Here is a 104,165-nt window from a genome sequence, read left to right as displayed (position 1 = left end):
CCTCCACAGGAGGACAGGACCGTCTGTCCCCAGAGGAATGCAAAACACCAGGGAGGTTGTAGTCAATCCTGAAAGGGCAGTGGACCAGTGGCCATTCAGGACTGCTGCTGACCCCTCCTGGGGGCGCCTTCGCACCCTCTTACCGGTCCTCCAGTCCCCTTTGTCCCACCCACCCTCCCTCGTCTCTGCCTGTGACCCTTGTGTGAGTTGGGCAAGTTCCTTGACCTCTCTCCTAGATTCGTAGGTAGTGTTTAAGCACCCTCCAAGGATCAAGGATAATTGGTAAGACCAATTACGGTTGTTCTCTTCTCCCGTCCCTTCATCCTGGAGAGCACCGAGGGACAGGGGTCTGGACCCCTGGGGGCTGAGTCTCCTCCTCCTACACCACGAGCATCGCTTCCCACCCTGTCCCATCCCTCCTTATTCTCCAAGGAGGCAGGGAGAGCGGAACTCAGCCCGGGGTCTACCGGCGCACCCCGGGTGCGCCCACCCTCATCCCCGCGCCTCGGTTTCACATCCACGGAAGGGGCTTGCGCTCCCGCGCGTCCCTTGGTGCGGTCTCCGGGTGCCGTCCGCAGAGGCGGCGGAGCGCAGCAGGCACTGGGGTGGGTGTGGCGCCCCGCCCACCCCGCGCCCGGGCACCGAGAACCCACGTGATTTCCCGGCAGAGGCAGCCGGCTCCCAGAGCCCGCCGCCGGGCTGCTGCGCGCCTGCTTTCAGTTTCAAGCGGAGCGCAGCCAGGTCGGGAGCGCAGCCGGTGAGTACGCAGCGCTTCGCGGGGCGAGCGGCGCGGGGAGGTTGGGGTGCGAAGGCGGCGCGGCTGCTGGAGGACTCTGGAGCCCGGCGTTCCCACGGCCAGGTGGTGGCTGGCCAGGCAGATAGATGGTCAAGTATGGGAGGTCGGGCCGGCTGGACTGATGAACGGGTAAACAGCTTGGGGCGCCGGTGGGCAGGGCGGCTGAGCGCCTGCCGCCCTGGCGGAGTTTGGGGGACGAGTGGCGAGCCGCAGAGGAAAGCGAGTCCGGGTCACCCGGCTTGGGTTTCGGGACGCGGCTGCGCGCCTGCTCCCTCCCACTCCTCTCCACCTTCGCTGCGCTCCTGTCACCCCCTGGAGCTTCAACTTGTAATTGCCGGGTGAAGAATTCAGAAGTCCCGCTGCTCCTGGCGCGCAGTTCAGACTTTTTAGCCGAAAAAGCTTTTCGGGATAGACAATTCCAAACAGGTGCAGAAGTAGCCCTAGAATTTAGGTTGAGCTCTACGGATAATGCCTGTTTTGTTATGACCAAGCCCCGTGTAACCACCACGGTGGTTAGCTTCAACAAGCCAGCCCAGTTTCACCCCTGCCACATGTCATTTTGAAACAAATGGCAAACAGACATCACAGCACCTCAACCGAAAAATTTCACAACGTACTAAAAGACTTTTTAAACAGACGTAGCCCCCTCACCATCACTTTAAATTTTTTAACAGTAGTTCCTTCCTGTCAAATCTTCGCAGACTATTCTTGATGAATAGTTAACCTCAGAAGTAATAGGTGAATACACGGGTGGCTTTTTGTTTACATAGGTGCTGTTTCCTTACTTGCTTTTTGCGTTTTCAAGTCGTTTTCAGCTGTTTTCTCATGGAGGGGGCGGGAGGGGGACAAGATCTGGAGTTTGCTGGAATGGCCCTTCTGTGCCGTTTGCATCCATTTTAGAAGTTGGGGTTCTTATGTTTATTTTTTAAGAAGTTGGAGGTTCAGCAGACTTAAAGCAATTTGAAAACCAGTACTTCCCAGCCTCCCAGACCTGGGGATAGCAGAAGGTGGTATGTATCCAGAGCCAATACCTGGAGCCTCGTTTCTCCAGATTGCTTTTCTTTCTCTCTGAGAAGCTCTAAGCTCAGAAAAGCATGAGGTTCAGTCTCTTATCAGAGAACAGAAGGGGAGATAAAGCTGATGATTTCATGGTGCATGCAGGTTCCCCATCTAGGGTGCTTTTCTCAAAGCTTAATTGAAGATAGCACCCACTGGGCTGGTCATTGACTATGCCCACCTGCCTTGCCTGCAGAGCACAGCACCAGCTTGATTGGCACCTAGCATAGGAAGGAGACAAATCAGGGCTCTCAGCACCTTGAATTTGCTTGGTGGTGGTGGTGGTCAGTCGCTAAGTCATGTCCGACTCTTTATGACCCCACGGGCTGCAGCACACCAGGCTCCCCTGTCCTTCACTGTCTCCTGGAGTTTGCTCAAACTCATGTCCGTTGAGTCGGTGCTAACCATCTATCTAACCATCTCATCCTCTGTCGCCCCCTTCTCTTCCTGCCCTCAGGGTCTTGTTTGATGACCATGTCTGTTGTATGTCTCAGAACCTCGGTCTCTCACCTGTAAAATAGGGATGATGATACGTCCCTCCAAGTGTGTTTTATGGGTTGATGGATGAGTATGCCCTGTTCATGGTCAATTTCAAGGTACTGCACGAGGGTGAGGGGTGAGAGTCCTTAACGAAGGCAGACAAGCAGAAGGGAAAGTTCTTTGGAAGAGTCTGACGATGTGCTTGGCCGATGGATGTTTGTGGCACCGGTCCGTCTCCCTACACTCCCTACATACACCTACCTCCCCTCTGAGAAAATCCAGCCAAATTACTTAGGGTGTCTTCCTCTGTCTGTTATGGGTTGAATTGTGTCCCTGAGAAAGATAATGGTGAAGTTCTAAGTCCTCTATTTCAGAATGTGACTTTACTTTGAAAAAGAGATTGCAGCAGATGTAATTAATTAAGATGAGGTCATATGAGAGTAGGTGGGCCCTTAATTCAGTATGACTGGTGTCCTTATAAGAAGGAGGCTGGCAAAAAAAAAAAAAAAAGAAGGAGGCTGGCATAGAAGATAGAGATACGCAGGGGGAGAAGACAGCCGTGTGACACAGAGGCAGAGATTGGAATGAGACATGGACGAACTAAGGAAGTTCAAGAACTGCCCGAAACCACCAGAAGCCAAAATTGGCAAGGCAGAGCCCACGCCTTGAAGCTTCAGAGGGAGGGTGGCCCTGCCCGCACCTTGATTTCAGATTTCTGGCCTCCAGAACTATGTGAGTATAAACTTCTGTCATTTTAATTCACCCATTTTGTGATCCTTTGTTACAGCTGCGGCAAAGCTAGAAAACTAATTTGCCATCCCAGAATCTCCCCTCTGCTTTCCAGTTAAATACATATGCAACTACTTTATAAAGACTCTGTGCTTTCACTGCAAGGGGCATGGTTCAATCCCTGTCCGGGGAACTAAGATCCCACATGCCATGTGGCATGGCCAAAAAAAAAAAAAATGTTTGGAGGCATTCTAAAGATGTAAAGTACTGGTTTTCTTTACCGGATCTGTTTTTTGAGTGTTGGCTGGTAGCCCAAAGTCTTGACTGAAACTCAGTCTGCAAGGCAAACACCCAGTTGATTTGAATAGGAAAAAAAAAAGTGAAAAATTGATCAGGCTGGCAGTTGGTGCAAGGTGTCTGGAGAAGAGAAGGCTTTTGGTCCCTGAGACTACCCTGAAAGACCATGTTTCTGCCATCCACTCTCCTTAAAATGAGGTGGAAGTGGTGAGGCAGGCAAAAAACTTGGTTATACATTTGGGACTTGTTACCCATAAAGTAAGCATGATTATGTAACCCCCATGCCATCTGGGGTTTCCTAGATCCTTGAGAACTGGGTGAAATTGTCATGAAACCCCTTTATACGCCTTTGGGAAGCCCTAAGTATTCTCAGGCTCTCTGTGGGTCTGAAAGGTGAGGACAAATGTGAGCTTAGTTCTTCTGACCACCTCTGACCCCAGACTCTTCCGCTCTGCAGTCACCCTCTCTGCCTACTAGAGCAGGGCATGAAACCAGCAGGTTTCCTGGGGTGAAAAGATGGTGGGCCTGGGGAAACCTGAGTTCATTTGTTTACCCTACCAGTTTCCATTCCAGGTTCTCTGGGATGGGACTCGCACTACATCCTGTGAGTCACTCCAGAGTCTTCTGATAAATTCCCAGACACAGGAGTCTTTCCCAGAAAGGTTTTTAGCAGCCCTTTTGGCTGGGACGCCTCTGACATTTGGCAGAGGAGAATTTCAGTGAACTTGAGGGAATGTCAGTATTCACACTCAGGTGACCTCTCTTCTCAGTCTGATTTTCCTCCTTCGGGTCTTTTTTCTACATATGTACATTCCTTTTTTTTTATATAATGAACTCATAAAAACCAAAATGGAATTACACGTTTTCAACTAAGTAACATAGAATTATGTATTGAAGGAAAATTAATGGCAACCCACTCCAGTATTCTTGCCTGGAAAATTCCATGGACAGAGGAGCCTGGTGGGCTACAGTCCGTGGGGTCGCAAAAGAGTCGGATACAACTTAGCAACAACAACAAAATGCTGTGATATCATTTTCAAAAAATATTTATTTATTTGGCTACAACAAGTCTTAATTGCAGCATGCAGGATCTTTAGTTGTGGCATGCGAACTCTTAGTTGTGACATGTGGGATCTAGTTCCGACTAGAGATCGAACCTGGGTCCCCTGCATTGGAAGCAGAGTCTTAGCCACTGGGCCACCAGGAAAGTCCGTGTGATATCATTTTTTAATTGTTCATTTATTTATTTTTTTGTATAGCAGAGTTTTATTAAAAAGGGACAGAGAAATCTTCTGACATAGACATCAGAAGCGGGGCGGAGAGAGCCCCCCTTGCTAGTATTAGCAAAGGAGTTATATACTTTTTAAATTAGTTATTACAATAAATCAAAAGATTGTCTCCAGGTTGTAAAGATCTTACTAGACCCACTCCCATAATTTACATTATAAGATAACAGGATTAGCCAGAAGGTTTTCAGGAAGGAGAAACTCCTCAAGCAGGATACATTGTTGTTATATAATCCTTAGTACAGAGTTTAAACTGAGTTGTTTGTTGTATAATTATCAGTTCCAGACTTAAAGAAAAAAATATTGCATGTAATTAATACTAAGGAATGGAGAGGTAAAAAAGATTTGTCCTTTCCTCCTCCTTGAGAATTCCGGACCCCTATCTCCAAGAACCCCAGATCCCTTTCTCCTCCTCGGGGATCCCGGACTTCTTATCAACCTGCATAGGAATGGACTCTCTCATTCCCCCCTTTTCTTTTAGGAGAATTATGTTGCCAAGGTAAAGGGGCATTGTTTTCATTCCATTAACTACTTCCTGCTATTGAGGGGTGTGGTCCCTAAACTGTTGAGGGAACATATTCTCCTAACCCTCATATGGAGGGTCTCTGATCCAGGGGCCTCAGGTAATAGTTGGAGGATGCTGTGGCACTCGTAGGAGCCTGGACGACCTTTTGTAACTTAAAAGCTTTCAGACGGTTAGAAACAAACTCCATTTTACAGTCACAGATATAAGGCAAAATAGTCATTAAACCAAGTTAAAACCTAATCAAAATTAAAAGTCATATTATGTCCATAGTTAAGGTACAGTATGTTATACCAGTCCATCTTAGGATTGCTAGACGTCATCACAGAGTTGAAGAAAGTCCTTTCCTTGAAGCAGAGAAACCCACCATGGGAAGTCTTCAATTGATGAGGAGGTTGAAAAGCTGAAAGCTTGTCCTAAAGATTCCGGACAAGCCCCCAAGATGATAGCTTACAGTGAACGGTGTTGGATTCGTGATCTCCAAAGAAGACGACTTTGGGAACAGGGACCAGGCTTGATCATTCAAGAGCTTTTGTATAGCAGAGTTTTATTAAAGTGAAATGAGACAGAGAAAGCTTCTGACATAGACATCAGAAGGGGAATGGAGAATGCCCCAGTTGTTTAGTTTTTAGAGGCTAGTATTGATACATCCACATAGTAAAATAATATAAAACATACAAAAAAGTATGTAATGCAAAGTAAGACTCCCCCTCTCCCCTGTCTCCTGGGCACCTGATAACCCTTCCTGAAAACAATCGTTTATCAGATTCTTATGTCTCCTTTCATAGATAGTCTAGGTGGGCCTTTACAGACATATATATATATATATATATATATATATATCTGTGTGTGTATAGTGTTTGTGTATAAATCCCCTTCTCAGAAATGGTAGTATACTGTATATAGTATTTTTTATCTTGCTTTTTTTAATTAAAATTTTAAAAGTTGCTTATTTGTTTTTTGGCTGTGCTGGGTCTTCACTGCTGCTCGGGCCTTCTAGCTGCCGCGAGCAGGTGTGACTCTTTGTTGAGGTGTGTGGGCTTCCTATTGTGGTGGCTTCTCCGGCTGTGGAGCACGGGCGCAGTAGTTGTGGCACGTGGGCTTAGTTGCTCTCAGGATGTGAAGTCTTCCTGCACCAGGGATTGAACCCATGTCCCCTGCGTTGACAGGTGGATTCTTGTCCACTGTGCCACCAGGGAAGTCGTATCTTGCCTTCTTTTTCATTGTAATTTGGAAATCTTTCCACATTAAAACAAACAAAAAAATTCTGCCTTTTTCCTTTCTAAGAGCTACATAGTACTTCACTGCTTGTTGTTCCTTAATTGATTTAACTATTGTTGGACATCTAGGTCTTTTCCCATCTCTTATTATTCTAATCAGCACTGTACCAAATATCCTTGTTCAGTCATCATTTTTACCCGTGTGAGAATCAATCTTTAGGGAAAACATCCAAGAGTGTATTTGCAAGGTCAAGGGGAAAATATGCAGTTTGGACTTTGATAAATCTGGCAAATTACCCTCCTTAAGTCTTGTACTGATTTTCACTCCCACCAGCCATGTGTGAGGGGGCCAGCTTCCCACCCCTCCCCAAAACATGTGTTATCAGATTTTCCATATTTGCAGATCTAGTAGACAAATAATGGTGTCTCAGTTTTTTTTTTTCAGTTCTCTTATGAATGGTTTGAGGCATCTTTTCAAATATTTAAGGGTCACTTTTCACAAACTCTTCATATCCTTTGCCTCCTTTCCCATTGAGTTGTTGGTCTTTTTCCTATTGAGTTGTGAATGCACTTTACATATTAAGGAGATGTTTTGCTGAAAGTTTTGCTTTCAGGTTCAAAGGATTCATTAACAAATGACTCATCATACACGATAAACAAATTTCAGTATTTAATAGAGGATTAATTGACTTAATTTCAATATACAGTCATTAAAAGAAGAGAAATAAAAAAAAATAGGGAAAAGTAACAGCACAAACATCACCAAATTGGCCTGCCCAACATGTGGACTTAAACAGCATGCTGGGAAGTCCCTTGTTAACAGCAATCTGGAGTCCCAATTCGGAAAAGGTCCCAGATGGTGCGTCCACCCCACAAGTGAGACTTCAAATTGCAGTTTCGGGGGCTCCCGCTTTTAATCCCAGGCTATGAATTGATATCATCATCAGTTTGCAGGCACAAATTCAGCTCTTTTTTTACTTTCACCTTTTTACAATGCTCTTTGTTTCACCTTGTGAGTCATAAGATTTCGTTAGACCCCAGGGGGTTGGGCCAGACCCTTAGAGGTTCAAGAATTGCAAGACCCACTCCCTTTCTTATCTAAAGTTTCGCCTGACTCATGGTATCTAGGCAGATCAGAGGCAGGTCAGAGGCCCGCTCTCCTGAAGCCTGCACAAGACTTCCTTCCTCCATTTTACTTTCCCTAACAGGAAATTACCTATTTGTATTATGAATATACTATCATTTAAAAAAATATTTTATACTTTTTATTTTGTATTAGGGTATAGCCAATTAACAATGTTGTGATAGTTTCAAGTGAATAAGGAAGGGACTGAGCCATATACCTACATGTATTCATTCTCCCCCAAACGCCCTTCCCATCCAGGCTTCCACACAACATTCAGCAGAGTTCCCTATGCTCTACAGTAAGTATTCTCTCATCTTAAGTGGCTACATACTTGTCCAAAGAATGGTTGAACTGTATTTGTTAGACGTTTAGATTGGATCTTGTTTTTTCCTGCACACATGGACTGTTTCCTCTGTTTTATATTAAAAAAAAAAAAAGAAAAGAAACCACCCCAAAACAAGATGTGGCAGTTTAATTCTTTCCATAACCCTTACCAGAATTCTTCTCAGGGAAGGAATATTTCTGGAAAAATGCCTTGATGGGATTGGGGTGAGTGGGACCTGTGTGTGTAGAGGTCATCAGGGGTCAGCAGGTCAGCAGAGCTTGTGCGAGGGCTAGGGGTGCAAAATGTGCTCCTGAAGTGAAAGAAAGGAGAGAAGGGAGGATGAGGAGAAGGTGGCGGGGAGCTAGGCTAAACAGGAAGAAGACCCCCAGAAACTTCTTCGGGATAGGATGCCCAAAGTGCACTTGAACTAAGGTGATACACATGCTTCATGCGAGGTGGATGCTGACAACGGCCTAGCACCCGCTCCACTCTGCGGTCGTTAACTCAGCGCACATCTGCCTGGATTCTGCAATGTGCCAGGCTGTGTGCTAGGTACTGAGCTATAGGCAGAGACATGACAAGGCCCCAGCCAGGGAGCTGACGTGCCAGTGAAGCAGACAGCACCCAAGTACACGAAGATGTGCCGTAGACATCAGGTAACAGTGAGGGAAACTGGGCAACTGAGCTCCTTTCGCCTGTAATGTAACAGAACCTGAGTAGGAGCCCTCTGTCCAAGGAGATCTGCCTGTGTGGGAGCTGTAAGCTTCCCCAGGCCATGGTATTTCAGGGTGTCTGAGCCAGTTCATCTGTACTGGGAAAGATGGGGTTGCCCCAGCTGACTTCCAGCCCTGTGAACGTTCTGGTGACCAGAGGGCTGCTCACAGCCTGGACGGTTTCCTTCAGCTCTCTTTCCACTGTGGACTTGTAAAAGGATATGTGGACTTTATTTTTAATTTTGGTGTTGTGTTAAAATACACATAAAAATTTCCATCAACCATTTTAAATGTTTTAAAAAATTATTTATTTTTGGCTGTACTGTGTCTTCATCGCTACACAGGCTTCCTTTTGTTGTGGCAAGTGGGGGCTACTCTCTAGTTACAATGCATGGGCTTCTCATTGCAGTGGCTTCTCTTGTTGCAGAGCATGGGCTCTAGGGTGTACGGGCTTCAATAGCTGCAGCACATGGGGCTCAGTAGTTGTAGCTCGCAGGATCTAGAGCATGGGCTCAGTAGTTGTGGCAAATGGCTTCGTTGCTCCATGCATGTGGAATCCTCTCAGACTGGGATTCGAACCCAAGTCCCCTGCATTGGCAGACAGATACTTATCCACTGTGCCACCAGGGAGGTCTTCTGTCAACCGTTTATAAGTGCACAGTTCAGTGCTTTTAAGGACACTTATGTTGTGAATCCATCACCATCATCCATTCCCATAACTCTTTTCATCTTGTAAAACTGGAATCTTGTGTCCATTACCCACTAGCTCTTAATTCTGCCTTCCCCTCACCCCCTAGCAGCTGTCATTCTACTATCTGTATGGATTTGACTACTCTAAGTATCTCATATGGGTGAAATCATACACTGTCTTTGGGGGACTGACATATCACTTAGCTTAGGTGTCCTCAAGGTTCATTTATCTTGCAACATGTTGCACAATTTCCTTCCTTTTAAAGGTTGAATAATACTCCATTGTATGTATAATCACATTTTTCTTATTCATTCATTCATTGACAGACACTTAGATTGCTTCCGTGTTTTACCTCTTATGACCAGTGCTGCTGTGAACTCAGGTATACAAATATCTCTTCAAGATCCTGCTTTTAATTCTCTTAAGTATATATCCAGGATCCAGGGTCATAGTATAGTTCTATTTTTGATTTTTTGAAGCACCTCCATACTGTTTTCCACAGCAGCTGTACTATTTTACTTTCCTACCAACAATGCACAAGGGTTCCAATTTCTCCACATCCTCCCCATCACTTTTTGTTTTCTGGGTTGTTTTTCATAGTTGCCATCCTAATGGATGCAAGGTGATATCTCATTGTAGTTTTGATTGTGTGTGTGTGTGTATGCTCAATTGCTCAGCTGTATCTGATTCTTTCATGGACCATGGACTGCAACCTGCCAGGCTTCTCTGTACATGAAATTTTCCAAGCAAGAATACTGGAGTGGGTTGCAATTTTCTGCTCCAGGGGATCTTTCAGACCCAGAGATTGAACCCACATCTCCTGTATCTCCTGCTTTGGCAGGCGGATTCTTTACCACTGAAGCCCATTTCCCTAACGATTAGTAGGGCTTCTCTGATGGCTCAGGGGTAAAGAATCTTCCTCCAATGTGGGAGATGTGGGTTTGACCCCTGGGTCGGGAAGATTCCCTGGAGAAGGAAATGGCTGCCCACTCCAGTATTCTTGCTTTGGAAATCCCATGGACAGAGGAGCCTGGCAGGCTACATTCCACAGGGTGGCAAAAGAGTCGAAAACAACTGAGCAACTACAACCTAGCAACAACAGCGATTAGTAACACTGAGTGCCTTTCCATGTGCTGGTTGGCCATTCATGTTTCTCTTTGGAGAAATATCTGGTCACATCCTTTGCCCATTTTTAAGCTGACTTCTTTGGTTTCTTGTCGAGTTACAGGAGTTCTGTCTGTATTCTGGTTATCAATCCCTTATCAGATATGTATTTTGCAGATATTCTCCTGTTCGGTGTGTTGCCTTTTTACTCTGTGGGTAGGATTTTTGATGTATGACTTAAAATTTTTTATGAAGTCCAAATTTTTCAGTTCTTTTGATGTCTGTGCCTTTGGTGCCATCTCCAAGAAATCATTGCCAAATCAAATGTCGCAGTGTTCATTCTATGTTTGCTTCTAAGAATTTATTATTTTAGGTCTTACACTTAGGGCCTTATCCATTTTGAGTTAGTTTTTATATATGGTATTAGGTCAGCGGCCAGCTTCATCCCTTCACATGTGGATATCCAGTTTTCCCAGAACCATTTGTTGAAAAGATTGTCCTTTTCCCCATTGAATGATCTTGGCATTCTTTCAAAAATAATTTGACTATATATGTGAGAGTGTATACTCCTTATTCTATTCCATTGGTCTGTATGTCTGCCTTTATGCCAATACCACACTGTTTTCATAACTGTAGCAAGTTTTGAAATCAGAAAATACGATTCCTCCAATTTTGTTCTTTTTTTCAGGATTGTTTTGACTATTTGGGGTCCTTTGAGATTGCGTATGAATTTTAGGATGGGTTTTTTTCTTTTAATCTTTACAAAAAAGAGGTCATTGGAATTTTGATAGAGATTGCATTGAATCTGTAGATCACTTTGGGGAATTTTGACATTTTAACAATTGTAAGATTTCCAATCCATGAACATGAGATGTGTTTCCGTTTCTTTATGTCTTATTTAATGTCTTATTTTTTCAGCAATATTTTGTAGTTACATTGTACAAATCTTTCACCTCCTTGGTTAAGTTAACTTCTGAGTATTGGGTTGGCCAAAAAGTTCATTCAGATTTTCCTATAAGTTATTATGGAAAAACCCGAACAAGCTTTTTGGCCAACCCAATGTTTTATTTGTTTTTGATGCCATTGTAAATGGAATTGTTTTGGTAATTTCCTTTTCAGATTACTCATCATCCATATTTAGAAACAACTGATCTGTTTGTGTTGACTTTGTATCTTGTTGCCTTGATGAATTCATTTATTAGTTCTAACAAGTTTTTTTGTGGAATCTTTAGGGTTTTCTACATATAAGATCCTGTCATCGGCAAACAGATAATTTAACTTCTTCCTTTCCAATTTGGATGCCTTTTATTTCTTTTTCTTGCCTAATTCACCTGGCTAGAACTGCTAGTTCCGTGTTGTAAAGAAGTGATGAAAGCAAGCATCCTTACTTTGCTCCTGATCTTAGAGGAAGAGTTTTCAGTCTTTCACCATTGAGTATGATGTTTGCTATGTGTTTTTCATGTGTAACTTTTATTTTGTGGAGGTAGTTTCCTTCTATTCCTTGTCTGTTGAGTATTTTTGTCATAAAAGGGTGTCTTTTGTGTTTAGTTAACATTTTGTAGTGAAATGTTTAAATTCTTTCTTAATTTTCTTTTGAGTATATTCTATAGCTAGTTTCCTTGTGGTTAACATGAGGATTACATTTAACATCCAAATATAACATTCTAATTTGAATATAGTGACTTCACTTCAGTAATGTACAAAAACTTTGCTATTTTACAGCTCCATTCCCCCTGTTTTCTGTTGTTGGTGTCACAAAATTACATCTTTATACTTTATATGCCTCAAATATAAAATAGTAATTTTAAAAATGCATTAGTCTCCTAGTGTTTGTGGAAAACAAGATTTGGAATTAAAAACCAATTACAGTAATACTAGCTTTTACACTAATAATTGTTTTTCTTTACATGTATACATAAATCCTGTAGAAAACAAAAAGTACAAACTATTGCTGCAATAATACTAGCTTTTATGATTGTCCGTATACTTACCTTTATTGATATCTTTATTTTTCATATGGCTTCAAGCTACTATCTAGTGTCTTTTCATTTCACTCTGAAGAGTACCTTGAGCATTTCTTGCTGGGCACACCATGAACTCCCTCAGCTTTTGTTTATCTGGAAATGTCTTGATTTCCCCCTTACTTTTGAAGGACAGTTTTGCCAGATATAGGATTTTTGGTTGACAGCTTTCCTTTTATCACTTTGAATGTATGGGCCTACTGTCCTCAGGTTTCTGAGGAGAAATTTGCAGATAATCATATTGAGGAGCCTGTGTATGTGATGATTCACTTCTCTCTTGCTGCTTTCAAGACTTGAATTTTACCTTTGAGATTTTGGTGTTTTTTTTTTAATAATTTTATTTACTTTTGGCTGTGCTGAGTCTTTGTTGGTGCATGAGCTTTTCTCTAGTTGTGGAGAGTGGAGGCTACTCTCTAGCTGCGCTGTGTGGGCTTATTTCATTGACTTCTCTTGTAGAGCATGGTCTTCAGGGCTTCAGCAGTTGTGGCACGCAAGATCAGTCTTGCAGTTTCCGGGCTCTGACGCACAGGCTCAGTAGTTGTGGTGCCAGGCTTAGTTGCTCTGCAGCATGTGGTATCTCCCCAGATCAGGGATTGAATCTGTGTCTTCTGCATTGGCAGGCAGATTCTTTACCACAAGGGCAACCAAGGAAGCCCCTCTCTTTTGTTTTTGAAAGTCTGCTTATAATGTGTTTTGATGTGGGTCTCTGAGTTAATTTCACTTGAAATTCATTGAGGTTTTTGAATGTTTATATTCAACTCTTCCATCAAATTTGAGAACTTTTCAGCCATTATTTCTTCAGTTTTTCTCCCTGTCCCTTTCTCTTCCTTCTTCTGGGGCTCCCACAGTACATGTGGTGGTCCACTTAATCACGTCTCACACATCCCTTAAACTCTGTTCCCTTTCTTCAGCCTTTTTCTGTTTCTCAGCCTTGATAATTTCCTTTCTTCTATCTTGAAGTTCCCTGATTCTTTCTTCTGCCTGCTCAAATCTGCCTTTGAATCCCTCTCTGAATTTTTCATTTTCAATATTAGATTTTTTTCAGCTCCAGAATCTCTTCTTGGTTTCTTTTTAGGTTTTCTGTCTCTTTATTGATATTTACATTTTGTTCACACAACTTTTTTTTTACTTTCTTAGCTCTTTGGGACTCTTTAAGGCAGTTGTTTTAAAGTATTTGTCTAATATATCTGTCCTTAATTTTTTTCAGAGACGGAGTCTATTGAATATTTTTTTTCCTTTCAGTGGGCCATTGTTTCCTTTGTATGCTTTGTGATTTTGTTTTTGCTGTTGTTCTTGTTGAACACTGGACATTTGAATCTAATAATGTGTAAAATCTGGGAATCAGATTCTACCCCTCTCCAGGGTTGCTGGTTTTGGTTATTGGTTTGTTTGTTTGTTTTTGTATTGTTGTAAACTGTTTCTGTGCCTAGGGTCAACCTGAGATGTAAACAATGTCTTCTTATGTCTTTTCTGAACCTTTTCTTAGGCATGTGCAGTCACTTTATAATTTTCCCCATATGTGTGGTTGTTTCTGAATGTCCTGGTCTTTAATGTCTGGCCCCCAAAAGGGGAAAAGCAGAATTGAAGGAAGAAACAAAGGCATTAACTGAAAGTTGCACAGTCGTGTCCAGCTCTTTATGACCCCATGGACTGTAGCCCTCCAGGCTTCTCTCTCCATGGAATTTTCCAGGCGATACTGGAGCGGGTTGCCATTCCCTTCTCCATGGGATCTTCCCAACCCAGGGATCAAACCTAGGTCTCCCGACTTGCGGGCAGATTCTTTACCACTGAGCCACCTTTAAATCTCCTGAAGGTCAGTTCAGCTGAGAAGAGGCTTGCAACATGGAGGGAGTGGGGTGTATCAACCATGGCTGCCGTTTCTGTCTGCGCCTCTGAGATCAGAAGCAGCAATCAACAGTTATGGCCCAAGTCTCCAATATCTGGAGGACAGGGTCCTCTTTACCCACCCTAGCTCCTGCAAGCTGTGTGCAAGTTGTTCCAGGAGCAGGAGCACAGCTGACTGCCACGAGTCTGAGGGGTAAGGGATAGGTTCCTATTACTCTGTTAAGAGCTGAAATTGACCAAAATTAACCAAAATTTAAGAGTCCAGACTTCCCAGTTGGAAAGAGTCCAGACTTTGCAGTTGTAAGCTTTCAACAGGCTCCAGAGTTCCAAAACAGTTATACCAGATTCTGCTCACACAATTTTTGTCTAAATGAGGAGACAGAATCCTAATGCTTCCTACTCTGCCATCTTCCCCAAATCCTCTCTTGAACCATTGTTTTTTATATGCATTCTTTTTTTTTTAATATTCTTTTCTGTTATGGTTTATCATAGGATACTGAATATCGTTCTTTGTGCTATACAGTAGGATCTTGTTGTTTATCCATTCTACACATAAAAGCTTACATCTGCTAACCCCAACCTCCCGCTCCATCCCTCCTCCAGCCCCCTCCCCTTTGGCAACCAACAGTCTGATCTCTGTGTCCCTGAATGAACCATTATTTTAAAAGTTTGAGACCATGTTGCTAAATTTCTTTCCTAGAAGACTGTGTGGATACAGAGGCTGCAGGCAGCTATAAAACTGCTTGATCCCCCAACATCCATCTTCTGAGGAGAGGCATGGAGCCCGTACCATCAGCAAAACCCAAACCCCCATTAACACCTTGCCTAAGAGATTACTTCTGCTCTTCATGCCAAATGGAGGGAAGACTCAAATCCTGGGGAACTTGTACTCTGAGGCATTCAGGTCTTGTCACAGCATCTTGTTTGAAGAGAGAAACAGCTTGCTGTTTTGCGTGTCTCACGATAGTCTTTTCCTTACTTGAAGGTGTTCTTGAAGGTGTCCTGTGCATTTTGCAGCCACAGAATTCTCTTCTTGAAGTGGAGAAGTCAAGCTTTGCCTCAGACTTAACACAGCAGAGTCAGCCCGATGATGTTAGGTGGTGCGTGGACAAGGCACTCGTTGAATCATAAAGTGAGAGCAGCTGTACTCTTTCACTTCTCTCTGACCCTCCTGATTCCTCAAGAAGAAAGTCTCAGTTGACTGCTAATATCCGTAATGCCTCTCACACTGAGGACCACCTTTTCAACAACTGGAGGCCAGATCTCAGCCCAGAGCCCCAGGGGGGCAGTTTCAGTACCGTTTCAATGGGCATCATTTTAGTTTCATTTCCCTTGGGTTTCTTTGGAGGGGTTACCTTCCATACAGGGCAAATGATACTAGGAAATCAAGTTCAAAGTGAAATGATTTCTAGAAAAAGTTTAAGGAAATGATATTCTAATTCTCGTATAAGGCAAAAATGTTCTCCAACATGGGTAAAAAAAAGTCTTGAAACTTGTATTCCTCTCCCTAAAGAGTTAAGACTGTGGGAAAATTCACATGATATATTTCTGAAAGGTTTAGAACTTTTCAAATGAGTGCAGATTATATTTTATAGCAGAAAAATAATCAAATGAGTGCAGATTTTATTTTATGGCAGAAAAATAATCAAGAGCTATGGAAATTATTATTTTGTTCAGAAAGAAGGTCATTGGTTGAAAGCAGTGTGGTGCTTCAGTTAGGAAAGCGCCTCTGAGTTCAGTGGAGGGGTTTAAAAAAAAACTTTTTTTAAATTTTTGGTCGTGCTGGGTCTTTGCTGCTATGTGAGGGCTTTCTCTAGTTGCAGCGAGCGGGGGCTACTCTCTTGTGGTGGTGCACAGGCGTCTCATTCTGGTGTTCTGTCTTGCTGCAGAGCGTGGGTTCTAAGGCACAGGCTCAGTAGTTGGGGCTCACAGGCTTAGTTGCTCCGTGGCATGTGGGATCTTCCCAGATCAGGGATCAAACCCTTTTCCCCCACATTGGCAGGCGAATTCTTAACCACTGGACCACCAACGAAGTCCTCAGCAGAGCTTTTAATGTCTTTTTTTCTTTTTTAAAAAATTTTTTTTGGCCATTTGCCATGTGGGATCTTATTTCCCTGACCAGGGATCAAACCCATGCCCCCTGCATTGGAAGCACAGAGTCCTAACCACTGGACAACCAGGGAAGTCCCTCAGGAGACGTTTTTAATCCACTCTTTGCTTCTTGACTTCCCAGAGTCTGTAACATGAAGGTAACATCTGCCTTGAAAGGGTGATTGAGAACCTGCTGAGGAAGTGCAAGTGGAATACTGTAGCATGTTGCCCGGACCTGTGCTAAGAACCCGGTATACGAGATTAGCATCAACTAGCATCCGCTGCAGATGGGCAGACCCCCTCATTGTGCTGTAACCTTCATTATGGTCTTCCATCCTCAGAATGACCCTGTGAAGTAGATGCAGAGTCATCACCCCCATTTGCAGATGAGGAACTGGAGGTACAGAGGAGTTAGGAAACTTGCCCTGGGTTGTGCAGCACATGTTGAAATCAGGATTTGCACCCAAGCCTCCTGACCCCTTATCAGTTCCACCAGTCCCTGTAAGGCGGGCTGGTATTAACCCTGCTTGATGTACAAGTGAGTCACGGCTCAGAGAGGGCAGGGACTTGCCTGTTATCACCCAGCAAGTCAGTTTGGGGCAGTGAAGCTCAGAACCGAGGCTCTAACCAACCAATCACCGACCTCCAGCCCTCTCCCCAAGCCTTTCTTCTGCCCACGTTTTGTGAGTCTGGGCGCTGTCAGTTGGCATGGGCGGACGTAGGTCAGTTGATCCATCCTGAAAGTAGAATTCCTCTTCTGACTTCAAAGAGTCCAGCTTTCTGGTCACTGATCTTCTGTCTTCTTTCACTTTCAAAAAAATGTTTTCAGCTTAAACCACACAGGTAATACATGATTAAATTCACTTTGTAAACAGCTGAATACCATGTCATGTGCATACATCTCCATTACTCACTGCTTCCTGTCCCAGGCCTGTCCTCTCCTAGTTTGAGATAACCGGTTTGGTGTGTTGCCTTTCAGAACTTTATCTAAGGCTTCGCATTAAAAAACAAACAAACAAGGTGATTCCCTGGAGGTCCAGTGGTTAGGACTCTGCACTCTCAATGCAGATCCCACAAGCCATAACCAAAAAAAAAAAAAAAACCCAAAACCAACAATTAAAAAAAACCCCAAAACACTTCTATTGGGCTCACTAACTGCAAGGCCTTGTTTTAAGCACTTTACATGTATTGACACATTCACAACCCTGTGAGGTAGATACTGAAGTTATCCTTGGTTTCTTTATTTTTATTTATTTATTTTTGGCTGTGTTGGGTCTTTGTTGCTGTACGCACAGGCTTTCTCTAGTCGTGGCGAGTGGAGGCTAGTCTTCATTGTGGTTCGAGGGTGTCTCATTGCAGTGGCTTCTCTTGTTGCAGAGCATGGGCTCTAGGGCTCAAGGGTTCAATAGTTGTGGTGCATGGGCTTAGTTGCCCCGAGGTATGTGCAGTCTTCCCAGACCAGGGGCCGAACCTGCATCCCTGCATTGGCTGCCGGATTTTTAACTACTGGACCACCAGGGAAGTCCTATCCTTGTTTTATAGATGAGAACACTGAAGTCTAGAGAGGCTATACAATTTGCCTGATGCCACACAGCCTGCAAATGGTGAAATGTTTAGTTCCAACCTAGACAGTTGGCTCCAAAATTCATGCTCTTAACCTCTAAGTTATAAAAACATGGGATTATAGACCTGGATGAAGAAATACAGTGTTGGTGCTTTGTTTTCTATGTATTCTTCAAACAAATGGTATCATATTAGGCATATCGTTATTCATGTGTCTTGTTTATTCAGTTAATACATATAAGGATCCAGCCATGTCAGTGATCTTCACGCCCATAACCCAGAGGTGTGGTCACACCAAACTTTATTGAGATATGAGTTGGTCAAACACGGCTGCAGGATTTCCTTATCCAGTATGCTCTGCGTATTCCAGGCTATGTGGCTTTCCCTGGGCTTTCTGCCAGGCAGCTTTGTTGTAGAGTCAAAGGGTAGACACACTTTAAGTTTTAGAAATCACCTCCAATTTGCCTTTGGAAGTGGGCAGAGCAATCTCCAGGCTGTGAATTTGAACCTCAGGATCTAATTTCTCCCCTTTACATCTTGAGCCTTCTTTGCCCCCCTGAACTCCCAAACCAGCACACGATTCCTCTGGGATGCTCTTCAACCACATGGTTGGAGACGAAAGGGGGATTTCCAGGCCTCAGCTTCATTTTCGGTTTGGTGTGAACGTGGGAGGAGTTGGCAGGGCCACAAGATGCCAAGGAGCAGGCCAGAGATGGAAGTGCAGGAGGAGCATCATTTTTCAGCAGACACCCTCAGGGTCCCATCTAAATGCGGCCATCTTGGTGGCCTTCCTATCCCCAGCCTTTTGAAGGCAAGAAGCCTTGTCTCTGCTGGGGAAGCAAGGTGCTGGGTACAAGAGAACACGAAGTCACTCTGCCCACCCGGAGTGGAGTGCTGGGTGGCAGCCTGGCCTACAAGAGTAGTTCCCAAGCTCAGCTGGGCTGCTTCCAAAAGTGCCTGTGTCCCACCCTCGGAGACTGTGCTTCATCTGGGGTGCGGCCCATTGGAATTTTTAAAACCCCGGATGACTCTAACATGCAGGCAGGTTTGGGACCCACTGGCCCTCCGGAGGCCCAGGACCCTGTTGGGCAGGAGCCTTCTCACCAGCCACTTCTGGTGGGTGCTGGACCCAAACCACCAGGGCTGAGTGGGAAAGGCAAGGCCCCTCCCCGGCCACCTGCTGTCCACATTTCAGAGAAGGGTGCGCCCGGAAACCCCAGGGGGTCTTTTGGTGGAGAGTCTGAGCCCTCTGAGCAGGAAGTTGGCCGGAATGAAGCAGGCGGTTTCCGTTCTAGTGATGGGGGCTGGGAGCCAGATTCCTGGTTTCCAGTGACAAGGAGAGAGAGGCCCTGTTGGATTTAAAACGGACCACCCAGGCCCAGGGCTCAGAGTACAGGCTCATGCCACCCTCCTCAAAGACTTTGAGACAAGAAGATGCTTCCTCAACTCCCAGCTCTGTATCTTTCTAGCTGGTGATGTGGGGAGGGTCCCTCACTGCTGGGAGCCTTGTTTTGTTTTTTTTTTCTTTCTTTTTTTAATTAATTAGTTAATTTGGCTGAGTCAGGTCTTAGTTGCGGCACTCGGGACCTTTGATCTTTGTTGCGGCATGTGGGCTGTTAGTTGTGGCATGAGGGATTCAGTTCCCTGACCAGGTATCAAACCCCGGCCACCTTGTTGGGAGCAGGGAGTCTTGGCCACTGGACCACTAGGGAAGTCTTGGGGCTCGGTTTCTGCTTTGGTAGACCAAACGAACGGGTGCATATTAAGTCCTGCAGGACCCTGTCATTGTGAGGGACGATAAAGATGATGGTTTTCAAAAGAAATCATCCCCATCACACACCCTCCGCCTCCCGCCCCACGGAAAGGTGCCAGGTCAAGGACCCCTCTTGCCCTCTCTGCCAGCTTTTATTGATGAGGGAAGGAATAGCTGCTCACATCTCCCTGAAGGTACCCGTCGTGGGACTCATGAAAAGAGGATGATTCCTGGGGTGGGGCTGCATTAGCCCCCCTTAGAAAATGCCTGATGGCTCAGTCTGGTCCCACTTACACTTCTTACTTGCTGTGAGTGTCAGTAAGGCCTTCCCCTCTTGGGACTTCAGTTTCCCCAACTGTAAAATGGGCCTGGGAACATCCCTGGCCGCCTGGTGGTTAGGACTCCACACTGCCACTGCAAGGGGCACGGGGTTTGATCCCTGGTCAGGGAACTAAGATCCCATATAGCCGCAGTATGGCCGAAGGGAAAAAAAGGCTGGGGAGTGGGGGAGTGGGAGCTGGCATGGATTCTTCCAGCTAGGTTCGCCTTTGCTTCTGGGCTCAGGCGTCCTCCAAAGCCTTGGACTGTGATCATCCACCCTTGGGGGATGCAGAGGCCCTGAGTTTTCTGTCGTCAGCCCTTAGGACTTGGTGTGAGAGGGCTTGAAGGCCTCTGTGGGCTCTAGTCCACCCCGGGGTCCCCAGGCCTGACCTGTCCACTCGGTCCTGAGAAACCAACTTCAGCAGCACTTGGCTTGCTCTCCTTTCGATGTTTTGGTCTAAATATCTTGAGTGGCTGTCATGGCCCGAGCCATGCTTTTCTTATGGTCCCCAACAACCACATCCTTCCTGATCTTGAGGTTAGGGTTCTAGCCTTCTTATTTCTGGTCCTCTCTTCCCGCTGTCTGACCTCCGTCACTCTCTTCTGTCCTCTTTCCTCCCACCGGGGCCCCGGAGCCGGGGCAGAACCCCAGGTCTGCCAGAACCAGCCGGAGGACAGGGCTTCCAGCCACCCACGGGCCCTGGTACTCGGCTTGACCCTCCCAGACAGCCCCGGGAACAGGGACGGCCGGTGATGCCCCCCTTGTAGAGATGAGGAAACAGCCCAACCAGTGAGGTTTCGGGGTGCGGGCAGCACCTGTGACTGCCAAGCCCCAGCCTCGAGGGGCCTCCCTCTCAATCCAAGCAGGAAGAAGGAAGATGCAGCCAGAGGTCTGTGACTCCAACCATATCCTCTCCTCCCTCCCTCTGTCTCTTCCTTCTACCCCATGCTGGGCTGGGGCTGCAGAGGGAACAACACCACCGGTAATAATGGCTAATGCGCCAGATGTGTGCCTGGGGTTTTGCCTGCTTCACCTCCCAATGCCCTTGCCAGGTAACTGTTATTACCCCCAAGGCTGACCCTGCTGCTGTCCGGGTCTCCAGTATCCTGGACACCCTCTCACGGGCCTGTCCCCCACCCCATTCCCCATCCATTACGGGGGTAGGCTGCTCACACTGCACCCTGCCCTGAAGGATTGCCCTTGGCTGATCCGAATGCCCCTCCTCCACTCCCTGGACATGACCCATAGCCAGTGTCTGGCGGATGTGGCCGTTGACGGGGCGGGAAACAGCAGCCCAGCCCCCTTGCCTCTTGGCAGGATAGGCCTGTTGACCTGTCACTCACATCCCAGAGCTCCCTGTGGTCAGGCTGAAGCTAGACCGCTCCTGAAACCACATCTTTGCCTACTTCTTCCCTTGCTCCATCCGGCTTCCCTTTCAGCCTTAATAAATAACTTCAACAGACACCCCTGTCTTGGGTTCTGCTTTTAGCAGCCTGACCTCGAGCATCCTCCTTTTATAGATGAGGACACTGAAGTACCCAGCCATGGGGTAACCAAACCAAAGCCACACAGCCGGTACCAAGTAGAGAGTCGAATCCAGGGCCCTGTTGCCAAGGCGTTTGCTCTTGTCCAGAACCAGGTGGTGTTGCCAGCTGCTGAAGGAAGGACTGACCAAGAGGAAATGACCGTGCAGAGTGACAAGCCCTGCTGTGGGGGAGAAAGAAGAACTGCTAAGGAGGGAAGCCCAGTGGTGGGGGTGTGACTCAGTCTGGGAAGGCAGCCGGCAGGACTTCCCTGAGAAGGGAGCAGAAGTTGATTGGAGCTGAGTCCATAAGAAGGAGGAGTTTGCAAGATGGAAGGGAAAGGGCAGGGCATTCGAGGCAGAGCAGGGCATGGGTGCAAGGTGGGGAGTTGTGAAAGAGGATGGCGGGGTGGGGCCGGGAGCGTGGTCACGTGGCAGGCAGCGGGGATGGTGTGAGAAGGTCTAAAACTGGCCAGGGCCCAGATGGTGAAGGACCATTTGTTTACACTCATCCTTTGAGCCTTTCTTGAGAACCTGATGTGGACCTACTTTGTGGAAGTCATACTAACATGGTGCCACACTGCATCTTGCAGGTGACGGGAAACTGTAGGAGGTTTAGACAGAAATGAGACCGGAGCTGAGTTTTAGAGATGACTCCGGCCAGAGGAGTGCGTGTTGGTGTGTGTGCACATGTGCATGAGTGTGGACTGGAGGGGGGGGCGCGGTCTCCAGGCATAGGGAGCAACAAGAGCAAAGGATTGGGTGAAAGAACTGGCTCTCCTAACCTTCCACAGCGTGGCATGCCCCAGATAGCAAGAGAGATTCCCTAAGAGCACAGTGATGAGGGCGACGGAAGGGGCTGGCCGCTTAAAAGTGAAGCCAGGATGGAGCTCCCCTCTGGTCAAGCCTCCTATGCCCACCCCTCAGTGAGACTGGCGCCCCGACAAGGCCCCCTACCTTTTTCCCTCTTGCTGTCTGGACCTGGACTGGAGTGGCAGGAGCGTGGGACCACAAACCCACATGCCTGCATTCCCTTGGGAATCTTACTGTGTGATGCTGGCTTTTCATTACCTCTCTCTGAGCCCCATGTCCCAGGAATGCATTGGTGATTCTTAGACGTAACACATTTTCTAGGGAATCTTCCTGACCCAGGGATTGAACCCTAGTTTTTAATATGAACATTCTATGACTTTGAAACAATTGTACCTGTTGAAAAGTTTTAATGTACACAGTGGTCCAAAGAATATGGGTGGCCCTCAGTGTCCCTATCCTCAGATGCTCTAGTCCTTTATATAAGATGGCACAGTACAGTCAGCGCTTCATCTATGGGTTCCACAGCTGAGGATTCAGATCCACAGATACAGAGAGCGAACTGTACAGTGTAAAGGGCTCTGCTTTGCCTGCTTCCCCCACATCCACTCCCCAGGTACAATCCTGTCACCAGTTTTCTTGTGTAACGCTAGAGTTGGTCTCTCTGTATGCAGATTCACACAGCACATTTAAAACAGACATATGCCATAGCTTTTAAAAGTTGACTTCTCTTACTAGTATACTTTGGAGCTTTTTCCGCTTAGCATGTTTTAGCTGTTCATCCATCCTGTAGTACGTAATAGTGGCTCAGAGGTAAAGAATTTGTCTGCACTGCAGGACATGCAGGAGATGCGGGTTTGATCCCTGGGTCGGAAGGATCCCCTGGAGGAGGGCATGGCAGCCCACTCCAGTATTCTTGCCTGGAGAATCCCATGGACTGAGGAACCTGGCAGGCTGCAGTCCATAGGGTCGCAAACAGCGGACATGACTGAAGCGACTGAACGCAATGTTATTTTGTTCCTTTCTATTGCTAAATAATATTCTGTTGTAGTGACATACCATATTTTGCTTACTCATTTGTGGAGTTATGGAAATTTTGATTTTTTTCACTTTTTGGCTATGAGGGATGATAAACATTTGTGTATATGTTTTCGTGTAAGTGTATGTATTTCATTTCTCTTGAGTATAAACCTAGGAGTAGAAAATTGCTGAGTTATAACTCTGGTTAACGTTTTAAAGAACTGCCAAACTCCTCCAAAGTGGCTGCACCATTTTGCCTTCCCACCAGCCGTATATAAGGGTTCCTATTTCTCCACATCCTCGTTAACAGTTGTATTATCTTCTCTTTCATTGTAGATATTTGAGGGGGTATGAAATGATATCTGGTTGTAGTTTTAATAAGAAAACTTTAATTACTTAATTTAAAAATAATTCTTAAAAAAGGAGGGAATTCCCAGGTGGTCCAGTGGTTAGGACCCTGTACTCTCACTGCCGAAGGCCTGTGTTCAATACCTGGTCCAGGAACTAAGATCCCATAAGTAGTGTGGCACAGCCAATAATAATAATTCTTTCCATTCAGAATACTTGTATTACTGTGTGTTTTAATACTATGTATCTTTCCATATTTTCCCTCTCAATCAGTTCAGTTCAGTTCAGTCGCTCAGTCGTGTCCGACTCTTTGCGACCCCATGAATTGCAGCATGCCAGGCCTTCCTGTCCATCACCAACTCCCGGAGTTTACTCAAACTCATGCCCATCAAGTTGGTGATGCCATCCAGCCATCTCCTCCTCTGTTGTCCCCTTCTCCTCCTGCCCCCAATCCCTCCCAGCATCAAGGTCTTTTCCAATGAGTCAGCTCTTCACATGAGGTGGCCAAAGTATTGAAGTTTCAGCTTCAGCATCAGTCCTTTCAATGAACACCCAGGACTGGTCTCCTTTAGGATGGACTGGTTGGATCTCCTTGCAGTCCAAGGGACTCTCAAGAGTCTTCTCCAACACCCCAGTTCAAAAGCATCAATTCTTCAGCACTCAGGTTTCTTCACAGTCCAACTCTCACATCCATACATGACCCCTGGAAAAACCATAGCCTTGACTAGACGGACCTTTGTTGGCAAAGTAATGTCTCTGCTTTTTAATATGCTATCTAGGTTGGTCATAACTTCCCTTCCAAGGAGTAAGCATCTTATAATTTCATGGCTGCAGTCACCATCTGCAGTGATTTTGGAGCCCCCCAAAATAAAGTCTGACACTGTTTCCACTGTTTCCCCATCTGTTTCCCATGAAGTGATGGGACCAGATGCCATGATCTTCGTTTTCTGAATGTTGAGCTTTAAGCCAACTTTTTCACTCTCCTCTTTCACTTTCATCAAGAGGCATTTTAGTTCTTCTTCACTTTCTGCCATAAGGGTGGTGTCATCTTCATATCTGAGGTTATTAATATTTCTCCCGGCAGTCTTGATTCCAGCTTGTGCTTCTTCCAGCCCAGCGTTTCTCATGATGTACTGTGCATATAAGTTATCAAATAGTGGATTTTAAATGGGTGTGAAGCTAATTTGAACTCTCTTCCATTCCTTAGATAAATTTGTTCTATTTTAAATCTGGCACCATCAGGTTTTAATGGTAGTTACTTTATAAGGTGCTTTTGTTTGGAAGTCTCTCCATTATTGCCTGCCTTTCCCAATGAATAGTCTCTGATATAATTGCCTTCATTTTTTTCTTTACTAATTCTAGTTCAAAATGTTTTTTATGAAATAGTTAAGACACGCAAACAGTTGTCATAGTTGACATTTTTGTCTAAATGATCATTACTATAATTTTACCAAGTTCTCTGAAGTATCCTATTGTGTTGTTTTTAAGGCATTGCTTTAAATATGCCTATTAAGTTAGAGGTTTTCTTTCTTTTACTTTCTGTAGTCACAAGCAGGCTTGTCTTAGTCTGTTATAGCAATTCTGGCCGTCATAACAGAATACCATAGGCTGGATGGTTTATGCAACACACATTGATTTCTCACAGTTCTGGAGGCTGGGAAGTCCAAGATCAAGGTGCCAGCAGATCCAGTGTCTGGCAAGGACCCTCTTCCTGATTGGGGGATGGACACCTCCTCGTATTATCCTCCTCACACGGCTGTGAGCAGGGAGAGGAAGCACATCTCTCCTGCCTTTTCTTATAAGGGCACTGACTCCATCATGAGGGCTCCATCCTCATGACCTAATTACCTCCCAAAGGCTCTGTGTCCAAACACCATTACATTGCAGACTTAAGCTTCATCATATAAATCTGGGGGGAACACAAACATTCAGTCCATAGCAAGGCTTTATCTCAATTTTTTCATGCTTTTCTTCATTTCTTCTGTTAGAATCTGACAGTTTTCTTTTTTAAGAAAACCATTATTACCCCAATAGCTCTTCAACTGGCTATATTTTTTTGTTGTTGTTTCCAAGTACAGTACTTACCTCTGTTATATTAGAATGTGCTCTTCTTTTTTTAAAATTTATATTATTAAAGTATAGTTGATTTACAGTGTTGTTAATTTCTGCTATACAACAAAGTGATTCAGTTATACATATGTCTATGTTATTTTTCATATTCTTTTCAATTATGGTTTATTATAGATATTGAACATAGTTCCCTGTGCTATGCATGGGCTTCCTTGGTGGCTCAGATGGTAAAGAATCTGGACCTTGTCTTTTATCCACTCTACGCATAATAGTTTGCATCTGATTATCCCAAACTCCCAATCCATTCCCTCCCCCACTGCCCCTCCCCACTGGCAACCAAAGTCTATTCTCTGTGGGTCTGTTCTTGTTTTGTTCCATTTGTGTCATATTTTAGATTCTACATATAAGTGATATCATATTCTGTTTCTCTTTCTCTTTCTAACCTACTTCACTTAGTTTGATAATCTCTCGTTCAATTCATGTTGCTGCCAATGGCACCATTTCATTCTTCTTATGGCTGAGTGGTATTCCATTGTATATATGTACCGCATACTCTTTATCCATTCATCTGTCAATGGACAGTTAGGTTGTTTTCATGTCTTGGCTATTGTAAATAGTGCTGCTATGAACAGAGCGGTATGTGTATCTTTTTGAATTACAGTTTTGTCTGGGTTTTGTCCAGGAGTAGGGTTGCTGAATCACATGGTAACTCTATTTTTAGTTTTTTAAAGAATTTCCATTCTGTTCTCCATAGTGGCTACACCAATTTACACCAGCGTAGGAGGGTTCCCTTTTCTCCACACTCTCTCCAGCATTTGTTATTTGTAGACTTTTTAATGATGGCCATTCTGACTGGTGTGAAATGGTACGTCATCATAGTCTTGATTTGCATTTCTCTAATAGTTAGCAATGTTAAACATCTTTTTATGTGCCTATTGGCCATCTATGTGTCTTCTTTGGGGAAATATCTATTTAGATCTTCTGCCCGTTTTTTGATTGAATTGTTTCTTTTGTTACCAAGTTGTATGAGCTGTTTGTATATTTTGGAAATTAAGCCCTTGTCTATTGCATTATTTGCAGATATTTTCTCCCAGTCAATAGGTTGTCTTCTAGTTTTGTTTATGGTTTCCTTTTCTATACAAAAGCTTGTATATTTGACTAGGTCTCATTTATTTTTGGTTTTATTTCTATTGCTTTGGGAGACTGACCTAAGAAAATATTGGTGCTGTTTATGTCAGAGAAGGTTTTGCCTATGTTCTCTTCTAGGAGTTTTATGGTGTCATGTTGTATAATTGTTAGGCCATTTTGAATTTATTGCTGTGCATGGTGTGAGGTGTAAATCAATTTCATTGATTTACATACAATTGTCCAACTTTTTCAGTACCACTTGCTGAAGAGACTGTCTTTCCCCCATTGTATTCTTGCCTCCTTTGTCAAAGATTAATTGACCGTAGCTGTATGAGTTTATTTCTGGGCTCTCCATAAAATGGGATGTTTTGAGAAAACAGCATCGAAACATGTATATTATCTAGGGTGAAACTGATCCCCAGCCCAGGCTGGATGCATGAGACAAGTGCTCGGGCCTGGTGCACTGGGAAGACCCAGAGGGATCGGGTAGAGAGAGAGGTGGGAGGGGGGATCGGGATGGGGAATACATGTAAATCCATGGCTGATTCATGTCAATGTATGACAAAACCACTACAATATTGTAAAGTAATTAGCCTCCAACTAATAAAAATAAATGGAAAAAAAAAATGTACCCTGTTGATGTGGATTGATCTGAAGTCTGGAACTTTGTTGTTACCTTCCTCATACTTCTTAGATACTCCATCAGTGCATCCTTTGATCTTTTGCCTTTCTTCCATTCTTCCACATACTTTTTATCCATCTTTTCTTTTGTCCGTCCCTTACTGTTAGACAAGATCGCCGAAGCTGTTTCATAGACGTTTGTACCAGTGTCATTTTATTTTAGACTTATTTATTTATTTATGGCTGTTCTGGGTCTTCATTACTGCTGGGGCTTTTTTCTTGAGTCGTGGCAGCCGGGGGCTACTCTCTAGTTGCAGTGCTCGGGCTTCTCCTTGCCGTGGCTTCCCTCGTTGCAGAGCACAGGCTTCAGTACTTGTGGCATGTGGGCTCACTAGTTGCAGCTCCTGGGCTCTAGAGCACAGGCCCAATGGTTGTGGCCCACAGCATGTGGGCTTTTCCCAGATCAGGGAATGAACCTGTGTCTACTGCGTTGGCAGGTGGATTCTTTACCACTGAACCACCGGGGAAGCGCTATTTGCTTATTTTCATTTTCAGTTATGCTGGATCTTCATTGCTGCCATGGGCTTTCTCTAAAAGTGGTGAGCGGGGACTACTCTCTGGTTGAGGCCTGTAGGCTTCTCATTGCTGTGGCTTCTCTTGTTGCAGAGCAGAGGTTCTAGTCTGTGGGCTTCAGTAGTCCCAGCCCTCAGGCTCAGGAGTTCTGGAGTGCATGCTCAGGAGTTGTAGCACACGGGCTTAGTTGCTCCATGGCATGTGGAATTTTCCCAGACCAGGGATCAAACCCACATTGCCTGCATTGGCAAGCAGATTCCTATCCACTGTACCACCAGGGATGTCCTTATTTTATTTTTTATTGAGATATGGTTAATATAAAATATTATATAAATTACAGTGATTCACAATTTCTACAGGTCATACTTCATTTATAGTTATTATAATAAAGGAGCTAATAAAATAAAACTAATAAAATGATCATCATTTTGTTGTTCTCTTGGTGAGACAGTGATCAGTACCTCTGGGTTTTCTCATTAAGAAGGATGTTTACTCTCAATTATTTAGAAACTTCTTCATGATGTATTAAGAGAGAAAACTGCACATTCTAACCTCTTTGAGGTTTTATTAGGAAAGAAGGCTGACATCTTTGGTAAGGGTTATTCCATCTTCATATCATAAATTAGTTGTAATAAATCTACTGGATTGGAGGGGTATTTAGTGATGTAACAGGTCACTGTAAGGGGAATATTCAAACTGGCAGAGTAAGAGGGGCATCCTCTGGGCCAGATGTGGCGGGAAGTGACACCGTGGAGGGCTGGGCTGTGCCCAGTCCAGGGACAAGAAGAATCTTGCTTGGGGAAGAATAAGATCTGTACATGAAGATGAGAAGGCTGTTTCTGGGTTGATGTCCTCAGAGGAGTTAGGAATAAGGGTCAGTGCCTTCTTTACAGAATTCCTCTTCGGATGCAGAATAATGATGATAGAGTGGTCTGTCTCCTCTCTTAGGAGCCTAGCCTATGGAAAGAACCTGAAACTCCAGCTCCAGGACTTGGCCCAGGAACTTAGGAGACCCTCTCTGTGGACATCCTAGATCATCTGTGATGAACCAGGGAGCCAGGTCCGTGACCATCCCTTCACTGAGGATCTTTCTACTATAATCCTCTGTTTCCAAGGCTGTTTGCTACTGACTTTCACAATGACCAATAATGATATAACGTGTTTTTTCTTCCAGGGCTGGTTATTTTTAAAGAGCTTAATGTCTTTCTCCAAGGGGACAGAGCACTCATGGTGGAAACAAAGGCATCATGTTAGACTGGCTGGGGGAGAAATTGGAATTTGAAGGACTTTCCCAGAAATTATACCATCCAGGCACTCCTCACTTCCGCCTGGCACCTTGCTGCCCTGGATGAGTTCTTTATGGGCCACATGGACTTTGGACACTCTAGCCCGGAAAAGAAGCCATGCCGAAGGCCGTGGTCTCATCCTTGTGCCAAGATCACACAGAGGCCAGGGATTAGCCCTTGTCTGGTGCCGCCTAGGGTTCCCAAACCTTGGAAATTAACTGGCCTGAGAGGTAAGAAATCTCAGTTCTGAGCATGTGTCCTCCATGGACTTACGTGATGATCTCCGTATGTCCTTTACCTGTCCCCAGCTTAGCCTTTTCATCTGTTGAGTGGGGACCGTGATCCCTGCCCACGCCATAGATGTGAGCATATTTCTTGAAGTCTCAAACTCTGTGCCTGAGCAAGGAGTTGTTGCTATTAGTTTGGTTGAAGAGGGGTGACCAGAAGGAGCTGGGGATATGTGCCCACTAGGTCTCTGCTGGGGGTCAAGGGAGAAGCTGGAGTCTGAACCCCAGAATACATGGTGTTGGCCCCAGCGTCTGGGAGTTAATAAGGCTGGTCCCTGCCTGGGCCTCCTATCTTTTTCAGAGTTAGAAATGAAGTCTCTGGAGTTGTGAGGATTCGATGAGACACATAAGGCACATAAAACAGTGCCTAACACACAGTAAATGCTTTCTGAGCTTTTATCTCAAGACAATAGTGCCAGAAAGTACATTTGGAAATGTTCTAGTATATTCCACCATGTGATGGATAACCAGTTAATCTCTAACTGTTGGATACTTAGGTTGCTTCCAATTTTTAACTATTAAAAATACTCTTACAGTGCACAGCTTTGTAACTAAAAATTCTGTTTAAGTCGATGATTGTGTCCCAATGCCAGCATATTAGAAATGTAATTGCTGAATCAAAGGGTCTTCAGACTTTTTAAGCTTTCACAAAATAAGTGCTCCTTGCCTCATTTTAATACTCCTACCAGCAAGTTGTTTGAGTTCCAATTTAGAAGGGGAGAATTTGCTTAGAGAGAAGAGAGGGTCTGTATTAGCTAGGATTATATTTCACTGTGAATAGCAAAAGGGCCTAAGCAACAGTACTTTAAACAGTACAGAAATGAATTTCCTTGTCATGTATTAGAAATTCAAAGTCAGAGAGTCCAGGACAGGAAAGCTTTACTCTCCACCTTCCTCAGTGCTGGCTTCTACCTCACAACCCAATATGGCTGCCCAAGGTTTGGCCATCACATCGGCATTCCAGTCAACAAGAAGAGGTTAAGAATGATATACAACATTTCCACTGACATCTCATTGGCCAAAATTTAATTACATGAGTATATCTAGCTGCAAGGGAGGCTGGGAAATAGTCTATTTCAGATAACTAGGGAATATTTAGGGGTTCTAGTACTAAGAAAGAAGAGAAGAACAAATATGGGGGGACAGCTAGTTGTCTCTGCCAGAGAAAACTTAGCTCAGACAGAGAGCAGCACAAATGGGTCCATAGAAATAAGAACAAATAAAGCATTATCAGGGCATCATCCACAGGGGATGAACTAAACCATCCAGACCCATGACATAGGCATGGATTATTTTGGCAGAGAATACAGAAGAAGGAGATTAATTTCTGGGCCTGAGCTCTGGGCAATGGCATCAAGACACTACAGAGAGACCACTTCTCTATCTTCTGTGTCCATCGCTTCTCTTCTCTTTAGCTGTGGGGAGTGGTTTCTGACTGCTGCTCCTGGCTTTCCCCCAGCTTACCTGTCCCCCAGCTCACCTACTTCGCAGCTCACCTGCCTACCCGGTCCCTGCAGGGTCAGCTCCTCATGGACCCCATTAGTCTCCAACTGGGCACCAGGAACCTGCATGGATGTCTCGTGAGGCTGCTCAGCAGAGACCTAGAATGGCTAAACGCCAAGGTGAAGTTACTCCTCCCCAACGTGGACCTGGGCTCTGGAAATCAGGCCCTAGACCCCACACAGAGGGTCATCCTGATACTCCAAAAGCTGCATACCCAGGGTCCGACCACCTGGAAGTCATTCATCCACTGCTTGTGCATGGAGCAGGATGTGCCGCTGGACATGGAGGTGCCGCTGATGAGCACGTGGGGCCACGAAGACGGTAAGAGTGGCCATGGGAGGTGCAATGCTGCCAGCTAGTGCCCAGGGCCGGGGGAGCCAGAGAGCCCCAGGCGAGGCCAGGACTTGCCTGGGTCACACAGAGATGTGTGGCCAACCAGGAACAAACTTCCGTGTTTCTGTACACCTCCCAGAGCAAATGCCCTAATACTACCGAGTCTGCTGGGGGCCTGGAGGACTCCTCCTTCCACCTGGTACCACCCTAGTTGCCCAGAAAGGCAGGATGCAGAGAGAAAGGACCAGGTGACTCCTTCCTGCCAGGAAATTCCTGATAGCCCATACTGCCCAAGAGGTTTCTTTTTGCAGAAAAAACAGTCCTAGGGAGAGCCCTCTGGCCGCCACTTAGGGGCAGGCTGATTGGACTCTGTCCTGTTCAGTGAACGTCCCTTGGGCTCTTCCATTTACAGAGCACTGTGGGGAAGCTCAGAACAGTGATTGTGTTCTTGGAGAGGAAGCGAGAGCTCACTCAATAACTCTACAGGCAGAGTACAGGCCAGGTGGGGGTGCACGGTGTACACATGCGTGGATACACAGGTGTGTACTTGTGCACAGGCATGAATGAACACATGTGCATGCACCCACTTACTTGTATGTGCACAGACCTTTAGATATGCACGTATTTCTGCCCACAGCTGACTTCAGGGCTCACTGCCAGCTGTGCCCTCCACAGATTGCCAAGTATAGATTTCTGGCTTGCTAGGAACACCCCCTGAGGGATGAGCCCTGAGCCAGACATGGGGCCAGAGCTGGTCCCAGGACATCCTCGCACATCCCCATGGCATATCATCTCCTTCCCTCTTTCAGGCTTCCCCAGTTTTCTGGAAATTGGCGAGGAAAGCCAATCAGACTCTCAGCTCCACCCTGGTAAGGCCTGGGGTTGGGGAGTAGGGGTGGGATGTGGAGGGTGGGTGCACGCTAAGTCCCCCACCTCAAACCCAGAACAGGCTGGTGGTAGCTGGTCAGAGCCATTTTCCGTAAACTAGCCTCCTCATGCTTAGACCCATTTGCGCATTTCCCATGCCCCTCACCAGGGCTCCCAGCCTCGCCTGTACCCCGTTTCTGCCCCTCAGGCTTTGGCATGTCTGATAGCTTTTCCCATGGGTCTCACCTGGAGCCTCCTGGGAGAGTTTGAGGTTGGCAGCCCGCCCTTAGCCACTGCCGGAATCCCCCACTTGGTTTCACTTGGGGAAGCCCGTTCTCACTTCCCTGTTCCCAAACCTCAGGGCCTCAGGCTCCAAGCCCACAGAGGCAGGCCTCTCACCATTCGGACACCCTCAGGCCTGACACCCATAGTCTGCCGTCCACACCCAGGGAGCCTCTGACTGGTTTTCTGGTGGGGCACAGAGAGCTCAGTGATCAGATGGTCCATCTCACTGATTCACCACACTCTTCAGAACTTTTCTTTCCTTTTTGTTCCATCTTTCTTTTTTAACCATGGTCAATTACATAGCATCAAATTTACCATCTTAACCATTTTAAAGTGTACAGTTCAGTGTATTAAACACATTCACATTGTTGCACAACCATCAGGCCATGTGAGAGGCACTCAGTCATGTCTGACTCTTTGGGACCCCTTAAACTGTAACCATCAGGTTCCTCTGTCTGTGGGATTCTCCAGGCAAGAATACTGGAGGGGGCTGCCATTTTCTGCTCCAGGGGATAGTATTGATATTTTCAACATTAGTAAGTCTTCCAATCCATGAGTATATGATATCGTTTCATTTATTTATATCTTCTTTCATTTCTTCCAGCAACATTTTGTAGTTTTCATTGTACAAATCTTTCCCTTCCTTGGTTAAGTTAATTCCTAAGTACTGGTTCTTTTTGATGCTATTGTAAATGGAATTGTTTTGGTAGTTTTTTCCTCAGATTGTTCGTGTATAGAAATGTAGCTGACTTTTGTGTGTTGACTTTTTATTCCTGCTACTTTGCTGGTTTCATTTATTCTAACAGCTTTTTTTTTTTGTGGTGTCTTTAGGGTTTTCTACATATAAGATCCTATCATTTGCAAACAGAGATGATTTTACTTCTCTTTTTCAATTTGGACGTCTTTTATCTCTTTTGCTCACCTAATTGCTCTGGCTAGAACTGCCAGTTTTATGTTGAATAGGCGTGGTGAATACCTTTTTCCTGATCTTAGAGGAAACACTTATAGTCTTTGACCATTGAGTATGATGTTTCTGTGGTTTCAGAACCTTTATTTCTATAGAATTACTGACTTTTTACTTACACGTGTACATGGTAGGAACAGCACCAGGCTTTAACAGAAAACATCCTTTTGGACCATAGCCCATCAGACTCCTCTGTCCATGGGACTCTCCAGGCAAGAATACTGGAGTGGGGTGCCATTCCCTGCTCCAGGGGATCTTCCCAACCCAGGGATCGAACTCATGTTCCCTCCATTACAGGCTGATTCTTTACCACTGAGCCACCAGGGAAGCCCTATCCTAGCTCCCCAACAAATCAAAATTGATACCTGGTCCTTCTGTCCCTTATCACTGAGATGGCATAATTGTCACCTGGCTGTAACTAGGTCTGGTTGATATTTAGCTAATGAGTCCCTTATTAGTAGAAGACTTATTAAAATATTGAAATACAAGGGAATTCCCTGGCAGTCCAGTGGTTAGGACTCTGTGCTCTCACTGACAAGGGCCCAGGATCAGTCCCTGGCTGGGGAACAAAGATCCTGCAAGCCACACAATGTAGCCAAGTATACACACTTGGCTATATTTATATATATGCATACACTCTTAGACTGACTGCAGCCCCTCTTTGGGACCCCTGGCTTTCCCCACAAACCAGCAACTACAAATTTAACACCTGGCAGTGTAAGGGGCCTGCTTCAGGGCCAGTCTGATTGATCACTACTTCTTTTATTTTATTTTAGACTTTTTTTTTTAAATGTGGACCATTTTTAAAGTCTCTATTACGTTTGTTACAACTTTACTTCTGCATTTTGGTTTTTTGGTCCTGAGTCTTGTGAGATCTTAGCTCCCCTACCAGGGACCAATCCCGCACCCCCTACATTGGAAGGTGAAGTCTTAACTACTGGATCACCAGGGAAGTCCCCTGCTTTACTTCTTAAAATCCTTTCTTCGTCCTCTATCTTTCTTCCTCCCTTCCTTTCTGTCTCCCCTTCATTCTTGTTCTCCTTCCTTTCCCAACCTCTTCAGAAAAGTATTAGCTCTTGAAAATCCATGCACCCAGACAAGAACTCATGAGACTAGTAAGAGCAGTGAGGACATGTGGAAGAGGGGAACTAAGGGGGGATAAAGCACACGGGGGCAGGAGGGCGGGCACAGGCCTGACCAAGCCTGGGGGAAGCTCCACTTTTCTAACCAGGGGTGCCGTTGACAGAGCTGGGTCCTTTCCAAGCCGTTTAGTGCTTAAGGCTGTTGGCTGCGGGCCCGGCTCCCTGCATTCTGGTCTGGGAGGTCCCCAGGCCCAGAGCCTCCAGCCCTCTCACTTGGGCCCAGGGACCCCTCTGCAGACAGAAGCTGATGTGGACACAGCCTTGGCTTGCTGTCGGCCTTCACTCAGTCCTTGAGTGTAGATATACTTGTCTGGCTGCTGCCTGTCTGTGGATTGGAGCTCCCTGAAAGTGCTGGGTACCTCCTCAGCCCGGGCCCCCAAACCTCACCCCTTAACTCCTCCTTTCTTTCCTTCCAGGCCTCAAGCGGCCTCATCAGAGCTGTGGGTCCTCACCTCGTCCAAAACAGCTCAGGAAGCAGCAACAAGGTGGGTACCAAGGTGGGAAGTGAATTGCCTTGGGGCAAGGACCCAGACCCTGGACTCTGTCCCCTGATCACAGGCTTCTAGCTGGTCAGGGGCTCTTGTCTTCCAGGCTCCCAGGAGGTCCTGGGTGAGCAGAGGACAGAAGTGGATCTGGCAGGGAGACCTTGCCAAGCCCCCAGGGGCAGGGCTTCTGCAGAGACGAGGGAGCTCAAAGCATCCTGGCGGTCGCAGCTCCATCATCCAGGCTTTTCTGGGGATGCTTCCAGGTCCTCAGGGTTTAGGGAACCCCAGGGATGTGACCAGCATGACCTCATTGAGAGCCTAGTTAGGGCTAGGGCTCAGCTGGATGCTGAGATAGAAGCCTTGGGGGTCACTGGGGAGACATGGAAGCTACTGAGGACCAGTCAGGACAGACAGAAGCTTCCCTCATTCTCCACCAGTTGTCCCACCAGCTGTGATACCCAGCCCCATCAGGCATAGCCAGAGGATTCACAGCTGGTCAGAGGATTCACATCTATATAAAACAGGACACTATGTCAGGGGTCCCCCCTCCCTGTGGGCATCTCCAGTGTCCCTCAGCAGTGACCCTGAGCCCTCCCCTGAGTTACCAAAGGTCTCCCAAATAACTCAGCAGTTCAAGTCAACACCTGGCACTGTAGGTGTTGACTACTGACTGGTTTTAGAAGTTCTGATTGGTCATAACCTGGGTCCATAGGTGGTTGGTGCTCTCCTCGACCTCGCAGAACTGAAGTGTTGGGGGGAGTGGTGGTGGCAAAGGCAGGTTACTCCGGAATCATCATAAAAGTTTGTTCCAATAAGATATTGCCAAGGAAGCACCCCCCCCTTCCTCTCTCCCATCTTTTTGAAAACTTTACGCCACTTGCGTTGCTGCAAAACAAACAAGAGCCATGATCCACACGTCCCCATTCATTATTTCCATGTGTGAATGGCAGCCAAAGCCTGTGCTTCTGTACAGCCAGTTAATTCTGGGAATTTGGGTGGCACAAGACCACCCGTGTGCCCTTGCCATCTCCATGCCCACACCCACACACACATGCAGAGCTGAGGCTACAGGATCCCAACCACCTGATGAGGGGGAGGGGGGCTGGGGGGAGGAAGGGGAGCTGGGGTTAGGGAGGCCTTCTGCTTTCATGCCATCTCCCTGTCCCCTGCAGAGTTGGCCGAGAGGTACCTGCAGCTACTGAGAACTTCTGCCCAGCAGCGCTATGGCGACAGGACCCCCGGGCCTGGGCAGCCGTTGGCCTTCCACCAAGCCTACGTCCCTCCAATCTTGCAGTGGAGCCGCACCTCGGCGCCCTTCCACACGCAGGAGGGTGCCGTGACAGGGGACCCCAAGGCAGAAGATGGCACCCTCGTGAACATTCGGGACCTCTTCAGTACCAAGGCCAGCAAGGGCCCGAGAGTGAGGGTGCTTCTGGGGAAGGCGGGCATGGGCAAGACCACGCTGGCCCACCGGCTCTGCCGGAAGTGGGCTGATGGTGAGCTGGACCGCTTCCAGGCCGTGTTCCTTTTCGAATTTCGCCAGCTCAACCTGATCACAGGTTCCTTGACGCTGCAGCAGCTCCTTTTTGATGTGTACCTGAGGCCCGAGGCCAGCCCCGAGGCTGTCTTCCAGCACCTGAAGGAGAACGCGGATGGAATCCTGCTGATCTTCGATGGGCTGGACGAGATCCTCCAGCCCTGCTCCGACAAGGAGACCGCGGATCCGGAGGACCCGGCGTCCGCCCTCACCCTCTTCTCCCGCCTCTGCCGTGGGACCCTCCTGCCTGGCTGCTGGGTGATGGCCACGTCCCGTCCAGGGAAGCTGCCCGCCTGCCTGCCCACCGAGGTGGCCACGGTCCACATGTGGGGCTTCGACGGCCCGCGGGTGGAGGAGTACGTGAACCACTTCTTCAGCGACCAGCCGTCCCAGGAGGCGGCCCTGGCGGAGCTGCGCGCGGACAGACACCTCAGGAGCCTGTGTGCGGTGCCCGCGCTGTGCCGAGTCGCCTGCCTCTGCCTCCATCACCTGCTCCCGGACAGGTCTCCAGGCCAGTCGGCGGCCCTCCTGCCTACCATGACGCAGAGCTACGTGCAGATGCTCCTCACCCTCAACCCCCGAGGGGTCCTGCCTGCTGAGCCCCTGCTGGGTCTCGGGGAGGTGGCCCTGAGTGGCCTGGAGTCAGGGAAGGTCATCTTCTCTGCAGGAGACATCCCTGCATCCACCCTGGCCTTTGGGGCTGCCCTCGGCCTGCTGACCTCCTTCGGGGTGTGCACGGGGCCCGGGCACCAGGACATGGGCTACGCCTTCTCCCACCTCAGCCTGCAGGAGTTCTTCGCGGCCCTGCACCTGATGGCCAGCCCCCAGGTGGACAGAGAGGCCCTCAGCCAATACGTCACCCTGCATTCTCGCTGGGTGCAGCGGACCAAAGCCAGGCTGGGCCTGCTGGACCACCTTCCCACCTTTCTGGCCGGCCTGGCGTCCCACGCCTGCCGTGCCTTCCTCATCCTCCTGGCTCAGCAGGAGGAGGAGTGGGTGGCTGCCAAGCAGGCGGCAGTCCTGCAGGCCCTGAGGAAGTTGGCCACCCGTCGGCTCACGGGGCCCAAGGTTGTCGAGCTGTGTCACTGTGTGGGTGAGACGCAGGAGCCTGAGTTGGCTCGCTTCATGGCCCACAGCCTCCCCCAGCAGCTGCCCTTCCACAACTTCCTGCTGACCTACGCTGACCTGGCCTCCCTGACCAACATCCTGGGGCACAGGGATGGCCCCATCCATCTGGATTTTGAGGGCTGCCCCCTGGAGCCCCGCTGCCCTGAAACCCTGGCAGGCTGTGGGCAGGTAGAGAATCTCAGGTGAGAGTGAGGACAGGGGAGCTCTGGGGAGGACCTGGGACCATCCCTGGGAGAGAACTGGACTTTGGGGGGAGTGGAGGCCAGCCAGTCTGGCAGACCCTTGCTGAAAGAAGCAGAGCAAGAATCTTGAATATCACAGCAGGGACTTCTCCAGTTGTCCAACAGTTAGGCCACCATGCTTTCAATGACAAGGGTGCAGGTTCAGTCCCTGGTTGGGGAATTAAGATCCCAGAAGCCATGTGGCATGACCAAATTAATTAATTGATTATATAAAGAACCGATGGGCCCCTCCTTACTGCCCTTTAGCTTACAACACAGTGAGGAAGCTCCATGCCTTGCCAGGAACTCTGGGGTCTAGTTAGATGTCCTCTAGTCATGGTTTCTGGATTCAATCTTTCCCTTTCTTTCCCTCAGTCATGAGCTGGAACACCAATCCAGGCTGTGCTGTTACAATCTATTGGGTTTGGACAGGTTCTTTAACCTTGCAACCTGAGTTTCCCTATCCCTCAAATGAATCAGTAATTGTACCTAACACATAGGGTTGTTGTGAGAATGCATGAAAAACCCTTAACACAATTCCCAGCACAGAGTAAAGGCTCAATATGTGTAGTAGCTCGAAAAAAAAGGTTAGGGTACAGTAACAAAGAAACCATCTCTTCCCTGGCCAAATACAGTGGATTAAATAATGTAGTTTTTATTATTGTTGTTCTTATAGAAGACTCAGAAGTAAATGGTCCAGGTCAGTGGGATGGCTCAGCTCCCATGATTATGCAGGAGCCTGGGTTCCTTCCATGGTTGCTCCATCATCTCCTAGGGTATCTTGATCTGCATGGTCACAGACACACCTGTGCTCTGGCATGGGGGAAAAGTGAAGAGAAAAGATGGATTAGTCGTGCCCAATGTGTTAAAGCTGATCCTGGAACTAGGGCACATCCTTTCCACCCCCATTCCAGTGGTGACAACATAGTTGGAGTCGTATGGTCAATACTGAGCTGCAGGCGAGGCTGGGAAACACCACCTCTGTCTGGAAAATGATGTTCACAGTCACAGCTGTAGTGGAGGGTAGGTTTTGGTGGACAGTCGGCAGTGTTTGCCATATATGTATTTGTTACCACTGCAGCAATTACAACAACTATCACTACTGCTGCTACTGCCATTACTGAATTAAATTCCTCCTCTCAGAGGAGGGGTAAATGATGGCCTCCTCTAAGCCCTGCCCATCCTTGATCTTCTGCCACTTTGCCTCTTCCTGTGGCAGCTTTAAGAGTAGGAAGTGTGGGGACGCCTTTGCAGAAGCCCTCTCCAGGAGCTTGCCAACGATGGGGAGCCTGAAGAAGCTGGGGTGAGTCAGGCTTTGGAACCAAGACGCATCCTCAGCTGGGGATGCTTGAAACTCCCCTCCCTTCCCTCAACCCTACACAGGGCAGATTCCTGGCCTACCCCCTTCCCCAGCCCCATTCCTCTCACCATCTTTGCTTCCCCTGTAGGTTAGCAGGAAGTAAGATCACTGCTCGAGGCATCAGCCACCTGGTGCAGGCTTTGCCCCTCTGCCCACAGCTGGAGGAGGTCAGGTGAGTGATCTCCAAGAGGGCTTGCTGGCTGAGGAGAGGTTTCAGTGCCCAGGGCCCCCCTTGGGCCTGGACTGGGTGCTGTGTATTCCGTTAGAGTCTGGCCAGTACTTCTTCAGTGAGACCCAGAGAGAGGAGGCATCAGCCTGAGAAGCAGATGGGACTGGGTCCAAACTCAAGGCTCCCAGAGAAGTGCTAATATTTGGGGCCATCTTGAAGGAGCTTGAGTTTTGAGGCTCCCTTCCCTCTTTCTGTGGCCCTGAGAGAAGGGATGGCAGTGTGTAGGCAGGTGCTGGGTGGGTACACATAAAGGCATGAAGCATACACATACCTTCACTTAAGTGCACGTGTGTATATACACTTAAACTCACTGCTCACTTATGTACGTGCCCCACTTGCATGCAAACATGCAGCAGAATATGCCTGCACACTTAGATCCACATACACATCTAAACACATACGCACGAATATACTCCTGCCTTGTATCTGTGATGTGTGACCTGAGAAGGGTGGGGCCAGGGATCCTCCCCAGCAGTTCCCTGGCAGGACCTCTGCTACCTTATATGGCACCATTATGAGCTTTAGAAGTCACCCCTTTGTCCAGGCAGATGCAGCCAGCATCTGGGTGCACTGGTTGTTGAGAGGAGCATTAGCTGGACCGAGCTCTACTCCGCCCCCTCTGATGGGTGTCTTTGTTCACGGTCACTCTGGGTGATTGGAGAAAAGATGACGGTCACTCTCAATAATTACAAAAGAAAAGTAAATGTCAACAAGTTCACTGTCACCAAGTCTTTGTCCTGACCAAGTGGTTACACACAGAGCTACCCTTACACTCTTCATCTCTTTTGTCCCTCCAGCTCGGAATCCAGGCAGAGCTGGTTGCAGACAGGTGGGAAATGTGAGGTCAGAAAGGACAGTGCTTGACCTTGGGTTCTGGATGAATCAGAATCAGAGATGAGGCCAGAAGCCACTTCTTCTGTGTCCCAGTCTGCTTATCACCTGAGAGCCTAGAGACCCTGATGAACTCAGGTCTCAGGCAGATCCTGAGTTAGAGCCCTGAGTGCAGGGCCCTGGGTCTTTACACCCCTTCCTCATGAGACCTCACTATCCATCATCTGCATCCCCTGGGCCCCCAGGCAGAAACTCCCACAGGGGGACTGAACAGGGACAGAAGTGAGGCCAATCAGAGGGCCTCTCCTCCCACCTGGAACTGCTGGATACAATGAACTTCTTGTGGGACCCTGTCTTGTGTCTCCTGCATGATGATGGCCATGCCTGTCACCTGCCAACTGGGGCTCCCAAGTCTCCCAACTCCAGGGCTGAGGGGCTGGGCCTTGGTCTCTCTGCAGCTTCCAGGACAATCAGCTCAAGGACAGGGAAGTGCTGGACATCGTGAAGGTACTCTCTCACCTACCACGGCTCCAGAAACTTGAGTAAGCAGTCTTTCTACTGCCCCTGCCTAAGACACCCTCCCCCCACCCACCCATTCTTTGGAGACAGAGAGAGTCTGGGGCGGATGGGAAGGGGGATTCATTCCTGGCACCCTTGCCACAATCATGCAGCCTGAGCCGCAACAGTGTCTCCGTGTCAACACTACTCTCCTTGACAAAGGTGGCGGTCATGTGCCCTACCATCAGGATGCTCCAGGTCAGGTGAGCAAGACTGGGGTCCTGGCCTTCAGGGTCTTGAAAAAGGGGGAGGAGAAAGTAGGGGATGGGAAAAGGAGGCGGCCACTGGTCTTTAAGACCTATGTGTGTATGCGTGAGTCTGTTTTACTCACGTTGATATCTCCAGAGCCTAACTCAGGCTGGCACCTCATACTCAATAAGTAGTGAATGAATGGAAAGATAAATAGATGGATGGGTGGATGAATGAGGGAATGAATCACCAAATCTAGGAACAACTGGCAGAGTGGAAGGAATCCTGAGTCGCATGTCGCTCTCCGTGGTGCTGAAATACCATTGCCAGTTTGGGTCACGGGGAAAATCAAATGTCATGCCTCTTAATCCTGAAACTCTGTGACTCCTGTAGAAACTCTCCGCAGTCCTAGTTTTTATTGTTTTTCTAGCAAAAAAAGAAAAAGTGTTTTCCTGGCTTTTTAAAACACTCAGGATTCATCTAGCAATGACATAGTCACAATTGTATATGTCTGAGTTTGAGCACTTTCGCCAATTCTGCTGTTTCTCTGTGAATTACAAATCAGCTTTCTCTGGATGTTTGGGGCAGCCTGGGGTGCACAGGTGGGGGTGATGTACTGGTTTCACAGCTCCGTGTCTGACCTTGCAGGGAGACGGACCTCATCTTCCTCCTCTCCCCACCCACAGAGACAGCTGCTGAGCTACAAGGGTAAGAAGCTGGGGATGGAGCCAGTCTGGGCTCATTCTGAGAAGCAATCTAGGCTTAGGCAGCTGTGGGGAAAATTGCAAAAAAAACTTAAGAAGAACTGGAATGTGGGGTGGGGGGAGGTTCTTGCTACTGCTTCCCTGAGAAATGACTTACTTCTCAGAGTTGGCCAAGGATTTAGCTTTCTCTGGTGTCTCTGGACCATATCCAGCTCCTGTGATGAGAAGGTATCCTCAGAAGTCTCAGAGTGATCAGACCCTTAGGGAGGGCATGAAGACACAGTGAGCTTGGCATTACTAGGCAGGGAAACACTTCCAACTGAAAAAGAAGGAAGGCAATTATGGTTTCAGCATCTTTGACTTGATCTGAGAATTGAATAAATTAACACATTTAAAGTGCTTAGAACACTGCTGGCATCCAGTTGCCATGCAAATGCTGGCTGTTTAGGTTGTTCATGGATTCCAGCTTGGCCATTCCTGGCTGGGCAGAATAGGGAAGTTACCATCCCATTAAATTTTTGTGTGTGTGTTTCTCTCACACCTCCCCCTTGTGAGACTCAAGAAATGAATGAAGTTGTATGTCCTCATAAGGCTCTGAGACTCAATTTGCTCACCTATTCAAGGATCTGGGAGCCTTCCCTGATGGCTCAGATGGTAAAGAATCTGCCTGCAATGCAGGAGACCCAGGTTTGGTCCCTGGGTTGGGAAGATCCCCTGGAGAAGGGAATAGCTACCCACTCCAGTATTCTTGCCTGGAAAAATTCATGGACAGAAGAGCCTGGTGGGCTATAGTCCAAGGAGTTGTAAAGAGGCAGACACAACTGAGCGATTAACACTTTCACTTTTTTCAGAAGGGTCTGGGAGGACCAATATGTTTTTACCCTCTGACTGCATAGAGCTATGATGCCCCTCTGGCTATTTAATTTTATTTTAATTAGCATTAAGTAAAATGAACATTTCAGTTCATCGGCACTTTAGCCACTGTTCAAGGGCTCAATGACCATGAGTGACTCTAGTGGCTCGCATCTATAGTGGATGCCTCAAGTAGAAAACATTTCTGTCACTGCAGAAAGTTCTTCTGGACAGCACCACTCTAGAAGTTGGTGAAAACCTATGATGCCCCAGCTTCCCTGCAGCCCCCAGAACTTTCTTGGTTTCCCACCATCTGCACCTATGTACCATCCATGCTCCCAGCCTTCTGAACCACAGATAGTACAAGTGAAGACTATCACATCTTGAACAATAACAGCTTCTTTCTACTAAGCTTCAGTTTTGTGCCTATGCTGGACACGCGACGATACATTGTCTCATTCAACCCTTCAATCACTTTATGTGTTGGATGTTGTCATCCCACTTTAGAAAAAAGAAAATGGAGGCTCAGATGGATGAAGTGACTTGCCCAAGGCCACGCAGCTAAATATGTCAGAACCAGAATTTTAATCAAGGTCCCAATTGATTGCAGACCTTATTTTCTGCTGCTTTGTTGAATAGCACCTTCAATACTTTCAAGCAACCGTCTTTGTTACTCATTGACTGTGGGTCAGGGTTATCATTTCCTAGAAACTAAGGGAAGAGGTTTGGTCCATCATGCCTGGGTCTCCTGAGCCAATGTTGGATTTGTTCTTGCCAGAGACCCAGACTTACAGGGAAATGCCAACCAGGGGGAAGAGGCTCAGAGGAGAAGCCTGGCACTCAGGTACCTTGGTGGGATCCATTGCCTTGAGGGGAGGGATATGATGTGGGGAAGATGGTACCTTCCCAGAGGAGGCATGGCAGGGGCAGGGAAGATAAAGGGAAAAGCAGATGTGTGGCAGGGAAAGGATATGAATAAGCCATCCTGGCCTGAACCAGGAGCATCTGTCATAAGAACAACACTAAAATCTGTTATTCAATGGCCCTTTGTTTTGTGCTTGGCACTGTAATATTTTATATCCATTACCTCATTTTAATTGTTTTTAAAACCGTGCAAAGTACACGTTATTAGCTCCATTTGGTAGAGAAGGAAACTGAGTCTCAGACAGGTTAGGTGCCTTGTCTAAGGTCACTTGGCTACTGAAAAACAGGGCCAAGATTAGACCTAGGTCTGCCGGCCTCCTGGCTCCTCCAGCTCCCGGCAGCCACACTCAGAGCTATAGGAGCCATAGTGTAGCTTCTGACCTTGAGCTTCTCCACTCTGACCTTTACTTCAGGCTCCAGAAGTGTCAGCTTGGGGTCCATGATGTGGAGGTGCTCATAGCCCAGCTGCGGGAAGGTCCACAACTGGATGAAGTGGAGTGAGTATCATGGGGAGCACTGGGACAGGAGATGGAAGGGGAGGGCAGGGCAGAGTAGGCAAGGCCTTTTGGGTGGATGGTGTGGGGAAGGGCATGCTCCTCATTAAGAATTTGGGGGAATCAGATCATCAGAACGGCTACCATTATTTAGCACCTGTCATGTACCAGGCACTTTTACATACATCCTCTCATTTAATCCTTATATCTCTATGATGTAAGTACTCCTACTGTGGGCATTTTATAATGGAGGAAATTTAGCCACAGAAAGGTAAATTTGCTCATGGTCACAAAGCTAGGAAGACTCCAGGCCAGGGTTCAGGCTCAGTCTGACTCCTGCCCTTATCCTCACAGAGATCTGCAAAGCAGAAAGCTCATGACAGTTAGGTCTTATCTTCTAAACCACAACCCTCAGGGTCCCCTCACCCTGTCTTCCTCCCAGAGTAGCAATGAGATGACCTCTTTGGGAGTGGAGAAAATTCTCAGGATGTCCAGCTCCTAGGTGACGCCTTTGAGAGTGTGGTTTGGGGATCAGTGGAGGTCCTGTCATGTCACCAGGAAGGGACCTCTGCCAGGATCATCCCAGAAAGTCAAGTGGGCTTGAAGTTGGGGTGGGGCAAGATGGATGGGGTGAAGGCAGCCTTGATGACCAAGGTTTCAGCCTTGATGTTGTCCCATTGCAAGAACCAAGACAGGCTTAAAAGCTGGTTTTTACCAAACTCACATACTTCCACCCAGCTTCCACCAGCCTCCACCAGCCACCATCAAGCCTGTCCCTCCCCCAGTGTTCTTACCTGCAGGGGGGCCTCATCACCCACCTGGTTACACAGATCAGACAACCTCTCAGCCCCCTTGCCCTCTTCCTATAGCCAGTCTATCCTGAGTCGTCCTTCCCCCTATATAGTTCCCTTGGGACATTCTCTTGGGACTTTCCCGATGGTCCAGTGGTTAAGACTCCACGCTTCCACTGGAGGGGGAATGAGTTTGATCCCTGATAGGGGAGCTAAGGCCCGACATGATCTGGGACTAAGATCCTACATGTGGCATGACACGACTATTCTCTTTTCTCCATCTTCTTCATCCACCTCCCTAATCTAAACCACTCTCATCTTCCACTTGGATGCCTCCTCACTAGGTTCCCTGCCTCCATCCTGGCCACCTCCACCTGGCAGTGAACTGCCTTTTATTGCTGCCTGCCCCTTCCCCTTGCTCAGGGTAAAGCCCAAATCCTCAAATACTGTATGACCCAGAACCAGCCCGCAACCCCACAAGCCCCATCTGACCCCACTTTCCCACTCAATCTTACTTATTTATTTCTTTGTTTAATTTGTTTATTTACTTTTTTTGTGGCTGTGCCGGGTCTTCCTTGTTGCACTTTTCTAGGCTTTTCTCTAGGCTTTTCTAGTTGCAGCTTTTTTTTCAACTAGGCTTTTCTCTAGTTGAGGCAAGTGGGGGACTGCTCTCTAGTTGCAGTGCATGGGCTTCTCATAGCAGTGGCTTTTCTTGTTGCAGAGCATAGGCTCTAGGCAGGCAGGCTTCAATAGTTGCAGTTCCCAGGGTCTAGAGCACAGACTCGATAATTATGGTGCCCAGGCTTCGTTGTTCCGCAGCTTGTGGGATCTTCCCAGACCAGGGATCAAACCCACGTCTCCTGCATTGTCAGGCGGATTCTTTACCACTGAGCCACCAGGGAAGCCCCCACTCAATCTTTAACCTGGACATACTGGCTCTCTTTCAGGTCCTTGAATGTGCTATGCCACAGGGTCTTTGACTGTGTTCTCCCTGCTACCAGGAACCCCCTTCCCCCATCTCTCTCCCACCCCTTACCTATTGAACTCCTAGTTTTTCTAGCAAGTAGCTCAAACATCAGGGAAGTCTCTCTTTTCCCCAGATTAGATCAGATCCCCCTATGAGCATGGAGCTCATCACAAGAAGTAATTATGTAGGTTGTAGCATAGGGAAACAGTTGAGGGTGGGGCCTTGAAGTCAGGCTGCCCGAGTTCAAATCCCAGGTCCAACTTTGATCGAAAATTTCAACCACTCTGGAAGCCAGTTTACTCATCAGTAAAGTGAGGATAATAATAGTGCCTACTTCATAGGGTTGTTATGAGGATTAAACATCCAAACATTGTGAAAGCACCTACGACAGTTTCAGCGTATAGTACACAATCTTTCAATGTTCTTTATAACTGAGTCTCATTTATTGGAGTGATGCTTTGACTAAAGTCATTGAGGGACTGTGTGAATGCTGAGGGTCGAGGGGGCACCCCACCCTAGCTGCACAGGACATCAGACCCCTCTGTCTCAGCCTCTCAGGGAACCAGCTCAAAGATGAAGGCTGTCAACTGATGGCAGAGGCTGCTCCTCAACTGCACATCATGAAGAAGCTGGAGTGAGTTGCCTGCCCCACTCTCGGGTACCAGGGAGGGCCCAGCAGAGCCCCAGCTGGTCCCTGCCACCCCTGATCCGCATGCCCACAGCCGCCAGAAGCGATGCTGCTCCGTGACCTCCCCTGCTTTCTCCCAGCTCCAGTGTAGCTGGAGTGGTTCGGCCACGTGTTGCTCTTGCCTCTGGCATGCGCCACCCAGGTCCCGTTATGAAAACCCCTTGTACGTGTAGAGCATGCTCAGTGTACATCGGTAGCTTGTGTTCCAGTTTGCCCTGACAGCCGCCCCGTGGTGGGTGGGGTGCAGTGTTTTATTGGCGCAGCTTTAGGGTATTGGGTGGATGGGTGCTGGTGTGTTGGGTTGGGATGTTGGAGTGGAAAGTAGTATGTTAGGGTGGGGATATGCTTTGGGGGTGAAAGGATGGGTTGTGGTGGCAGTGGGATGACAAGAAAGGGTAGTGGGCTATTGGATGTGCTGTGGTGATGCAAGGTATGGGATAGGGTGCTGTTTGGGTGGGATGTGTTGGGTTCTTAGCATCAAGTGTGAGTTATGTTGGGGGGCGGTGTTGAGGTTAACAGTGATTTGGATTCTTGGCCTTGGATTTAGACCCTGGCTCTGTCACTCAGTAGCTCTGTGATCCTGGGAAAGGAACTTAGTGTTTCTTGGCCTCAGTTTCCCCCATTGATAAAAATGGGATTAAAATGGTGGTTATTTTTCAGATGGGAAAACTGAGGATCAGAGAGGCAAAAACAGTAAGTCAGCGCTTATTGCTCCAGCTGGAGAACTTTATTCTCTATGTGGGGCAGGGGGTCACATGCCTCTTGAATCATTCACCTGGGCCAGAAGCCTTTGAGACCCCTTGGTTAGGGAGCCAGGACATTCCAAGAGTGACAGCTGCTGAGCCAGGAGGAGGGGGCTGGAGCTGTCTGGGGCCGGGGACGCTAGCCACCTGCTGATGGCTGCCTCCCTCCTCCTGCCCACAGCCTCAGCGACAATGGGCTTTCTGTGGCCGGGGTGCTGGGTATGCTGAGTGTGGTGAGCACGTGCCAAGCCCTGACAGAGCTACATATCAGGTATGAACTCCCGTGGACCACCATCACCCACTGCCACCCACAGCGGGGAGCCCCAGGCTGTCCCGTCATCCCTCTCTAAGTGCTCGGCATCCTTTCTGGCCTTAGGCCTTTGGTAGAAGAAGCTGCTGCTGCCTGCCTAGACCCCCTTTACAGCTGGGCGCCCGTTCCCAGCTACTAAAGGTTTTGGCCGCTCACAGCTTATACCTCTTCTGGAGAACAGACCCGGGCAGATAAGATCCAGTGATGCCTGGGAGGGTACCCCTCCACCCTATCCCCCCAACCAGGAATAGCTGATGATGGAGGCAGAGGTGTAACTTACAAGCCCCCTTGCCTCAGGTGGGGCAAACTTTTAGTACTATTCTTGCACCCCAAGGGATCTGGCCGAGGATCTGCCCTGTTATGCTTCCCTCCACCCCTTGTTGATTTCTCCTGAGATCAGACCCTCAGTACATCGTGTACACGGTGACCAAGGGACTCTGCTTCTAAGGGGGCCGAACCTTATTTCTGTAAGTCTCTGTGTTCAATCTGGGCAGCTGAGGACAGATGTTAATAAATGTCAACATGGTCCCCACCCATAGGGGCTCTCAACTTAGTCGGGAGGTCCTGCTTTAAACACTCCTCAAAGGAGGAAAGGGAGACCAAGTTTACCCAAGAGGTAGACTAGGGGACCATGGTTCGCTGTATATAATAATTGAGTAAAGGCCCCTATGGTGTTGCAAATGTCACTCCATTCACTTCTAGGGATTTATAATGAAGAGGTCACCGTGATCGTGCAAACACTTAGTCCTGCAGGGGTGTTCATCTCTGTCTTGGTTGTAATAGGAAAAACTGAAAATGACTTAAATCTTTAACAATAGGATATTAGTGCTATTAGTTAAATAGACTAAGTTGCCTCCAGAGAGAACTTGAGGGAACCATGATACAGCTGCAGCTTTAGTGCACAGGGAAGACTGTGGCCTATTAAGTAAACATAAAAATTTTAATTCATTGTTTATATAATAAAGCTTTTCAATCACACTGAAAGGGAGAATAGTATAATGAACTCCCCAGCTCCCACCAATAACTGTGAACATCATGTAACCCTTGCTTCATCTGTCCTTTGAAATATTAATTTTTAAAAGAGAACCTGTAAATATATCCATTGTTTAAGAAAGACTGTCAACTGCATTAAGAAGAGAAAAGACTTGAAGGGCCCATTCCACATGTTATCAATACCATCAGTGGTAATTGATATGTGGAAGAGATTGTGGGTGATTTTTCTTTATTTTCTTTTTAATTTACTCTTATATTTTCTAAGTTCTCCAGCAGGAAGAAGTATGACTTTTGTAATTGGAAATATATTGGGTTGGCCCAAAAGTTCATGCATGTTTTTCAAACCCGAATGAACTTTCGGGCCAACCCAGTGTCTATAACATTCAGTTGGGAAGGCGAGGTTAGGGCTGTGCTGTCAGTCACAGCCTCCCGTGGACGCCCAGTGCCTGTCTGGGCCCGGCAGTGGCCTCCCCACGTGGGGCCAAGCACCCGCAGCCTCTGGGCACAGAGGAACAGGAAGGAGGGAGAGAGATTTCAGCCTGAGCCAGAGAGAAAGCAGAGCTGAAGTTTGATTTCAGAGAAAGAAAAGACTTACCAGGAAACGAGGGCCCATACCTTTGTGAAATTTCTGCAGTAGAAAGACTCCAGACCCCCAGGAAGCTCAGAGGACGTTAGGGCAAATCAGAGGAAGTGCTGCAGCTAGAGGCAGGGGGCTGACCCCTTAGAGGCCCAGCTGAAAAAATGACGCAGAGCTTCAGGGAGCCCCGTAAACCTCCTGCCTCCTCCCTCCCCTCTTCTCTCTGCAGCCTGCTGCACAAAACTGTGGTCTTCACGTTTGCCCCCGAGCAGGAGGAGCAGGAGGGGATCCAGAAGAGGTAGGGCCCTGACAACATCCCAGCCCAGCCCTCGGCCCGGACCGTCCCCTTCTTGACCTCTGCAGCTGGACTGTGCAACTCAGCGGTGGCGGGTGGGGATGACAAATTCACGAAGGTGCAGGAAGTCAGCAGGCTCGGCTGGGATGCTACCCTGAAGGGGAGGCTCAAAGAATGAAGAGCCTTCCCCAAAGTGGTACCTGAAGAAAGCCCTAGGGTACCAGACGCAGACTGGGACAGGGATGGAGTAGCCAGAGAGCTCCTCGTGGGAGACCGAGGCCCTTCAGCCTAAACCCAGAGGACCCCCTGGCCTGTAGCTCTGATTTTGGTCAGAACTTCGGGCTCCCTTTGGTGCAAGGACCGTTTAGAGGGTGTTTGCCTCCTCCAGGGTTCCTTCCTGGGTTTGCCCCAGCCCAACACACAGGCAGAAACTCAACTCAGTGTTCGACTACAGTCTTTTTCTGTAGGATCTGAGCTTTTGACGGCTTGCTTGCCGCTGAGGCTGACATCTTTGAAGGCACTGACGGTGATGAGATCAAAGATACTAAGAGCCAAGGTTAACTGAGTACTCACTATGCACCAGGCAGCAAACTAAGGCAATTCACTTATATTCTCCTAGTGCCAGCCTGAGTGATTTGTCCCAGGCCCCCCAGCCAGGAAATCAAGAGGACCCATTGAAACCAAGGTCTGACTGTCCCCAGGCCTCATATAGGGATTGAATGGTGGGGAGTGGCACTGAGGTTGGAGTTTGAGACAGTGGGTAAGGTGTTTGCTGAGACTGGCCTTGGTGTGTGTCCTTCCAGGGCTACGTTTCCTGACAGCCTTACGTTCCAGATGCCCTCCGAGCCGTCCCTGCGCTCCCCGAGGATCAGGTACCACCGTGATGGCCTGCAGGCTCCTCCGGGCTCCAGCCTCCTCCCTTCCTGGGTGCAGAGTCTGTCCCCGAGCCCCAGCCCCAGGTGCTCCCAGAGGACATGACCTGCTGTCATGACCTGGTTTTCCTGCCTGTCGCCTCCCTTGCCCAGCCCACCCCACATGGGGCTCACAGGGCAGCCCCTCAGTCACCTTCCCTGCCCAAGGTCCCCACCCCTGTTAGCCCCCCAGACCTCCAGGAGCTGAGGACTTGTGGGAACTCTGGATGCAGAGAATGGGTAGCACCTAGCCCCTTCTTTCCTGATCCAGGGGTCTAAGCCTGGGGGCTCAGCTCAGCCCCACAGGGCTCCCATCACAACTCTTCCAGCCTTCTCTCTGAGTCTGTGTCCATCCGAATTTCCCTCTCTGTCTGTCCTCCTCTGGCCATCAGTCTGTCTCTCAATCTCTCTGTCTCTCCTCTCCCTCTCTTGTCTGTGTGTCTTTCCCAGTGGCCCAGGGATAAAGAATTGACTTGCCAATGCAGGAGACCTCGGTTCAATCCCTGGGTTGGGAGGATCCCCTGGAGGAGGGCATGGCAACCCACTCCAGTATTCTTGCCTGGAGAAGCCCGTGGACAGAGGAGCCTGGAGGGCTAGAGTCCATAGGGTCGCAGAGAGTCAGACACGAAGCAGCTTAGCACACCTGCTGACTCTGACTCTTATGTGCCCGTGTGACATCCTGTGTGTGCTGTGTGTCGGTCCCTCTTGGTCTGTCTGGGGGCCAGATACACCCTTCCGCCAGCCCCTCCGCCTGTGTGTCTGGGGGCGGCGGGCCGCTCTGGCCGCTCTGCCGAGCGGTGCGGGCGCTGCAGGGCTGTGGTTCTGCATCTCCGCAGGCTGACGCACTGTGCCCTGCAAGCCCAGCGCCTGGAGCTGCTCTGCAAAGCGCTGGGAGGAAGTTGCTGCCTCGGTCACCTTGAGTAAGTGGTTGCGGCTGGCGGGCGGATGGGTGGGGCCATCAGTTGGTAGGTGTTAGTGTGGTGTGGGTTTTTTTGTTTGTTTCTTATGATTTAGATCATGTATTTGTTCCTTGCTGCATCCCCTCAGAGAACCTGGTCAAAGTTGTGACTCATCCCCCTAAAATATAGCGCCCCCCCCCCACATTTGACACTCTGAAGCCCAACTCTGATCCCTCAGGGGTCACAAATCTGAGGATGAGAACCCCTGGCAGGGGGGACCCCACCTGACCCCGTGCTGGGTGCTGAGATCCAGCCTGGCAGCCCAGGACTGTAAATTTTGCCATCTCCACCCCTGCCACCCTCCACTGACTTGTCCTCCCCATCACCCTTCCCAGCTTATCAGGCAATGCTCTGGGGGATGAAGGTGTGGCCCTGCTGGCTCGGCTGCTCCCAGGACTGGGTTCTCTGCAGTCCTTGAAGTGAGTAGCCCTCTGGGCAAAGCCTCTGAGATGGGATCTCATCAGGATGAGGGGGTGTGGGCTGGGGGCAGAGGGTATGGTGATGAAGGGGTGGGGGGATAGTCTGTGTCCCATCTCATTCCCACCTGGCGTTATCATAAAGATCAAATCAGACAGGTGGTATACATCCAGCTCTTGGTCCAGTCCCTGACTCATGGCAAATGTTCAGAACAGGGTAGCTAACTACTGTGATTCTCACTAAAATAGAGACTGGATTCTGTGATTCTGCAACCCAGCTTCTGAGTTGAGGTTTCACTTCTCAGACCCGGCTCCTTGTCTGCGCATGCTCTCAGGAAGGCCCAGGCAGGAAGGTCTGGGGATTTTGCCTGGTTAGCGCAACACCTGGCAGCCATTCTGGCCCCGGGGTGCGGGGAGGGGCTGTTTGATGGGGCCCTGGCCAGGTTGGCAGGGGCGGTTTGGACTGAAGAAGACACCCAAAGCAGTGTGACTGGAGACTTGAGAGCCCTGAGCACCTGCCGAGAGAGGGGAGATGTTCACTATGGGAGGGGAGCCCTGGAAGGAGGCCGGGAACCCCCAGACTTTGCCTGCACCCAACCAGAGTTTCTAGGCCCTTAAAGGTCCCTGGGTTCCAGGCTCACACGCCCCCTTCTCCTCCCTGGCTCTTCTAGGAGAGCCTTCCTGGCTGCAGGAGACTGGTTACAGGTCCTAGGTTTGCAGCGTCCCTGGACAACTTGCATCACCTCTCTGAGCTCCTGGTTCTAGTCGGTTCACACGGAAACACGGGAGGGGGTGGCTGTGGCTTGGGCATAACCCGTGCTGTGGCTTGAGGGCACTGCCCACTCCAGCTGCCTTTCAGTGGGACGCTGGGACCAGCAGAGGTTGCTTCTGTTCCTGTTCACAGCCTCTAGAGGGTGGGGAGGAGGGCCTTACTGATGCAGGCAAATGTTATGCAGATTGGAAGTGACGTGAAGTGAAAGTTGCTCAGTCATGTCTGACTCTTTATGACCCCATGGACTCTACAGTTCATGGAATTCTCTAGGCCAGAATACTGGAGTGGGTAGCCTTTCCTTCTCCAGGGGATCTTCCCAACCCAGGGATCAAACCCAGGTCTCCTGCATTGCAGGCAGATTCTTTACCAGCTGAGCCACAGGGGAAGCCCAAGAATACTGGAGTGGGTAGCCTATCCCTTCTGGGATCTTTTCCCTCCTGGAAAAGATCCTGACCCAGGAATTGAAATGGGGTCTCCTGCATTGCAGGCGGATTCTTTACCAGCTGGGCTATCAAGGAGCCTTCCAGAATATCCTCCTGTGACCTTGTCAGTACTGGGAACACCTGGTGTGACTTCTAGCCTGTGAGGGTCTGCACCCACCTGCCAGTCTCCCAGTGCCTGAGGAGTGCTATGTTAAGTGGCAAATATTGAACCACCAGGACGGACTGACAGGCCATGAAAGAGGAAAAGCTCCGTTCCTGCTTTTTCAACAAGGGGCCTCACATTTTCACTTTGCACTGGGCACTGCTCCTCCTGGATGAGGTGGGGAAACTGAGGCACAAGTCACCCCAGATTCATTATAGATAGAGGGAACCACTGAGTTCTAATCTCAGCTCTGTCACCAACTTGCCTCTTAATCTTGGGCAAGACCTTGATGCTCTCTGGGCCTCAGTTTCCCCGTCTGTACAATGGGGAGTTGGCAGAGACACTCTGAGTAACTCTGGGGTTCTGAGTGTTCCATTATCTGGTGCAGGGAGGGACAGCCCTCCCCAGCCCTGTGCTCTGACCACAAAGAGGGTGTTACTGAGTCCTGAGTGACCTCGTCCACAACACCCCTCTGATTCTCCAGCCTCAGTGAGAACGGTTTGTCCCTGGAGGGTGTGTTCAGTTTGACCCAGTGCTTCTCTTCTCTGCGGTGGCTCCTACATTTGGAATTCAGGTGAGAGTGCCCCTGGGACCCTGTCCCATCCGTCGTCTGTCCCATTCATGATGCAGCATCCTCAGGGCTCTGGTGTGATACCAGGCCCAGTGAACAAGTGGTGTGTGTCTGTGGAATGATTGAATAGATGAATGAGTGAAATATAGCTCCATGAATGCTCAAATTTCTCAAAATTCACCATGGGACACAATCCGTATACTGTCCCATACTTACTCTCTGGATTGCCCCGGGAGATGTCTAAGGAAACTGAGAGCTCTCTGGTAGCCATTGAATTTTCAGGAACCCGCCTGAATGGTGGGGTCTCTAGAGCTGATGAGAGTGTAGAAGGGAAGGCACCATTAAAAAGAAGGAAATAATGGGCCTAGAGACTGTCATACTGAGCGAAGCAAATCAGACAGAGAAGGAGAAATATTGTATGACATCCCTTATATGTGGAATCTAAAGAGAAATGATACAAATGAACTTACGGAACAGAAACAGACTCACAGAGAACAAACTTATGGTTGCCAGTGGGAAGGATTGGGGGAAGGGATAGTTAGGGAGTTTGGGATGGACTGATACACTCTTCTATATTTAAAATGTATAACCAGCAAGGCCCTACTATATAGCACAGGTAACTCTGTTCAATGTTATGTGGCAGCCTGGATGGGGGCCGGATGGGGGGAAGTTTGGGGGAAAATGGATACATGTATATATATGCCTGAACCCCTTCCCCGTTCACCTGAAGCTATCACAACATTGTTAATTGGTTATAGCCCAATATAAAACTTAAAGTTTAAAAAAAAAAAAAAAGAAGGGAAGGCTCCCAGCCAAGCAGCCCTGGGCCAGGCAAAGCAGATCTTCCATGGTTTCAGGTAAAGTCTGCCCATCCCTCCCCTCCCACTTCCGAGAGTAGGTGGTGCAGTAGCAGAAAGACCAGGTTCAAAAGTCCAGGCTCACTGCTCACTGGCTGTGTTGCTTTGAGCAGATCACTAGGTCTCTCTATACCTCAGTTTCCTTGTCTGTGAAGTCGGGGTAAGAATACTTCATTACCTCACGATTTTACTGTGAGAATCAAAGATCATGTCAGTGGTGTGCTTCATATGTAGTATGTTTATTGTCCTGTGTGCTGAGAAAACAGGCCACCATTAATTAACCCAGCGTGTCTGGTCTCTTGCCCTTGCCACTGCCCGGGAAGGGAGCCCTTGGCCCTTTCTACTGCTTTCTCTCTGTCTACAGCTCTGCGAGCCAACACGTCATCCTGAGAGGTGACAAAAGAGGCAGGTAAGGAGGGGAAGCTCTGAGGTTTGGGCAGGGGGTGGTCCCCTCTCTCTCTGGTCCCCACTTCCTATAGGTACCCCCCACCCCCAGGCCCATACTGACCGCTGTTAGCTATAGAGTAACCCACCCATATCTGACAGTCTGGAATGGATCACTTCTGTAACCCTCTTTCCCATATTAATGTGCAGTAATCAGCTGCCTTGAATCTCTTCTGAGATGGGAGGGAGGGAGGAGTGGATGGGTGATGCGACCACAAAACAGGTGCTAGCAGATTGCGGCTGTGTGGGAGGGTGGCGGGGAGCAGCCCCGCCGCTGCCTCGAGACCTTTGTAGAACTGCGCAGACTCTTGCCTTCCTGTGAATCACTGCCCTTCCACACGCTGAGTATCACATTTGAGAAACCAAGAACCATTGGTGCTCTGAAAAAGTTTCCATGCCCCTGCGGTAAACAGGTTCCTTCTGTGCCAGGGCTCCAGGCTGCCCCCTAGTGGAGGCCGGCCGCCTGGTCTCACCTTGGCCGGTACAAGGGCGCCTCAAGTGGGGCCAGCAGGTCAGAGTGCATTTCCAGACAATGCCTTAGAGAAAAGCCTCGCGGTAGCAAGGGAGCTGCCTGAAGCCAGGGTGGTCTTGCTTGCCGAGCTAGGGTCTCCCGAGTCTTCTAGGGACTCTCTGGGTTCTTGAAACCAGAAGGATCAAGGCGCAGAGAGGTGGAAGTCATGTGAGTGCTACCCACAGTGATGGTCAGAAAGAGGGGGGCTCTTGTCCTAATGCCTGCCCGACCTGACCTGGTCAGGTGCTGCCCACCTGGACAGGTATAAGCTGTGGGTGTCCTCACTCTGACTTCCTTTCCCTGGGCCTCAGTTGCCCCAACCGTCCAGGGAGGGGCTTGACTGTGACAAAGGCCCTTCCAGCCCTAATGAATCAAGTCTTCCAACGTGGATGATTTGAATTTTCCTCTCAAGATGGTTTCCCGGCTTGCAGGGATCTGTTGGCTGCTGAATCTTTGCCAGAGTTCCGAGCTGGAGCCCGGTTGGGATTCGGTCAGCGCCACATCCCCAGGAGCTTCTGGTACTGTCTTACCGCCTCTTGTTTGGGGGTAACCACAATGGGGTGAGGGATGAGGGAGTGGAGAGTCTGGGAGGGCTGGCGATGGGGCTCCAACATCCCCCTTGTGGAGGAGTCCACGTTATTTTCTCGGAAGACTTCCCAGCCCTGCCGTGAGGGGCTGTGAGACCCTGGCGGGGCTCCTCCTGTCTCTGGGGCTTGATTTACTCACCTAAGAAGAAAGACACGGTAGCTCATAGCTGGTGCCTGAACAAGGTTATCAGGGAGCGGGGAGGAGCAGGAACCAGGCAGTGTGGGAACACCTCATGGGGAGGGGGCGGTGGTGGGGAGTGAAGGCTTCGCTCCTGGGGAGCGTGTCCCGGTGTCTGGAGCTTATATGGGGAGAATGAAGCTGAGTGGAGACATGGGAAAGATATTTCACTTTTAGCCTAAGGATACTGAGGAGCCGCAGACGGTTTTCAGCACAGGAGAGGGTGGTCAGCTTTATACTGTTACAGATAAGATGCCAGCAGGGTGGAGCGTCGAGGGAAGCAAGATTGGGAACCCAGGGGATGTTAAGGTAGCCCGGGTGAGTGAAAGTGGTAGCCTGGATGTAGGCAGGAGCCCAGGAGGACTTGGGAGTGGATCAGAGCTGCTGAGCGCTCAGGGGGCCTTGATTGTGACTGTCAGAGTAGGGGGACTGGCGCCTCTAGGGGGTGGGGTGTTGCATGTCAGGGGAGGGGCCGGTGGCCTGCAGGTTTGGGGGGCCGGACAGGGGCCCTGAGCCCTCCCTGACCTCATCGTGCCTGCTTGCCCCTTTTCAGCCTCAAGGAATGTCAGCTGGAGCCCCTGAGCATCTCCCACCTCTGCAAGTCTCTGGAGAAGTGCCCGGGGCCCCTGGAAGTCCAGTAAGTACTGAGGACACAGCCCACGGCCACGACATGGGCACCTGCCCAGTGACCTGGGGTGGGGGTGGCCTGGTTAGAGGCCAGGTGAGTCCTTCCTGGTCCCTTCCTGTCAGACCCCGCAGTCCCACCCCAGGAAGGTTCCTGGAGGCTCGCTGCCTCCCAGTGACCCTGGTTTCAGGCACCTCACCCCTCCCACTGAGAGAGGCTGTGCTGGGCCTGGGGCTTCATCTCCCATCTGCTCAACTCGGGGCACCTGGGAGCCCCAGTCTGCTCCCACCCCACCCTGGGAGCATCACCCTGGCTCCCACCTGGGCTTGCCTCTGTGGCTGGAGCCTGTCATTCTGAAGGGCACACCACCCCCCCCACCACCCCCGGATACCAGCTCACCCCAGAACACCTGAGTCTGTGACCAGAGGCTGGGCTTAGAATCAGGAGTCCTGGCTCAGCCACCGACCAGCTGGGTGACTTAAGGCAAATAAATGGCTTTAACCCCTTGGGTCTCAGCTTTGTCATCTGCAAAGTGGACAGTCAGACTTTCCTGCCCTCATCATCATTGTTGTCATTTTCTTATAATAATTACCATAAAGTAAAGAAACCCAAGACAAACCTGCCTCACCTAAGTAACCCCTTCCCTTTTCAACTCAGCATTGTTGTTTGTCCTGGTGGCGTTCTCCATTGTGTATACAGTTTTTTCCTGTTTGAAGTCACAGGCCAGCTACATTCTGCAGTTTCACTTTGAAAGTGAAAGTGAAGTCGCTCAGTTGTGTCTGACTCTTTGTGACACTGTGGACGGTAGCCCACCAGGCTCCTCTGTCCATGGGATTCTCCAGGCAAGAGTACTGGAGTGGGTTGCCATTTCCTTCTCCAGGGGATCTTCCCGACCCAGGGATCGAACCCAGGTCTACCTGCATTGCCGGCAGATGCTCTGAGCTACCAGGGAAGCCCCCTTGCCCCATATGTTCTTTTCCATTTTGCTAGTTTTTTTTTTTTTCTTCCCTTGCTTTCTGGCTCCCATTTCCAATGCCCTTCTGGCCCTCGCAACAAGCTTATTATCCATTATTATTACCATTATCATTGTTAACAATATCCTTATGTTGACACCAGGGGTGTGTCCTTTTATGCCTCTCTCCTTGTTCAAACACACATGGACACAGAGGAGGAGGGGGTAGGATGTTGTTAACAGACACAGGATCTCAACAAGTTCTGCAACAACCTTTTGTCTATCACAGAACATTGTGGCTTTTCTGAAATATTAATTGAGACATGTGGAACAAATGAATTTTCAAACAAACCATTTATTTTAGAACAGTTGATGACTTGCTTTATAGAAAAGCTGCAAAGCTAGTCCAGAGAGATCCGTCCCCCACTTGCCTCTGCTTGTTAATATCATTTATATCATGGTGCATGATGTGTACATTTCAGCATTCCATGTGAGATGTAATGGGTAAAGGTTCTGTTGCTTTAAAAAAAAAAAAAGTGTGTAAACCCAGCACTGACCCAAGCAGAGGCCATGGCACTATGTCTGTTGGGGGTCCAGGGGAAAGCCACTGGTGTTTGTGGTCAGGCCACCCCTCAATGAAAGCCACTGTTCTGCCTATGCCCTGAGCCCCAGACCCAGTCCTAGGACAGAGGAGGTATAGCTGAGCCTACAGCCTGGGTCCTGACAGGCTCCTCGCTTCCAACTCCAGAACCACAGGCGGCCCCTCCCACTGTTCCCCACAAGCTGTGTTCCCCTCCAGCCAGAAAAGAACATGGTGGGATACTCCTGACAACCCCAGTGAGGGGAAAGGGCAGCTTTCAGGGGACCGAGGATGGGGACAGAGAGAAGAGGGGGAAGCAAGAGGGGAGGAGGCAGAAGGAAAACACCATCCAAATGCCTCTGGGGGTCAGGTGGTGGCTCCCAACTCCCAGGGAGGGCTGTTTGTAAATCCCAGAGCACTGGGAGATGCTGGTCAACACAGTCCTCCAGCCAGAGCAGAGATCACAGGGTGGGCATCAGGAGTTCCTCCTAAGTGGGCTGGCTTCTTATGAGTTATCTAGACGAGTGATCAGCTGGTTGGTCTGGTTTTGATGGACAGTCAGAGATCCGAGCTACCTTGCGTCTCTTCTTTGCTGACCCATTAAATGCCTGAATTGCCACTGGTCTGTTCACTACTTTGGGTTAAGGCAGCATTCTCTTCTTAACAGGTGCGTTCCACAGGGTACCAGTCTTCAAGGCCCTCAAAAGAATGATCCTTCTAGTCCATGTCTTTTGGGGAAAAAAAACACCTACCATAGTCCCTTAGAAATTCACAAGGCACGAGAGCAGATTAAAGGCTCTGAGAAGTCCTGCAGCCGAGAAAACTAATGTGACTTAACCCGGCATTTCCCAAGCATATATGACCTTCCTTTTCCTCCGGCCTCAATGATAACTCAAGGACCCAGTATTCACAGGGGGTGTTTTGGGCAGTCCTGGTATAGAACACATCTAGCTTTTCCTGATTTCCCCACCTCATTCACATGCTTTGTTTCTCAGATTGTCCTGCGAGGTGCTGAGTGACCAGAGCCTGGAGACCCTGCTGCACTGCCTACCACAGCTTGCCCAGCTAAGCCTGCTGCAGTAAGACCAGTTTCCCCATTTCCCGGTGCAGAGCCAAGGCTCTTGCATTGGAAAGCCATCCCCTTCTGTCCCCTCCCTCCTTCCCTTGAGCTGTTTCATCATTTTACCTGGCACAACTTGGAGCTGCTTCCAGCTCTTCCCTAATACTTTATCAACCTCAGAGGAGTTATTCGACCCCTGTAAGCCTCAGTTTCCTCATCTGACAAACGGAACTAATAATCTTCACCCTCCCCACAGGGTTGGGATTCAGACAAGACAGTTGCTCTAAAAGCACCTTGAAGAATGGAAGGCCTGTGACAACCAGGCCAATGTACCTCTTCCTACCCACAGAAAGGTCACCTGCTCCTCTAAAGAGACTTTACAGTTGTAGGTCATGTATACATCACACACCCGTCTTGAAAGGTCACCATCTAATTCTGTAAAAGGGGAATTTAAACAGCATCCCCCAAAGCATTTAAAACTCTGTTTTCTAATTTCAGCTCAGACTGCTTAGAATTTAAAAAGGATTTACTTTAAATATTTTTCTAGCAGGGAGCAAAAGCAGCTGTAGCTGAGATGGAAAAATACAGCAGAAAATTAAATTGTACCATTAAGAACAGCAACATTAAGTACTCCTGCTAAGGATCTCTCGGCCGCCTGAGATGGCTCTCGTCACACCCAGGATCTTACTTATCCCTGAGTCCTGTGGGAGAGGGAGGAGACATGTGACTTCTCAGAGGTGGGCAAGTGTTGGACTGTAGCCTGCCAGGCTCCTCTGTCCATGGAATTCTCCAGGCAAGAATACTGGAGTCGTTACCCATTCCCTTCTCAAGGGGATCTTCCCAACCCAGGGTCTCCTGCATCGCAGGCAGATTCTTTACCATCTGAGCCATCAGGGAAGCCCCAGGTGTGGCAGAGCCCATGTCAAAATACAGAACCCACTCTGGTTCCTCCCTGCCAGGAAAGGGTGGGTTCCTTGGGACACACAAGTTGCAGGTTAAAATAAATAGGTAGGAAACCTCAGACCAGAGAGGGGCTTCTCTATGCCCAGGTCACACAGCATCAGTGCCCAGCTGATGGAATGAGGTGACCAGCCTGACTCTCGCCAGTGCTTAAGCTTTGTATTACTCAGTACATACTATTTGTACACTGCTCTGAAGCACTGTTTGGGGTGCTGGAGACACAACGGAGAGGGAAAAAAATGACCAGACCCTTGTCTTCTTGGCGCTTACCTTGTAGTAGAAGGAGAGGTCAATAAGCAGAGTGAAAGCAAATAAGATGAATTCAGACAGTGATAATGTATTTTTCTAGGTAATATGGTAAAGAGATTATTGGAGGTGATTTAGACAGTGGCGAGAGTGGTCAGGTAACACCTCTAAGGAGGGACACTGGGGTATGGCCAGAGGGAGGAGAAGGAGCCAGCCTTGTGCAAAGCAGGGAACAGCATGTCAAGGAGATGGAACAGCATGCATGAGGCCCTGAGGCAGGGTGGAGCTTGGTATGTTCCGGGAACAGGCAGAAGGTCAGTGTGGTCAGAGCACAGTGGCCAGCAGAGTTGTAGGAGAGAAGGCAGAGAAACGAGCCTGGGCCCGGTCACACAGGGCCTGGTAGCCATGGGGAGGAGTTTGGGGTTTTGTCCAAGGAGACCTGAAAAGGAGAGGAATGATTTGTGTTTTCAAAAGCTTAGCCTGGAGGCTGGGTGGAGAAGGGATACCGGGACAAGCTTGGAAGTCGGAGCACGGAGGAGCTCTGCAGCCAGAATAGGAGATGAGGGGGCTGGGATTGGGAAGGGGAGAGGGAAGTACATAGATTCAGGGTGGACCTTGGAGGTGGAACTGACAAGACACACTGATGGAAGGTTGTTGGAGCGAGGCAAATGGAGGCACCAAGGATGCCTCCAGGGGCAAGGTGGAAGCATGTCACTTTCTCTAAGGCAGTGCTTCCCAACTGGGGGTGATTTTGCTCCTTGGGGACATTCAGGATGGAGACGTTTTTGTTGGTGGTGGTGGAGGGTGCAGGAGGTTGTGCTGCTGGCGTCTAGTGAGTTGTTGTTCAGTCGCTTGGTCGTGTCTGACTCTACGCGACCCCATGGACTGCCGCACGCCAGGCTTGCCCGTCCTTCACTTTCTCCCAGAGTTTGCTCAAACTCATGCCCACTGAGTCAGTGATATCATCCAACCATCTTGTCCTCTGTCATCCCCTTCTCCTCCTGCCCTCAATCTTTCCTGGCATCTAGTGAGCAGAGGTCTGGGATGCTGCTAAACTTCCTATTGGACAGCCCCCAATACCAAAGAATTATCTTGGTAGTGCTGACCTTGAGAAACTCTTATGGCTTGCAGCTTCCCGCTCCCTGTCAGCAAGGGCTCACCTGTTAGTCCTTGGGATAGAAACAGTATAATAATAACAACACAAAAAGCATGGGGTATTGTGTTAGGCAGTGCACAAGCTTAATTTGTTTCAGTACTCACAACACCCCAGAAGAAGGTGTGCCATAAACAGTCCTGTTTTTCAGATAAGGAAACTGAGGCTCAGAGAGGTTAAGTTACTTATCCAAGGACACACAGCCTACAAGCAGGACTAGAGCCAAACCTAAGCCCACCTGACCCCGAGCTCCTCTGTTTCGCTCTTGAGTCGCTGCCTCCTTCCTTATTGCCTGGCCCACCCGCCAGTGCCCCCCCATCCTTTGTGTCCAGGTTTCTTGCCCACCGATCTTGCTTGGCTCCAACTTGCTCACATAGGACCCCACTTCTTTCCCTGTCAGGCTGAGCCAGGCGCAACTGCCTCCAAGGAGCCCCCTCCTGCTAGCTGACCTCTTCAACCTGTGCCCACAAGTTCAGAAGGTGGATCTCAGGTGGGCATTGCCCTGGGGCAACCAGAACTCAGCTGGGAGGGTGGTGCTGGAGGCTGTTGGATGTGAAGGGTGGGGGTGAGGGCAGTGGGACCCAAATCAGAGATTCAGCTGCTCAAGAAGGGGAACCTGCCCCCTGGGCGCATCCTGAAGCTGTGGTCGGAGGTGGCTGACGAAGGTGCTGTCTGTTCCAGGTCCCTGCGTCATCTGACCCTGCACTTCAGGTCTGGTGAGGAGCAGGAAGACAGGTGCTGTTGGTAAGTCCCCGGAACCGAGCCCCGGTATGACAGGGGATGATAGGGGACACACAGACTGTTCTCCTGTATGTCCAGAGCAGAGGACAGACAGAGAGGGCCGGGCACTGTCATGGGCAAATGAGAAGTCCGAAGCAGACCGGATCAGAGCTCAAGGACTGCTCCGAGGACTACCCCACTGCCTGCCCCCAGGCTTTAACAGCCCCGGAACTTCCCTGATGGTCTAGTGCTTAAGACTCTGCACTTCAACTCCAGTGGGGTATGGGTTTGATCACTGGTCAGAGAACTAAGGTCTGGCGTGCCATGTGGCATGGTCAAAAATAAACAAATAAAATCTTAAAAAAAAAAAATCCCAGCCTCACCAGGATCTGGCCCCTTGGGCAGGTTCTTTAACCTCTCCAGTCCTCGGCTTTCACTGAGAAAAGGGAACTGGTGATAGCAGGTGGTAGATTTCAGGCTGTTGGCAACATAGAAAACACAAGAAGCAGTCACAGATATGAAAGCCCCCCTCCCCCTGACTCCTGGACCAGTGCTGTGTGGTTGTCTCGGTGACGGGGGCAGGCATTGCACAGGAGACAGGATAATGGGCTGAGGGGGCAACCCTTAAATGCACCAGATGACATTTCTGATAGTTATCCGACGCCACTAGCTCACCAAGTGACCATAGACCAGACCTTTGTCCTCTCTGTGTCTCAGCCTTCTCAGCTGTGAAATAACAGCGAATAGAGAGCTGATATCTGTTGAGCATCTGCAGGACACCATTCTGAGAGCCTCGGGCACATTACATCCTAGAAGCCTCATAGTGTGGTCACGCCACAGGTTGGGGTGCAGCTAGGACTTGAATCCAGGCAGTGCTACAGCGCTCCTAGCCCGGGGGCGAGCAAACGTCTTCTGTAAAGGCTTAGATCATAAGTCTGAAAGCAGCACAGACTATATATAAACAATGGCGTGTCTGTGTGCCAGGAAAATTGGAGTTGTGAACACTGAGACTTTAATTCATGTAATGTTTTCATGTCATGAAATGTTACTCTTCTTTTGACTCTTTTTTTTTCCCTCAACTATTTGAAAATGGATAGACCATTCTTAGCATGCTGGTCATATAAAATAGGCTGCCTTGGGCGGTAGTTTTTCCAGTTCATATCCTAACTGAACACTATGGTGGCTTCTAGAATACCTTCAATAAGTCTGATTTCCAAAATGTAGGACATAGACTAGGATGGGATGATTTTTAGGAGGTTGGGCTGATAGTAGAGCACTTCAGTTCAGTCACTCAGTCATGGCTGACTCTTTGCAACCCCATAGACTGCAGCACGCCAGGCCTCCCTGTCCATCACCAACTCCCAGAGCTTGCTCAAACTCAAGTGCATCGAGTTGGTGATGCCATCCAACCATCTCATTCTCTGTTGTCCTCTTCTCCTTCCTTCAATCTTTCCCAGCATCAGGATCTTTTCCAGTGAGTCAGTTCTTCACATCAGGTGGCCAAAGTTTTGGAACTTCAGCTTCAGTCCTTCCAATGAATATGCAGGACTGATTTCCTTTAGGATGGACTGGTTGGATCTCCTTGCAGTACAAGGGACTCTTAAGAGTCTTCTGCAACACCACAGTTCAAAAGCATCAATTCTTCCACGCTCAGCTTTCTTTATAGTCCCACTCCCACATCCATACCTGACTACTGGTTCACTTTCATCAAATTCTTCCTTTTTCAATTCGGTGTCTGATTAAGGGCCTGGTGGCTCAGACAGTAAAGAATCTGCCTGCAATGCAGGAGATTCCTGGGTTAGATCCCTGGGTTGGGAAGATCCCCTGGAGAAGAGAATGGCTACCCACTCCAGTATTCTTGCCTGGAGAATTCCATGGACAGAGGAGCCTGGCGGGCTACAGCCCATGGGGTCACAAAGAATCAGACACAACTGAAGCAACAAGCTCACACAAGGCCAAGAGGAAGTCTCAGTTGCCTCTGAGCGTGTCTGTGACACCTCTTCACATCTGCTAAGCTCCCTTTTAAGTAGAAGGAGAGCCCTCAGAAGGTGCCAATATCTGGCTTGAATTTAATGATGATATTTTGTCCTCATTTCCTGCATCCTTATCCTTATGGTCTGTTCGGGGCAAGAAATGCCAGTTTTCCACTGGAGTCAGTGATAGAGGGTTTTCTTTTCTGATAAGTGCATTAAATAAAAAGAATGAGCTGATTTAAAAATAAGAAATAAATAATAGGATAATAAGGAATTTGGGACCGAAAAAAATAGAGAGTAACAATGATAAAAATTTGAGTTATTGGTTTTAGGTACTTTATCATTCTAAGATTTTTTTTTTTTTTTAAGTTGCTTGCAGGCCATAAGCTATTCATTTACCTTGTTGTGTAGTCTCATATAGGCCTCTCAAAGACAAACTTTACTATTACTTTGATTCCAGTATGAATAACCCTCTGCAGAAGGAGACTTCACCCTGGGTCTCCTCCACTCCACCCCCATGTCTGCTCATTAAAGTGACTCCAAGAGCTATAGTTCACCTTGACTGAATCAGAATCACCCTGGAGAGCCTTGTTCCTAGAGCTGTTTGTTCAGCAGGTCTGGGTTGTGTTCCCAGCATGTGCCTCTCACCACGCTCCCAAAGGGGTGCTGGTGGGGCTTGTCGGGGACCCCACTTTGAGAACCACCCCCTCAGAGAGGAAACCTATGTGGGATCTGCTGGGCAGGGGAGGTGGTACGGGTGGGTGCTGGATGTTTCTAGAGAATCCAAGCTTGAGTGAAGCCCTGCTGGAGCTTCGAGGCCATACCCAGCTTAGGGGCCCCATCTCCCTTCCTGCAGCAGGTTCACTGACTGCGGCCTCCGCCAGGAGCACGTGGAGCCACTGTGCTGGTTGCTGAGCAAGTGTGAAGACCTCAACCAGCTGGAGTAAGTTGGAGCATGCCCTGCATGGCACCTGAAGGGTGTGTGTGTGTGTGTGTGTGTGTGTGTGTGTGTGTGTGTGTGTGTGTGTGTGTGTGTGTGTGTGTGTGTGTGTGTGTGTGTGTGTGTGTGTGTGTGTGCGCGCGCTCAGGACCACCTAACAGAGGAGAGGATGCCTGGGACTCAGTCACATCTGTAAGGTTTCTCTGTCCCCATCTTATCCCTCCCATCCCCCACATAGAGCTAGTTTAGGGTGTACCCCTGATTGATTTAGGGGAGCCTTTTGCAAAGGACTGGGCCTTCCTGGTAGCTCAGATGGTAAAGAATCCACCTGCAATGCAGGAGAGTTTGGTTCAATCCCTGGGTCCGGAAGATCCCCTCGAGAAAGGAATGGCCACCCACTCCAGTATTCTTGCCTGGAGAATCCCACGGACAGAGGAGCCTGGCGGGCTACAGTCCACGGGGTCACAAAGAGTCAAACACAACTGAGCAACTAAGACTTTCAGTTACTCTCACTTCGCAAAGGGCCACAGGAGCCCCTTGGCCTCTTGTTAATCAAGGCACTGGGGCTCTGCTGGCTGGCAGAGCCTGAAATGAAGGGTCCGTTGATTTGCTGGGCAGGTGGTTAAGAATAGCCAATGCAGGGCCCAGAGCCAGCCAGCGTGGGGTTGTGTGGGCTCTCAGATTGATGAGAAGTTGGTATCTCTGTGGCCTGTCTTCAGTGCCTGAATAGTGCAGCCCTACATGGGTAGGGGAAAAAAGCTTCAAGCACGTTTTCTACTATTCTAAGTGCTTTACATATCCTTTTTATCCTCCCTCTCGACAACCCTGAGTATAGATGAGTGGATTGAGAGAGTTTAAAAATCTACCTTAAGTCACACACCTAGTACAATGCAGAGCCTTTGCTCAGAACTGTTAGGAGTCCAGCTTAGGATAAGCAGAACATAAAGAGCGCTGTCCACCAAAAAAAAAACACAATTTAAATTCCTTGTGGTGTGGCCAAGGAAAGAAATGTGGCTGATGAAAATCATGGGTTTTAAAGAAAGGTGAATAAGCAAAGATGTCTTTTGAGTTTTTCAGTTTTTTCACTCAAGGGAGGTTTTTTGTATTCTAAAAATTTTTTCATTAAGTGGCTTCCTGAGACAGACTCTTTCATTTTTAAAGTTTCTCAGGAAAAGATGGAAATAGGTCTCAAAAGTCTCATCATCAGGGGCAAAATGAGTTCAAATTTGCAGTGTAAAAATCAGATATTCCCAGGCACACTGATTATTTTGTTCCTGAAACTGTAGCTAAAACCATAGGATGCTACAAATGGAGGGAAATAAAGTCTTCAAGTGCAGTTTCTGATACTGCATTCCCAAATTAAAAGAAGAAATATTTTGGGTAAATGTGTCCTCCAAACGTCTGTCTTTTTCTTGAATTTACTCTTGTTCAAAAATGACCGCTCCCAACAGGTAGAGGCCAAGTGCGTAGTAAAAAGCTAGTTGCTTTTTCTCTAATTCCTGAAAGCCTGCTGGAGTCCTGGGAGTGGTCACCAGATACTGAAGGGGAAGATGAGGACTGGTTAACTGTGGTGCTGGTGAGGGGATGGAGGTGATTGTGCTAGCGTTGATGGAGGTGATGGGGATGCAGACAGGGATGCTAAGTAGTGGTGATGGGATGGTGCTGGTGGTGATGACGGTACTGTTGGAACAGAAGCTGTGCACAGTGGTGGAGGTGATGGTGGAGGTGATGATGATGGTGCGGGGTGGGTGGAGTAGCAGTGATGCTCACTGAAAAGCAGGCACGTCAGAGCATCAACCACCTCCTCCACATACCTCTTGCAGCCTCTCAGCAAACCTGCTGGGTGATGATGGGCTCAGGTGCCTCCTGGAACGTCTCCCCCAGGTGCCCATCTCCGGTTCACTTGAGTAAGTGATGAGCAGCCCCAAGGACAGGAGGAAGACTCCTCAGGGCCCGGAATGTTAGTGGGCTTCTTTTCAGGCATCCCTGAAGAACTCCAGGGGCAAGGGCTGGGGAGGGGTTGATTTTTACCTTGATTTCCCCCCCTACACCCACCTTGGGTCCTTTCTTCCTTCCTTCATTGCCCACTATTGGTGGAGCTCTCACCAAACACCCGTGAGAGATTATGACTAAAGTTTGGTGGCCCAAGATGACCCTGGGCAGGGAGCAACAGTTCAGCCCTGATCAGCTGCAGAAATCTCAGTTGTCCTGGCTCTTGGTCCATCCATCCTATCCCTGAAGCTCCTCTGACCAAATTTATGGGACACAGATTTGGAGATGTCACCATGGCAGGGAGGGCCCCTGGGAAGTCATCTTCAGTCACTCAGTCTCCCCAGTGACCTGGGAGACTGACGTCCAGACCCAGGATACAGCCCGTTGCTAGGCAACTGAGTTTTGCACTCCGGGCATCCCTGGCCCCCGTGGAGCTGGAGCTGGCAGCCTGGCCTTATCACTGCCCTCACCCCCGGTCTCAGACCACAGGGGCAGCAGGCACAGTGGGGGCGACTCTCAAAGTTTTCAGAGTATGCTGCCTGGCCTGCCAGGGTGGCGATAGCACCCCTCTGGCTTCTCTCTGGACCTCAGTGTCTCCATCTGGAGGATGGACACTTGGACACTGAGGACTCCCCTCTAGGAGATGACAGCTGGATTGGAGGAGATGAGGGGGCTGGGCAGGGCTTCACTGAGGTGCTGCCTCACCCCTCATCCTGAACCTCTTTTCTCTTCTAGTCTAAGCCACAACAGTATGTCTCAGGAAAGCATCTTGTCCCTGCTGGAGGCTCTGCCCTCCTGCCCACGTGTCCGGGAGGCCTCAATGAAGTAAGGAAACATGGTGGGGAAGCAAGACTCGCACGCTCAGTGGCCCTCCGTCTGTGTGACTTGGGGCAACCTCTGAGCCTCTCTGAGTCTCAGAGTTCACTGATTGTGGGATCACAGTTTCCATCCTCTGAGGTCCACATGTGTGCCCGCATGGGGCCCAGGGAGGCCACCGGGTGGGGAAACGCCAGGTTTAGCATCCTTGAAGGAGGAGGTAGGGGTCTCCTCTGATCAGCAAGGGTATCTCCCATGGCTTCCACCCTCCTGTGCCCCTGTGGACCCAGCCTCCATCCCTCCCTGCACCCCCTGGCACCCGGGTCCTAGGGATGCTGGCAAGGCTGGGCCTTGGGCTTCCATACACCCCTCTCTCTGCAGCCTGGGCTCCAAGCAGAGCTTCTGGATTCACTTCTCCCAACATGAGGAGGCTGGGAAGACACTGAGGTAATTCGTGGTCTGGGGTGACGGGAAAGGCGGGGGAACCTGGGAGAGGAGGCTGACCCTGTGGTGGCCTCCGTGCCTCCTTCCTCCCGGGGTCCCCTCCTCCTTCACACACCCTGCCTGGAGCTACTGCCTGGGTTTGTCTCTCCCACATCTGCCCCCAGTCTCCCCACACCTTCAGCCCCTGGACCAGGCCTTCAAGTGGTGTTTGTGCCCCTTAGCCACAGCCTAACTTTGAGTCTGGAGGCTTCTGAGTTAAATAGTCAGACTCTGGAGCCACTTGGGGTAGGTCTCAGCAAAGAATCCACCTGCCAATGCAGGAGACGCAGCTTTGATCCCTGGGTCAGGAAGATCCCCTGGAGAATGGAGTGGCAACCTCCTCCAGTGTTCTTGCCTGGAGAATCCGTGTGGACAAGGAGCCTGGCAGGCTACAGTCTATGGTGTCGCAAAGAGTCGAACCCGAGTTAGCGACTAACACTTTCACTGCTTCCGCTCTGCCACTAAATAGCCGTGTGACCTTGGACCAGTGACTTGACCGTTCTGTGTTTCAATTCCTCACCTGTAAAATGAGAATAATAGTGAGACCTACCTTTTACGGTTATTGTGAGAGTAATTGTGTTTAAAGTGCCTGGAAAAGACCTGCCTCATCTGAGTGCTGTATCAGTTATTTTTTCTTTAATTCCCCGCTGGTATCCTCAGGCTCTGTCTTTCTCAGCCTTGGGTGAGTTTCTCTACATGTTTTACTTCACCTGTGATCGTGGCCTCTGAATTGGTCCCCTGCCTCTGACCAGGCTTCCTCCAATCCCCCCACAGCACCCAAGGGGACTTTCCCAGCAGGTACGTCTGCTGCTCTGAGCCCTGCGGTAGCTCCCAAGTGCCCTGAGGATAAACTTCAAATGCCTTAGCCTGGTCTTCTCAGAGTCTGATCTGGTTGCCACCTCCTGCCGTGTACTTCCTCACTTCTCCCACCCGCCTACACACACCACCCTCACATCAAGCGTGTACACACCGCACACACACACGTATGCAGCATAATACATCACACACATGCACACACACCAGACATACCCCCGTACACACCACACATAACATACACACCACACACATACCACTCACACACCCCATGTGTGCACAGATTGAGCCTCAAGGGATCTTTGTTCACCAAGCACGCACTGCCTGATGAAGCGTCCCTGCTTCTGAGCACTCAGCCTGGCGTTCTCTTCCCTGCCTTTTCTGAGATCAAATTCTCCCAATGCGGTATGACCCAGCTCACATGTCCGCCCTTCCTGGACGCCTCCGGTGGCCCCTGTCCTGTGAGAGGGAGCAGCCCTCTTGCGCTGTGCTGGATTCTCTTCTCAGCCCATCTGTGAGACAGTGCTGCAGGGCCTGTCTGCCGGCCACATGGGCCGGGCCCTGGGAGGACAGGGCCATAGCAGGAATCTCAGCACCCCCCGCCCCCAAGGGAGCCTGGAGTAGGGTGGGCCTGGAGACTAGGGTAGTGGTTACAGGTTTAGGGTCTGGAGTCAGGCTGACTTGGATTAAAGCTGAAATCTGTCGCTGCTTTTTTCCAACTGTGTGTCCTTGGGTTGGTCAGTCTCTTTGCCTGTAGGTGATGCGGTTGGGGTTCAGTGAGATGGCACGCGTAAGGCAGGCATGCCTGCCTGCTCACGGGGTGTACCCAGAGGCTGGCCCAGGGCCGGCCTTAGAGTCAGGGCTCAGTGAGTGATGACTCTAGCACTTTCTTGGGAGGTGGCCTCTCCAAAGAGAAGCTCCCAGAGCACAGGTTGCCTCTTGGGCCTTTTCTCAGGTCCTGGTCCAGGCCTTTGCACCCAGTGGGGGCTCCCCCTTGGGCCCTGGGGGAGACTGGGGGACAGCAGGACTGTAGTCCCGACAGGCTTCGCCCAAGCTCTGCCCTTTGCCCTCTGCCCTCAGGCTGAGTGAGTGCCACTTCAAGCCAGAGCACGTGCCCAGACTGGCCACCAGCCTGAGCCAGGCCCTGCAGCTGACGGAGCTCACGTGAGTGACTGGGCCCAGCCCATGGGGGCAACCGAGGGGTGGGGCTCCCTGCCAGAATGACCTCTGTCCGCAGGCTGACCTGTTGTTTCCTGGGCCTGGAGCAGCTGACCATCCTCCTGGGTCTGCTAACGTGGCCGACGGGGCTGCTCACCCTCAGGTACCTTCTGCCCTGACCCTGGGAGGGGGCTGTGGTAGGAATGGAGGGCAGAAGTGGGCTCTGAAGAAAGGGTTCCCCCAAGGTCATGGTCTTAGCCATTTCCTGCATCCAGAACCCTGCCATCTGGATGCAGATCCCCTCCCCCCCCCATTAGTCCCAGAAACCCCCTTAGGTGCAGAAGAGCTCCCCCACCCCCTGCCCAAGGTAGGACCTGTACTTGAGGACTTCAGAAAAAAAGGAAACTTAAAAGGACCCCCGGGGACTTCCTGTATTTCCTCTGCAGGGGCATAGGTTTGATCCCTGGTTGGGGTACTGAGATCCCACATGCCCCACCACATGGCCATAAAAATAAAAGACACCCAGCGGAGGTCAGAAATAACATGTAACAAATATGTTCACTCTGATCTTTCGAAAACTTTCAGGAAAACAGAGAGGATTCCAAAAAGTAGAAAAGCAATTTTGAAAACTCCTCATCACCTAGGTTTGACAGTTCATGTTTTTCCATATTTGCTTTGTATTTTTTAGCTAAGATAAGTTATTGATCTCATAAACTATCACACAAAAAGAGTTCACCACAAGTGTTCTTTTTAAAAAAAAAAGGACATTTTCTACATAATCACAGTTGAATTAGGACGCCTACAAAAATGAGTAGCAAGTTCTTGGTGTCAGGTATTAAGCCAGTCTGAAACTTCCCACTGCCCCCATATGGGACAGCTGGCTTTTTGGATCCAGGATCCCGTCTAGGTCCACATTTTCATGATGAACAGGTGACAGCTCTTTGGACTTTTTTAATGGGTGACCTGTACTTGGGGATTTTAGAAAAAAAGGAAACTTCGACGCCCAGGCACTTCCCTGGTAGTCCAGTTTTGTTGAGAAAACAGGTCCCCTGGGCCATTTCTGGCTCTGTCTGGTGCTTCCTTGTGAGGTCATCGAGTTTGTTCCTCTTAACCCCTGACTTTCCTAGAACTGGAAAGGCTCCATGAGATTCAGTTACATATTTGTGTCCAAAAATACCTGCTTGCTGGCCAAGGCTGTGCACCTCCCAACGCCGCCGGTGATGAGGCACATGAAGTCTGGTTGTTCCCCAGCATGACATTTTAAAAAATCCTGGTAGGACACACATAACAAAGTTTACCGTCTTAACCATTTTTAAGTGTACAGTTCAGTAGTGTTAAGTAACATTCACGTTGTGTATCCGAAACACCTCATGAAAACTGAAACTCACTGCCCGTTAAGGCCCCCACCGTGCCTCCTCCCCCAACCCCTAGCAACCACCTTTCTACTCTCTGTCTCTATGAATCCGCCCCCTGTCCGTGCCTTAGCCAAGTGGAATCATACAGTATTTGTCTTTTTGTGATGGGTCTGTTTCACTTAGCACAATATCCTCAGGGTTCATCTTTATTGTACCTTCTTATAGAATCTCCTTTCTATTTAAAGCTGAATAATATTCTACTATGTGGATAAGCCACATTTTCTTTAACCATTCATCCATCAGTGGCCATTTGGGTTGCTTCCACCTTTTGGCTGTTGTGAATATGCTGCTCTGATGTATGTGTACACATATCTCTCTGTATCTCTGCTTTCAGTTCTTTGGGGTATATATCCAGAAGCACTGGATCACCCCAAATAATATTTTTACTTAAAACTTACCTTACTCTGAAAATAATATGTACTCCTCATAGAAATTTGTGGAAAACCCAGAAGAACGTAATAAAATAGTACTTTGAAAAAAAATTCAGCATAACTTTAAAAGCAGCAATATTTTAAACAACTCTTTTTTCCTGCTTCTAAATTAATCTGTGCACATTGTAGAAAGTTCAGAAAATATTGACAACTACAAAAGAAAACTAGCCAGGAGAATTCTGCAATTGATACCATCACTATTAACATTTAATATATTTTTCTCATAGCTCTATCTCCCTCTTCCTCACCATATGTGTTTCTATATATATTTTTCCTTTTTTGAAATACAAAATTGGGATCCTGTCTTATATATAGTCTAATTTCCTTATCTTTGCAACGTGATGTTATATAGACTTTTTCTTAAATCTAAAAGTACTATTTAAAAAAATTTCTCTTTGAATGGTTGGAACAAGGATGGTGTTAATTTTCTGTTTTATGCTTATGCCTAATTTTTAATTTAATTTTTTTTATTCACCAAAACCCAAAAAGCCTCTAGCTGCCCCCCCACCCCAACCCTTAGTACTCTCCTCCCCTCCCACACTAACCTTGGGGAACCTTTGTCTATGTCCACCTCTGTGACTTCCCTGGTAGTTCAGATGGTGAAGAATCTGCCTACAGTGCAGATCTGGGTTCGATCCCTGGGTCGGGAAGTTTCCCTGGAGAAGGGACTGGCAGCCCACTCCAGCACTCTTGCCTGGAGAATCCCATGGACAGAGGAGCCTGGCGGGCTGCAGTCCGTGGGGTTGCAGAGTCAGACATGACTGAGCACCTGTCACTACACCTGTCTGACAGGGTGGAGGAGCCCTGGGTGGGCAGAGCCGGGGTGCTCACGCTGCTGGAAGTCTGTGCCCAGGCCTCAGGCAACATCACTGAAATAAGGTAAGTCCACGAAGGAGGCCCCTCAGATTCTTTCGTCTTTTCATGACCACTGGGATCACCCCTTATGTAGCCAATGGTCTCTTGTCCTATGGTGTCATAGCTGGGTCCCTCGTGGATTCTCTGGGTCCCCAAGATGGCAGGAGCTCCTGGGACCTATGTGAGGGGCTACACATATTTGTTGGGCTTCCCAGATGGCTCAGCGGTAAAGAATCTGCCTGCCCATGCAGGAGACTTAGTTTCAATCCCTCGGTTGAGAAGATCCCCTGGAGAAGGAAATGGCAACCCACTGGAGTATTCTTGCCTGAAGAATCCCATAGATAGAGGAGCATGATGGGCTACAGTCATGGGATCACAAAAGAGTCGGACACAACTTAGCGACTAAACAACACTGCTACACATACTTGTTTGGACTTGTGTAGTAGTTAGGCAGCAGTGCTGGAGAGAGGAAGGCAACCCCAGATCCAAGACAGTGGGCTGTTAGGTCCCAGACGGACACTGCCGGGAGTCCATGCTGGTTGTCTGGAGGTGGCCCCTGGTGACAGCAACACACACCATGACCAGAGGTACCAGAATCCCATGGATTAGCCAAGACCAAAGGCTTTGGTGTCCCGTTGACCTATGTCTGGATCCCCACTGGGCCTGGGAGCTGTCGGCTGAGTGGCCCAGTCCCAGCACAGCCTACAGGGGAAGCTCCTGTGGACCTCACTGTGGCCACCCCTTCCCTCCTCAGCATCTCTGAGACCCAGCAACAGCTCTGCATCCAGCTGGAATTTCCCCATCAGGAGAATCCAGAAGCCGTGGCCCTCAGGTGGGACCCAGTACCTGGGACCCCAAGAAAGAGGTTGAATGGTGATGGCGAGGGAGAGGAGGGGTAATGCTGCTTCTGACCAATATTTCTCATGCCCCTACTCAGAATCCTTTGATGCCCAAGGTCTCTCCGTGGCCAATGAGACCTGGCCTAACCTGCCTCACCATGCCGTCCATCCCCACCCCAAACCCCAGTCTTAGCTCCAGCCATCCCCGCTAGCTTTCAGTCCTCGAACACCACCTTTCTCCCTTTGACCTCAGGGCCTTTGCACAGGCTCTTCCTCCTGCTCAGCATGTTCTCCCCTCTCTTTCCTTCTTCATCCTCTTCACCTGGCTAACTCAGTCCCATCCTTCAGGTCTCAGCTTGAATGCCACCATCTCAGGGAGGTCCCTCCAACCACCCAGACTTAGTCAGATCCTCCCTTTATCCACTCTCATAGATGCCTGGGCTCACAGTTCCTCCAATCCATATAGCACATTTATGGAAACTAAAATGTCACCTTTTTGGGGTGTATGCAGCCCTGCGTGTGTACACTGTGAGGCATAGACCATACCTGGATCTCAGCCCCGACTCATTTCCTTGGGTGGATCCCCTCGAGCAGTGAACAACCTGCACAGCCCTACCAGGTCCCCCATATGGACCTCTCCTTCATAATACTTCCCATGATCGATTGGTAAATTGTGGGACCTTATTTGATTAGCATTTATTTACCACCTTCAGACACACTCCTTGCAGGCAGGGACTGAGTCCTCAATACTGACCCAGGTGTTTACAGACTGCTGCTTCCCTCTCCACCTCCAGGCTGGCTCACTGTGACCTGGGAACCCACCAAAACCTCCTTGCCAGGCAGCTGATGGAGACATGTGCCCGGCTGCGGCAGCTCAGGTCAGTACCCTGAAACACTGAGACCCTGAGTTCTCTGGTCGACCCCAGTGCCTGCTTCAGGCCATAGGTGAGAGGTTGGCCAGGGCAGGATGGGGATGAACAGAGCCTGGGGCCATGCTAACCCGGGCATTCTTGTTTCTCTCATTGGGCCAGTAGGGGAGAACCCCAGAGTTGGGGAGAACCCCAGGGTGGCAGAGGGGGGTCCTGCCCCATTGGGCGCTCCTTGGTGGGGCCTTTCCCCTCTCTTGGCCTCCCCATCTCTATGTTGATCCCTGAAGTGTATTTAGCCTGAAATCCTCTGGAATATGCTTGGACTTTTTCAGCTTGTCCCAAGTGAACCTCTGTGATGCCAGCTCTCTGCTGCTGCAAAGCCTCCTGCTGTCCCTCTCTGAGCTGAAGAACTTCCGGTATGTGGACAAGATTTTCACTCAGGAACACCTCTTTCATCCCCCGTGAAGCTTGGCCCCCACCCCCACACTTCCTGTTCCCTTCAACCTTGGGCTCAAAGGAGCTCCGTGTCCCCCTCCCGTGGACTGGGACTCCACACAGCCCTGGAGATGATGCCCAGGTGCATGGTCATCAACATGGCCACGTGGCAAGGAGGAGTCCCTTGTCACTGCTCTTGCTTTTTCTTTTCTTTATTATTTCAAAATAATTGCAAACTCATAGAAAATCTGCAAGACTGAGAAGCTCCGTAGGCCATTTCCCCAACTTCGCCCTTCGTCATTTTTTTCTCACATTTGCTCTTTTCTGCCCTCCCTCCTTCCTCACCCCTCCCCTCTCTCTTCCCTGCCCCCACTTTCTTTTTCTGAACCATTTGAAAGTAGGTTGCATAATCATGCCCCTTGACCCCTAATATTTCAGTGAATTTCCTAAGAACAAGAACATTCTCTCCAGTAAAAGTATGAAATTCAGGCAATTTAACATTGATACCTTACTGTTACCTAAACTACAGTTTTTATTCCAATTTTGCCAATTTGTCCCAGTAATGTTTATTGCATTTTTTTTTTCCCAGTCCCAGCTTCCATCCAGGATCACAAAGTGTGTTTAGGTGTCATCTCTCTTTAGTCTCCTTCAATTTGGAATGTGTCCTCAGCCCTTTTTGTGTGTTTCACGATACTGTCATGACATTCCCAGGCCAATTATTAATGTGTTGTATCAGAATGCCCTTGTGCCTGGGTTTCTCTGCTGTTTCCTCCTGCTTCAATTCCTGCATCTGGGGCAGGAATATCACAGAGAGGCTGCTATGTTCTTCTCAGGAACACATCACGTGTGCCACATTGGGAAGCACATAATGTCTGCTTGTCTCCTTACCCGTGATGTTAACTGTGATCGCCTGGTTAAGGCGGAGTGTCTGCCAGGTTTCTTCACTCGCAAAGCTCCTGTTTTTCCCTTTGAAATTAACCGATTATCTGGTAGGAAGATACTTGGAGACAATGTAAATATCCGGTTCTCCCTCAAACTTTCACTCACAAATTTTGGCATCCATTGATCATTCCTGCCTGAATCAAATATCAGTATAATGGTTGTAAAATAGAGCTTTTCTAACTGTCAGTTCTCTTTTAAACCAACTGCATGAGAGGAAATTCTTTTGGTGCCACTATACCTTTAAACACCCTCTCTAGTACTTGCTGTGCTTTTTTGTTGTTTAAATAAAGATGCAGGGCTCGTGGGAAATGAGGGTAACTAGCTAGATTTTACAAGCAATGCCTGATTATTGCAGACATTGTGAAGTTGCTACCTGAATGACTGTGGTTTAAGGAACTATTCAACTCGTCTATGTTCCTGCCTCCAGCCTGTATCTTGACTTAATAATTGCCTGATGGGAGAGGTTCATGAAGGGAAGATGGGTCCCCTCCCACTGCCCCAGGAACCACTCCCCACCCCCACCTCCCTGCCCCTGCCGCTTCCATCCAGAGCTCCCAGACTCAGAGCTCCTCGCTGAACTGCTGCCTTTTGACCTCCACCAGGCTGACCTCCAGTTGTGTGAGCTCCAAGGGGCTAGCCCACCTGACATCTGGTCTGAGCCACTGTCACCTTCTGGAGGAGCTGGAGTGAGTCACGGATTGGAAGGGTCTGGGAACCCAGCTGAGGGTGGAGAGGACAGTTGGGCCTTTGCTAAAGTGGGTGGTGGGACTTCAGACTATTACTTTTCTCCCTGATGAAGCCCAGCAGCTCTGAGTGTGGTTTAGGGAAGGCTGAGCACTGGGTTCTTGGTCCTGACTTTTATCACTCACTCAGAGTGACCTTGAGCGAGTAACTGTGCCTCTTTAGACTTGGACTAGACTTAGCCTGGAGAAGGAAATGGCAACCCACTCCAGTGTTCTTGCCTGAAAAATTTCATGGACAGAGGAACCTGGTGGGCTACAGTCCATGGGATTGCAAAGAGTCGGACACGACTGAGCAACTTTACAACACTCAGACTTAGACTAGAGTAGACCTACAGCCTCATCTGTAAACTGGGGCTCATCACCCTTCTCTGTCTAGAGTGGTGTTGGGTACAGAGAGAGCTAAGGGGCAGAAGGGGTCATTGCATGTGTGTGTGTACGTGTCCCTTGTCCCTGGCTTCCTCTGGTACAGCCATCATCCAGGGCATCCTTTCTCAGCTGGGTCAACTATGACTGCAATGTCCCCCTCCTTGGGGACCCATGAGCCTGACCCTTGGGGCCAGGAATGCCCCCATGGAGCCTGGATAGGAGGCGTGGTCTGGGACCTGCAGGCCCAGAGCTAGTCTCCTAGGGGTGACTCAGAGGGTGAGGGGTGCTGATGAGACAGCTCAGCTCCAGGGCCTGGGCAGGCTTTTCTAACCCTTAACTCATGCTTGGTCCCCTCCAGCTTGTCTAACAATCAACTTGGCGAGGAGGACACCAAGATGTTGTTGGGGGCCCTTGAGGGCAAGTGCAGGCTGAAGAGGCTTGAGTAAGTGGCGGTGGTTAATGGGGGTGGGGGCGGGGTGTTGGGAGCATGCCTCAAAACTGTTGTATCTCTTGTGAACATGACTGTCACTGTCCTCAATGGACCCAGGTGAGCTGAACACCCTCCGTTTATACTTCCTTACCTGGCTCTTGAGTGTTAACTAAAATACGTGCTCATAAGAAACAGAACACTCACTCAAAGCAACCCAATCCAGAACTATATTAACTCATGTCATGGAAAATGACAAGGCAACTGACTTCAGGCTTGGCTGGATCCAGGTTCTGTATTTGTTCCTCTTTTTCTTTCTTTCTCTCTCTCCCCAACGTGACTTCATCCTCAGGCAGTGTTCTGTGAAATGGAGATGATTGTGTATCACATCATCTCTACATGGCCCTTAGTATGTGCTCGATAAGTGGTCGCTATGATTACCAATCAGTAGTCTGGGTCCAATGTGATTCAGAGCACAGAACTGCTGCCTGGATGTCCTTAATTGTACAGAGAATTTGAATTTCCCAGTGCAGTTTTGTTTGTGGCTGTCTTGGAGATCACTGGTCATTGCGGAGCACTCGGGGTCCATGTTGGGGACCCAAGCCCAGCCATGCTAAGTCCTCCTGTGGCCTCCTCTCCTCCAGCCTCAGCCACCTCCCACTGGGCGGCTCCACCCTGGCTGTGCTCACTCAAGGACTGGGCCACATGACATTCCTGCAGAGCCTCCGGTGAGTGACCCCATGGGAGTGAGTGGGGGGCATACTTCCCAGCTTTGCTGGGACCACCCGTGCAGGGAAGCCCTGGGGCACCTTCCTGAGAAGCTCCATGGCTCCCATCGTCGGGACATTCCTGTACCCTCCCAGGTACAGCCAGGTACAGCATCACAGCCCTTCACTACCCAGGTGGCTCAATGGGTAAAGAATCCGCCTGCAATGCAGGAGACGTGGGTTTGGTCCCTGGGTTGGGAAGTTCCCCTGGAGGAGGAAATGGCAACCCACTCCAGTACTCTCACCTGGAGAATCCCATGGAGAGCGGAGCCTGGTGGGCGACAGGTCCATGGGGTTGCGAAGAGTTGGACACAACCGAGCGACTGAGCACACGCCGCTTCCTCCTAGAAGATGGCCAGAAGGGGCTGGGCCCAAGTCCTAGGACAGCCCTCCGTGTGCGCAAATTCATCCTGTGTTCTTGTTCTTGTTTCTGATTCATGATGTGGGTGGCCTAGATTCTGCATTTCAAGCTCCCAGGGGATGCCCGTTTGGGGGTCACAGACCCCACTTTGAGTAGTGACAGTCTAGCCTCAGAGCTGATGACCTTGATATTCTACCCTTGTGCCCCTGGCCGCTTTGATAAACAAATAGCCCATATTCTTTTTGTGTAGTCTTTCAAAACAGGAAATATTGTGACTCTAAACAAACCCAAGGCAGGGTAAAGCACACAGGATATGAGCTCAGAGAGTTTGGAGGACTAGGTCATTTCACCCTAAATTAATTCACCTAAAGGAGGTTCCCTAAAAATTAATTTGCAAAACAACCCTCTTACTAATACTTTGTGTCAGCTGTTTCCTTTGGTTCCCCACTGTACCTCCCACCCCCGGACCTTCGCTCCCCCACCCTCCACCCCCATCCCCTGCTACTCAACAGGGGCAGCGTGTGGTCAAGTGCAAAAAAGACCATAAATTGACTGGGTTTAAGGAAAAGCCCACTATTTGTATAGATTAGAGCAGGGTGAGTTGTGAGAGGCATGTGAAATTGACATTCAGCCGGGCTGGCCTGAGGATCCCCCACTTGGCCTGGCCAAACCAAAAAATGAGGCTACTGTTCCAGGCCAACAGCTCTGGGCTTCCATTTCCTCCTTGCCTGCGAGTCCCTGGGAGTCTTTGGCCCATCACAGCTCCTCCCTGGGCCTCTGATTTCTCATCTGAATATTGGGTACAGTCTGCCCATCTTGCCCAGTCTCATCCCCTGAAAGTTTTGTGACTGGTATATGAGTTCCTGAATGTATAAAGGCTTTGCAAACTGTAGAGTGCTTAGTACAGCACTTAGCAAATGCCTTTACTCCTGACTGAGGCCTCTTGGCCTTGCTTCTCCAGTCTGAGCAGGAGCAACATCGATGACGTCGGCTGCTGCCACCTTTCAAAGGCTCTCAGAGCTGCCACCAGCTTGGAGGAGCTGGGGTGAGTTGCCTGTCCCTCCCCCAAACCCAAGACAACTTTGGCAGACCCAAGACAACAAAAGCAAGCAGCTCCTTGAGGACACGCTTCACTTCTTAGTCTCGTCCCCTTCACCCACTTCTATACTGCGTAACCCCAGACCCAGCATCTTAGGAGACCCAAAGATAGGATGTGAGGATATTGATTGCAGTGAGAAGGATTTAGGTCAGACAGCAGGGGGATCATCCTAAACAGAAGACAAGAGTTTGGAATCCTCACCCAACATAGGGTGAGGGGACTTACTAGTGTGGTTGAGGCCCTTCTCTAGACTCCAGCCTCCTCTTCTGGGATGGAGACAAGATGGGTGGAGGGCTGACATTTCTGGTTCTCCTGCTGTTCTCTCCCTAAGCTTAAGCCACAACCAGATCGGAGACACCGGTGCCCAGGAATTAGCTGCTGTCCTGCCGGGGCTCCCTGAGCTCAGAAAGATAGAGTGAGTGACCAACCCTCCCGACAGGGGCCCTCAGCAGCTACGCTATAGTCTGGGGAGACTGTGGCTACCTCCCCTAACCCTGGTGTTCAGGCAGTGCGGCTGGGTACCTCCTGGCACTGCTGATTTGGGGACCTTGAGCCAGCCCAGCCCCTGCCCCTCTCTGGGTTTCTCTGCCTCATCAGTGGGTGGTGGGGGTGCTGTGGGTCGTGGGGGGCCCAGCGGATGTGGTGGGGTGAGGGATGAGGGAGTCGAGAGTCTGACATCCGCCCCTCTTCAGCCTCACAGCGAATGGCATCGGCCCAGCAGGGGGAGCGCGGTTGGCAGACTCCCTCACCCTTTGCAGGCACCTCGAGGAGCTGATGTGAGTGTCTGCCTGGGTGGGCTGCCCTCTTCTCTCTGTGTCCTCGTGGCCCACCTGGCGCTTGGGTCCCCCACTAGGCACAGGGCAGGGGTCTGGAGCCGGCCAGCCTGGTGCTCAATTCCACCCCCTCTCCTCTTCCAGGCTTGGCTTCAATGCCCTGGGAGACTGCACAGCCCTGGGTCTGGCCAACGGGCTCCCCCGGCACCTGAGGGTCCTGCAGTGAGTGGCCCCCTGTCTGTGGTGTGTGCAGGGTTAGCGGGAAGTGCCCCCCACACCCCCGCACCCCCGCCAGGAGCACTAGAGGATCAAGGCCCCATCGCTGAGCGGCCGTGCCGTAGAGGAAACCGGGATGTGTCCTGGGGCTGGCTGCCCTACCTCCAGGGCAGGGAAATCAGGGGACCCAGCCTAGTCCAGGCTCGACCACCAGCCCCTTGGCCAAGCCCCTGCCCTTTCTGAGCCTCAGATTCCTTCCTAAAAGAAGTACAAGGATCCCAGCTTGGTGTACCCTGTGAGCCAGTCTCCGAGGGTGAAGTAGGAAGTGCCAGCAAAGGGCTCTGCCAGAGAAAAGCACCCCGAAACATGGCCTCGGCACTTTACAGTTTATGTCCAGGGTCTCATCTGAGCCCTGTGAGGCCACGATTTCTACCGGCTCCATTTTCCAGGCAAGGGAACTAAAGCCAGGAGAAGTATGGAAAGCTTACCCTATTACCCTATTCATACATGGAGGAGCCAGGCCTTGAACTTGGGATCTCAGATCCCAAAGCCAGGGCCCCTTGATACCCACCCATGTTCTGTGTGTGGGGAGGGGGGTTGGGATGGCAGTTACCCAGAGAGGGTCAAGGTCTACCAGTGCAGCCTGAGACAGGCTGAGGCTGGGGGCATCTAGCCGCCCAAATACCTATACCTGCTCCTCCAGGCTGCCCTCACCCCTTCCCTTTCCCCAGCCTGCCATCCAGCCATCTGAGCCCAGAGGGGGTGCTGAGCCTGGGCCAGGCCCTGGACGGATGCCCACACGTGGAAAAGATCAGGTGAGTAGAGGCCCTAGAACCTGGGCAGGGGGACAGGCCGGGGAGGGTCTGGGGCTTCTTCTCACAGCTGTCTCCCCTGCCCTGCAGCTTGGCAGAGAACAGCCTGACCGGAGGGGTCCCGCGTTTCCATCAGGGGCTCCCACTGCTCCGGCAGCTTGAGTAAGTAGCCTGCTCTGACCAGCTGGGGTGCTGTGGCAGGCAGCTCTTCTTTGTCTGAGCTTGACACCTGGGAAGGCTTTCGAAGTGACAGAGGCCTCAAGTATAGGGGGAACCTGAGACAAAAAAGGGGGGCACTTTCTTAAGACCCCCAGCCCCTAGCCACTCTGCTCCCTCCTGCTCTGACTGCAGGCTGGGGCACCCCTGACTCAGACACATTCATCCCATCCCCTTCTTCTCTCCAGCCTGGTGTCGTGTGAGATTGACAACCAGACCGCCAAGCCCCTCGCCGCCAGCTTCGTGCTCTGTCCGGCCCTGGAAGAAATCACGTGAGTGCTTGGGGGGCTAGCCCAGAGCTGGGGAGAGCGGCCACCTGGGGGCCTGGTTCCTTCCTCCCTGGAGACCTTCTGATCTTACACAGGGAAGGTCATTCTTGCTCAAACCTCCTCTTGAAGTTTTAACACTTGAGCTGCAAGTGTTATTGGTCTAAGCTGACAAAGGTCCCCAACCTTTTTGGCACCAGGGACCAATTTTGTGGAAGACAAGTTTTCCATGGACTGTAGGGGTTGGCGGGGGATGGTTTCAGGATGATTGAAGCACATTACATGTATTGTACACTTTATTTCTATTATGACATCAGCTCCACCTCATATCATCAGGCATTAGATCCTGAAGGCTGGGGATCCCTGCTGTAAGCCATGCAGCCTCTTCCCTTGTTTTCCTAGCTATGGAGGGCAGGAGGGGAGGTGAACCAGAAGGAGATGAGCTAGATGGTCAGGACCATTGCCCCTGACTCTCCCTATGGAAGGCGTCTGGATGGAGCACCCCTCCTGGTTGATGGAGCCTTGATTTTCAAACCACCTGTTGGTAGTGAAGAGTGGCTGAAACCAGCAGCCCCCAACCTTCCCCCGACTGTGTCTACCTCTCCCTTGGAAATCAGAGGTGCTTGGACCCTGGGGCCTGGCAGTATTGCCACAGGGATAAACTAGACTGCCAGGACCAACCTGGACCCCTGAGCAGGGCAGAAGAAAATGCAATCTCCTTAAGTACAGGATACATATGATTTTATAAGATTTTAGGTTTGCATCCTAAAGATTTTAATTCTTCTCATTACTTTATACAACAAAGACAAAGTCTGGGATCAGTGCTAACTCACCCAACATGGCTGATTGTCCCTTTTTAGCCAGCAGGGGGCAGACCACAGGGTCAGCACTTTAGGAAGGACACAGGTTCCAGATCGGAGTGAATGCCATTGTTTGCCCTGTTGTTAGCCTTGTAACTACTTTCTATTTAGGGCCCCCAGCACAGGCTTCTCATTCATAGTAGTGATAAATGTTTCTGAAGATGAATTTCTCAAAGTGAATAAGAGAGGGGATAGAGGACTGATTTAAAGAAAAATGTGAAACAAATGATAATACCAGTGGTGGCACATGGATGTGGCAAAGTCAGGAGGGAAGCATGTGCATGGTGGAAGTTCAGATCCTGTTGTTTCCACAGTCACGTGTCCTGAACTCTCAGGACAGCCAGCTCCTAAGCTGTCTGGGTTCCCGTGGGATGACCAGCTCGGGAATGGGGTTGGGGGAGTAGGGAGGAGCCTGCTGTGCCTGGTAAGGTCTTCAGGGAAGGCACACAGGACCCCATCAGGCATAGCACCCCCCACCCTCCCCACCTGCCACCTTGTCTCCCCCCTCACTGCTCTCCTGCCGCTGACTTTGGGACCCCTCCCTACCCTGCAGGCTGTCCTGGAATCTGCTTGGGGATGAGGCAGCTGCTGAGCTGGCCCGGGTCCTGCCACAGATGGGCCAGCTGAAGAGAGTGGAGTATGATGGGCACATCTGGGGAAGCCAGAAGGGAGTGGGAGGACCAAACGGGGCCCTGTGTCCTGGGGAAAGCCAGGAGGCCACTGGGTCAGGCCCCTGCCTCCAGGAAGCCCTCCTGGACTTCCCCACTTCGTCCATTAGCTCTCCTGGGTCCCAGTCTTCAGCCTTCCCACTGGACTGTTGAATGTTGAGTTCTCTAAGTAGATGTGTGGGGAGCCTGTGTCCCCCAGCCTTGTCCCGGGGAAGAGACATAGGGAAGCTCCCTAGGCCACCCCCTCCCCATCTCATGTCAATCTCTTTCCCTTTGTTGTCCATCTGGAAGCCTGGAGAAGAATCGGATCACAGCTTATGGAGCCTCGCTCCTGGCTGAAGGGCTGGCTCAGGGATCCGGCATCCAAGTCATTCGGTAACAGGGCTTGTTGGGGCAGGGATGGTGGGGGTGGGGTGAGCACACCAGCCCTGCAATGTAAGAGGACTTCCGGTAGGAGGAGGCAGGACCTGGGTCGGGGATCATCAAAGGAGACTTGGACCCACTCATCAGGGATTTGGCAGCAAACAGACCTGGATCAAACCCCAGCTCTATCAGTTACCAGCTGTGCAATTTCACATCAATAACTCAACCTCTTTGAATCTCAGTTTCCTCATTTGTAAAATGGCAATAGTGATAGTATCTACCTCGGAGAGCTGTTCTGCAGACTAAATGATTAGATAAAGCCCCGAGCACAATGTCAGGCACATAGTAAGCACTTAAAATGGTAGCTGTAATTAGGGCCAGTTGTATAGGTTGTACACTGCACCAGGGCACAGCATCTAAGGGACACCATTCACATAATAGAAGTATTACATTTCTAGTGGTACTGAATTGTCTCTCTCTATAAAATTCAATATATTACAACAGTTTCAGACAATGGAAGTGGTGTCATAAAGAAGGGGAGCTTTTTTCTCATTTATACAATGTGTCATATGAGCATGGCTCTGGGGAAGAGGCTAGCTTCTGGGGAAGAAAGTGGAGGGGACTTCCTTGGTAGTCCAGTAGTTACAGCTCCATGATTCCACTTCAGGGGGCACAGGTTCAATCCCTGGTCCAGGAACTAAGATCCAGCATGGTGTGCAGCCAAAAAAAAAAAAAAAGATGGAGTGGAAGAAGTCAGGGTGAGCATGGGAGATACCATCTCCCGAAGGCAGCCATGCTGGCCTTCCACCTGCTCTTGCCTGCCAGCTGACTCTCAGAGCAGCTCTTCCCCTTTGGGGCCTCGGTTTCCCCATCTGTAGACAGGACAGAAAGCAGAGACGAGAGGGTAAGTGAGCAGCGCCCAGTGCTAAGTGTCTGTCTCTGTGCCCTGCAGCCTCTGGAATAACCCCATTCCCCCGGACATGGCCCAGCATCTGCAGAACCAGGAGCCCAGGCTGGATTTTGCCTTCTTCGACAACCAGCCACAGGTCATCCCCCGGGGTACCTGATGGTGCCCTCAAGTGCGTTTGAATCCAGCCAAGTGATGCCAATTTCCATCCACAAGGATAGAGGGCTCGTGAAAAAAGCTGGCTGTCCCTGGATCAAGAGGGAGAAACACGCTTTTCCTGCAGCAGTCTTCAGGGAGGACGTTTTTGGTGACAAAGAGCAGAGTATGACTACCCCACATCCCATGGGACATGCCTGACCAGTCGGGAACATGAAGCACAATGAGCATGTCGTGGTGCAGTGTGTGATGTGGAAGGCCACAGGTGGGAACATCCCACGTGACATTGCACAGTACCTGCAGTGTGGCCTGTGGGTCAATGGTGTGGGTCCTCGCACTACATGTGATGGGTGGTGCATACATGAGATGTGACAGGTGTCCAGGTCTTGTGCCCTGTGACTGGCCATATTCCCTCAGGCTGGTCCAAGATCTAATTTATTACTTTTTAAAACCAAATCTGTATTTATAAATTGCATTTCCAGAGCAGCTAAACCAGGGAACATCTTCTGCCCAGAATGGGCTGGGGAGAGTGTCCAAGCACTAACAAGCCAGGGATTTAGCCATGAGGCTTCTCAATGAGTGTCTTCCTGCCTCAAGTCTCAGTTTTCCCATCTGTAAACTGGATCACCTCCTCTCCCTTAATTTCCAAGGTCTTTGGGCCCAACTCCAAGTCGAGCCAGCATGACCTTGAATGGGCCCCGTCTGTGTGGTGTAAGGGACGAAGCTAGGCCTAAGGGTGCAGGGGGCGGGGACTGTCAAGACAGTCAGGAAAGATCACTGGATCCAGCCACTACCTCAGCACAATCTGATCAAGTGCCCAGGGGCTGCATGTTACACCATGTCCTCATTACTTCCAAGAGGGGCCAAGGGTGGTCCTGCTACACTGTAACCCTAGTTTGACCAATAAATGTGGGTGATCTTCCAGCCTCTAGTCTCTAGTCTGATGTGTTCTACCACCTGACCAAAGTCAGAAATGGTTCACACCCCACCCTGGGGCCTGGAGAGCAGGGCAGAACACAGAGAAACATACTGAGATGAGCACTGGCCTGGGACCAAGTCCAGACCCCTGTCATGGTCACGTGATCACAGGTAAGTCAACTCTTCTCTCCAGAGCTTACCTGTCATGTCCGACTCTGCAACCCCACGGACTGTAGCCTGACAGGTTCCTCTGTCCATGGAATTCTCCAGGCAAGAATACTGGAGTGGGTTGCCATTTCCTTCTCCAGCGGATCTTCCTGACCCAGGGATCGAACCCCGGTCTCCTACATAGCAGGCAGATTCTTTACCATCTGAGCTACCAGGGAAGCCCGAGCTTACCTATACCATGAGGCTATTGTAAAAGCTCATACTGTTAAAAACAGTCTTTGTTTGGCTTGTGATACATCTACACTCTTCTCTGATTTAATTGTCAATATTTTAAATTGGGAAATTTTACCCCAAATTCACCTTTCAGCTTCTCTTAGGTGCTAGTCCAGCATTCCTACTCAAGAGTAATTTGCTGGGGACATCTGAGTGTGTCCTTTAGATGTAGCACACATCCTTCAGATTGTCGGCATCCCCAGCGCTCCCTTCTCTCTTGCTACTTGCCTGGTCCTTTTAAGAGCCTGGGAACTCCTGGCTAAAAGGTTTCCACAGGCAGGTGCTACATTAAGAATATGGCCTTGGAAGTCAGATGGGCATGGATTGGAATGTGACCCCTTGCTGCCAGCCCCCAAGGCCAGGAACTGATCCTTTACATGTGAGTAACACCCCTGGCCTCCCAGGACTTTTGGAGGGGTCAGGGAGCAAGTACACAGAGTCCCTAGGATGAAGAAGGTATCAGGTATTCATTACATACCCCTTTTAGGGCTGAATGTCATATGAAGTGGAGAGGTGTCTGAAATGGCAGGTGGAGAGCACCGCCTGTCCATCACCTACCTGTAGGTTGAACAAATTTATATCGGGGGAGCCTTCATCCAGAGCTGCAGTCCCTTGTGAAAAGTGGAGCAGGGAGGGTGCAGTTACCACGGAGCCCCACTGGAGGGCAGGCTGGCCCACTGGCAAGTCCTGAGACCGCTTCACCGCTGTATCCAGAAGTTAGGTGGTGATGCTGGAGGCTGTTTCCACATGGCTTGGGAACCTGAGATGTCCCAGCCGGCTTGTGATTCACCTGGATGGCTCAGTCCTTGACCTTTGCCATCCTCCATGTTGTCCTTGGTCCTCCGGCAAGTGGGAGGAGAAAGTCCTCTGGCCAAAGTGCCAAGCACCCAAGAATACTTGCCTGGAGTCAGCATTAGTCAGTCAATACAAGCAGTCTGGGCGGGGCCAGAATCAGGGCACCCAGGCATGGAGTGGGGCCAGCAGCCGGGTCATGGGGGAGGGGGTGGGCAGGTAGAAGATTCAAGAAGTTTAGCTGGAAACCTGGAGCCCCAGTTCAGTCTTTCCCTTCTGGGAAATGACGCCAAGACCATCATGGTGCACCTTCACACTGAGGGGGTTTGTACTGCCTTCTCCTCTTGTCTAAGACTGGAGGATGAATTCCTCAAAGCCTGATGAGCTCTTGACCATGGAGGTCACAGCTGAGGAAGGAACAGCGTGGATTAAAAGCTCCAGGCCAGGCGGGTTGCACACCAAGCAGAACCCAGAGCTCAGAGCCACTCTTCATTTGCTGCTTGTTTTCCCTTCTTCTTTCCCCTTTAGCCCTGTCCAAGTTCGAAACTCCAAGAAACTGACAGCAAATGCCCTGAAATAAACCACAGCACTGTCAGCCCTGAAGAGCTGCCTGGGCTGACGCCAGGGACCGTCACCATGCTCATTTTACTAAACGACTTACTCTTCGACTTCCCTGGTGGTCCAGTGGTTAAGAATCCTCCTTCCAATGTAGGGGGCCCAGGTTCCATCCCTGGTTGGGGAACTAAGACCCCATATGCCGTGGGCCAACTTACCCCCCATGCACCACAACTACCGAGGCTGCGTGCCACAACCTAAGACCCAAAGCAGCCAAATAAATAAATATTTTTTAAATGGCCACATCTGGTTTCCTGGAGCATAGCAACTTTAGTGTTCTTGCCTGGAGAATCCCCATGGATGGAAAAGCCTGGTGGGCTGCAGTCCGTGGGGTCGCAAAGAATCAGACACGACTGAGCGACTAAGCACACTCGCTTGGTTTAAAAAAAAAGAAACTACCTTTCCCGCCACCAACTTGTTCGGAGGCCAGTACTATTTTTCTACCCCACACTGATGAGATCCAGTCTCACTGTTACTTTCCTTCCCAAAGTAAGCTCAGTTTAAACAGATAAATGAAAACAGATAAAGAAACCTAAGGCTCTGAGCCAGTAAGCAGTGTAATCACAATGGTGCTCCATGTGCTCGCTCTGGCAGCACATATACTAAAAAAGTGCTCCCCATTTCTGTGCCTGAGTCTTCTCACAAAGAATGTGACCAGGCTGGTAAATTCCCAGGTCTAACGGCAAGGCTAGGATCAGCTCATTTTGCTACTTTGTCCCTTGGCCTCCATTCTATGGTTTTGCAGACTCCCTTTCTGAAGGGAGTCACAGAATCTCCCTTTCCCACTTCCTTAGGTCTCAGATCCTCCCAAATTGCCCCGTCCGTCCTTCCCCTAAACACATGTCTGAAGTTCACTCTCTGAGCCAGTACCTCTCAAACTAAAAAAAAAAAAAAATCATTGTTACAGACACTGTCGTGTGCACTGAGCCATCTGAGGAGTTCATTAACTTGAAAATTCTGATTCAGCAGGTCTGGGGTGGGGCCTGGGATCCTGCATTTCTAAGAAGCGCCCAAGTGATGTCAGTGCTGCTGGCTGCACCGAGTAAAGCCACAGACCAATGAGTGGATCTCAAGCCTGACTGCATACTAGAATCCCCTAAGGAGCTTTTTAAACTCCCTTCCTAAGAATGGAATGGTATTTCGAAAGCTCCACAGGTGATTCTGATGTGCAGCCACGTTGGCGACCCACTGGAGTATGCTGCCCCTCAGAGAGGCGAGGTAAGCCTTTGCATGTATGTTCCTTATCTTGTCCCATTAGATCCTGGTGACCCTCCTTCCCCAGATGAGGACACTGAGACCCAGAGATTCTTCCTAATTTGCCCAAAGGCAGCCTAGTAATAAACATAGTGTGTAAAAGCTAGTAAATGGTAGTGCCAGGAATCAAACCTGGGTCTTTACAACCTTTTTGTTTGTTTCTTTACAGTTTATTGAGATATAATTGACATATAGCACTGTATAAGTTTAGGGCTTCCCAGGTGGCTCAGTGGTAAAGAATCTGCCTGCTAATGCAGGAGATGCAGGTTTGATCCCTGGGTCTGGAAGATCCCCTGGAGGAGGAAATGGCAACCCACTCCAGGCAACCCAACCTCTGTCCATGGGATTTCTCCAACCTGGGAAATTCCATGGACAGAGGAGCCTGGTGGGCTACAGTCCATGGGGTTGCAAAGAGTCGGACACGACTGAGCATGCATGCCCTGTATACATTTCAAATGTATGATAGAATGACTTATGAATACATACATCGTGAGATGATTACCATGCTAAGTTTATTAACATCCATCATTTCCTACAGATACAAATAAAAGAAAAAAATGTTTTTTCCTTGAGAGAACTCTTAGGATCTACTCTCTTAACAACTTTCAAATGTTGTGACTCTGAATCCCACAGGCGCTGCCCCAGTTTCCACATTAGTGAGGGCATCAGCAAAATGAGTCAAACCACAAGGACCTACTTTCTCCAGGTGCCGAGATGACCTGATGCCCCATCACTGCACTGCCTCAGTGGATCTGAATCCTTGGTTGGCTGCCTCTTCTGGTTAGGGTTCTGCAGGACTTCACCCTCTGGGAACGCCTCTAGACCCATAGCCACAGTCTCAGTGACAATGTCCTCCATTTTACAAATGAGGCCCAGAGAGGCACCAGATTTGCCCAAAGTCACACAACAAGTATTTAGTGGAGCTCCAATTCCAACTTTGGAGCATTTAAGGAGGGAGGACTTTGGGGAGCATTTAAGGAGGGAGGACTCCTGGCTGGAGACTTAATTGGTCTGTGGGTCTGTGTGTATTCCTCAAAGAGAAGGGCCCCTAGGAAGGCACGAGAGCTCTATGACCTGCTAGCCTTGCCTCTGGCCCTCAGCCTTGGCCAGGCCTGAGGGTGGTGGCCCCAGACAGAACTGTGTGTGCCATCTGGACATATCTGGAGCTTCCTGGATGAGACCTTGCGGTGGCTGGTTTGATAAAGATCCTCCCAGGACTGGGCCCAGAGGCAGCTGGTCTTCCTTCCTCCCCCAGCTACCCTAGTGCAGTACCCCACCCCCACCCAGTGTGACTCCAGAGCTGGAGCCCTGGTCCCCCCACTCACCCCCCACCCTGCCCTTGGAAGCCACACCTGTTGCTCATCCCATACCAGCCACAGCCCTGCCCTGGCTGCCTAGAAATTGACCTTTGCCCTGAGGAGGAGGTGACAGAAGAGGAACTTTCACTAGAGAACAAAGGCCAGATGGGGTCCTCAGGTTGAGTCTTGGAGGCCAGAAGCCTCAGTCTTCTGTGCCCATAGTCCCCACACCTGCACACACTTGCACACTGCAGTACAAGACCTGGGCTGATGGATATGTCTGGGGCCAAATAAAGGGCAAGCCCGAGGAAGTGGGGGAAATCCTGGGCATCCTGACCCTAGAAGGAGATATCTCTGTATTAGAGTGACCACAACCCTGGATCTTAAAAGTAGCAATAACAACAGGCTAGCCCTGTTGTCCAGGCATGCCTGGTATCAGGCTAGACACCAGATACTAACTCTGTCCTTCCATTTTACAGAGGAGGAAATTGAGGCCTAGAGGATTGAGTGATCTCACCTAGGCGGTCACTGGACAGGCTGGAATTCAAACCAGGGGCCACAACTCCGTGCCTGAGATGTAGGAGTGGGGTGAGCCATGCCCACCTCTCCATGAGATCCTGGAGTGGGATGTCTCTATCTCTAATGTGTCTGCTGATGGTATTTTCCAAAGATGGCTACCATAATATCTCCCCTCCCACATGCTCTTCCTAAAGATGAGGATGATTCCTAAAAACTCCTCTCACCTAGAGGCGGGGCCTATGGAACGAGCCAGTGATTGCAGCAGAAGTGACGTTATACGAATTCCAAAGCCGAGTCCTAGAAAAGATAATAAGGCTTCCACCTGGTTCCCTTGGATACTCACACTTGGAACCCTCCCGCCATGCTATGAGGAAGTCCAGGTCACATTTCCATTTCCATTTCCAAGGGTCACAGGTAGGTGTTCCAGCTGCAGTCCCAGCTGACAGCCAGCATTGATTGCCAGATAAATGTGTAAGAAAACTTCTAGATAAGAAATCCTGAGCAAGAACTGCCCTAGTTGAGCCCAGCAGGCCCCCAGAGCCATGAGAGATGACGATGCTTAGGGTGATTTAAGAGGCAGTGTAAATTACTGGACACGCTTCATCCTCATCCTGCTCACACACACCTGAGGCCAGCCAGGGCCTCCTACACAGGTGCTGCTGCTTCAAGTCAGTCTAATCCACGAGCCATGGGTGCACGTGAACACACACACCCTCCTATCAGCCTATTCAGGGAAATGGAGGCTTCCCAATTGTGCACAGAGAAGTCTCTATCAGGGCAAGAAAAGGCTTCAACGTTTTGTACTAACAGCCCCGTATTGTGTGTGGATCAAAGACAGACTGTAGAATCCACTGTGATGGACACTTGGCCTTAAACAACTGACCTGTACGCTCTCCTAATTCCTGACTTTTTTTTAAAAAAAAAGGTTTATTGAGATATAATTCACATGCTATAGCATTCACCTCTTTAAAGTATACAAGTCAATGGTTTTGAATATATCTATAGATGTGTAACCATCACTATAATTTTATACTTTTTAACTAATTAGCCTGAGCCAGGTCTTAGTTGCAACACTCAGGATCTTTGATTTTCTTTGTGGCATGTGGGATCCTTAGTTGAGGCACAGGAATTCTTATTTGTGGGATCTAGTTCCCTGACCAGGGATCGAACCCAGGGCCCCCTGCACTTGGCGTGCAGAGGCTTAGCCACTGGACCACCAGGGAAGTTCCCTTTGCACTTTTCATACAGTAGTATGATTGCCTGGGCCATGGTCTTGCCTCTGAGAGGTGAGCACCTCGAGGAAGGGACTCTCAGCTTAGATTCACCACCATGCATCCCAGCGCCTGACTCTTCTGCTCTGGAGCAAGGAGAGGAGAGGGATTCTAGGGGTCACATCTATCAGGAAAGGCTTCCTGGAGGAAAAGCGGCTGCAGCTGGGTCTAAGAATGACTCTGGATTGGTTTACCCCACAGCTGGGCTGAGGGCTTTGAGGACTTTTAGGTGGAAGAAAAAGCAGAGAGTTTGTAGGAAAGAAGGATGGATGGGGGAGCAGGCAGGCGGAGAACAAAGCTCAGAGCCCTGGGGCTGTGTAACAGCCGCCCTCTAAGGCTGCAAAGTGCCAGTGACTCAGAAGTGGAGGGAGGCTCGCTGGCTGCAGCGTGAGTCTCCCAGTTAACCCTCGCCTGCCTGGAATGGAAAACTCACAACCCAAGTGCTCCGGGTTAACTCCAGTCCGTGAGCCCCGGCGCCAAGGGCTTTGGACGTGGACTGGAGGTCCGGAGACCTGTCCTCCATAGTCTGGTTAAATGAGGCTCCTGTCTGGAGCACTGGACTGGGGAGAGGGGCGGGGAACGGGCACGGAAATTCTGTCGATTGGCCTGCAGCTCGAAATCGGTGCCTCTTATGGGGAAAGAGGGACACCGCTGAAGGGTGGACTGGGCGCCAGGCTCTCGGGGGCCCGCCTAGTCGCCCTCCCGCTGCCTAGTCGCAGGCACCGTTCGAACTGTCTTTATCCCATTGTCTGTCAGAGAAATACGTATGTGTGGTATGTGTCATCTTCCCAGTCCCTGGCGGCGACAAGAAAACGCCGAGCGCTTTTACTAAGAAAAAAAGAAAAAAGGGGAGGGGTGGAGAGAAACACAGCGATCCCAGTGCTGTCAGTACAGCCCAGAACCAAACCCCGTGGTGTATCCCCCGAGGGCGCAGCGTTGAGTCCAACAGCCCTTGGGGTCGAGGCAGCAGGCGGCGCCCTACGGCCCCGCAGGCCCGGGCAGAGCCCACCCTCGGAGCCGGGCGCACAGTGCAGGCAACCCGGAGGTGCCCGCAGCTCGGACGAGGCCGGCCTGGGCGACGGCGAGCCACCCCGCGTTCTGATCCGCGGAGTCCTAGCAGGCAACGTTAGGACCCTCGGATTCTAGCCTCGAACGTTCGGATCCTGGGATCCCCGCCTCGAACCCACGGGACCCCGAGGCGCTGGGAACCCGGAGCGCCAGGGCTCGCCAGCCGCGGGGTCCGAACCACCGGCGGCGGGCGGGACAGCGCCCCCGCTCCGCCCGTGGGAGCGCTCGCCCCTCCAGGAAGCGCCCGCCTCGCCTCCCATTTCCCGCCCCACGCCCGCCCCCCTCCTCGGCCGAGGGAGGAGCCCGAGCGGCAGCCAACGCCGCCGCCGCCCGCCCGGCCCGGGAGGAGGACCGGACCACGAGCGGCTGGGAGCGCACGCGAGCTGGCCATGGCCGCAGGGGCAGCGCCCTGAGCCCGTCCCGCGCCCGCGGGCCCGGCCGAGCAGAGGAGCGCCCTGGGATGCCCCAGTGGTCCGGAGTGCAGGGAGCGGCAGCCGCGCGGTGACCGGGAGCGGCGCCCGCCGGACCCGCGGTGAGCGGGGGCCCTGACTGGCAAAGGGGCGGGCTGCGGCCCGTGGCGCGAGGGCTGAAGTTCGGCCTGGGGGCTCGGCTTCTGGAGCCAGTGGCGAGCTGGAAGGAAGCTGGGTTCGGCTTCGAGGGGCTGCGGAGCCCCAGGCTCCTGCCACCCGCTCGCCTCCAGACTCCGGCGTTTCGGTGACTCAGCTCCGACCCGGCCACGCGGGGGCGCCCTGGCGTCTTCCCGGATCGTAGGGGAGCCGAGGGCAGGGTGCCAGGAGAACCGAGGGGCCCTCCAGGGTCCAAGCGCAGCCACGTCCTCCTACCTCGCCCGAGGATCCCGGGGTGGGCGGGTGGGGGGGCGTCGGGAAGGTGGAGCCCCGCCACCGTTGAAGCTGCGGAAGTCTTGGAGTCAGGCTGGCTCGGGGCAGGATCGGGGCCGCTCCTCGCCAACTTTTGCCCTGCTCCCACCTGGGCCCACCACCCCCGCCTCCGCCCGCAGCCCCTGGGACCTGCTAGAGAATCTGCTCCCTGCCGGGGAAGGGGGAGTAAAGAGAGGGAGTGGAACTTGGCAGCTTCCCAGAAGTCGGAGTGTGTTTGCAAACTAGTTTTTTCGAAAAAGCTGTCTGGCACCTGTGTGTTTGGAGATGGGGGCGGGGAGGGAGGAAGCGTGGAGAAAGAGCAAGACCCTTTCTTCCTTCCTGGTCCCCGTCTCCCCCGCAGCGCTGTTTCTTTGAAAAGATAGAGGGCTCTGACTTTCCTCTTCCTATTCCACCCCCCAGCCTCGTTGGACAAGCCTCTTTGGGGAAGGGGCTCCTTCAAAGGGGGCTGTGATTTGTGATTTGCCCAAGGTCACAGGTGGAACCCAGGGCTCTGGTAGGCAGGTGGAAGTGGTTCTTGCTGTTTGGGACTCCCCCTGGCCCTATTACATCGGGGGGAGGGGGGAGAGTGATGAGGGGGCGGAGAATCTGGGGGAATTGTCCCACTGACCTTTAGTTTTTGCTCCCCTAGGGGTGTCAGCTGTCACTGAGGGATGGGGGAACTTTTTCGGTTTCTTGGGGTACCCACAGCTTCAGTCATTGGGGAGAGGAGCCAGGTTGTAACCTTCGGCAGCTGCAACCTGCCTCTGACCAGCCCTCATGGGGAGCTGGGGAGACCTGGGTCTGAACACCTACCCAGCAATGCGCCCTTGGCCAAGACCTTCCCTCTGAATCTCCAGGTGATCATCTGTAAAATGGGCGGATTGTCCACAGTCTATGCAGACAGAGTCAGGGTGTAAACATAAGGAGTGGTTTTATTGCAGTACCTTGCCGTGGAGCCCAGTGAGTGGGAATGCCCCAGGCACGTGACAGAGCTGGTCCGAGTGAGGGGTCACCCAGGCAGTTTTCTCTATGGAAAGAATCCTGGGCTAAGAATGTGGACTCTTGGGTTCTGGCCCTCAGCCTGCCCCTTTTTAGGTGCCTTGCCACTCCTATGGCTTAAGGGCTTTTCCGGTGGTAAAATGAAGCAAAGTATGACTCAATCCAGTTTACTGGGCTGCTGGGAGACTAGAACTGGGGGCAGGGGGCAGATGTTCTGCAAAGCTGGGTGCACTGGTGGTCGTGGGACCTTCCTCCCAGAGGACACAGGACTTAAAAGCTCAGGGATGTAAGAAGAGGGTTGGAGAGAGCGCCTCAGTTTCTGTACCAGTGCAGTAGTGAGAGCACTACTCTACACCTTTACAATCTTTTAGGGTGATTGTGTTGTTCTTGGCAAAGGAAGCCGTGAGAATTAAATTCAACAACAGAGGGCTCATGCGCCCGCGTGGTGACTTGTCTATGATAAGCACTGGGTTAACATTAACCATGGTTATCATGGTTATGGGAATATTAGTAAGCCTGATGTGGGTTGCTGATTTGAAGATTCCTTCTGGGATTTTTTCAGGCCAGCTCGGGTCTTCTCTCTCCCACCTTCTTCCTGGAGAGAGAAGCCTCAGAATCCAGATGGCAGACTTTTAGGCTATTCCAGGGTCAGGTCCTGAGCAGGAAGGGGCCAATAGGCTGAAGAGAGCACCATGGGGGATGGTACATCCAGTGGGGTGGTCCCATTTCCCCCACCTTGGGCCGGCCTCACAGGGCTCTAATGGGCGATGGAAAACGGAAGAGCATTCTCTAGGAATTCCCACAGGAGCAGGGTCACCAAGCAAGGGCTGAGAAGTCCTCAGCCGAGGCCGGAGTCCCATTTGCCTGATGCTCTCCCCTCCTCAGAAACTTGCAGGGGCTGCTGAGTCACAGGCAGTCACTTCAGGAATCCAGCCCCCTCCAGCTGGGAGAATATGGCCTCAGAGAGGGGGACAGGGTTCCCTCCCCTCCTGCCTACTCCCCAACCCCCCAACACAGGACACAGGGTGGGCTCTTTGGGAACTGGGAGGCCAGGTCACCCTAGGATCTGGGAAGGCAGCAGGTGGAGAAGATGAATCACGGCCCGCCCCCATTCCCCAGAAGGAGGATGCAAGTCCCAAGGGGATTCAAGGCTTCCTGAGGTCCCACAGCGCATCCTGGCTCCCAGACCAGTGTCTCCTCCCTTCGCTGGGCCACCCTGCCTCTGCTCTGTGGTGAAGTCAAGGGGTGTGTTGGCCCATGACCTGGAGCATTTCTCCACCCGCCCCGAGATTCCTGATCCCTGATCCCTAGCCGCTGATCCCTCCCTCACTGCTGCATCACCTTGCTTAGTTTTTCTTGGGCTCTTGGCCACTCTCTCCCCTCATCTGGGGGTGTGTGGGGGTGTGTATATGTCTGCTTGTTCTCTGCCCTCCTCCCCAGAGGGTCAGCTGCAGGGACGACAACAGCATCTTATGTCCATCCTATTCAGGGCATTTTCCCTGCACTTAAAGATGGCTGAGTCTGCCCCTCCTTGTTGAATGGGTCTGTAATGTTGGGTCATGGAACGCGGAAGAGTCAAGAGCTCACCCTTTGGGGACTCGGAAGATCCTTGTCTCGCTGTGCTGAGTGCTGGGGCACTATCAGGGTGGTGGCCCTGCCGTTGGAGGAGGAGCAAGCGCTGGCCTGAGGGAAGGGAAAAGTGTGAGTCTGGAAGAGGTGAGATTCATCCAGCACTGATTCACCCTGGGATCTGGGGGAGGAGGTCATGGCAGCTGCTGACCTGGGTGGGTCATTGTCTGCAGACTCAGGGATCTGGGGTGTCCTGGGGAGAGTCACCCATCCTCCAGGTGACCTGGGCCACATCTTTTAATCTCTCCGACCTCAGTTTCTTCATCTAGACGTGGAGGAACTTTCCATCAGGAGCTGCTCCTTTGCTTTCTTCACGTGGTCCTTAAAGGCAGCTGGGAAAGGGCTTGTAAACCAAAGAGGGCTTTGCCCGGGTAGTATGGTTTCCACCGGTGGCTTTGGGTCCCTGCCATGCAGGAAGGCTTTTCTCATCATGCAGCCATCTATTCGTTCCTCAATGATGTTTTTTAATAGCATAATATGTTAAGGGTTTATTTACTGTTTTATATGTATGTTTTATAGGTATGATTTGTTTGTTCACAGACTTTAGAAAACTTTTTATTTCATATTATGGTTGATTTACCATGTTGTGTTAGTTTCAGGTGTACAACAAAGTGATTCAGTTATACATATATCCATCCTTTTTCAGAGTCTTTTCCCATATAGGTTATTACAGAATATTGAGTAGAGTTCCTTAGGCTATACAGTAGGTCCTTGTTGATTATCTGTTTTTATATATGGTAGTGTGTATATGTTAATCCCAACCTCCTCATTTATCCATCTCCCCCCCAACCCTGACTGCCACCCCTTTCCCCTTTGGTAAGTTTGTTTGCAAAGTCTATTTCTACTTTGTAAATAAGTTCATTTGTATAACCTTTTAAAATATTTTACATATAAGTGATGCATGATACCTGTGTTTCTCTGACTTACTTCACTTCGTGTGATAATCTCTGGGTCCATCCGTGTTGCTGTGAATGATAGTAATACAAATGATAGTAATAGGATAGGATCATGTGGTAGTTCTATTTTTAGTTTTTTTTTAAGGAACTTCCATACTGTTCTCTGTCATGGCTATACCAGTTCACATTCCCACCAACAGTGTAGGAGGATTCTGTTTTCTCCACACCCTCTCCAGCATTTGTTGTTTGTAAACCTTTTGATGATGGTCTGACTGGTGTGAGGTGATACCTCATTGTAGTTTTGATTTTCATTTCTCTAATAATTAGCAATGTTTAGCGTCTTTTCATGTACTTTTTGGCCATGTGTACATCTTTTTTTGGAGAAATGTCTGTTTAGATCTCTGTCCATTTTTTGATTGGGTTATTTGTTTTGATATTGAGCTGCATAATCTGTTTGTATATTTTAGAAATTAATCCCTTGTCGGTAGCATCATTTGCAAATATTTTCTCCCATTCTTTTTGTTTTGTTTATGGTTTCCTTTGCTGTGCAAAAGTTTTTAAATTTAATTAGGTCCCATTTTTTTTTTTCCATTACTCTAGGGGATGAATAAAAAAAAATATTCCTGTGGTATGTCAAAAAGCATTCTGCCTATGTTTTCCTCTAAGAGTTTTATAGTATCAGTCTTACATTTAGGTCTTTAATTGATTTTTATTTTATTTTTGTATATGATGTAAAAGAATTATTTTACATGTAGCTGTCCAGTTTTCCTGGCACCACTTATTGAAGAGCCTGTCTTCTCTCCATTATATTCTTGCCTCCTTTTGTCATGGATTAGTTGACCATAGCTGCGTGGGTTTATTTTTGGGCTTTCTATCCTATTCCACTGATCTGTAAGTCTGTCTTTGTGCCAGTACCATACTGTTTTGATTACTGCAGCTTTACAGTATATTCTGAAGCCAGGGAGCCTAATTCCTCCAGCTCAGTTTTTCTTTCTCAAGATTACTTTCGATGATCAGAGTCTTGTGTTTCCACACAAATTTTAAGATTTTTTTCTTCTGGGTCTGCAAAAAATGCCATTGGTAATTTGATAGGGGTTGCATTGAATCTCTAGATTACCTTGGGTGCTATAGTCATTTTGACAGTGTTGATTTTCCAATCCAAGAACATGGTATATCTTTCCATCTGTTTGTGTTATCTTCAGTTTCTTTCACCAGTGTTTTACGGTTTTCAGAGTACAGGTCTTTTGCTTCTTAGGTAGGTTTATTCTTAGATATTTTCTTCTTTTTGATGCCGTGGTAAATAAGATTGTTTCCTTAATTTCTCTTTCTGATCTTTTGCTTTTAGTGTATAGAAATGCAACAGATTTGTATTAATTTTTTTATCCTGCAACTTTACCAAATTCACTGATGGGCTCGACTAGTTTTCTGGTAGCATCTTTAGGTATTTTGCAGTCAGACAGGACTTAGCAGCTGAAAAACAACAAATGTGTAGTATCATGTCATCTGCAAACAGTGACAGTTTTACTTTGTTTCTAATTTGGATTCCTTTTTTAATATCTCTGACTGCTGTGGCTAGGACTTCTGAAACTATGTTGAATAAAAGTGGTGGAAGTGGACATCCTTGTCTTATTCTTGATCTTGCAGGGTGTTACTTTTGAGTATGATGTTAGTTGTGGCTCTGTCATATATGGCCTTTATTAAGCTGAGGTATAGTCCCTCTTTGTTCACTTTCTGGAAAATTTTTATCATAAATGAATGTTGGATTTTATCAAAAGTGTTTTCTGCATTTTTGAGATGGTCATATGGTTTTTATTCTTCAATTTGTTAATGTGGTGTATCACACTGATTGATTTGTGGATATTGAAAAATCCTTGCATCCCTGGGGTAAATCCCACTTGGTGATGGTGTATGATCCTTTTAATGTATTGTTGGATTCAGTTTGCTAGTATTTGTTGAAGATTTTTGCATCTATGTTTCTCAGTGATACTGGCCTGTAATTGTGTGTGTGTGTGTGAGAGAGATATCTTTATCTGGTTTTAGTATCATGGTGATTGTGGCTTTATAGATGAATTTAGGAATGTTCCTTCCTCTGCAATTTAACTATATATATATATATATATAAATATACACACAAACACACATACACACACATATGTGTGTGTGTGTGTGTATTTATTTATTTGTCTGTGCCAGGTCTTTGATCTTCGTTGTGTGATGAAGGATCTTCAGTTCTTTAGTTGTATCATGTAAACCATCAGTTGTGGCATGTGTTAATAGGATCTCGTCCCCTGATCAGGGATTGAACATAGCCACTTGCATTAGGAGCATGAAGTCTTAGTCACTGGACCACCAGGAAAGTCCCTCCTCTGTGACTTTTTGAAATAGTTTCAGAAGGCTAGGTGTTAACTCTTCTCTAAATGTTTCATGGAACTTGCCTGTGAAACCAACTGGTCCTGCACTTTTGTTTGTTGGGAGTTTTGTAATCACAGTTTCAATTTCAATGCTTGTGATTGGCCTTTCATATTTTCTGTTTCTTCCGGTTCAGTTTTGGGAGACTGTACCCTTCTAAGAATTCATCCATTTCTTCTAGGTTGTCCATATTATTGGCATATAGTTATTCATAGTAGTCTCTTATGATCCTTTGTATTTCTGTGATGTCCATTGCAACTTCTCCTTTTTAATTTCTAATTTTACTGATTTTATTGAGCACTGTTGCTTTTTTTTCTTGATGAGTCTGGCTAAAGGATTATCAATTTTCTCTTTTCAAAGAACCAACTTTTAGTTTCATTGATCTTTTCTATTTTGTTTATCTCTATTTCATTTATCTGTGCTCTGATCTTTATGATATCGTTCCTTCTGCTAAACTTTGGGTTTTGCTTGTTGTTCCTTCTCTAGTTGCTTTGGGTGTAAATTTAGGTTGTTTATCTGGCAGTTTTCTTGTTTCCTGAGGTGAGATTGTGTTGCTATAAACTTCCCTCTTACAACTGCTTTTGCCGTGTCTCATACGTTTTGGATCATCATGCTTTTTGTTTTCATTGTCTCAAGTTATTTATTTTTTTTATTTCTTCTGTGATTTCTCCAGTGACCCATTGGTCATTTAGCACCATTTTGTTTAGCTTCCACATGTTTATGTTTTTACAGTTTTTTTCTTATAGTTCATTTGTAGTCTCATAGTGTTGTGGTTGGAAGATGCTTGATATGATTTCAATTTTCTTAAATTTATCAAGGCTTGCCTTATGGCCCAGCATATGATCTATCCTGGAGAATGTTCTGTGTGCACCTGAGAAGAATGTGTATTCTGCTACTTTTGGATGGAATACCCTATAAATATAAATTAAGTTCATCTGGTCTAATATATCATATAAAGTCTGTGTTTGTTAATTGATTTTCTGTCTGGATGATCTGTTCATTGATGTAAGTGGGTGTTAAAGTTCCCCACAGTTACTGATGATTTCTCCTTTTATGGCTATTAGCATCTGCCTTATAAGTTGAGGTACTCCTATGCTGGATGTATATACATTTACAATTGTTGTATCTTCTTGGATTGATCCCTTGATCATTATGTAGCATTTTTTTTTGTTTCTTTTTTTTTTTTTTCGACTTTTGTGGACCCCATAGACGGCTAGCCACCCAGCTCCTCATCCCGGATTTCTCAGGCAAATACTGAGTGCGGTGTCTTTTTCTTATAAAATATTTAAAATCAATTTTGCCTGACATGATATATACTATTTGAGTATTACTATACGTAATTCATGCTTTAATTTCATGTTGATGGAGATACCTTTTTCAATCCCACCTCACCTCATTCCAGCCTGTCGTGTACCGTAGACTGTGAAGTGTCTTCTCTATATCTCGAGTATGTATGGTCTTTATTTCTATCATTCATCCAGTCATGTGTTATTGGGTTGGAAGTATATTCATAGAGATTAGCTTCGATACGTATTAGGTGCATTTGTTAATGCTTATCGGTGGATCGTTTATGTAGGGTTTTCTTCCCTTTTATTTGATGACTATCTTTAGGTTGTGTTGGATTCCTCCCATTTTTGGTGAACGATCTTTTGTAGATTGTTGAATTACAGTTCCCATGATGTTGATATATTAGCAGTATGATATATATTATTAGTGCTGGTCTCTTAACTCAATGTGTTTCCCAAATAATCCCTCATTTGTGACTCTCCAGGCAGTGCTGGTCTTGATTTACTTGTTTGGATGATCCACCTTTTGTATGGGCCTTTACCAGTGGCTTTGTGTGATTTTTTTGTCTAGTTGGCTTAACTATTCGTCCTTATAGAAGTTCTTTAGATTTGCTGCTCAAAGCTGGTTGATGGTGCTGAAGTTTTTATCTCTTGTTGATCTTATTAATTTCTTTTTATTCTCTATTGGAATTGATAAAACCTTGCTGAGTCGTAAGAATTCTTGGTTAGTCTTCAACTTTATCATTACATTTAAATATAATCTGTCATCCCTTCTGGCCTGCAGAGTTTCTTTATATATATTATTATAACCATATGGATTCTTTTTGGTATTTGTGATTTCCCTTTTTTTTTTTTTTTTTTGCTCTTTGTCTTTAATTTTTATCAGTCTGATTAATATGTCTCAGTGTGTTCCTCCTTGGGCACATCTGTATGGGACCCTCTGTGCTTCCTGGACCTGGTGACTGTCTCCTTTCCCATGTTAAAGAAGTTTTCAGCTATTATCGCTTCAAATGTTTTGTCAGACCCCTTCTCTCTCTTCTTCTAAGACCCCTATAATGCAAACATCAATGCATTTAATGTTGTCCCAGAGTCCTCATTTTTTTTCATTCTTTTTTCTTTATCCTTTTCCATGGCAGTGATTTCCACTGTTCTGTCTTCTAGCTCACTTATTTATTCTTCTGCCTCATTTATTCTGCTATTGGTTCCTTCTACTGTATTTTTTCTTTTGGTTATTATATTGTTCATCTCTGCTTGTTTAAATTTTCTCTTTGTTAAACACTTCTTCTATCTTCTTGATCTGTGACTCCATTCTTTTCCCAAGATCTTGGATTATCTTTACTATCACTATTCTGAATTCTTTTTCAGGTCAATTACCTATCTCCACTTTACTTAGTTGTTCTTCTGGGGTTCTGTTTTGTCCCTTCATCTGAAACATATTCCTCTGCTGTTTCATTTTGTCCCACTTTCTGTGTTTGCAGTCTCACAGGCTGTGGGATCATAGTTCCTCTTGCTTCTGGTGTCTGTCCCCATCTTGTCATGGCTGCTTCTTTGTCTTTGGAAGTAGAAGATCTTTTCTTAGTAGATTCCACTTCTTTTTTGTCAATGGTTGTTCAGCAGTTAGTTGTGATTTTGGTGTTTTCATAAGAGCAGGTGAGCTCAGATCCTTCTATTCTACCATCTTGTCTGGGCAGCCTTCTCAGCAAATATTTTCTGAACCAGCTCCTCTGTGCCAGGGACTGTGTCAAAGCTGAGGCACAACTACAGAGCTCCAAATAGAGTTGAGGGGACAGAGTAAGGCAAGCAAATGCCAGAGATAGGAAAACTTTAGGTGGTCAAAAATGCCATAGAAAAAATAAAACAAGGTGAAGTATTTGAGATGTGATGGGGGGTTGGGACATGGGTCAAGGAGACTTTGGAGGAAGAGGTGGTGACATTCAAGCTGAGATGTTAATGGATGGCGTGACATTCATGGCTATATCCTAGCCTACCTGGTTACCAGCAGGTGCTCCATGGCTGTTTTTGAATGAATGAAGGAGGGAGGGGCGCCTGGGCAGAGAGAGCAGCACCCGCAAAGGCCCTGAGGTGGGAACTTGTTCAGGGTATTTCAAGAGCCTGTTCTCTCCAACACCCGCCTCTCTGTCTCCTTTGGTGGCTGTCGTATCTCCTCAGGAGCTTGGGGCATCTGGCCTGCCCACTGTACCCTCACTGTCCCCTTCCCCATGACATGGGAAAGCATATGCTTGGCTCCCAGCAGATGGTGCTGTCCAA

At 49.1% G+C, this 104,165-nt stretch overlaps 2 protein-coding genes and 1 long non-coding RNA gene across 9 annotated transcripts in view; 2 read left to right on the top strand and 1 right to left on the bottom strand.

Moving 5' to 3' along the window:
* Window positions 1–657: 657 nt before the first annotated feature.
* Window positions 658–86,548, top strand: NLRC5 (NLR family CARD domain containing 5). Of its 5 annotated transcripts, none has more exons than XM_043436647.1 (51): window positions 658–757; window positions 28,982–29,093; window positions 29,208–29,549; window positions 31,124–31,430; window positions 32,252–32,311; window positions 35,117–35,185; window positions 36,358–38,032; window positions 39,291–39,374; window positions 39,520–39,603; window positions 40,950–41,033; window positions 41,163–41,252; window positions 41,887–41,946; window positions 43,573–43,638; window positions 44,132–44,215; window positions 46,521–46,604; window positions 47,583–47,672; window positions 49,511–49,579; window positions 50,196–50,261; window positions 50,380–50,448; window positions 51,324–51,407; window positions 51,782–51,865; window positions 53,704–53,793; window positions 55,012–55,056; window positions 56,034–56,120; window positions 56,921–57,004; window positions 59,520–59,603; window positions 62,344–62,433; window positions 62,625–62,687; window positions 65,493–65,579; window positions 67,400–67,483; window positions 68,304–68,393; window positions 68,766–68,831; window positions 70,761–70,844; window positions 70,918–71,001; window positions 73,477–73,563; window positions 74,294–74,371; window positions 75,173–75,256; window positions 75,580–75,663; window positions 77,227–77,310; window positions 78,092–78,175; window positions 78,805–78,888; window positions 80,250–80,333; window positions 80,719–80,802; window positions 81,080–81,163; window positions 81,305–81,382; window positions 82,108–82,191; window positions 82,279–82,350; window positions 82,593–82,676; window positions 84,084–84,167; window positions 84,490–84,573; window positions 85,514–86,548. In XM_043436647.1, the coding sequence occupies exons 4-51, from the start codon at window positions 31,136–31,138 to the stop codon at window positions 85,626–85,628; spliced, it is 5,673 nt and encodes a 1,890-aa protein (XP_043292582.1). In that variant the 5' UTR covers window positions 658–757; window positions 28,982–29,093; window positions 29,208–29,549; window positions 31,124–31,135; the 3' UTR covers window positions 85,629–86,548. The 5 variants fall into 5 exon arrangements, with proteins under 5 accessions (XP_043292582.1, XP_043292580.1, XP_043292581.1 ...); XM_043436645.1 differs by having other exon boundaries at window positions 74,294–74,434; XM_043436646.1 differs by having other exon boundaries at window positions 31,066–31,430; window positions 74,294–74,434.
* Window positions 38,514–49,451, bottom strand: LOC122420982. 3 transcript variants are annotated; one of them, XR_006263421.1, is made up of 3 exons: window positions 49,320–49,451; window positions 42,100–42,261; window positions 38,514–38,884 (listed from the first exon to the last, which is right to left on the bottom strand). It is a non-coding gene; the product is annotated as an uncharacterized LOC122420982 (long non-coding RNA). The 3 variants fall into 3 exon arrangements; XR_006263422.1 differs by having other exon boundaries at window positions 49,300–49,422; XR_006263423.1 differs by lacking the exon at window positions 38,514–38,884 and adding an exon at window positions 40,037–40,307.
* A 7,552-nt stretch (window positions 86,549–94,100) lies between the features above and the next one.
* Window positions 94,101–104,165, top strand: part of CPNE2 (copine 2) — a 55,367-nt gene continuing 45,302 nt past the window's right edge. Inside the window, exon 1 of the mRNA XM_043437558.1 lies at window positions 94,101–94,332. The gene's annotated coding sequence lies outside the window, so the exon portion shown is untranslated. The remainder of the gene's footprint in view (window positions 94,333–104,165) is intronic.

The sequence above is a fragment of the Cervus canadensis genome, chromosome 18 (genome assembly GCF_019320065.1).
Source record: "Cervus canadensis isolate Bull #8, Minnesota chromosome 18, ASM1932006v1, whole genome shotgun sequence".
Classification (NCBI taxonomy): domain Eukaryota; kingdom Metazoa; phylum Chordata; class Mammalia; order Artiodactyla; family Cervidae; genus Cervus; species Cervus canadensis.
Note: the sequence above shows the minus strand (reverse complement) of the source record. Positions and strands in the feature narration are given on the sequence as shown.

Coding starts and splice junctions, on each gene's coding strand:
- NLRC5 (XM_043436645.1), top strand. CDS start 31,136: ATGGACCCCATTAGTCTCCAACTGGGCACCAGGAACCTGCATGGATGT. Junction 43,639..44,131: donor AGGAGAAGCCTGGCACTCAG/GTACCTTGGTGG, acceptor CCTTTACTTCAG/GCTCCAGAAGTGTCAGCTTG. Junction 75,664..77,226: donor TCTGAGCTGAAGAACTTCCG/GTATGTGGACAA, acceptor GACCTCCACCAG/GCTGACCTCCAGTTGTGTGA.